Genomic DNA, 138,589 nt, shown 5'->3' on the forward strand with positions numbered 1-138,589 from the left:
GCAGGCCTGATCTGGCTGAAGTAGGACTTCTGCTCTGGGTGTGCTACTTTGCCCTAGAGCTGAAAGGCACAACGTGCAGGCTTCTTTCCAAAGGGCGAGTTGGGCCCCACAGCATCTTGCTTCCAGCTCTTTGGGAAGCTAAGAAACAACTCGCTCTGCACAGTGCTCTTACAGCCTAGTGGGAACATCTCTTCCAAAGGCCTGTGAAACACAGTTTCTTTGCAGGCCTGATCTGGCTGCAGTAGGACTTCTGCTCTGGGTGTGCTACTTTGCCATAGAGCTGAAAGGCACAACGTGCAGGCTTCTTTCCAAAGGGCGAGTTGGGCCCCACAGCATCTTGCTTCCAGCTCTTTGGGAAGCTAAGAAACAACTCGCTCTGCACAGTGCTCTTACAGCCTACCGGGAACATCTCTTCCAAAGGCCTGTGAAACGCAGTTTCTTTGCAGGCCTGATCTGGCTGAAGTAGGACTTCTGCTCTGGGTGTGCTACTTTGCCCTAGAGCTGAAAGGCACAACGTGCAGGCTTCTTTCCAAAGGGCGAGTTGGGCCCCACAGCATCTTGCTTCCAGCTCTTTGGGAAGCTGAGAAACAACTCGCTCTGCACAGTGCTCTTACAGCCTACCGGGAACATCTCTTCCAAAGGCCTGTGAAACGCAGTTTCTTTGCAGGCCTGATCTGGCTGAAGTAGGACTTCTTCTCTGGGTGTGCTGCTTTGCCCTAGAGCTGAAAGGCACAACGTGCAGGCTTCTTTCCAAAGGGCGAGTTGGGCCCCACAGCATCTTGCTTCCAGCTCTTTGGGAAGCTAAGAAACAACTCGCTCTGCACAGTGCTCTTAGAGCCTACCGGGAACATCTCTTCCAAAGGCCTGTGAAACGCAGTTTCTTTGCAGGCCTGGTCTGGCTGAAGTAGGACTTCTGCTCTGGGTGTGCTACTTTGCCCTAGAGCTGAAAGGCACAACGTGCAGGCTTCTTTCCAAAGGGCGAGTTGGGCCCCACAGCATCTTGCTTCCAGATCTTTGGGAAGCTAAGAAACAACTCGCTCTGCACAGTGCTCTTACAGCCTACCGGGAACATCTCTTCCAAAGGCCTGTGAAACGCAGTTTCTTTGCAGGCCTGATCTGGCTGAAGTAGGACTTCTGCTCTGGGTGTGCTACTTTGCCCTAGAGCTGAAAGGCACAACGTGCAGGCTTCTTTCCAAAGGGCGAGTTGGGCCCCACAGCATCTTGCTTCCAGCTCTTTGGGAAGCTAAGAAACAACTCGCTCTGCACAGTGCTCTTACAGCCTAGTGGGAACATCTCTTCCAAAGGCCTGTGAAACACAGTTTCTTTGCAGGCCTGATCTGGCTGCAGTAGGACTTCTGCTCTGGGTGTGCTACTTTGCCATAGAGCTGAAAGGCACAACGTGCAGGCTTCTTTCCAAAGGGCGAGTTGGGCCCCACAGCATCTTGCTTCCAGCTCTTTGGGAAGCTAAGAAACAACTCGCTCTGCACAGTGCTCTTACAGCCTACCGGGAACATCTCTTCCAAAGGCCTGTGAAACGCAGTTTCTTTGAAGGCCTGATCTGGCTGAAGTAGGACTTCTGCTCTGGGTGTGCTACTTTGCCCTAGAGCTGAAAGGCACAACGTGCAGGCTTCTTTCCAAAGGGCGAGTTGGGCCCCACAGCATCTTGCTTCCAGCTCTTTGGGAAGCTGAGAAACAACTCGCTCTGCACAGTGCTCTTACAGCCTACCGGGAACATCTCTTCCAAAGGCCTGTGAAACGCAGTTTCTTTGCAGGCCTGATCTGGCTGAAGTAGGACTTCTTCTCTGGGTGTGCTGCTTTGCCCTAGAGCTGAAAGGCACAACGTGCAGGCTTCTTTCCAAAGGGCGAGTTGGGCCCCACAGCATCTTGCTTCCAGCTCTTTGGGAAGCTAAGAAACAACTCGCTCTGCACAGTGCTCTTACAGCCTACCGGGAACATCTCTTCCAAAGGCCTGTGAAACGCAGTTTCTTTGCAGGCCTGATCTGGCTGAAGTAGGACTTCTGCTCTGGGTGTGCTACTTTGCCCTAGAGCTGAAAGGCACAACGTGCAGGCTTCTTTCCAGAGGGCGAGTTGGGCCCCACAGCATCTTGCTTCCAGCTCTTTGTGAAGCTAAGAAACAACTCGCTCTGCACAGTGCTCTTACAGCCTACTGGGAACATCTCTTCCAAAGGCCTGTGAAGCACAGTTTCTTTGAAGGCCTGGTCTGGCTGAAGTAGGAGTTCTGCTCTGAGTGTGCTACTTTGCCCTAGAGCTGAAAAGCACAACGTGCAGGCTTCTTTCCAAAGGGCGAGTAGGGCCCCACAGCATCTTGCTTCCAGCTCTTTGGGAAGCTAAGAAACAACTCGCTCTGCACAGTGCTCTTACAGCCTACCGGGAACATCTCTTCCAAAGGCCTGTGAAACGCAGTTTCTTTGCAGGCCTGATCTGGCTGAAGTAGGACTTCTGCTCTGGGTGTGCTACTTTGCCCTAGAGCTGAAAGGCACAACGTGCAGGCTTCTTTCCAAAGGGCGAGTTGGGCCCCACAGCATCTTGCTTCCAGATCTTTGGGAAGCTAAGAAACAACTCGCTCTGCACAGTGCTCTTACAGCCTACCGGGAACATCTCTTCCAAAGGCCTGTGAAACGCAGTTTCTTTGCAGGCCTGATCTGGCTGAAGTAGGACTTCTGCTCTGGGTGTGCTACTTTGCCCTAGAGCTGAAAGGCACAACGTGCAGGCTTCTTTCCAAAGGGCGAGTTGGGCCCCACAGCATCTTGCTTCCAGCTCTTTGGGAAGCTGAGAAACAACTCGCTCTGCACAGTGCTCTTAGAGCCTACCGGGAACATCTCTTCCAAAGGCCTGTGAAACGCAGTTTCTTTGCAGGCCTGGTCTGGCTGAAGTAGGACTTCTGCTCTGGGTGTGCTACTTTGCCCTAGAGCTGAAAGGCACAACGTGCAGGCTTCTTTCCAAAGGGCGAGTTGGGCCCCACAGCATCTTGCTTCCAGATCTTTGGGAAGCTAAGAAACAACTCGCTCTGCACAGTGCTCTTACAGCCTACCGGGAACATCTCTTCCAAAGGCCTGTGAAACGCAGTTTCTTTGCAGGCCTGATCTGGCTGAAGTAGGACTTCTTCTCTGGGTGTGCTACTTTGCCCTAGAGCTGAAAGGCACAACGTGCAGGCTTCTTTCCAAAGGGCGAGTTGGGCCCCACAGCATCTTGCTTCCAGCTCTTTGGGAAGCTAAGAAACAACTCGCTCTGCACAGTGCTCTTACAGCCTAGCGGGAACAGCTCTTCCAAAGGCCTGTGAAACGCAGTTTCTTTGCAGGCCTGATCTGGCTGAAGTAGGACTTCTGCTCTGGGTGTGCTACTTTGCCCTAGAGCTGAAAGGCACAACGTGCAGGCTTCTTTCCAAAGGGCGAGTTGGGCCCCACAGCATCTTGCTTCCAGCTCTTTGGGAAGCTAGGAAACAACTCGCTCTGCACAGTGCTCTTACAGCCTACCGGGAACATCTCTTCCAAAGGCCTGTGAAACGCAGTTTCTTTGCAGGCCTGATCTGGCTGAAGTAGGACTTCTGCTCTGGGTGTGCTACTTTGCCCTAGAGCTGAAAGGCACAACGTGCAGGCTTCTTTCCAAAGGGCGAGTTGGGCCCCACAGCATCTTGCTTCCAGCTCTTTGGGAAGCTAAGAAACAACTCGCTCTGCACAGTTCTCTTATAGCGTACCGGGAACATCTCTTCCAAAGGCCTGTGAAACGCAGTTTCTTTGCAGGACTCATCTGGCTGAAGTAGGACTTCTGCTCTGGGTGTGCTCCATTGCCCTAGAGCTGAAAGGCACAACGTGCAGGCTTCCTTCCAAAGGGCGAGTTGGGCCCCACAGCATCTTGCTTCCAGCTCTTTGGGAAGCTAAGAAACAACTCGCTCTGCACAGTGCTCTTACAGCCTAGGGGGAACATCTCTTCCAAAGGCCTGTGAAACGCAGTTTCTTTGCAGGCCTGATCTGGCTAAAGTAGGACTTCTGCTCTGGGTGTGCTACTTTGCCCTAGAGCTGAAAGGCACAACGTGCAGGCTTCTTTCCAAAGGGCGAGTTGGGCCCCACAGCAACTTGCTTCCAGCTCTTTGGGAAGCTAAGAAACAACTCGCTCTGCACAGTGCTCTTACAGCCTACGGGGAACATCTCTTCCAAAGGCCTGTGAAACACAGTTTCTTTTCAGGCCTGATCTGGGTGAAGTAGGACTTCTTCTCTGGGTTTGCTGCTTAGCCCTATAGCTGAAAGGCACAACGTGCAGGCTTCTTTCCAAAGGGCGAGTTGGGCCCCACAGCATCTTGCTTCCAGCTCTTTGGGAAGCTAAGAAACAACTCGCTCTGCACAGTGCTCTTACAGCCTACCGGGAACATCTCTTCCAAAGGCCTGTGAAACGCAGTTTCTTTGCAGGCCTATTCTGGCTGAAGTAGGACTTCTGCTCTGGGTGTGCTACTTTGCCCTAGAGCTGAAAGGCACAACGTGCAGGCTTCTTTCCAAAGGGCGCGTTGGGCCCCACAGCATCTTGCTTCCAGCTCTTTGGGAAGCTAAGAAACAACTCGCTCTGCACAGTGCTCTTACAGCCTAGTGGGAACATCTCTTCCAAAGGCCTGTGAAACGCAGTTTCTTTGCAGGCCTGATCTGGCTGCAGTAGGACTTCTGCTCTGGGTGTGCTACTTTGCCATAGAGCTGAAAGGCACAACGTGCAGGCTTCTTTCCAAAGGGCGAGTTGGGCCCCACAGCATCTTGCTTCCAGCTCTTTGGGAAGCTAAGAAACAACTCGCTCTGCACAGTGCTCTTACAGCCTACCGGGAACATCTCTTCCAAAGGCCTGTGAAACGCAGTTTCTTTGCAGGCCTGATCTGGCTGAAGTAGGACTTCTGCTCTGGGTGTGCTACTTTGCCCTAGAGCTGAAAGGCACAACGTGCAGGCTTCTTTCCAAAGGGCGAGTTGGGCCCCACAGCATCTTGCTTCCAGCTCTTTGGGAAGCTGAGAAACAACTCGCTCTGCACAGTGCTCTTACAGCCTACCGGGAACATCTCTTCCAAAGGCCTGTGAAACGCAGTTTCTTTGCAGGCCTGATCTGGCTGAAGTAGGACTTCTGCTCTGGGTGTGCTACTTTGCCCTAGAGCTGAAAGGCACAACGTGCAGGCTTCTTTCCAAAGGGCGAGTTGGGCCCCACAGCATCTTGCTTCCAGCTCTTTGGGAAGCTGAGAAACAACTCGCTCTGCACAGTGCTCTTACAGCCTGCCGGGAACATCTCTTCCAAAGGCCTGTGAAACGCAGTTTCTTTGCAGGCCTGATCTGGCTGAAGTAGGACTTCTGCTCTGGGTGTGCTACTTTGCCCTAGAGCTGAAAGGCACAACGTGCAGGCTTCTTTCCAAAGGGCGAGTTGGGCCCCACAGCATCTTGCTTCCAGCTCTTTGGGAAGCTAAGAAACAACTCGCTCTGCACAGTGCTCTTACAGCCTACCGGGAACATCTCTTCCAAACGCCTGTGAAACGCAGTTTCTTTGCAGGCCTGATCTGGCTGAAGTAGGACTTCTGCTCTGGGTGTGCTACTTTGCCCTAGAGCTGAAAGGCACAACGTGCAGGCTTCTTTCCAGAGGGCGAGTTGGGCCCCACAGCATCTTGCTTCCAGCTCTTGGGGAAGCTAATAAACAACTCGCTCTGCACAGTGCTCTTACAGCCTACGGGGAACATCTCTTCCAAAGGCCTGTGAAACACAGTTTCTTTTCAGGCCTGATCTGGGTGAAGTAGGACTTCTTCTCTGGGTGTGCTGCTTTGCCCTAGAGCTGAAAGGCACAACGTCCAGGCTTCTTTCCAAAGGGCGAGTTGGGCCCCACAGCATCTTGCTTCCAGCTCTTTGGGAAGCTAAGAAACAACTCGCTCTGCACAGTGCTCTTACAGCCTACCGGGAACATCTCTTCCAAAGGCCTGTGAAACGCAGTTTCTTTGCAGGCCTGATCTGGCTGCAGTAGGACTTCTGCTCTGGGTGTGCTACTTTGCCATAGAGCTGAAAGGCACAACGTGCAGGCTTCTTTCCAAAGGGCGAGTTGGGCCCCACAGCATCTTGCTTCCAGCTCTTTGGGAAGCTAAGAAACAACTCGCTCTGCACAGTGCTCTTACAGCCTACCGGGAACATCTCTTCCAAAGGCCTGTGAAACGCAGTTTCTTTGCAGGCCTGATCTGGCTGAAGTAGGACTTCTGCTCTGGGTGTGCTACTTTGCCCTAGAGCTGAAAGGCACAACGTGCAGGCTTCTTTCCAAAGGGCGAGTTGGGCCCGACAGCATCTTGCTTCCAGCTCTTTGGGAAGCTGAGAAACAACTCGCTCTGCACAGTGCTCTTACAGCCTGCCGGGAACATCTCTTCCAAAGGCCTGTGAAACGCAGTTTCTTTGCAGGCCTGATCTGGCTGAAGTAGGACTTCTGCTCTGGGTGTGCTACTTTGCCCTAGAGCTGAAAGGCACAACGTGCAGGCTTCTTTCCAAAGGGCGAGTTGGGCCCCACAGCATCTTGCTTCCAGCTCTTTGGGAAGCTAAGAAACAACTCGCTGTGCACAGTGCTCTTACAGCCTACCGGGAACATCTCTTCCAAACGCCTGTGAAACGCAGTTTCTTTGCAGGCCTGATCTGGCTGAAGTAGGACTTCTGCTCTGGGTGTGGTACTTTGCCCTAGAGCTGAAAGGCACAACGTGCAGGCTTCTTTCCAGAGGGCGAGTTGGGCCCCACAGCATCTTGCTTCCAGCTCTTGGGGAAGCTAATAAACAACTCGCTCTGCACAGTGCTCTTACAGCCTACCGGGAACATCTCTTCCAAAGGCCTGTGAAACACAGTTTCTTTTCAGGCCTGATCTGGGTGAAGTAGGACTTCTTCTCTGGGTGTGCTGCTTTGCCCTAGAGCTGAAAGGCACAACGTCCAGGCTTCTTTCCAAAGGGCGAGTTGGGCCCCACAGCATCTTGCTTCCAGCTCTTTGGGAAGCTAAGAAACAACTCGCTCTGCACAGTGCTCTTACAGCCTACCGGGAACATCTCTTCCAAAGGCCTGTGAAACGCAGTTTCTTTGCAGGCCTATTCTGGCTGAAGTAGGACTTCTGCTCTGGGTGTGCTACTTTGCCCTAGAGCTGAAAGGCACAACGTGCAGGCTTCTTTCCAGAGGGCGAGTTGGGCCCCACAGCATCTTGCTTCCAGCTCTTTGTGAAGCTAAGAAACAACTCGCTCTGCACAGTGCTCTTACAGGCTACCGGGAACATCTCTTCCAAAGGCCTGTGAAACGCAGTTTCTTTGAAGGCCTGGTCTGGCTGAAGTAGGAGTTCTGCTGTGAGTGTGCTACTTTGCCCTAGAGCTGAAAAGCACAACGTGCAGGCTTCTTTCCAAAGGGCGAGTAGGGCCCCACAGCATCTTGCTTCCAGCTCTTTGGGAACCTCAGAAACAACTCGCTCTGCACAGTGCTCTTACAGCCTACCGGGAACATCTCTTCCAAAGGCCTGTGAAACGCAGTTTCTTTGCAGGCCTGATCTGGCTGAAGTAGGAATTCTGCTCTGGGTGTGCTACTTTGCCCTAGAGCTGAAAGGCACAACGTGCAGGATTCTTTCCAAAGGGCGAGTTGGGCCCCACAGCATCTTGCTTCCAGCTCTTTGGGAAGCTAAGAAACAACTCGCTCTGCACAGTGCTCTTACAGCCTAGTGGGAACATCTCTTCCAAAGGCCTGTGAAACGCAGTTTCTTTGCAGGCCTGATCTGGCTGCAGTAGGACTTCTGCTCTGGGTGTGCTACTTTGCCATAGAGCTGAAAGGCACAACGTGCAGGCTTCTTTCCAAAGGGCGAGTTGGGCCCCACAGCATCTTGCTTCCAGCTCTTTGGGAAGCTAAGAAACAACTCGCTCTGCACAGTGCTCTTACAGCCTACCGGGAACATCTCTTCCAAAGGCCTGTGAAACGCAGTTTCTTTGCAGGCCTGATCTGGCTGAAGTAGGACTTCTGCTCTGGGTGTGCTACTTTGCCCTAAAGCTGAAAGGCACAACGTGCAGGCTTCTTTCCAAAGGGCGAGTTGGGCCCCACAGCATCTTGCTTCCAGCTCTTTGGGAAGCTGAGAAACAACTCGCTCTGCACAGTGCTCTTACAGCCTACCGGGAACATCTCTTCCAAAGGCCTGTGAAACGCAGTTTCTTTGCAGGCCTGATCTGGCTGAAGTAGGACTTCTGCTCTGGGTGTGCTACTTTGCCCTAGAGCTGAAAGGCACAACGTGCAGGCTTCTTTCCAAAGGGCGAGTTGGGCCCCACAGCATCTTGCTTCCAGCTCTTTGGGAAGCTAAGAAACAACTCGCTCTGCACAGTGCTCTTACAGCCTACCGGGAACATCTCTTCCAAACGCCTGTGAAACCCAGTTTCTTTGCAGGCCTGATCTGGCTGAAGTAGGACTTCTGCTCTGGGTGTGGTACTTTGCCCTAGAGCTGAAAGGCACAACGTGCAGGCTTCTTTCCAGAGGGCGAGTTGGGCCCCACAGCATCTTGCTTCCAGCTCTTGGGGAAGCTAATAAACAACTCGCTCTGCACAGTGCTCTTACAGCCTACGGGGAACATCTCTTCCAAAGGCCTGTGAAACACAGTTTCTTTGCAGGCCTGATCTGGCTGCAGTAGGACTTCTGCTCTGGGTGTGCTACTTTGCCATAGAGCTGAAAGGCACAACGTGCAGGCTTCTTTCCAAAGGGCGAGTTGGGCCCCACAGCATCTTGCTTCCAGCTCTTTGGGAAGCTAAGAAACAACTCGCTCTGCACAGTGCTCTTACAGCCTACCGGGAACATCTCTTCCAAAGGCCTGTGAAACGCAGTTTCTTTGCAGGCCTGATCTGGGTGAAGTAGGACTTCTGCTCTGGGTGTGCTACTTTGCCCTAGAGCTGAAAGGCACAACGTGCAGGCTTCTTTCCAAAGGGCGAGTTGGGCCCCACAGCATCTTGCTTCCAGCTCTTTGGGAAGCTGAGAAACAACTCGCTCTGCACAGTGCTCTTACAGCCTACCGGGAACATCTCTTCCAAAGGCCTGTGAAACGCAGTTTCTTTGCAGGCCTGATCTGGCTGAAGTAGGACTTCTTCTCTGGTTGTGCTGCTTTGCCCTAGAGCTGAAAGGCACAACGTGCAGGCTTCTTTCCAAAGGGCGAGTTGGGCCCCACAGCATCTTGCTTCCAGCTCTTTGGGAAGCTAAGAAACAACTCGCTCTGCACAGTGCTCTTACAGCCTACCGGGAACATCTCTTCCAAAGGCCTGTGAAACGCAGTTTCTTTGCAGGCCTATTCTGGCTGAAGTAATACTTCTGCTCTGGGTGTGCTACTTTGCCCTAGAGCTGAAAGGCACAACGTGCAGGCTTCTTTCCAGAGGGCGAGTTGGGCCCCACAGCATCTTGCTTCCAGCTCTTTGTGAAGCTAAGAAACAACTCGCTCTGCACAGTGCTCTTACAGCCTACCGGGAACATCTCTTCCAAAGGCCTGTGAAACACAGTTTCTTTGAAGGCCTGGTCTGGCTGAAGTAGGAGTTCTGCTCTGAGTGTGCTACTTTGCCCTAGAGCTGAAAAGCACAACGTGCAGGCTTCTTTCCAAAGGGCGAGTAGGGCCCCACAGCATCTTGCTTCCAGCTCTTTGGGAAGCTAAGAAACAACTCGCTCTGCACAGTGCTCTTACAGCCTACCGGGAACATCTCTTCCAAAGGCCTGTGAAACGCAGTTTCTTTGCAGGCCTGATCTGGCTGAAGTAGGACTTCTGCTCTGGGTGTGCTACTTTGCCCTAGAGCTGAAAGGCACAACGTGCAGGCTTCTTTCCAAAGGGCGAGTTGGGCCCCACAGCATCTTGCTTCCAGATCTTTGGGAAGCTAAGAAACAACTCGCTCTGCACAGTGCTCTTACAGCCTACCGGGAACATCTCTTCCAAAGGCCTGTGAAACGCAGTTTCTTTGCAGGCCTGATCTGGCTGAAGTAGGACTTCTGCTCTGGGTGTGCTACTTTGCCCTAGAGCTGAAAGGCACAACGTGCAGGCTTCTTTCCAAAGGGCGAGTTGGGCCCCACAGCATCTTGCTTCCAGCTCTTTGGGAAGCTGAGAAACAACTCGCTCTGCACAGTGCTCTTACAGCCTACCGGGAACATCTCTTCCAAAGGCCTGTGAAACGCAGTTTCTTTGCAGGCCTGATCTGGCTGAAGTAGGACTTCTGCTCTGGGTGTGCTACTTTGCCCTAGAGCTGAAAGGCACAACGTGCAGGCTTCTTTCCAAAGGGCGAGTTGGGCCCCACAGCATCTTGCTTCCAGCTCTTTGGGAAGCTGAGAAACAACTCGCTCTGCACAGTGCTCTTAGAGCCTACCGGGAACATCTCTTCCAAAGGCCTGTGAAACGCAGTTTCTTTGCAGGCCTGGTCTGGCTGAAGTAGGACTTCTGCTCTGGGTGTGCTACTTTGCCCTAGAGCTGAAAGGCACAACGTGCAGGCTTCTTTCCAAAGGGCGAGTTGGGCCCCACAGCATCTTGCTACCAGATCTTTGGGAAGCTAAGAAACAACTCGCTCTGCACAGTGCTCTTACAGCCTACCGGGAACATCTCTTCCAAAGGCCTGTGAAACGCAGTTTCTTTGCAGGAGTGATCTGGCTGAAGTAGGACTTCTGCTCTGGGTGTGCTACTTTGCCCTAGAGCTGAAAGGCACAACGTGCAGGCTTCTTTCCAAAGGGCGAGTTGGGCCCCACAGCATCTTGCTTCCAGCTCTTTGGGAAGCTAAGAAACAACTCGCTCTGCACAGTGCTCTTACAGCCTAGCGGGAACAGCTCTTCCAAAGGCCTGTGAAACGCAGTTTCTTTGCAGGCCTGATCTGGCTGAAGTAGGACTTCTGCTCTGGGTGTGCTACTTTGCCCTAGAGCTGAAAGGCACAACGTGCAGGCTTCTTTCCAAAGGGCGAGTTGGGCCCCACAGCATCTTGCTTCCAGCTCTTTGGGAAGCTAAGAAAAAACTCGCTCTGCACAGTGCTCTTACAGCCTACCGGGAACATCTCTTCCAAAGGCCTGTGAAACGCAGTTTCTTTGCAGGCCTGATCTGGCTGAAGTAGGACTTCTGCTCTGGGTGTGCTACTTTGCCCTAGAGCTGAAAGGCACAACGTGCAGGCTTCTTTCCAAAGGGCGAGTTGGGCCCCACAGCATCTTGCTTCCAGCTCTTTGGGAAGCTAAGAAACAACTCGCTCTGCACAGTTCTCTTATAGCCTACCGGGAACATCTCTTCCAAAGGCCTGTGAAACGCAGTTTCTTTGCAGGACTCATCTGGCTGAAGTAGGACTTCTGCTCTGGGTGTGCTCCATTGCCCTAGAGCTGAAAGGCACAACGTGCAGGCTTCCTTCCAAAGGGCGAGTTGGGCCCCACAGCATCTTGCTTCCAGCTCTTTGGGAAGCTAAGAAACAACTCGCTCTGCACAGTGCTCTTACAGCCTAGGGGGAACATCTCTTCCAAAGGCCTGTGAAACGCAGTTTCTTTGCAGGCCTGATCTGGCTAAAGTAGGACTTCTGCTCTGGGTGTGCTACTTTGCCCTAGAGCTGAAAGGCACAACGTGCAGGCTTCTTTCCAAAGGGCGAGTTGGGCCCCACAGCAACTTGCTTCCAGCTCTTTGGGAAGCTAAGAAACAACTCGCTCTGCACAGTGCTCTTACAGCCTACGGGGAACATCTCTTCCAAAGGCCTGTGAAACACAGTTTCTTTTCAGGCCTGATCTGGGTGAAGTAGGACTTCTTCTCTGGGTTTGCTGCTTTGCCCTATAGCTGAAAGGCACAACGTGCAGGCTTCTTTCCAAAGGGCGAGTTGGGCCCCACAGCATCTTGCTTCCAGCTCTTTGGGAAGCTAAGAAACAACTCGCTCTGCACAGTGCTCTTACAGCCTACCGGGAACATCTCTTGAAAAGGCCTGTGAAACGCAGTTTCTTTGCAGGCCTATTCTGGCTGAAGTAGGACTTCTGCTCTGGGTGTGCTACTTTGCCCTAGAGCTGAAAGGCACAACGTGCAGGCTTCTTTCCAAAGGGCGCGTTGGGCCCCACAGCATCTTGCTTCCAGCTCTTTGGGAAGCTAAGACACAACTCGCTCTGCACAGTGCTCTTACAGCCTAGTGGGAACATCTCTTCCAAAGGCCTGTGAAACGCAGTTTCTTTGCAGGCCTGATCTGGCTGCAGTAGGACTTCTGCTCTGGGTGTGCTACTTTGCCATAGAGCTGAAAGGCACAACGTGCAGGCTTCTTTCCAAAGGGCGAGTTGGGCCCCACAGCATCTTGCTTCCAGCTCTTTGGGAAGCTAAGAAACAACTCGCTCTGCACAGTGCTCTTACAGCCTACCGGGAACATCTCTTCCAAAGGCCTGTGAAACGCAGTTTCTTTGCAGGCCTGATCTGGCTGAAGTAGGACTTCTGCTCTGGGTGTGCTACTTTGCCCTAGAGCTGAAAGGCACAACGTGCAGGCTTCTTTCCAAAGGGCGAGTTGGGCCCCACAGCATCTTGCTTCCAGCTCTTTGGGAAGCTGAGAAACAACTCGCTCTGCACAGTGCTCTTACAGCCTACCGGGAACATCTCTTCCAAAGGCCTGTGAAACGCAGTTTCTTTGCAGGCCTGATCTGGCTGAAGTAGGACTTCTGCTCTGGGTGTGCTACTTTGCCCTAGAGCTGAAAGGCACAACGTGCAGGCTTCTTTCCAAAGGGCGAGTTTGGCCCCACAGCATCTTGCTTCCAGCTCTTTGGGAAGCTGAGAAACAACTCGCTCTGCACAGTGCTCTTACAGCCTGCCGGGAACATCTCTTCCAAAGGCCTGTGAAACGCAGTTTCTTTGCAGGCCTGATCTGGCTGAAGTAGGACTTCTGCTCTGGGTGTGCTACTTTGCCCTAGAGCTGAAAGGCACAACGTGCAGGCTTCTTTCCAGAGGGCGAGTTGGGCCCCACAGCATCTTGCTTCCAGCTCTTGGGGAAGCTAATAAACAGCTCGCTCTGCACAGTGCTCTTACAGCCTACGGGGAACATCTCTTCCAAAGGCCTGTGAAACACAGTTTCTTTTCAGGCCTGATCTGGGTGAAGTAGGACTTCTTCTCTGGGTGTGCTGCTTTGCCCTAGAGCTGAAAGGCACAACGTCCAGGCTTCTTTCCAAAGGGCGAGTTGGGCCCCACAGCATCTTGTTTCCAGCTCTTTGGGAAGCTAAGAAACAACTCGCTCTGCACAGTGCTCTTACAGCCTACCGGGAACATCTCTTCCAAAGGCCTGTGAAACGCAGTTTCTTTGCAGGCCTATTCTGGCTGAAGTAGGACTTCTGCTCTGGGTGTGCTACTTTGCCCTAGAGCTGAAAGGCACAACGTGCAGGCTTCTTTCCAAAGGGCGAGTTGGGCCCCACAGCATCTTGCTTCCAGCTCTTTGGGAAGCTGAGAAACAACTCGCTCTGCACAGTGCTCTTAGAGCCTACCGGGAACATCTCTTCCAAAGGCCTGTGAAACGCAGTTTCTTTGCAGGCCTGGTCTGGCTGAAGTAGGACTTCTGCTCTGGGTGTGCTACTTTGCCCTAGAGCTGAAAGGCACAACGTGCAGGCTTCTTTCCAAAGGGCGAGTTGGGCCCCACAGCATCTTGCTTCCAGATCTTTGGGAAGCTAAGAAACAACTCGCTCTGCACAGTGCTCTTACAGCCTACCGGGAACATCTCTTCCAAAGGCCTGTGAAACGCAGTTTCTTTGCAGGCCTGATCTGGCTGAAGTAGGACTTCTGCTCTGGGTGTGCTACTTTGCCCTAGAGCTGAAAGGCACAACGTGCAGGCTTCTTTCCAAAGGGCGAGTTGGGCCCCACAGCATCTTGCTTCCAGCTCTTTGGGAAGCTAAGAAACAACTCGCTCTGCACAGTGCTCTTACAGCCTAGCGGGAACAGCTCTTCCAAAGGCCTGTGAAACGCAGTTTCTTTGCAGGCCTGATCTGGCTGAAGTAGGACTTCTGCTCTGGGTGTGCTACTTTGCCCTAGAGCTGAAAGGCACAACGTGCAGGCTTCTTTCCAAAGGGCGAGTTGGGCCCCACAGCATCTTGCTTCCAGCTCTTTGGGAAGCTGAGAAACAACTCGCTCTGCACAGTGCTCTTACAGCCTACCGGGAACATCTCTTCCAAAGGCCTGTGAAACGCAGTTTCTTTGCAGGCCTGATCTGGCTGAAGTAGGACTTCTGCTCTGGGTGTGCTACTTTGCCCTAGAGCTGAAAGGCACAACGTGCAGGCTTCTTTCCAAAGGGCGAGTTGGGCCCCACAGCATCTTGCTTCCAGCTCTTTGGGAAGCTGAGAAACAACTCGCTCTGCACAGTGCTCTTACAGCCTGCCTGGAACATCTCTTCCAAAGGCCTGTGAAACGCAGTTTCTTTGCAGGCCTGATCTGGCTGAAGTAGGACTTCTGCTCTGGGTGTGCTACTTTGCCCTAGAGCTGAAAGGCACAACGTGCAGGCTTCTTTCCAGAGGGCGAGTTGGGCCCCACAGCATCTTGCTTCCAGCTCTTGGGGAAGCTAATAAACAGCTCGCTCTGCACAGTGCTCTTACAGCCTACGGGGAACATCTCTTCCAAAGGCCTGTGAAACACAGTTTCTTTTCAGGCCTGATCTGGGTGAAGTAGGACTTCTTCTCTGGGTGTGCTGCTTTGCCCTAGAGCTGAAAGGCACAACGTCCAGGCTTCTTTCCAAAGGGCGAGTTGGGCCCCACAGCATCTTGCTTCCAGCTCTTTGGGAAGCTAAGAAACAACTCGCTCTGCACAGTGCTCTTACAGCCTACCGGGAACATCTCTTCCAAAGGCCTGTGAAACGCAGTTTCTTTGCAGGCCTATTCTGGCTGAAGTAGGACTTCTGCTCTGGGTGTGCTACTTTGCCCTAGAGCTGAAAGGCACAACGTGCAGGCTTCTTTCCAAAGGGCGAGTTGGGCCCCACAGCATCTTGCTTCCAGCTCTTTGGGAAGCTGAGAAACAACTCGCTCTGCACAGTGCTCTTAGAGCCTACCGGGAACATCTCTTCCAAAGGCCTGTGAAACGCAGTTTCTTTGCAGGCCTGGTCTGGCTGAAGTAGGACTTCTGCTCTGGGTGTGCTACTTTGCCCTAGAGCTGAAAGGCACAACGTGCAGGCTTCTTTCCAAAGGGCGAGTTGGGCCCCACAGCATCTTGCTTCCAGATCTTTGGGAAGCTAAGAAACAACTCGCTCTGCACAGTGCTCTTACAGCCTACCGGGAACATCTCTTCCAAAGGCCTGTGAAACGCAGTTTCTTTGCAGGCCTGATCTGGCTGAAGTAGGACTTCTGCTCTGGGTGTGCTACTTTGCCCTAGAGCTGAAAGGCACAACGTGCAGGCTTCTTTCCAAAGGGCGAGTTGGGCCCCACAGCATCTTGCTTCCAGCTCTTTGGGAAGCTAAGAAACAACTCGCTCTGCACAGTGCTCTTACAGCCTAGCGGGAACAGCTCTTCCAAAGGCCTGTGAAACGCAGTTTCTTTGCAGGCCTGATCTGGCTGAAGTAGGACTTCTGCTCTGGGTGTGCTACTTTGCCCTAGAGCTGAAAGGCACAACGTGCAGGCTTCTTTCCAAAGGGCGAGTTGGGCCCCACAGCATCTTGCTTCCAGCTCTTTGGGAAGCTAAGAAACAACTCGCTCTGCACAGTGCTCTTACAGCCTACCGGGAACATCTCTTCCAAAGGCCTGTGAAACGCAGTTTCTTTGCAGGCCTGATCTGGCTGAAGTAGGACTTCTGCTCTGGGTGTGCTACTTTGCCCTAGAGCTGAAAGGCACAACGTGCAGGCTTCTTTCCAAAGGGCGAGTTGGGCCCCACAGCATCTTGCTTCCAGCTCTTTGGGAAGCTAAGAAACAACTCGCTCTGCACAGTTCTCTTATAGCCTACCGGGAACATCTCTTCCAAAGGCCTGTGAAACGCAGTTTCTTTGCAGGACTCATCTGGCTGAAGTAGGACTTCTGCTCTGGGTGTGCTCCATTGCCCTAGAGCTGAAAGGCACAACGTGCAGGCTTCCTTCCAAAGGGCGAGTTGGGCCCCACAGCATCTTGCTTCCAGCTCTTTGGGAAGCTAAGAAACAACTCGCTCTGCACAGTGCTCTTACAGCCTAGGGGGAACATCTCTTCCAAAGGCCTGTGAAACGCAGTTTCTTTGCAGGCCTGATCTGGCTAAAGTAGGACTTCTGCTCTGGGTGTGCTACTTTGCCCTAGAGCTGAAAGGCACAACGTGCAGGCTTCTTTCCAAAGGGCGAGTTGGGCCCCACAGCAACTTGCTTCCAGCTCTTTGGGAAGCTAAGAAACAACTCGCTCTGCACAGTGCTCTTACAGCCTACGGGGAACATCTCTTCCAAAGGCCTGTGAAACACAGTTTCTTTTCAGGCCTGATCTGGGTGAAGTAGGACTTCTTCTCTGGGTTTGCTGCTTTGCCCTATAGCTGAAAGGCACAACGTGCAGGCTTCTTTCCAAAGGGCGAGTTGGGCCCCACAGCATCTTGCTTCCAGCTCTTTGGGAAGCTAAGAAACAACTCGCTCTGCACAGTGCTCTTACAGCCTACCGGGAACATCTCTTGAAAAGGCCTGTGAAACGCAGTTTCTTTGCAGGCCTATTCTGGCTGAAGTAGGACTTCTGCTCTGGGTGTGCTACTTTGCCCTAGAGCTGAAAGGCACAACGTGCAGGCTTCTTTCCAAAGGGCGCGTTGGGCCCCACAGCATCTTGCTTCCAGCTCTTTGGGAAGCTAAGAAACAACTCGCTCTGCACAGTGCTCTTACAGCCTAGTGGGAACATCTCTTCCAAAGGCCTGTGAAACGCAGTTTCTTTGCAGGCCTGATCTGGCTGCAGTAGGACTTCTGCTCTGGGTGTGCTACTTTGCCATAGAGCTGAAAGGCACAACGTGCAGGCTTCTTTCCAAAGGGCGAGTTGGGCCCCACAGCATCTTGCTTCCAGCTCTTTGGGAAGCTAAGAAACAACTCGCTCTGCACAGTGCTCTTACAGCCTACCGGGAACATCTCTTCCAAAGGCCTGTGAAACGCAGTTTCTTTGCAGGCCTGATCTGGCTGAAGTAGGACTTCTGCTCTGGGTTTGCTACTTTGCCCTAGAGCTGAAAGGCACAACGTGCAGGCTTCTTTCCAAAGGGCGAGTTGGGCCCCACAGCATCTTGCTTCCAGCTCTTTGGGAAGCTGAGAAACAACTCGCTCTGCACAGTGCTCTTACAGCCTACCGGGAACATCTCTTCCAAAGGCCTGTGAAACGCAGTTTCTTTGCAGGCCTGATCTGGCTGAAGTAGGACTTCTGCTCTGGGTGTGCTACTTTGCCCTAGAGCTGAAAGGCACAACGTGCAGGCTTCTTTCCAAAGGTCGAGTTGGGCCCCACAGCATCTTGCTTCCAGCTCTTTGGGAAGCTGAGAAACAACTCGCTCTGCACAGTGCTCTTACAGCCTGCCGGGAACATCTCTTCCAAAGGCCTGTGAAACGCAGTTTCTTTGCAGGCCTGATCTGGCTGAAGTAGGACTTCTGCTCTGGGTGTGCTACTTTGCCCTAGAGCTGAAAGGCACAACGTGAAGGCTTCTTTCCAGAGGGCGAGTTGGGCCCCACAGCATCTTGCTTCCAGCTCTTGGGGAAGCTAATAAACAGCTCGCTCTGCACAGTGCTCTTACAGCCTACGGGGAACATCTCTTCCAAAGGGCTGTGAAACACAGTTTCTTTTCAGGCCTGATCTGGGTGAAGTAGGACTTCTTCTCTGGGTGTGCTGCTTTGCCCTAGAGCTGAAAGGCACAACGTCCAGGCTTCTTTCCAAAGGGCGAGTTGGGCCCCACAGCATCTTGCTTCCAGCTCTTTGGGAAGCTAAGAAACAACTCGCTCTGCACAGTGCTCTTACAGCCTACCGGGAACATCTCTTCCAAAGGCCTGTGAAACGCAGTTTCTTTGCAGGCCTATTCTGGCTGAAGTAGGACTTCTGCTCTAGGTGTGCTACTTTGCCCTAGAGCTGAAAGGCACAACGTGCAGGCTTCTTTCCAAAGGGCGAGTTGGGCCCCACAGCATCTTGCTTCCAGCTCTTTGTGAAGCTAAGAAACAACTCGCTCTGCACAGTGCTCTTACAGCCTACCGGGAACATCTCTTCCAAAGGCCTGTGAAACACAGTTTCTTTGAAGGCCTGGTCTGGCTGAAGTAGGAGTTCTGCTCTGAGTGTGCTACTTTGCCCTAGAGCTGAAAAGCACAACGTGCAGGCTTCTTTCCAAAGGGCGAGTAGGGCCCCACAGCATCTTGCTTCCAGCTCTTTGGGAACCTCAGAAACAACTCGCTCTGCACAGTGCTCTTAGAGCCTACCGGGAACATCTCTTCCAAAGGCCTGTGAAACGCAGTTTCTTTGCAGGCCTGATCTGGCTGAAGTAGGACTTCTGCTCTGGGTGTGCTACTTTGCCCTAGAGCTGAAAGGCACAACGTGCAGGCTTCTTTCCAAAGGGCGAGTTGGGCCCCACAGCATCTTGCTTCCAGCTCTTTGGGAAGCTAAGAAACAACTCGCTCTGCACAGTGCTCTTACAGCCTAGTGGGAACATCTCTTCCAAAGGCCTGTGACACGCAGTTTCTTTGCAGGCCTGATCTGGCTGCAGTAGGACTTCTGCTCTGGGTGTGCTACTTTGCCATAGAGCTGAAAGGCACAACGTGCAGGCTTCTTTCCAAAGGGCGAGTTGGGCCCCACAGCATCTTGCTTCCAGCTCTTTGGGAAGCTAAGAAACAACTCGCTCTGCACAGTGCTCTTACAGCCTACCGGGAACATCTCTTCCAAACGCCTGTGAAACGCAGTTTCTTTGCAGGCCTGATCTGGCTGAAGTAGGACTTCTGCTCTGGGTGTGGTACTTTGCCCTAGAGCTGAAAGGCACAACGTGCAGGCTTCTTTCCAGAGGGCGAGTTGGGCCCCACAGCATCTTGCTTCCAGCTCTTGGGGAAGCTAATAAACAACTCGCTCTGCACAGTGCTCTTACAGCCTACGGGGAACATCTCTTCCAAAGGCCTGTGAAACACAGTTTCTTTTCAGGCCTGATCTGGGTGAAGTAGGACTTCTCTGGGTGTGCTGCTTTGCCCTAGAGCTGAAAGGCACAACGTCCAGGCTTCTTTCCAAAGGGCGAGTTGGACCCCACAGCATCTTGCTTCCAGCTCTTTGGGAAGCTAAGAAACAACTCGCTCTGCACAGTGCTCTTACAGCCTACCGGGAACATCTCTTCCAAAGGCCTGTGAAACGCAGTTTCTTTGCAGGCCTATTCTGGCTGAAGTAGGACTTCTGCTCTGGGTGTGCTACTTTGCCCTAGAGCTGAAAGGCACAACGTGCAGGCTTCTTTCCAGAGGGCGAGTTGGGCCCCACAGCATCTTGCTTCCAGCTCTTTGTGAAGCTAAGAAACAACTCGCTCTGCACAGTGCTCTTACAGCCTACCGGGAACATCTCTTCCAAAGGCCTGTGAAACACAGTTTCTTTGAAGGCCTGGTCTGGCTGAAGTAGGAGTTCTGCTCTGAGTGTGCTACTTTGCCCTAGAGCTGAAAAGCACAACGTGCAGGCTTCTTTCCAAAGGGCGAGTAGGGCCCCACAGCATCTTGCTTCCAGCTCTTTGGGAACCTCAGAAACAACTCGCTCTGCACAGTGCTCTTACAGCCTACCGGGAACATCTCTTCCAAACTCCTGTGAAACCCAGTTTCTTTGCAGGCCTGATCTGGCTGAAGTAGGACTTCTGCTCTGGGTGTGGTACTTTGCCCTAGAGCTGAAAGGCACAACGTGCAGGCTTCTTTCCAAGGGGCGAGTAGGGGCCCACAGCATCTTGCTTCCAGCTCTTTGGGAAGCTAAGAAACAACTCGCTCTGCACAGTGCTCTTACAGCCTACCGGGAACATCTCTTCCAAAGGCCTGTGAAACACAGTTTCTTTGAAGGCCTGGTCTGGCTGAAGTAGGAGTTCTGCTCTGAGTGTGCTACTTTGCCCTAGAGCTGAAAAGCACAACGTGCAGGCTTCTTTCCAAAGGGCGAGTAGGGCCCCACAGCATCTTGCTTCCAGCTCTTTGGGAACCTCAGAAACAACTCGCTCTGCACAGTGCTCTTACAGCCTACCGGGAACATCTCTTCCAAAGGCCTGTGAAACGCAGTTTCTTTGCAGGCCTGATCTGGCTGAAGTAGGACTTCTGCTCTGGGTGTGCTACTTTGCCCTAGAGCTGAAAGGCACAACGTGCAGGCTTCTTTCCAAAGGGCGAGTTGGGCCCCACAGCATCTTGCTTCCAGCTCTTTGGGAAGCTAAGAAACAACTCGCTCTGCACAGTGCTCTTACAGCCTAGTGGGAACATCTCTTCCAAAGGCCTGTGAAACGCAGTTTCTTTGCAGGCCTGATCTGGCTGAAGTAGGACTTCTGCTCTGGGTGTGCTACTTTGCCCTAGAGCTGAAAGGCACAACGTGCAGGCTTCTTTCCAAGGGGCGAGTTGGGCCCCACAGCATCTTGCTTCCAGCTCTTTGGGAAGCTAAGAAACAACTCGCTCTGCACAGTGCTCTTATAGCCTACCGGGAACATCTCTTCCAAAGGGCTGTGAAACGCAGTTTCTTTGCAGGCCTATTCTGGCTGAAGTAGGACTTCTGCTCTGGGTGTGCTACTTTGCCCTAGAGCTGAAAGGCACAACGTCCAGGCTTCTTTCCAAAGGGCGAGTTGGGCCCAACAGGATCTTGCTTCCAGCTGTTTGGGAAGCTAAGAAACAACTCGCTCTGCACAGTGCTCTTACAGCCTACCGGGAACATCTCTTCCAAAGGCCTGTGAAACGCAGTTTCTTTGCAGGCCTGATCTGGCTGAAGTAGGACTTCTGCTCTGGGTGTGCTACTTTGCCCTAGAGCTGAAAGGCACAACGTGCACGCTTCTTTCCAAAGGGCGAGTTGGGCCCCACAGCATCTTGCTTCCAGCTCTTTGGGAAGCTAAGAAACAACTCGCTCTGCACAGTGCTCTTACAGCCTACCGGGAACATCTCTTCCAAACTCCTGTGAAACCCAGTTTCTTTGCAGGCCTGATCTGGCTGAAGTAGGACTTCTGCTCTGGGTGTGGTACTTTGCCCTAGAGCTGAAAGGCACAACGTGCAGGCTTCTTTCCAAGGGGCGAGTAGGGGCCCACAGCATCTTGCTTCCAGCTCTTTGGGAAGCTAAGAAACAACTCGCTCTGCACAGTGCTCTTACAGCCTACCGGGAACATCTCTTCCAAAGGCCTGTGAAACGCAGTTTCTTTGCAGGCCTGATCTGGCTGAAGTAGGACTTCTGCTCTGGGTGTGCTACTTTGCCCTAGAGCTGAAAGGCACAACGTGCAGGCTTCTTTCCAAAGGGCGAGTTGGGCCCCACAGCATCTTGCTTCCAGCTCTTTGGGAAGCTAAGAAACAACTCGCTCTGCACAGTGCTCTTACAGCCTACCGGGAACATCTCTTCCAAGGGCCTGTGAAACGCAGTTTCTTTGCAGGCCTGATCTGGCTGAAGTAGGGCTTCTGCTCTGGGTGTGCTACTTTGCCCTAGAGCTGAAAGGCACAACGTGCAGGCTTCTTTCCAAAGGGCGAGTTGGGCCCCACAGCATCTTGCTTCCAGCTCTTTGGGAACCTAAGAAACAACTCGCTCTGCACAGTGCTCTTACAGCCTACCGGGAACATCTCTTCCAAAGGCCTGTGAAACGCAGTTTCTTTGCAGGCCTGATCTGGCTGAAGTAGGACTTCTGCTCTGGGTGTGCTACTTTGCCCTAGAGCTGAAAGGCACAACGTGCAGGCTTCTTTCCAAAGGGCGAGTTGGGCCCCACAGCATCTTGCTTCCAGCTCTTTGGGAAGCTAAGAAACCACTCGCTCTGCACAGTGCTCTTACAGCCTACCGGGAACATCTCTTCCAAAGGCCTGTGAAACGCAGTTTCTTTGCAGGCCTGATCTGGCTGAAGTAGGACTTCTGCTCTGGGTGCGCTACTTTGCCCTAGAGCTGAAAGGCACAACGTGCAGGCTTCTTTCCAAAGGGCGAGCTGGGCCCCACAGCATCTTGCTTCCAGCTCTTTGGGAACCTAAGAAACAACTCGCTCTGCACAGTGCTCTTACAGCCTACCGGGAACATCTCTTCCAAAGGCCTGTGAAACGCAGTTTCTTTGCAGGCCTGATCTGGCTGAAGTAGGACTTCTGCTCTGCGTGTGCTACTTTGCCCTAGAGCTGAAAGGCACAACGTGCAGGCTTCTTTCCAAAGGGCGAGTTGGGCCCCACAGCATCTTGCTTCCAGCGCTTTGGGAAGCTAAGAAACAACTCGCTCTGCACAGTGCTCTTAGAGCCTACCGGGAACATCTCTTCCAAAGGCCTGTGAAACACAGTTTCTTTGCAGGCCTGGTCTGGCTGAAGTAGGACTTCTGCTCTGGGTGTGCTACTTTGCCCTAGAGCTGAAAGGCACAACGTGCAGGCTTCTTTCCAAAGGGCGAGTTGGGCCCCACAGCATCCTGCTTCCAGCTCTTTGGGAAGCTAAGAAACAACTCGCTCTGCACAGTGCTCTTACAGCCTACCGGGAACATCTCTTCCAAAGGCCTGTGAAACCCAGTTTCTTTGCAGGCCTGATCTGGCTGGAGTAGGACTTCTGCTCTGGGTGTACTACTTTGCCCTAGAGCTGAAAGGCACAACGTGCAGGCTTCTTTCCAAGGGGCGAGTTGGGCCCCACAGCATCTTGCTTCCAGCTCTTTGGGAAGCTAAGAAACAACTCGCTCTGCACAGTCCTCTTACAGCCTAGCGGGAACAGCTCTTCCAAAGGCCTGTGAAACGCAGTTTCTTTGCAGGCCTGATCTGGCTGAAGTAGGACTTCTGCTCTGGGTGTCCTACTTTGCCCTAGAGCTGAAAGGCACAACGTGCACGCTTCTTTCCAAAGGGCGAGTTGGGCCCCACAGCATCTTGCTTCCAGCTCTTTGGGAAGCTAAGAAACAACTCGCTCTGCACAGTGCTCTTACAGCCTACCGGGAACATCTCTTCCAAGGGCCTGTGAAACGCAGTTTCTTTGCAGGCCTGATCTGGCTGAAGTAGGACTTCTGCTCTGGGTGTGCTACTTTGCCCTAGAGCTGAAAGGCACAACGTGCAGGCTTCTTTCCAAAGGGAAAGTTGGGCCCCACAGCATCTTGCTTCCAGCTCTTTGGGAAGCTGAGAAACAACTCGCTCTGCACAGTGCTCTTACAGCCTACCGGGAACATCTCTTCCAAAGGCCTGTGAAACGCAGTTTCTTTGCAGGCCTGATCTGGCTGAAGTAGGACTTCTGCTCTGGGTGTGCTACTTTGCCCTAGAGCTGAAAGGCACAACGTGCAGGCTTCTTTCCAAAGGGCGAGTTGGGCCCCACAGCATCTTGCTTCCAGCTCTTTGGGAAGCTAAGAAACAACTCGCTCTGCACAGTCTCTTACAGCCTACGGGGAACGTCTCTTCCAAAGGCCTGTTAATCGCAGTTTCTTTGCAGGCCTGATCTGTCTGAAGTAGGAATTCTGCTCTGGGTGTGCTACTTTGCCCTAGAGCTGAAAGGCACAACGTGCAGGCTTCTTTCCAAAGGGCGAGTTGGGCCCCACAGCATCTTGCTTCCAGCTCTTTGGGAAGCTAAGAAACAACTCGCTCTGCACAGTGCTCTTACAGCCTACCGGGAACATCTCTTCCAAAGGCCTGTGAAACGCAGTTTCTTTGCAGGCCTGATCTGGCTGAAGTAGGACTTCTGCTCTGGGTGTGCTACTTTGCCCTAGAGCTGAAAGGCACAACGTGCAGGCTTCTTTCCAAAGGGCGAGTTGGGCCCCACAGCATCTTGCTTCCAGCTCTTTGGGAACCTAAGAAACAACTCGCTCTGCACAGTGCTCTTACAGCCTACCGGGAACATCTCTTCCAAAGGCCTGTGAAACGCAGTTTCTTTGCAGGCCTGATCTGGCTGAAGTAGGGCTTCTGCTCTGGGTGTGCTACTTTGCCCTAGAGCTGAAAGGCACAACGTGCAGGCTTCTTTCCAAAGGGCGAGTTGGGCCCCACAGCATCTTGCTTCCAGCACTTTGGGAAGCTAAGAAACCACTCGCTCTGCACAGTGCTCTTACAGCCTACCGGGAACATCTCTTCCAAAGGCCTGTGAAACGCAGTTTCTTTGCAGGCCTGATCTGGCTGAAGTAGGACTTCTGCTCTGGGTGCGCTACTTTGCCCTAGAGCTGAAAGGCACAACGTGCAGGCTTCTTTCCAAAGGGCGAGCTGGGCCCCACAGCATCTTGCTTCCAGCTCTTTGGGAACCTAAGAAACAACTAGCTCTGCACAGTGCTCTTACAGCCTACCGGGAACATCTCTTCCAAAGGCCTGTGAAACGCAGTTTCTTTGCAGGCCTGATCTGGCTGAAGTAGGACTTCTGCTCTGCGTGTGCTACTTTGCCCTAGAGCTGAAAGGCACAACGTGCAGGCTTCTTTCCAAAGGGCGAGTTGGGCCCCACAGCATCTTGCTTCCAGCGCTTTGGGAAGCTAAGAAACAACTCGCTCTGCACAGTGCTCTTAGAGCCTACCGGGAACATCTCTTCCAAAGGCCTGTGAAACACAGTTTCTTTGCAGGCCTGGTCTGGCTGAAGTAGGACTTCTGCTCTGGGTGTGCTACTTTGCCCTAGAGCTGAAAGGCACAACGTGCAGGCTTCTTTCCAAAGGGCGAGTTGGGCCCCACAGCATCTTGCTTCCAGCTCTTTGGGAAGCTAAGAAACAACTCGCTCTGCACAGTGCTCTTACAGCCTACCGGGAACATCTCTTCGAAAGGCCTGTGAAACGCAGTTTCTTTGCAGGCCTGATCTGGCTGGAGTAGGACTTCTGCTCTGGGTGTACTACTTTGCCCTAGAGCTGAAAGGCACAACGTGCAGGCTTCTTTCCAAGGGGCGAGTTGGGCCCCACAGCATCTTGCTTCCAGCTCTTTGGGAAGCTAAGAAACAACTCGCTCTGCACAGTGCTCTTACAGCCTACCAGGAACATCTCTTCCAAAGGCCTGTGAAACGCAGTTTCTTTGCAGGCCTGATCTGGCTGAAGTAGGACTTCTGCTCTGGGTGTGCTACTTTGCCCTAGAGCTGAAAGGCACAACGTGCTGGCTTCTTTCCAAAGGGCGAGTTGGGCCCCACAGCATCTTGCTTCCAGCTGTTTGGAAAGCTAAGAAACAACTCGCTCTGCACAGTCCTCTTACAGCCTAGCGGGAACAGCTCTTCCAAAGGCCTGTGAAACGCAGTTTCTTTGCAGGCCTGATCTGGCTGAAGTAGGACTTCTGCTCTGGGTGTGCTACTTTGCCCTAGAGCTGAAAGGCACAACGTGCACGCTTCTTTCCAAAGGGCGAGTTGGGCCCCACAGCATCTTGCTTCCAGCTCTTTGGGAAGCTAAGAAACAACTCGCTCTGCACAGTGCTCTTACAGCCTACCGGGAACATCTCTTCCAAGGGCCTGTGAAACGCAGTTTCTTTGCAGGCCTGATCTGGCTGAAGTAGGACTTCTGCTCTGGGTGTGCTACTTTGCCCTAGAGCTGAAAGGCACAACGTGCAGGCTTCTTTCCAAAGGGCGAGTTGGGCCCCACAGCATCTTGCTTCCAGCTCTTTGGGAAGCTGAGAAACAACTCGCTCTGCACAGTGCTCTTACAGCCTACCGGGAACATCTCTTCCAAAGGCCTGTGAAACGCAGTTTCTTTGCAGGCCTGATCTGGCTGAAGTAGGACTTCTGCTCTGGGTGTGCTACTTTGCCCTAGAGCTGAAAGGCACAACGTGCACGCTTCTTTCCAAAGGGCGAGTTGGGCCCCACAGCATCTTGCTTCCAGCTCTTTGGGAAGCTAAGAAACAACTCGCTCTGCACAGTGCTCTTACAGCCTACCGGGAACATCTCTTCCAAACTCCTGTGAAACCCAGTTTCTTTGCAGGCCTGATCTGGCTGAAGTAGGACTTCTGCTCTGGGTGTGCTACTTTGCCCTAGAGCTGAAAGGCACAACGTGCAGGCTTCTTTCCAAGGGGCGAGTAGGGGCCCACAGCATCTTGCTTCCAGCTCTTTGGGAAGCTAAGAAACAACTCGCTCTGCACAGTGCTCTTACAGCCTACCGGGAACATCTCTTCCAAAGGCCTGTGAAACGCAGTTTCTTTGCAGGCCTGATCTGGCTGAAGTAGGACTTCTGCTCTGGGTGTGCTACTTTGCCCTAGAGCTGAAAGGCACAACGTGCAGGCTTCTTTCCAAAGGGCGAGTTGGGCCCCACAGCATCTTGCTTCCAGCTCTTTGGGAAGCTAAGAAACAACTCGCTCTGCACAGTGCTCTTACAGCCTACCGGGAACATCTCTTCCAAGGGCCTGTGAAACGCAGTTTCTTTGCAGGCCTGATCTGGCTGAAGTAGGGCTTCTGCTCTGGGTGTGCTACTTTGCCCTAGAGCTGAAAGGCACAACGTGCAGGCTTCTTTCCAAAGGGCGAGTTGGGCCCCACAGCATCTTGCTTCCAGCTCTTTGGGAACCTAAGAAACAACTCGCTCTGCACAGTGCTCTTACAGCCTACCGGGAACATCTCTTCCAAAGGCCTGTGAAACGCAGTTTCTTTGCAGGCCTGATCTGGCTGAAGTAGGACTTCTGCTCTGGGTGTGCTACTTTGCCCTAGAGCTGAAAGGCACAACGTGCAGGCTTCTTTCCAAAGGGCGAGTTGGGCCCCACAGCATCTTGCTTCCAGCTCTTTGGGAAGCTAAGAAACCACTCGCTCTGCACAGTGCTCTTACAGCCTACCGGGAACATCTCTTCCAAAGGCCTGTGAAACGCAGTTTCTTTGCAGGCCTGATCTGGCTGAAGTAGGACTTCTGCTCTGGGTGCGCTACTTTGCCCTAGAGCTGAAAGGCACAACGTGCAGGCTTCTTTCCAAAGGGCGAGCTGGGCCCCTCAGCATCTTGCTTCCAGCTCTTTGGGAACCTAAGAAACAACTCGCTCTGCACAGTGCTCTTACAGCCTACCGGGAACATCTCTTCCAAAGGCCTGTGAAACGCAGTTTCTTTGCAGGCCTGATCTGGCTGAAGTAGGACTTCTGCTCTGCGTGTGCTACTTTGCCCTAGAGCTGAAAGGCACAACGTGCAGGCTTCTTTCCAAAGGGCGAGTTGGGCCCCACAGCATCTTGCTTCCAGCGCTTTGGGAAGCTAAGAAACAACTCGCTCTGCACAGTGCTCCCAGAGCCTACCGGGAACATCTCTTCCAAAGGCCTGTGAAACACAGTTTCTTTGCAGGCCTGGTCTGGCTGAAGTAGGACTTCTGCTCTGGGTGTGCTACTTTGCCCTAGAGCTGAAAGGCACAACGTGCAGGCTTCTTTCCAAAGGGCGAGTTGGGCCCCACAGCATCTTGCTTCCAGCTCTTTGGGAAGCTAAGAAACAACTCGCTCTGCACAGTGCTCTTACAGCCTACCGGGAACATCTCTTCCAAAGGCCTGTGAAACACAGTTTCTTTGAAGGCCTGGTCTGGCTGAAGTAGGAGTTCTGCTCTGAGTGTGCTACTTTGCCCTAGAGCTGAAAAGCACAACGTGCAGGCTTCTTTCCAAAGGGCGAGTAGGGCCCCACAGCATCTTGCTTCCAGCTCTTTGGGAACCTCAGAAACAACTCGCTCTACACAGTGCTCTTACAGCCTACCGGGAACATCTCTTCCAAAGGCCTGTGAAACGCAGTTTCTTTGCAGGCCTGATCTGGCTGAAGTAGGACTTCTGCTCTGGGTGTGCTACTTTGCCCTAGAGCTGAAAGGCACAACGTGCAGGCTTCTTTCCAAAGGGCGAGTTGGGCCCCACAGCATCTTGCTTCCAGCTCTTTGGGAAGCTGAGAAACAACTCGCTCTGCACAGTGCTCTTACAGCCTAGTGGGAACATCTCTTCCAAAGGCCTGTGAAACGCAGTTTCTTTGCAGGCCTGATCTGGCTGCAGTAGGACTTCTGCTCTGGGTGTGCTACTTTGCCATAGAGCTGAAAGGCACAACGTGCAGGCTTCTTTCCAAAGGGCGAGTTGGGCCCCACAGCATCTTGCTTCCAGCTCTTTGGGAAGCTAAGAAACAACTCGCTCTGCACAGTGCTCTTACAGCCTACCGGGAACATCTCTTCCAAAGGCCTGTGAAACGCAGTTTCTTTGCAGGCCTGATCTGGCTGAAGTAGGACTTCTGCTCTGGGTGTGCTACTTTGCCCTAGAGCTGAAAGGCACAACGTGCAGGCTTCTTTCCAAAGGGCGAGTTGGGCCCCACAGCATCTTGCTTCCAGCTCTTTGGGAAGCTGAGAATCAACTCGCTCTGCACAGTGCTCTTACAGCCTACCGGGAACATCTCTTCCAAAGGCCTGTGAAACGCAGTTTCTTTGCAGGCCTGATCTGGCTGAAGTAGGACTTCTGCTCTGGGTGTGCTACTTTGCCCTAGAGCTGAAAGGCACAACGTGCAGGCTTCTTTCCAAAGGGCGAGTTGGGCCCCACAGCATTTTGCTTCCAGCTCTTTGGCAAGCTAAGAAACAACTCGCTCTGCACAGTGCTCTTACAGCCTAGTGGGAACATCTCTTCCAAAGGCCTGTGAAACACAGTTTCTTTGCAGGCCTGATCTGGCTGCAGTAGGACTTCTGCTCTGGGTGTGCTACTTTGCCATAGAGCTGAAAGGCACAACGTGCAGGCTTCTTTCCAAAGGGCGAGTTGGGCCCCACAGCATCTTGCTTCCAGCTCTTTGGGAAGCTGAGAAACAACTCGCTCTGCACAGTGCTCTTACAGCCTACCGGGAACATCTCTTCCAAAGGCCTGTGAAACGCAGTTTCTTTGCAGGCCTGATCTGGCTGAAGTAGGACTTCTTCTCTGGGTGTGCTGCTTTGCCCTAGAGCTGAAAGGCACAACGTGCAGGCTTCTTTCCAAAGGGCGAGTTGGGCCCCACAGCATCTTGCTTCCAGCTCTTTGGGAAGCTAAGAAACAACTCGCTCTGCACAGTGCTCTTACAGCCTACCGGGAACATCTCTTCCAAAGGCCTGTGAAACGCAGTTTCTTTGCAGGCCTATTCTGGCTGAAGTAGGACTTCTGCTCTGGGTGTGCTACTTTGCCCTAGAGCTGAAAGGCACAACGTGCAGGCTTCTTTCCAGAGGGCGAGTTGGGCCCCACAGCATCTTGCTTCCAGCTCTTTGTGAAGCTAAGAAACAACTCGCTCTGCACAGTGCTCTTACAGCCTACCGGGAACATCTCTTCCAAAGGCCTGTGAAACACAGTTTCTTTGAAGGCCTGGTCTGGCTGAAGTAGGAGTTCTGCTCTGAGTGTGCTACTTTGCCCTAGAGCTGAAAAGCACAACGTGCAGGCTTCTTTCCAAAGGGCGAGTAGGGCCCCACAGCATCTTGCTTCCAGCTCTTTGGGAACCTCAGAAACAACTCGCTCTGCACAGTGCTCTTACAGCCTACCGGGAACATCTCTTCCAAAGGCCTGTGAAACGCAGTTTCTTTGCAGGCCTGATCTGGCTGAAGTAGGACTTCTGCTCTGGGTGTGCTACTTTGCCCTAGAGCTGAAAGGCACAACGTGCAGGCTTCTTTCCAAAGGGCGAGTTGGGCCCCACAGCATCTTGCTTCCAGCTCTTTGGGAAGCTGAGAAACAACTCGCTCTGCACAGTGCTCTTACAGCCTAGTGGGAACATCTCTTCCAAAGGCCTGTGAAACGCAGTTTCTTTGCAGGCCTGATCTGGCTGCAGTAGGACTTCTGCTCTGGGTGTGCTACTTTGCCATAGAGCTGAAAGGCACAACGTGCAGGCTTCTTTCCAAAGGGCGAGTTGGGCCCCACAGCATCTTGCTTCCAGCTCTTTGGGAAGCTAAGAAACAACTCGCTCTGCACAGTGCTCTTACAGCCTACCGGGAACATCTCTTCCAAAGGCCTGTGAAACGCAGTTTCTTTGCAGGCCTGATCTGGCTGAAGTAGGACTTCTGCTCTGGGTGTGCTACTTTGCCCTAGAGCTGAAAGGCACAACGTGCAGGCTTCTTTCCAAAGGGCGAGTTGGGCCCGACAGCATCTTGCTTCCAGCTCTTTGGGAAGCTGAGAAACAACTCGCTCTGCACAGTGCTCTTACAGCCTGCCGGGAACATCTCTTCCAAAGGCCTGTGAAACGCAGTTTCTTTGCAGGCCTGATCTGGCTGAAGTAGGACTTCTGCTCTGGGTGTGCTACTTTGCCCTAGAGCTGAAAGGCACAACGTGCAGGCTTCTTTCCAAAGGGCGAGTTGGGCCCCACAGCATCTTGCTTCCAGCTCTTTGGGAAGCTAAGAAACAACTCGCTCTGCACAGTGCTCTTACAGCCTACCGGGAACATCTCTTCCAAACGCCTGTGAAACGCAGTTTCTTTGCAGGCCTGATCTGGCTGAAGTAGGACTTCTGCTCTGGGTGTGGTACTTTGCCCTAGAGCTGAAAGGCACAACGTGCAGGCTTCTTTCCAGAGGGCGAGTTGGGCCCCACAGCATCTTGCTTCCAGCTCTTGGGGAAGCTAATAAACAACTCGCTCTGCACAGTGCTCTTACAGCCTACGGGGAACATCTCTTCCAAAGGCCTGTGAAACACAGTTTCTTTTCAGGCCTGATCTGGGTGAAGTAGGACTTCTTCTCTGGGTGTGCTGCTTTGCCCTAGAGCTGAAAGGCACAACGTCCAGGCTTCTTTCCAAAGGGCGAGTTGGGCCCCACAGCATCTTGCTTCCAGCTCTTTGGGAAGCTAAGAAACAACTCGCTCTGCACAGTGCTCTTACAGCCTACCGGGAACATCTCTTCCAAAGGCCTGTGAAACGCAGTTTCTTTGCAGGCCTATTCTGGCTGAAGTAGGACTTCTGCTCTGGGTGTGCTACTTTGCCCTAGAGCTGAAAGGCACAACGTGCAGGCTTCTTTCCAAAGGGCGAGTTGGGCCCCACAGCATCTTGCTTCCAGCTCTTTGTGAAGCTAAGAAACAACTCGCTCTGCACAGTGCTCTTACAGCCTACCGGGAACATCTCTTCCAAAGGCCTGTGAAACACAGTTTCTTTGAAGGCCTGGTCTGGCTGAAGTAGGAGTTCTGCTCTGAGTGTGCTACTTTGCCCTAGAGCTGAAAAGCACAACGTGCAGGCTTCTTTCCAAAGGGCGAGTAGGGCCCCACAGCATCTTGCTTCCAGCTCTTTGGGAACCTCAGAAACAACTCGCTCTGCACAGTGCTCTTAGAGCCTACCGGGAACATCTCTTCCAAAGGCCTGTGAAACGCAGTTTCTTTGCAGGCCTGATCTGGCTGAAGTAGGACTTCTGCTCTGGGTGTGCTACTTTGCCCTAGAGCTGAAAGGCACAACGTGCAGGCTTCTTTCCAAAGGGCGAGTTGGGCCCCACAGCATCTTGCTTCCAGCTCTTTGGGAAGCTAAGAAACAACTCGCTCTGCACAGTGCTCTTACAGCCTACCGGGAACATCTCTTCCAAAGGCCTGTGAAACACAGTTTCTTTGAAGGCCTGGTCTGGCTGAAGTAGGAGTTCTGCTCTGAGTGTGCTACTTTGCCCTAGAGCTGAAAAGCACAACGTGCAGGCTTCTTTCCAAAGGGCGAGTAGGGCCCCACAGCATCTTGCTTCCAGCTCTTTGGGAACCTCAGAAACAACTCGCTCTACACAGTGCTCTTACAGCCTACCGGGAACATCTCTTCCAAAGGCCTGTGAAACGCAGTTTCTTTGCAGGCCTGATCTGGCTGAAGTAGGACTTCTGCTCTGGGTGTGCTACTTTGCCCTAGAGCTGAAAGGCACAACGTGCAGGCTTCTTTCCAAAGGGCGAGTTGGGCCCCACAGCATCTTGCTTCCAGCTCTTTGGGAAGCTGAGAAACAACTCGCTCTGCACAGTGCTCTTACAGCCTAGTGGGAACATCTCTTCCAAAGGCCTGTGAAACGCAGTTTCTTTGCAGGCCTGATCTGGCTGCAGTAGGACTTCTGCTCTGGGTGTGCTACTTTGCCATAGAGCTGAAAGGCACAACGTGCAGGCTTCTTTCCAAAGGGCGAGTTGGGCCCCACAGCATCTTGCTTCCAGCTCTTTGGGAAGCTAAGAAACAACTCGCTCTGCACAGTGCTCTTACAGCCTACCGGGAACATCTCTTCCAAAGGCCTGTGAAACGCAGTTTCTTTGCAGGCCTGATCTGGCTGAAGTAGGACTTCTGCTCTGGGTGTGCTACTTTGCCCTAGAGCTGAAAGGCACAACGTGCAGGCTTCTTTCCAAAGGGCGAGTTGGGCCCCACAGCATCTTGCTTCCAGCTCTTTGGGAAGCTGAGAATCAACTCGCTCTGCACAGTGCTCTTACAGCCTACCGGGAACATCTCTTCCAAAGGCCTGTGAAACGCAGTTTCTTTGCAGGCCTGATCTGGCTGAAGTAGGACTTCTGCTCTGGGTGTGCTACTTTGCCCTAGAGCTGAAAGGCACAACGTGCAGGCTTCTTTCCAAAGGGCGAGTTGGGCCCCACAGCATTTTGCTTCCAGCTCTTTGGCAAGCTAAGAAACAACTCGCTCTGCACAGTGCTCTTACAGCCTAGTGGGAACATCTCTTCCAAAGGCCTGTGAAACACAGTTTCTTTGCAGGCCTGATCTGGCTGCAGTAGGACTTCTGCTCTGGGTGTGCTACTTTGCCATAGAGCTGAAAGGCACAACGTGCAGGCTTCTTTCCAAAGGGCGAGTTGGGCCCCACAGCATCTTGCTTCCAGCTCTTTGGGAAGCTGAGAAACAACTCGCTCTGCACAGTGCTCTTACAGCCTACCGGGAACATCTCTTCCAAAGGCCTGTGAAACGCAGTTTCTTTGCAGGCCTGATCTGGCTGAAGTAGGACTTCTTCTCTGGGTGTGCTGCTTTGCCCTAGAGCTGAAAGGCACAACGTGCAGGCTTCTTTCCAAAGGGCGAGTTGGGCCCCACAGCATCTTGCTTCCAGCTCTTTGGGAAGCTAAGAAACAACTCGCTCTGCACAGTGCTCTTACAGCCTACCGGGAACATCTCTTCCAAAGGCCTGTGAAACGCAGTTTCTTTGCAGGCCTATTCTGGCTGAAGTAGGACTTCTGCTCTGGGTGTGCTACTTTGCCCTAGAGCTGAAAGGCACAACGTGCAGGCTTCTTTCCAGAGGGCGAGTTGGGCCCCACAGCATCTTGCTTCCAGCTCTTTGTGAAGCTAAGAAACAACTCGCTCTGCACAGTGCTCTTACAGCCTACCGGGAACATCTCTTCCAAAGGCCTGTGAAACACAGTTTCTTTGAAGGCCTGGTCTGGCTGAAGTAGGAGTTCTGCTCTGAGTGTGCTACTTTGCCCTAGAGCTGAAAAGCACAACGTGCAGGCTTCTTTCCAAAGGGCGAGTAGGGCCCCACAGCATCTTGCTTCCAGCTCTTTGGGAACCTCAGAAACAACTCGCTCTGCACAGTGCTCTTACAGCCTACCGGGAACATCTCTTCCAAAGGCCTGTGAAACGCAGTTTCTTTGCAGGCCTGATCTGGCTGAAGTAGGACTTCTGCTCTGGGTGTGCTACTTTGCCCTAGAGCTGAAAGGCACAACGTGCAGGCTTCTTTCCAAAGGGCGAGTTGGGCCCCACAGCATCTTGCTTCCAGCTCTTTGGGAAGCTGAGAAACAACTCGCTCTGCACAGTGCTCTTACAGCCTAGTGGGAACATCTCTTCCAAAGGCCTGTGAAACGCAGTTTCTTTGCAGGCCTGATCTGGCTGCAGTAGGACTTCTGCTCTGGGTGTGCTACTTTGCCATAGAGCTGAAAGGCACAACGTGCAGGCTTCTTTCCAAAGGGCGAGTTGGGCCCCACAGCATCTTGCTTCCAGCTCTTTGGGAAGCTAAGAAACAACTCGCTCTGCACAGTGCTCTTACAGCCTACCGGGAACATCTCTTCCAAAGGCCTGTGAAACGCAGTTTCTTTGCAGGCCTGATCTGGCTGAAGTAGGACTTCTGCTCTGGGTGTGCTACTTTGCCCTAGAGCTGAAAGGCACAACGTGCAGGCTTCTTTCCAAAGGGCGAGTTGGGCCCGACAGCATCTTGCTTCCAGCTCTTTGGGAAGCTGAGAAACAACTCGCTCTGCACAGTGCTCTTACAGCCTGCCGGGAACATCTCTTCCAAAGGCCTGTGAAACGCAGTTTCTTTGCAGGCCTGATCTGGCTGAAGTAGGACTTCTGCTCTGGGTGTGCTACTTTGCCCTAGAGCTGAAAGGCACAACGTGCAGGCTTCTTTCCAAAGGGCGAGTTGGGCCCCACAGCATCTTGCTTCCAGCTCTTTGGGAAGCTAAGAAACAACTCGCTCTGCACAGTGCTCTTACAGCCTACCGGGAACATCTCTTCCAAACGCCTGTGAAACGCAGTTTCTTTGCAGGCCTGATCTGGCTGAAGTAGGACTTCTGCTCTGGGTGTGGTACTTTGCCCTAGAGCTGAAAGGCACAACGTGCAGGCTTCTTTCCAGAGGGCGAGTTGGGCCCCACAGCATCTTGCTTCCAGCTCTTGGGGAAGCTAATAAACAACTCGCTCTGCACAGTGCTCTTACAGCCTACGGGGAACATCTCTTCCAAAGGCCTGTGAAACACAGTTTCTTTTCAGGCCTGATCTGGGTGAAGTAGGACTTCTTCTCTGGGTGTGCTGCTTTGCCCTAGAGCTGAAAGGCACAACGTCCAGGCTTCTTTCCAAAGGGCGAGTTGGGCCCCACAGCATCTTGCTTCCAGCTCTTTGGGAAGCTAAGAAACAACTCGCTCTGCACAGTGCTCTTACAGCCTACCGGGAACATCTCTTCCAAAGGCCTGTGAAACGCAGTTTCTTTGCAGGCCTATTCTGGCTGAAGTAGGACTTCTGCTCTGGGTGTGCTACTTTGCCCTAGAGCTGAAAGGCACAACGTGCAGGCTTCTTTCCAAAGGGCGAGTTGGGCCCCACAGCATCTTGCTTCCAGCTCTTTGGGAAGCTAAGAAACAACTCGCTCTGCACAGTGCTCTTACAGCCTACCGGGAACATCTCTTCCAAAGGCCTGTGAAACACAGTTTCTTTGAAGGCCTGGTCTGGCTGAAGTAGGAGTTCTGCTCTGAGTGTGCTACTTTGCCCTAGAGCTGAAAAGCACAACGTGCAGGCTTCTTTCCAAAGGGCGAGTAGGGCCCCACAGCATCTTGCTTCCAGCTCTTTGGGAACCTCAGAAACAACTCGCTCTGCACAGTGCTCTTAGAGCCTACCGGGAACATCTCTTCCAAAGGCCTGTGAAACGCAGTTTCTTTGCAGGCCTGATCTGGCTGAAGTAGGACTTCTGCTCTGGGTGTGCTACTTTGCCCTAGAGCTGAAAGGCACAACGTGCAGGCTTCTTTCCAAAGGGCGAGTTGGGCCCCACAGCATCTTGCTTCCAGCTCTTTGGGAAGCTAAGAAACAACTCGCTCTGCACAGTGCTCTTACAGCCTAGTGGGAACATCTCTTCCAAAGGCCTGTGACACGCAGTTTCTTTGCAGGCCTGATCTGGCTGCAGTAGGACTTCTGCTCTGGGTGTGCTACTTTGCCATAGAGCTGAAAGGCACAACGTGCAGGCTTCTTTCCAAAGGGCGAGTTGGGCCCCACAGCATCTTGCTTCCAGCTCTTTGGGAAGCTAAGAAACAACTCGCTCTGCACAGTGCTCTTACAGCCTACCGGGAACATCTCTTCCAAACGCCTGTGAAACGCAGTTTCTTTGCAGGCCTGATCTGGCTGAAGTAGGACTTCTGCTCTGGGTGTGGTACTTTGCCCTAGAGCTGAAAGGCACAACGTGCAGGCTTCTTTCCAGAGGGCGAGTTGGGCCCCACAGCATCTTGCTTCCAGCTCTTGGGGAAGCTAATAAACAACTCGCTCTGCACAGTGCTCTTACAGCCTACGGGGAACATCTCTTCCAAAGGCCTGTGAAACACAGTTTCTTTTCAGGCCTGATCTGGGTGAAGTAGGACTTCTTCTCTGGGTGTGCTGCTTTGCCCTAGAGCTGAAAGGCACAACGTCCAGGCTTCTTTCCAAAGGGCGAGTTGGACCCCACAGCATCTTGCTTCCAGCTCTTTGGGAAGCTAAGAAACAACTCGCTCTGCACAGTGCTCTTACAGCCTACCGGGAACATCTCTTCCAAAGGCCTGTGAAACGCAGTTTCTTTGCAGGCCTATTCTGGCTGAAGTAGGACTTCTGCTCTGGGTGTGCTACTTTGCCCTAGAGCTGAAAGGCACAACGTGCAGGCTTCTTTCCAAAGGGCGAGTTGGGCCCCACAGCATCTTGCTTCCAGCTCTTTGGGAAGCTAAGAAACAACTCGCTCTGCACAGTGCTCTTACAGCCTACCGGGAACATCTCTTCCAAAGGCCTGTGAAACGCAGTTTCTTTGCAGGCCTATTCTGGCTGAAGTAGGACTTCTGCTCTGGGTGTGCTACTTTGCCCTAGAGCTGAAAGGCACAACGTGCAGGCTTCTTTCCAGAGGGCGAGTTGGGCCCCACAGCATCTTGCTTCCAGCTCTTTGTGAAGCTAAGAAACAACTCGCTCTGCACAGTGCTCTTACAGCCTACCGGGAACATCTCTTCCAAAGGCCTGTGAAACACAGTTTCTTTGAAGGCCTGGTCTGGCTGAAGTAGGAGTTCTGCTCTGAGTGTGCTACTTTGCCCTAGAGCTGAAAAGCACAACGTGCAGGCTTCTTTCCAAAGGGCGAGTAGGGCCCCACAGCATCTTGCTTCCAGCTCTTTGGGAACCTCAGAAACAACTCGCTCTGCACAGTGCTCTTACAGCCTACCGGGAACATCTCTTCCAAAGGCCTGTGAAACGCAGTTTCTTTGCAGGCCTGATCTGGCTGAAGTAGGACTTCTGCTCTGGGTGTGCTACTTTGCCCTAGAGCTGAAAGGCACAACGTGCAGGCTTCTTTCCAAAGGGCGAGTTGGGCCCCACAGCATCTTGCTTCCAGCTCTTTGGGAAGCTGAGAAACAACTCGCTCTGCACAGTGCTCTTACAGCCTAGTGGGAACATCTCTTCCAAAGGCCTGTGAAACGCAGTTTCTTTGCAGGCCTGATCTGGCTGCAGTAGGACTTCTGCTCTGGGTGTGCTACTTTGCCATAGAGCTGAAAGGCACAACGTGCAGGCTTCTTTCCAAAGGGCGAGTTGGGCCCCACAGCATCTTGCTTCCAGCTCTTTGGGAAGCTAAGAAACAACTCGCTCTGCACAGTGCTCTTACAGCCTACCGGGAACATCTCTTCCAAAGGCCTGTGAAACGCAGTTTCTTTGCAGGCCTGATCTGGCTGAAGTAGGACTTCTGCTCTGGGTGTGCTACTTTGCCCTAGAGCTGAAAGGCACAACGTGCAGGCTTCTTTCCAAAGGGCGAGTTGGGCCCGACAGCATCTTGCTTCCAGCTCTTTGGGAAGCTGAGAAACAACTCGCTCTGCACAGTGCTCTTACAGCCTGCCGGGAACATCTCTTCCAAAGGCCTGTGAAACGCAGTTTCTTTGCAGGCCTGATCTGGCTGAAGTAGGACTTCTGCTCTGGGTGTGCTACTTTGCCCTAGAGCTGAAAGGCACAACGTGCAGGCTTCTTTCCAAAGGGCGAGTTGGGCCCCACAGCATCTTGCTTCCAGCTCTTTGGGAAGCTAAGAAACAACTCGCTCTGCACAGTGCTCTTACAGCCTACCGGGAACATCTCTTCCAAACGCCTGTGAAACGCAGTTTCTTTGCAGGCCTGATCTGGCTGAAGTAGGACTTCTGCTCTGGGTGTGGTACTTTGCCCTAGAGCTGAAAGGCACAACGTGCAGGCTTCTTTCCAGAGGGCGAGTTGGGCCCCACAGCATCTTGCTTCCAGCTCTTGGGGAAGCTAATAAACAACTCGCTCTGCACAGTGCTCTTACAGCCTACGGGGAACATCTCTTCCAAAGGCCTGTGAAACACAGTTTCTTTTCAGGCCTGATCTGGGTGAAGTAGGACTTCTTCTCTGGGTGTGCTGCTTTGCCCTAGAGCTGAAAGGCACAACGTCCAGGCTTCTTTCCAAAGGGCGAGTTGGGCCCCACAGCATCTTGCTTCCAGCTCTTTGGGAAGCTAAGAAACAACTCGCTCTGCACAGTGCTCTTACAGCCTACCGGGAACATCTCTTCCAAAGGCCTGTGAAACGCAGTTTCTTTGCAGGCCTATTCTGGCTGAAGTAGGACTTCTGCTCTGGGTGTGCTACTTTGCCCTAGAGCTGAAAGGCACAACGTGCAGGCTTCTTTCCAAAGGGCGAGTTGGGCCCCACAGCATCTTGCTTCCAGCTCTTTGTGAAGCTAAGAAACAACTCGCTCTGCACAGTGCTCTTACAGCCTACCGGGAACATCTCTTCCAAAGGCCTGTGAAACACAGTTTCTTTGAAGGCCTGGTCTGGCTGAAGTAGGAGTTCTGCTCTGAGTGTGCTACTTTGCCCTAGAGCTGAAAAGCACAACGTGCAGGCTTCTTTCCAAAGGGCGAGTAGGGCCCCACAGCATCTTGCTTCCAGCTCTTTGGGAACCTCAGAAACAACTCGCTCTGCACAGTGCTCTTAGAGCCTACCGGGAACATCTCTTCCAAAGGCCTGTGAAACGCAGTTTCTTTGCAGGCCTGATCTGGCTGAAGTAGGACTTCTGCTCTGGGTGTGCTACTTTGCCCTAGAGCTGAAAGGCACAACGTGCAGGCTTCTTTCCAAAGGGCGAGTTGGGCCCCACAGCATCTTGCTTCCAGCTCTTTGGGAAGCTAAGAAACAACTCGCTCTGCACAGTGCTCTTACAGCCTAGTGGGAACATCTCTTCCAAAGGCCTGTGACACGCAGTTTCTTTGCAGGCCTGATCTGGCTGCAGTAGGACTTCTGCTCTGGGTGTGCTACTTTGCCATAGAGCTGAAAGGCACAACGTGCAGGCTTCTTTCCAAAGGGCGAGTTGGGCCCCACAGCATCTTGCTTCCAGCTCTTTGGGAAGCTAAGAAACAACTCGCTCTGCACAGTGCTCTTACAGCCTACCGGGAACATCTCTTCCAAACGCCTGTGAAACGCAGTTTCTTTGCAGGCCTGATCTGGCTGAAGTAGGACTTCTGCTCTGGGTGTGGTACTTTGCCCTAGAGCTGAAAGGCACAACGTGCAGGCTTCTTTCCAGAGGGCGAGTTGGGCCCCACAGCATCTTGCTTCCAGCTCTTGGGGAAGCTAATAAACAACTCGCTCTGCACAGTGCTCTTACAGCCTACGGGGAACATCTCTTCCAAAGGCCTGTGAAACACAGTTTCTTTTCAGGCCTGATCTGGGTGAAGTAGGACTTCTTCTCTGGGTGTGCTGCTTTGCCCTAGAGCTGAAAGGCACAACGTCCAGGCTTCTTTCCAAAGGGCGAGTTGGACCCCACAGCATCTTGCTTCCAGCTCTTTGGGAAGCTAAGAAACAACTCGCTCTGCACAGTGCTCTTACAGCCTACCGGGAACATCTCTTCCAAAGGCCTGTGAAACGCAGTTTCTTTGCAGGCCTATTCTGGCTGAAGTAGGACTTCTGCTCTGGGTGTGCTACTTTGCCCTAGAGCTGAAAGGCACAACGTGCAGGCTTCTTTCCAGAGGGCGAGTTGGGCCCCACAGCATCTTGCTTCCAGCTCTTTGTGAAGCTAAGAAACAACTCGCTCTGCACAGTGCTCTTACAGCCTACCGGGAACATCTCTTCCAAAGGCCTGTGAAACACAGTTTCTTTGAAGGCCTGGTCTGGCTGAAGTAGGAGTTCTGCTCTGAGTGTGCTACTTTGCCCTAGAGCTGAAAAGCACAACGTGCAGGCTTCTTTCCAAAGGGCGAGTAGGGCCCCACAGCATCTTGCTTCCAGCTCTTTGGGAACCTCAGAAACAACTCGCTCTGCACAGTGCTCTTACAGCCTACCGGGAACATCTCTTCCAAAGGCCTGTGAAACGCAGTTTCTTTGCAGGCCTGATCTGGCTGAAGTAGGACTTCTGCTCTGGGTGTGCTACTTTGCCCTAGAGCTGAAAGGCACAACGTGCAGGCTTCTTTCCAAAGGGCGAGTTGGGCCCCACAGCATCTTGCTTCCAGCTCTTTGGGAAGCTAAGAAACAACTCGCTCTGCACAGTGCTCTTACAGCCTAGTGGGAACCTCTCTTCCAAAGGCCTGTGAAACACAGTTTCTTTGCAGGCCTGATCTGGCTGCAGTAGGACTTCTGCTCTGGGTGTGCTACTTTGCCATAGAGCTGAAAGGCACAACGTGCAGGCTTCTTTCCAAAGGGCGAGTTGGGCCCCACAGCATCTTGCTTCCAGCTCTTTGGGAAGCTAAGAAACAACTCGGTCTGCACAGTGCTCTTACAGCCTACCGGGAACATCTCTTCCAAAGGCCTGTGAAACGCAGTTTCTTTGAAGGCCTGATCTGGCTGAAGTAGGACTTCTGCTCTGGGTGTGCTACTTTGCCCTAGAGCTGAAAGGCACAACGTGCAGGCTTCTTTCCAAAGGGCGAGTTGGGCCCCACAGCATCTTGCTTCCAGCTCTTTGGGAAGCTGAGAAACAACTCGCTCTGCACAGTGCTCTTACAGCCTACCGGGAACATCTCTTCCAAAGGCCTGTGAAACGCAGTTTCTTTGCAGGCCTGATCTGGCTGAAGTAGGACTTCTTCTCTGGGTGTGCTGCTTTGCCCTAGAGCTGAAAGGCACAACGTGCAGGCTTCTTTCCAAAGGGCGAGTTGGGCCCCACAGCATCTTGCTTCCAGCTCTTTGGGAAGCTAAGAAACAACTCGCTCTGCACAGTGCTCTTACAGCCTACCGGGAACATCTCTTCCAAAGGCCTGTGAAACGCAGTTTCTTTGCAGGCCTGATCTGGCTGAAGTAGGACTTCTGCTCTGGGTGTGCTACTTTGCCCTAGAGCTGAAAGGCACAACGTGCAGGCTTCTTTCCAGAGGGCGAGTTGGGCCCCACAGCATCTTGCTTCCAGCTCTTTGTGAAGCTAAGAAACAACTCGCTCTGCACAGTGCTCTTACAGCCTACCCGGAACATCTCTTACAAAGGCCTGTGAAACACAGTTTCTTTGAAGGCCTGGTCTGGCTGAAGTAGGAGTTCTGCTCTGAGTGTGCTACTTTGCCCTAGAGCTGAAAAGCACAACGTGCAGGCTTCTTTCCAAAGGGCGAGTAGGGCCCCACAGCATCTTGCTTCCAGCTCTTTGGGAACCTCAGAAACAACTCGCTCTGCACAGTGCTCTTACAGCCTACCGGGAACATCTCTTCCAAAGGCCTGTGAAACGCAGTTTCTTTGCAGGCCTGATCTGGCTGAAGTAGGACTTCTGCTCTGGGTGTGCTACTTTGCCCTAGAGCTGAAAGGCACAACGTGCAGGCTTCTTTCCAAAGGGCGAGTTGGGCCCCACAGCATCTTGCTTCCAGCTCTTTGGGAAGCTGAGAAACAACTCGCTCTGCACAGTGCTCTTACAGCCTAGTGGGAACATCTCTTCCAAAGGCCTGTGAAACGCAGTTTCTTTGCAGGCCTGATCTGGCTGCAGTAGGACTTCTGCTCTGGGTGTGCTACTTTGCCATAGAGCTGAAAGGCACAACGTGCAGGCTTCTTTCCAAAGGGCGAGTTGGGCCCCACAGCATCTTGCTTCCAGCTCTTTGGGAAGCTAAGAAACAACTCGCTCTGCACAGTGCTCTTACAGCCTACCGGGAACATCTCTTCCAAAGGCCTGTGAAACGCAGTTTCTTTGCAGGCCTGATCTGGCTGAAGTAGGACTTCTGCTCTGGGTGTGCTACTTTGCCCTAGAGCTGAAAGGCACAACGTGCAGGCTTCTTTCCAAAGGGCGAGTTGGGCCCGACAGCATCTTGCTTCCAGCTCTTTGGGAAGCTGAGAAACAACTCGCTCTGCACAGTGCTCTTACAGCCTGCCGGGAACATCTCTTCCAAAGGCCTGTGAAACGCAGTTTCTTTGCAGGCCTGATCTGGCTGAAGTAGGACTTCTGCTCTGGGTGTGCTACTTTGCCCTAGAGCTGAAAGGCACAACGTGCAGGCTTCTTTCCAAAGGGCGAGTTGGGCCCCACAGCATCTTGCTTCCAGCTCTTTGGGAAGCTAAGAAACAACTCGCTCTGCACAGTGCTCTTACAGCCTACCGGGAACATCTCTTCCAAACGCCTGTGAAACGCAGTTTCTTTGCAGGCCTGATCTGGCTGAAGTAGGACTTCTGCTCTGGGTGTGGTACTTTGCCCTAGAGCTGAAAGGCACAACGTGCAGGCTTCTTTCCAGAGGGCGAGTTGGGCCCCACAGCATCTTGCTTCCAGCTCTTGGGGAAGCTAATAAACAACTCGCTCTGCACAGTGCTCTTACAGCCTACGGGGAACATCTCTTCCAAAGGCCTGTGAAACACAGTTTCTTTTCAGGCCTGATCTGGGTGAAGTAGGACTTCTTCTCTGGGTGTGCTGCTTTGCCCTAGAGCTGAAAGGCACAACGTCCAGGCTTCTTTCCAAAGGGCGAGTTGGGCCCCACAGCATCTTGCTTCCAGCTCTTTGGGAAGCTAAGAAACAACTCGCTCTGCACAGTGCTCTTACAGCCTACCGGGAACATCTCTTCCAAAGGCCTGTGAAACGCAGTTTCTTTGCAGGCCTATTCTGGCTGAAGTAGGACTTCTGCTCTGGGTGTGCTACTTTGCCCTAGAGCTGAAAGGCACAACGTGTAGGCTTCTTTCCAAAGGGCGAGTTGGGCCCCACAGCATCTTGCTTCCAGCTCTTTGTGAAGCTAAGAAACAACTCGCTCTGCACAGTGCTCTTACAGCCTACCGGGAACATCTCTTCCAAAGGCCTGTGAAACACAGTTTCTTTGAAGGCCTGGTCTGGCTGAAGTAGGAGTTCTGCTCTGAGTGTGCTACTTTGCCCTAGAGCTGAAAAGCACAACGTGCAGGCTTCTTTCCAAAGGGCGAGTAGGGCCCCACAGCATCTTGCTTCCAGCTCTTTGGGAACCTCAGAAACAACTCGCTCTGCACAGTGCTCTTAGAGCCTACCGGGAACATCTCTTCCAAAGGCCTGTGAAACGCAGTTTCTTTGCAGGCCTGATCTGGCTGAAGTAGGACTTCTGCTCTGGGTGTGCTACTTTGCCCTAGAGCTGAAAGGCACAACGTGCAGGCTTCTTTCCAAAGGGCGAGTTGGGCCCCACAGCATCTTGCTTCCAGCTCTTTGGGAAGCTAAGAAACAACTCGCTCTGCACAGTGCTCTTACAGCCTAGTGGGAACATCTCTTCCAAAGGCCTGTGACACGCAGTTTCTTTGCAGGCCTGATCTGGCTGCAGTAGGACTTCTGCTCTGGGTGTGCTACTTTGCCATAGAGCTGAAAGGCACAACGTGCAGGCTTCTTTCCAAAGGGCGAGTTGGGTCCCACAGCATCTTGCTTCCAGCTCTTTGGGAAGCTAAGAAACAACTCGCTCTGCACAGTGCTCTTACAGCCTACCGGGAACATCTCTTCCAAACGCCTGTGAAACGCAGTTTCTTTGCAGGCCTGATCTGGCTGAAGTAGGACTTCTGCTCTGGGTGTGGTACTTTGCCCTAGAGCTGAAAGGCACAACGTGCAGGCTTCTTTCCAGAGGGCGAGTTGGGCCCCACAGCATCTTGCTTCCAGCTCTTGGGGAAGCTAATAAACAACTCGCTCTGCACAGTGCTCTTACAGCCTACGGGGAACATCTCTTCCAAAGGCCTGTGAAACACAGTTTCTTTTCAGGCCTGATCTGGGTGAAGTAGGACTTCTTCTCTGGGTGTGCTGCTTTGCCCTAGAGCTGAAAGGCACAACGTCCAGGCTTCTTTCCAAAGGGCGAGTTGGACCCCACAGCATCTTGCTTCCAGCTCTTTGGGAAGCTAAGAAACAACTCGCTCTGCACAGTGCTCTTACAGCCTACCGGGAACATCTCTTCCAAAGGCCTGTGAAACGCAGTTTCTTTGCAGGCCTATTCTGGCTGAAGTAGGACTTCTGCTCTGGGTGTGCTACTTTGCCCTAGAGCTGAAAGGCACAACGTGCAGGCTTCTTTCCAGAGGGCGAGTTGGGCCCCACAGCATCTTGCTTCCAGCTCTTTGTGAAGCTAAGAAACAACTCGCTCTGCACAGTGCTCTTACAGCCTACCGGGAACATCTCTTCCAAAGGCCTGTGAAACACAGTTTCTTTGAAGGCCTGGTCTGGCTGAAGTAGGAGTTCTGCTCTGAGTGTGCTACTTTGCCCTAGAGCTGAAAAGCACAACGTGCAGGCTTCTTTCCAAAGGGCGAGTAGGGCCCCACAGCATCTTGCTTCCAGCTCTTTGGGAACCTCAGAAACAACTCGCTCTGCACAGTGCTCTTACAGCCTACCGGGAACATCTCTTCCAAAGGCCTGTGAAACGCAGTTTCTTTGCAGGCCTGATCTGGCTGAAGTAGGACTTCTGCTCTGGGTGTGCTACTTTGCCCTAGAGCTGAAAGGCACAACGTGCAGGCTTCTTTCCAAAGGGCGAGTTGGGCCCCACAGCATCTTGCTTCCAGCACTTTGGGAAGCTGAGAAACAACTCGCTCTGCACAGTGCTCTTACAGCCTAGTGGGAACATCTCTTCCAAAGGCCTGTGAAACGCAGTTTCTTTGCAGGCCTGATCTGGCTGCAGTAGGACTTCTGCTCTGGGTGTGCTACTTTGCCATAGAGCTGAAAGGCACAACGTGCAGGCTTCTTTCCAAAGGGCGAGTTGGGCCCCACAGCATCTTGCTTCCAGCTCTTTGGGAAGCTAAGAAACAACTCGCTCTGCACAGTGCTCTTACAGCCTACCGGGAACATCTCTTCCAAAGGCCTGTGAAACGCAGTTTCTTTGCAGGCCTGATCTGGCTGAAGTAGGACTTCTGCTCTGGGTGTGCTACTTTGCCCTAGAGCTGAAAGGCACAACGTGCAGGCTTCTTTCCAAAGGGCGAGTTGGGCCCCACAGCATCTTGCTTCCAGCTCTTTGGGAAGCTGAGAATCAACTCGCTCTGCACAGTGCTCTTACAGCCTACCGGGAACATCTCTTCCAAAGGCCTGTGAAACGCAGTTTCTTTGCAGGCCTGATCTGGCTGAAGTAGGACTTCTGCTCTGGGTGTGCTACTTTGCCCTAGAGCTGAAAGGCACAACGTGCAGGCTTCTTTCCAAAGGGCGAGTTGGGCCCCACAGCATCTTGCTTCCAGCTCTTTGGGAAGCTAAGAAACAACTCGCTCTGCACAGTGCTCTTACAGCCTAGTGGGAACATCTCTTCCAAAGGCCTGTGAAACACAGTTTCTTTGCAGGCCTGATCTGGCTGCAGTAGGACTTCTGCTCTGGGTGTGCTACTTTGCCATAGAGCTGAAAGGCACAACGTGCAGGCTTCTTTCCAAAGGGCGAGTTGGGCCCCACAGCATCTTGCTTCCAGCTCTTTGGGAAGCTAAGAAACAACTCGGTCTGCACAGTGCTCTTACAGCCTACCGGGAACATCTCTTCCAAAGGCCTGTGAAACGCAGTTTCTTTGAAGGCCTGATCTGGCTGAAGTAGGACTTCTGCTCTGGGTGTGCTACTTTGCCCTAGAGCTGAAAGGCACAACGTGCAGGCTTCTTTCCAAAGGGCGAGTTGGGCCCCACAGCATCTTGCTTCCAGCTCTTTGGGAAGCTGAGAAACAACTCGCTCTGCACAGTGCTCTTACAGCCTACCGGGAACATCTCTTCCAAAGGCCTGTGAAACGCAGTTTCTTTGCAGGCCTGATCTGGCTGAAGTAGGACTTCTGCTCTGGGTGTGCTACTTTGCCCTAGAGCTGAAAGGCACAACGTGCAGGCTTCTTTCCAAAGGGCGAGTTGGGCCCGACAGCATCTTGCTTCCAGCTCTTTGGGAAGCTGAGAAACAACTCGCTCTGCACAGTGCTCTTACAGCCTACCGGGAACATCTCTTCCAAAGGCCTGTGAAACGCAGTTTCTTTGCAGGCCTGATCTGGCTGAAGTAGGACTTCTGCTCTGGGTGTGCTACTTTGCCCTAGAGCTGAAAGGCACAACGTGCAGGCTTCTTTCCAAAGGGCGAGTTGGGCCCCACAGCATCTTGCTTCCAGCTCTTTGGGAAGCTAAGAAACAACTCGCTCTGCACAGTGCTCTTACAGCCTACCGGGAACATCTCTTCCAAAGGCCTGTGAAACGCAGTTTCTTTGCAGGCCTGATCTGGCTGAAGTAGGACTTCTGCTCTGGGTGTGCTACTTTGCCCTAGAGCTGAAAGGCACAACGTGCAGGCTTCTTTCCAAAGGGCGAGTTGGGCCCCACAGCATCTTGCTTCCAGCTCTTTGGGAAGCTAAGAAACAACTCGCTCTGCACAGTTCTCTTATAGCCTACCGGGAACATCTCTTCCAAAGGCCTGTGAAACGCAGTTTCTTTGCAGGACTCATCTGGCTGAAGTAGGACTTCTGCTCTGGGTGTGCTCCATTGCCCTAGAGCTGAAAGGCACAACGTGCAGGCTTCCTTCCAAAGGGCGAGTTGGGCCCCACAGCATCTTGCTTCCAGCTCTTTGGGAAGCTAAGAAACAACTCGCTCTGCAGAGTGCTCTTACAGCCTAGGGGGAACATCTCTTCCAAAGGCCTGTGAAACGCAGTTTCTTTGCAGGCCTGATCTGGCTAAAGTAGGACTTCTGCTCTGGGTGTGCTACTTTGCCCTAGAGCTGAAAGGCACAACGTGCAGGCTTCTTTCCAAAGGGCGAGTTGGGCCCCACAGCAACTTGCTTCCAGCTCTTTGGGAAGCTAAGAAACAACTCGCTCTGCACAGTGCTCTTACAGCCTACGGGGAATATCTCTTCCAAAGGCCTGTGAAACACAGTTTCTTTTCAGGCCTGATCTGGGTGAAGTAGGACTTCTTCTCTGGGTTTGCTGCTTTGCCCTATAGCTGAAAGGCACAACGTGCAGGCTTCTTTCCAAAGGGCGAGTTGGGCCCGACAGCATCTTGCTTCCAGCTCTTTGGGAAGCTGAGAAACAACTCGCTCTGCACAGTGCTCTTACAGCCTACCGGGAACATCTCTTCCAAAGGCCTGTGAAACGCAGTTTCTTTGCAGGCCTGATCTGGCTGAAGTAGGACTTCTGCTCTGGGTGTGCTACTTTGCCCTAGAGCTGAAAGGCACAACGTGCAGGCTTCTTTCCAAAGGGCGAGTTGGGCCCCACAGCATCTTGCTTCCAGCTCTTTGGGAAGCTAAGAAACAACTCGCTCTGCACAGTGCTCTTACAGCCTAGCGGGAACAGCTCTTCCAAAGGCCTGTGAAACGCAGTTTCTTTGCAGGCCTGATCTGGCTGAAGTAGGACTTCTGCTCTGGGTGTGCTACTTTGCCCTAGAGCTGAAAGGCACAACGTGCAGGCTTCTTTCCAAAGGGCGAGTTGGGCCCCACAGCATCTTGCTTCCAGCTCTTTGGGAAGCTAAGAAACAACTCGCTCTGCACAGTGCTCTTACAGCCTACCGGGAACATCTCTTCCAAAGGCCTGTGAAACGCAGTTTCTTTGCAGGCCTGATCTGGCTGAAGTAGGACTTCTGCTCTGGGTGTGCTACTTTGCCCTAGAGCTGAAAGGCACAACGTGCAGGCTTCTTTCCAAAGGGCGAGTTGGGCCCCACAGCATCTTGCTTCCAGCTCTTTGGGAAGCTAAGAAACAACTCGGTCTGCACAGTGCTCTTACAGCCTACCGGGAACATCTCTTCCAAAGGCCTGTGAAACGCAGTTTCTTTGCAGGACTCATCTGGCTGAAGTAGGACTTCTGCTCTGGGTGTGCTCCATTGCCCTAGAGCTGAAAGGCACAACGTGCAGGCTTCCTTCCAAAGGGCGAGTTGGGCCCCACAGCATCTTGCTTCCAGCTCTTTGGGAAGCTAAGAAACAACTCGCTCTGCACAGTGCTCTTACAGCCTAGGGGGAACATCTCTTCCAAAGGCCTGTGAAACGCAGTTTCTTTGCAGGCCTGATCTGGCTAAAGTAGGACTTCTGCTCTGGGTGTGCTACTTTGCCCTAGAGCTGAAAGGCACAACGTGCAGGCTTCTTTCCAAAGGGCGAGTTGGGCCCCACAGCAACTTGCTTCCAGCTCTTTGGGAAGCTAAGAAACAACTCGCTCTGCACAGTGCTCTTACAGCCTACGGGGAACATCTCTTCCAAAGGCCTGTGAAACACAGTTTCTTTTCAGGCCTGATCTGGGTGAAGTAGGACTTCTTCTCTGGGTTTGCTGCTTTGCCCTATAGCTGAAAGGCACAACGTGCAGGCTTCTTTCCAAAGGGCGAGTTGGGTCCCACAGCATCTTGCTTCCAGCTCTTTGGGAAGCTAAGAAACAACTCGCTCTGCACAGTGCTCTTACAGCCTACCGGGAACATCTCTTGAAAAGGCCTGTGAAACGCAGTTTCTTTGCAGGCCTATTCTGGCTGAAGTAGGACTTCTGCTCTGGGTGTGCTACTTTGCCCTAGAGCTGAAAGGCACAACGTGCAGGCTTCTTTCCAAAGGGCGCGTTGGGCCCCACAGCATCTTGCTTCCAGCTCTTTGGGAAGCTAAGAAACAACTCGCTCTGCACAGTGCTCTTACAGCCTAGTGGGAACATCTCTTCCAAAGGCCTGTGAAACGCAGTTTCTTTGCAGGCCTGATCTGGCTGCAGTAGGACTTCTGCTCTGGGTGTGCTACTTTGCCATAGAGCTGAAAGGCACAACGTGCAGGCTTCTTTCCAAAGGGCGAGTTGGGCCCCACAGCATCTTGCTTCCAGCTCTTTGGGAAGCTGAGAAACAACTCGCTCTGCACAGTGCTCTTACAGCCTGCCGGGAACATCTCTTCCAAAGGCCTGTGAAACGCAGTTTCTTTGCAGGCCTGATCTGGCTGAAGTAGGACTTCTGCTCTGGGTGTGCTACTTTGCCCTAGAGCTGAAAGGCACAACGTGCAGGCTTCTTTCCAAAGGGCGAGTAGGGCCCCACAGCATCTTCCTTCCAGCTCTTTGGGAAGCTAAGAAACAACTCGCTCTGCACAGTGCTCTTACAGCCTACCGGGAACATCTCTTCCAAACGCCTGTGAAACGCAGTTTCTTTGCAGGCCTGATCTGGCTGAAGTAGGACTTCTGCTCTGGGTGTGCTACTTTGCCCTAGAGCTGAAAGGCACAACGTGCAGGCTTCCTTCCAAAGGGCGAGTTGGGCCCCACAGCATCTTGCTTCCAGCTCTTTGGGAAGCTAACAAACAACTCGCTCTGCACAGTGGTCTTACAGCCTAGTGGGAACATCTCTTCCAAAGGCCTGTGAAACGCAGTTTCTTTGCAGGCCTGATCTGGCTGCAGTAGGACTTCTGCTCTGGGTGTGCTACTTTGCCATAGAGCTGAAAGGCACAACGTGCAGGCTTCTTTCCAAAGGGCGAGTTGGGCCCCACAGCATCTTGCTTCCAGCTCTTTGGGAAGCTAAGAAACAACTCGCTCTGCACAGTGCTCTTACAGCCTAGGGGGAACATCTCTTCCAAAGGCCTGTGAAACGCAGTTTCTTTGCAGGCCTGATCTGGCTGAAGTAGGACTTCTGCTCTGGGTGTGCTACTTTGCCCTAGAGCTGAAAGGCACAACGTGCAGGCTTCTTTCCAAAGGGCGAGTTGGGCCCCACAGCAACTTGCTTCCAGCTCTTTGGGAAGCTAAGAAACAACTCGCTCTGCACAGTGCTCTTACAGCCTACCGGGAACATCTCTTCCAAAGGCCTGTGAAACGCAGTTTCTTTGCAGGCCTGATCTGCCTGAAGTAGGACTTCTGCTCTGGGTGTGCTACTTTGCTCTAGAGCTGAAAGGCACAAGGTGCAGGCTTCTTTCCAAAGGGCGAGTTGGGCCCCACAGCATCTTGCTTCCAGCTCTTTGGGAAGCTAAGAAACAACTCGCTCTGCACAGTGGTCTTACAGCCTACCGGGAACATCTCTTCCAAAGGCCTGTGAAACGCAGTTTCTTTGCAGGCGTGATCTGGCTGAAGTAGGACTTCTGCTCTGGGTGTGCTACTTTGCCCTAGAGCTGAAAGGCACAACGTGCAGGCTTCTTTCCAAAGTGCGAGTTGGGCCCCACAGCATCTTGCTTCCAGCTCTTTGGGAAGCTGAGAAACAACTCGCTCTGCACAGTGCTCTTACAGCCTACCGGGAACATCTCTTCCAAAGGCCTGTGAAACGCAGTTTCTTTGCAGGCCTGATCTGGCTGAAGTAGGACTTCTGCTCTGGGTGTGCTACTTTGCCCTAGAGCTGAAAGGCATAACGTGCAGGCTTCTTTCCAAAGGGCGAGTTGGGCCCCACAGCATCTTGCTTCCAGCTCTTTGGGAAGCAAAGAAACAACTCGCTCTGCACAGTGCTCTTACAGCCTACCGGGAACATCTCTTCCAAAGGCCTGTGAAACGCAGTTTCTTTGCAGGCCTGATCTGGCTGAAGTAGGACTTCTGCTCTGGGTGTGCTACTTTGCCCTAGAGCTGAAAGGCACAACGTGCAGGCTTCTTTCCAAAGGGCGAGTTGGGCCCCACAGCATCTTGCTTCCAGCTCTTTGGGAAGCTGAGAAACAACTCGCTCTGCACAGTGCTCTTACAGCCTACCGGGAACATCTCTTTCAAAGGCCTGTGAAACGCAGTTTCTTTGCAGGCCTGATCTGGCTGAAGTAGGACTTCTGCTCTGGGTGTGCTACTTTGCCCTAGAGCTGAAAGGCACAACGTGCAGGCTTCTTTCCAAAGGGCGAGTAGGGCCCCACAGCATCTTGCTTCCAGCTCTTTGGGAAGCTAAGAAACAACTCGCTCTGCACAGTCTCTTACAGCCTACGGGGAACGTCTCTTCCAAAGGCCTGTTAATCGCAGTTTCTTTGCAGGCCTGATCTGTCTGAAGTAGGACTTCTGCTCTGGGTGTGCTACTTTGCCCTAGAGCTGAAAGGCACAACGTGCAGGCTTCTTTCCAAAGGGCGAGTTGGGCCCCACAGCATCTTGCTTCCAGCTCTTTGGGAAGCTAAGAAACAACTCGCTCTGCACAGTGCTCTTACAGCCTAATGGGAACATCTCTTCCAAAGGCCTGTGAAACGCAGTTTCTTTGCAGGCCTGATCTGGCTGGAGTAGGACTTCTGCTCTGGGTGTGCTACTTTGCCCTAGAGCTGAAGGGCACAACGTGCAGGCTTCTTTCCAAAGGGCGAGTTGGGCCCCACAGCATCTTGCTTCCAGCTCTTTGGGAAGCTAAGAAACAACTCGCTCTGCACAGTTCTCTTATAGCCTACCGGGAACATCTCTTCCAAAGGCCTGTGAAACGCAGTTTCTTTGCAGGACTCATCTGGCTGAAGTAGGACTTCTGCTCTGGGTGTGCTCCATTGCCCTAGAGCTGAAAGGCACAACGTGCAGGCTTCCTTCCAAAGGGCGAGTTGGGCCCCACAGCATCTTGCTTCCAGCTCTTTGGGAAGCTAAGAAACAACTCGCTCTGCACAGTGCTCTTACAGCCTAGGGGGAACATCTCTTCCAAAGGCCTGTGAAACGCAGTTTCTTTGCAGGCCTGATCTGGCTGAAGTAGGACTTCTGCTCTGGGTGTGCTACTTTGCCCTAGAGCTGAAAGGCACAACGTGCAGGCTTCTTTCCAAAGGGCGAGTTGGGCCCCACAGCAACTTGCTTCCAGCTCTTTGGGAAGCTAAGAAACAACTCGCTCTGCACAGTGCTCTTACAGCCTACCGGGAACAGCTCTTCCAAAGGCCTGTGAAACGCAGTTTCTTTGCAGGCCTGATCTGGCTGAAGTAGGACTTCTGCTCTGGGTGTGCTACTTTGCTCTAGAGCTGAAAGGCACAACGTGCAGGCTTCTTTCCAAAGGGCGAGTTGGGCCCCACAGCATCTTGCTTCCAGCTCTTTGGGAAGCTGATAAACAACTCGCTCTGCACAGTGGTCTTACAGCCTACCGGGAACATCTCTTCCAAAGGCCTGTGAAACGCAGTTTCTTTGCAGGCGTGATCTGGCTGAAGTAGGACTTCTGCTCTGGGTGTGCTACTTTGCCCTAGAGCTGAAAGGCACAACGTGCAGGCTTCTTTCCAAAGGGCGAGTTGGGCCCCACAGCATCTTGCTTCCAGCTCTTTGGGAAGCTGAGAAACAACTCGCTCTGCACAGTGCTCTTACAGCCTACCGGGAACATCTCTTCCAAAGGCCTGTGAAACGCAGTTTCTTTGCAGGCCTGATCTGGCTGAAGTAGGACTTCTGCTCTGGGTGTGCTACTTTGCCCTAGAGCTGAAAGGCACAACCTGCAGGCTTCTTTCCAAAGGGCGAGTTGGGCCCCACAGCATCTTGCTTCCAGCTCTTTGGGAAGCAAAGAAACAACTCGCTCTGCACAGTGCTCTTACAGCCTACCGGGAACATCTCTTCCAAAGGCCTGTGAAACGCAGTTACTTTGCAGGCCTGATCTGGCTGAAGTAGGACTTCTGCTCTGGGTGTGCTACTTTGCCCTAGAGCTGAAAGGCACAACGTGCAGGCTTCTTTCCAAAGGGCGAGTTGGGCCCCACAGCATCTTGCTTCCAGCTCTTTGGGAAGCTGAGAAACAACTCGCTCTGCACAGTGCTCTTACAGCCTACCGGGAACATCTCTTTCAAAGGCCTGTGAAACGCAGTTTCTTTGCAGGCCTGATCTGGCTGAAGTAGGACTTCTGCTCTGGGTGTGCTACTTTGCCCTAGAGCTGAAAGGCACAACGTGCAGGCTTCTTTCCAAAGGGCGAGTTGGGCCCCACAGCATCTTGCTTCCAGCTCTTTGGGAAGCTAAGAAACAACTCGCTCTGCACAGTCTCTTACAGCCTACGGGGAACGTCTCTTCCAAAGACCTGTTAATCGCAGTTTCTTTGCAGGCCTGATCTGTCTGAAGTAGGACTTCTGCTCTGGGTGTGCTACTTTGCCCTAGAGCTGAAAGGCACAACGTGCAGGCTTCTTTCCAAAGGGCGAGTTGGGCCCCACAGCATCTTGCTTCCAGCACTTTGGGAACCTAAGAAACAACTCGCTCTGCACAGTGCTCTTACAGCCTAGGGGGAACATCTCTTCCAAAGGCCTGTGAAACGCAGTTTCTTTGCAGGCCTGATCTGGCTGAAGTCGGACTTCTGCTCTGGGTGTGCTACTTTGCCCTAGAGCTGAAAGGCACAACGTGCAGGCTTCTTTCCAAAGGGCGAGTTGGGCCCCACAGCATCTTGCTTCCAGCGCTCTGGGAAGCTAAGAAACAACTCGCTCTGCACAGTGCTCTTAGAGCCTACCGGGAACATCTCTTCCAAAGGCCTGTGAAACACAGTTTCTTTGCAGGCCTGGTCTGGCTGAAGTAGGACTTCTGCTCTGGGTGTGCTACTTTGCCCTAGAGCTGAAAGGCACAACGTGCAGGCTTCTTTCCAAAGGGCGAGTTGGGCCCCACAGCATCTTGCTTCCAGCTCTTTGGGAAGCTAAGAAACAACTCGCTCTGCACAGTGCTCTTACAGCCTACCGGGAACATCTCTTCCAAAGGCCTGTGAAACGCAGTTTCTTTGCAGGCCTGATCTGGCTGGAGTAGGACTTCTGCTCTGGGTGTGCTACTTTGCCCTAGAGCTGAAAGGCACAACGTGCAGGCTTCTTTCCAAAGGGCGAGTTGGGCCCCACAGCATCTTGCTTCCAGCTCTTTGGGAAGCTAAGAAACAACTCGCTCTGCACAGTGCTCTTACAGCCTACCGGGAACATCTCTTCCAAAGGCCTGTGAAACGCAGTTTCTTTGCAGGCCTGATCTGGCTGAAGTAGGACTTCTGCTCTGGGTGTGCTACTTTGCCCTAGAGCTGAAAGGCACAACGTGCCGGCTTCTTTCCAAAGGGCGAGTTGGGCCCCACAGCATCTTGCTTCCAGCTCTTTGGGAAGCTAAGAAACAACTCGCTCTGCACAGTGCTCTTACAGCCTAGCGGGAACAGCTCTTCCAAAGGCCTGTGAAACGCAGTTTCTTTGCAGGCCTGATCTGGCTGAAGTAGGACTTCTGCTCTGGGTGTGCTCCATTGCCCTAGAGCTGAAAGGCACAACGTGCAGGCTTCTTTCCAAAGGGCGAGTTGGGCCCCACAGCATCTGGCTTCCAGCCCTTTAGGAAGCTAAGAAACAACTCGCTCTGCACAGTGCTCTTACAGCCTACCGGGAACATCTCTTCCAAAGGCCTGTGAAACACAGTGTCTTTGACTGGCTGGTCTGGCTGAAGTAGGACTTCTGCTCTGGGTGTGCTACTTTGCCCTAGAGCTGAAAGGCACAACGTGCAGGCTTCCTTCCCAAGGGCGAGTTGGGCCCCACAGCATCTTGCTTCCAGCTCTTTGGGAAGCTAAGAAACAACTCGCTCTGCACAGTGGTCTTACAGCCTAGTGGGAACATCTCTTCCAAAGGCCTGTGAAACGCAGTTTCTTTGCAGGCCTGACCTGGCTGAAGTAGGACTTCTGCTCTGGGTGTGCTACTTTGCCCTAGAGCTGAAAGGCACAACGTGCAGGCTTCTTTCCAAAGGGCGAGTTGGGCCCCACAGCATCTTGCTTCCAGCTCTTTGGGAAGCTAAGAAACAACTCGCTCTGCACAGTTCTCTTATAGCCTACCGGGAACATCTCTTCCAAAGGCCTGTGAAACGCAGTTTCTTTGCAGGACTCATCTGGCTGAAGTAGGACTTCTGCTCTGGGTGTGCTCCATTGCCCTAGAGCTGAAAGGCACAACGTGCAGGCTTCCTTCCAAAGGGCGAGTTGGGCCCCACAGCATCTTGCTTCCAGCTCTTTGGGAAGCTAAGAAACAACTCGCTCTGCACAGTGCTCTTACAGCCTAGGGGGAACATCTCTTCCAAAGGCCTGTGAAACGCAGTTTCTTTGCAGGCGTGATCTGGCTAAAGTAGGACTTCTGCTCTGGGTGTGCTACTTTGCCCTAGAGCTGAAAGGCACAACGTGCAGGCTTCTTTCCAAAGGGCGAGTTGGGCCCCACAGCATCTTGCTTCCAGCTCTTTGGGAAGCTGAGAAACAACTCGCTCTGCACAGTGCTCTTACAGCCTACCGGGAACATCTCTTCCAAAGGCCTGTGAAACGCAGTTTCTTTGCAGGCCTGATCTGGCTGAAGTAGGACTTCTGCTCTGGGTGTGCTACTTTGCCCTAGAGCTGAAAGGCACAACCTGCAGGCTTCTTTCCAAAGGGCGAGTTGGGCCCCACAGCATCTTGCTTCCAGCTCTTTGGGAAGCTAAGAAACAACTCGCTCTGCACAGTCTCTTACAGCCTACGGGGAACGTCTCTTCCAAAGGCCTGTTAATCGCAGTTTCTTTGCAGGCCTGATCTGTCTGAAGTAGGACTTCTGCTCTGGGTGTGCTACTTTGCCCTAGAGCTGAAAGGCACAACGTGCAGGCTTCTTTCCAAAGGGCGAGTTGGGCCCCACAGCATCTTGCTTCCAGCTCTTTGGGAAGCTAAGAAACAACTCGCTCTGCACAGTGCTCTTACAGCCTAACGGGAACATCTCTTCCAAAGGCCTGTGAAACGCAGTTTCTTTGCAGGCCTGATCTGGCTGGAGTAGGACTTCTGCTCTGGGTGTGCTACTTTGCCCTAGAGCTGAAGGGCACAACGTGCAGGCTTCTTTCCAAAGGGCGAGTTGGGCCCCACAGCATCTTGCTTCCAGCACTTTGGGAACCTAAGAAACAACTCGCTCTGCACAGTGCTCTTACAGCCTAGGGGGAACATCTCTTCCAAAGGCCTGTGAAACGCAGTTTCTTTGCAGGCCTGATCTGGCATAAGTAGGACTTCTGCTCTGGGTGTGCTACTTTGCCCTAGAGCTGAAAGGCACAACGTGCAGGCTTCTTTCCAAAGGGCGAGTTGGGCCCCACAGCATCTTGCTTCCAGCGCTCTGGGAAGCTAAGAAACAACTCGCTCTGCACAGTGCTCTTAGAGCCTACCGGGAACATCTCTTCCAAAGGCCTGTGAAACACAGTTTCTTTGCAGGCCTGGTCTGGCTGAAGTAGGACTTCTGCTCTGGGTGTGCTACTTTGCCCTAGAGCTGAAAGGCACAACGTGCAGGCTTCTTTCCAAAGGGCGAGTTGGGCCCCACAGCATCTTGCTTCCAGCTCTTTGGGAAGCTAAGAAACAACTCGCTCTGCACAGTGCTCTTACAGCCTACCGGGAACATCTCTTCCAAAGGCCTGTGAAACGCAGTTTCTTTGCAGGCCTGATCTGGCTGGAGTAGGACTTCTGCTCTGGGTGTGCTACTTTGCCCTAGAGCTGAAAGGCACAACGTGCAGGCTTCTTTCCAAAGGGCGAGTTGGGCCCCACAGCATCTTGCTTCCAGCTCTTTGGGAAGCTAAGAAACAACTCGCTCTGCACAGTGCTCTTACAGCCTACCGGGAACATCTCTTCCAAAGGCCTGTGAAACGCAGTTTCTTTGCAGGCCTGATCTGGCTGAAGTAGGACTTCTGCTCTGGGTGTGCTACTTTGCCCTAGAGCTGAAAGGCACAACGTGCCGGCTTCTTTCCAAAGGGCGAGTTGGGCCCCACAGCATCTTGCTTCCAGCTCTTTGGGAAGCTAAGAAACAACTCGCTCTGCACAGTGCTCTTACAGCCTAGCGGGAACAGCTCTTCCAAAGGCCTGTGAAACGCAGTTTCTTTGCAGGCCTGATCTGGCTGAAGTAGGACTTCTGCTCTGGGTGTGCTCCATTGCCCTAGAGCTGAAAGGCACAACGTGCAGGCTTCTTTCCAAAGGGCGAGTTGGGCCCCACAGCATCTGGCTTCCAGCCCTTTAGGAAGCTAAGAAACAACTCGCTCTGCACAGTGCTCTTACAGCCTACCGGGAACATCTCTTCCAAAGGCCTGTGAAACGCAGTTTCTTTGCAGGCCTGATCTGGCTGAAGTAGGACTTCTGCTCTGGGTGTGCTACTTTGCCCTAGAGCTGAAAGGCACAACGTGCAGGCTTCTTTCCAAAGGGCGAGTTGGGCCCCACAGCATCTTGCTTCCAGCTCTTTGGGAAGCTAAGAAACAACTCGCTCTGCACAGTGGTCTTACAGCCTAGTGGGAACATCTCTTCCAAAGGCCTGTGAAACGCAGTTTCTTTGCAGGCCTGACCTGGCTGAAGTAGGACTTCTGCTCTGGGTGTGCTACTTTGCCCTAGAGCTGAAAGGCACAACGTGCAGGCTTCTTTCCAAAGGGCGAGTTGGGCCCCACAGCATCTTGCTTCCTGCTCTTTGGGAAGCTAAGAAACAACTCGCTCTGCACAGTTCTCTTATAGCCTACCGGGAACATCTCTTCCAAAGGCCTGTGAAACGCAGTTTCTTTGCAGGACTCATCTGGCTGAAGTAGGACTTCTGCTCTGGGTGTGCTCCATTGCCCTAGAGCTGAAAGGCACAACGTGCAGGCTTCCTTCCAAAGGGCGAGTTGGGCCCCACAGCATCTTGCTTCCAGCTCTTTGGGAAGCTAAGAAACAACTCGCTCTGCACAGTGCTCTTACAGCCTACCGGGAACATCTCTTCCAAAGGCCTGTGAAACACAGTTTCTTTGCAGGCCTGGTCTGGCTGAAGTAGGTCTTCTGCTCTGGGTGTGGTACTTTGCCCTAGAGCTGAAAGGCACAACGTGCAGGCTTCTTTCCAAAGGGCGAGTTGGGCCCCACAGCATCTTGCTTCCAGCTCTTTGGGAAGCTAAGAAACAACTCGCTCTGCACAGTGCTCTTACAGCCTACCGGGAACATCTCTTCCAAAGGCCTGTGAAACGCAGTTTCTTTGCAGGCCTGATCTGGCTGGAGTAGGACTTCTGCTCTGGGTGTGCTACTTTGCCCTAGAGCTGAAAGGCACAACGTGCAGGCTTCTTTCCAAAGGGCGAGTTGGGCCCCACAGCATCTTGCTTCCAGCTCTTTGGGAAGCTAAGAAACAACTCGCTCTGCACAGTGCTCTTACAGCCTACCGGGAACATCTCTTCCAAAGGCCTGTGAAACGCAGTTTCTTTGCAGGCCTGATCTGGCTGAAGTAGGACTTCTGCTCTGGGTGTGCTACTTTGCCCTAGAGCTGAAAGGCACAACGTGCAGGCTTCTTTCCAAAGGGCGAGTTGGGCCCCACAGCATCTTGCTTCCAGCTCTTTGGGAAGCTGAGAAACAACTCGCTCTGCACAGTGCTCTTACAGCCTACCGGGAACATCTCTTCCAAAGGCCTGTGAAACGCAGTTTCTTTGCAGGCCTGATCTGGCTGAAGTAGGACTTCTGCTCTGGGTGTGCTACTTTGCCCTAGAGCTGAAAGGCACAACGTGCAGGCTTCTTTCCAAAGGGCGAGTTGGGCCCCACAGCATCTTGCTTCCAGCTCTTTGGGAAGCTAAGAAACAACTCGCTCTGCACAGTGCTCTTACAGCCTAGTGGGAACATCTCTTCCAAAGGCCTGTGAAACGCAGTTTCTTTGCAGGCCTGATCTGGCTGCAGTAGGACTTCTGCTCTGGGTGTGCTACTTTGCCATAGAGCTGAAAGGCACAACGTGCAGGCTTCTTTCCAAAGGGCGAGTTGGGCCCCACAGCATCTTGCTTCCAGCTCTTTGGGAAGCTAAGAAACAACTCGCTCTGCACAGTGCTCTTACAGCCTACCGGGAACATCTCTTCCAAAGGCCTGTGAAACGCAGTTTCTTTGCAGGCCTGATCTGGCTGAAGTAGGACTTCTGCTCTGGGTGTGCTACTTTGCCCTAGAGCTGAAAGGCACAACGTGCAGGCTTCTTTCCAAAGGGCGAGTTGGGCCCCACAGCATCTTGCTTCCAGCTCTTTGGGAAGCTGAGAATCAACTCGCTCTGCACAGTGCTCTTACAGCCTACCGGGAACATCTCTTCCAAAGGCCTGTGAAACGCAGTTTCTTTGCAGGCCTGATCTGGCTGAAGTAGGACTTCTGCTCTGGGTGTGCTACTTTGCCCTAGAGCTGAAAGGCACAACGTGCAGGCTTCTTTCCAAAGGGCGAGTTGGGCCCCACAGCATCTTGCTTCCAGCTCTTTGGGAAGCTAAGAAACAACTCGCTCTGCACAGTGCTCTTACAGCCTGCCGGGAACATCTCTTCCAAAGGCCTGTGAAACGCAGTTTCTTTGCAGGCCTGATCTGGCTGAAGTAGGACTTCTGCTCTGGGTGTGCTACTTTGCCCTAGAGCTGAAAGGCACAACGTGCAGGCTTCTTTCCAAAGGGCGAGTTGGGCCCCACAGCATCTTGCTTCCAGCTCTTTGGGAAGCTAAGAAACAACTCGCTCTGCACAGTTCTCTTATAGCCTACCGGGAACATCTCTTCCAAAGGCCTGTGAAACGCAGTTTCTTTGCAGGACTCATCTGGCTGAAGTAGGACTTCTGCTCTGGGTGTGCTCCATTGCCCTAGAGCTGAAAGGCACAACCTGCAGGCTTCCTTCCAAAGGGCGAGTTGGGCCCCACAGCATCTTGCTTCCAGCTCTTTGGGAAGCTAAGAAACAACTCGCTCTGCACAGTGCTCTTACAGCCTAGGGGGAACATCTCTTCCAAAGGCCTGTGAAACGCAGTTTCTTTGCAGGCCTGATCTGGCTAAAGTAGGACTTCTGCTCTGGGTGTGCTACTTTGCCCTAGAGCTGAAAGGCACAACGTGCAGGCTTCTTTCCAAGGGGCGAGTTGGGCCCCACAGCAACTTGCTTCCAGCTCTTTGGGAAGCTAAGAAACAACTCGCTCTGCACAGTGCTCTTACAGCCTACGGGGAACATCTCTTCCAAAGGCCTGTGAAACACAGTTTCTTTTCAGGCCTGATCTGGGTGAAGTAGGACTTCTTCTCTGGGTTTGCTGCTTTGCCCTATAGCTGAAAGGCACAACGTGCAGGCTTCTTTCCAAAGGGCGAGTTGGGCCCCACAGCATCTTGCTTCCAGCTCTTTGGGAAGCTAAGAAACAACTCGCTCTGCACAGTGCTCTTACAGCCTACCGGGAACATCTCTTGAAAAGGCCTGTGAAACGCAGTTTCTTTGCAGGCCTATTCTGGCTGAAGTAGGACTTCTGCTCTGGGTGTGCTACTTTGCCCTAGACCTGAAAGGCACAACGTGCAGGCTTCTTTCCAAAGGGCGCGTTGGGCCCCACAGCATCTTGCTTCCAGCTCTTTGGGAAGCTAAGAAACAACTCGCTCTGCACAGTGCTCTTACAGCCTAGTGGGAACATCTCTTCCAAAGGCCTGTGAAACGCAGTTTCTTTGCAGGCCTGATCTGGCTGCAGTAGGACTTCTGCTCTGGGTGTGCTACTTTGCCATAGAGCTGAAAGGCACAACGTGCAGGCTTCTTTCCAAAGGGCGAGTTGGGCCCCACAGCATCTTGCTTCCAGCTCTTTGGGAAGCTAAGAAACAACTCGCTCTGCACAGTGCTCTTACAGCCTACCGGGAACATCTCTTCCAAAGGCCTGTGAAACGCAGTTTCTTTGCAGGCCTGATCTGGCTGAAGTAGGACTTCTGCTCTGGGTGTGCTACTTTGCCCTAGAGCTGAAAGGCACAACGTGCAGGCTTCTTTCCAAAGGGCGAGTTGGGCCCCACAGCATCTTGCTTCCAGCTCTTTGGGAAGCTGAGAAACAACTCGCTCTGCACAGTGCTCTTACAGCCTACGGGGAACATCTCTTCCAAAGGCCTGTGAAACGCAGTTTCTTTGCAGGCCTGATCTGGCTGAAGTAGGACTTCTTCTCTGGGTGTGCTGCTTTGCCCTAGAGCTGAAAGGCACAACGTGCAGGCTTCTTTCCAAAGGGCGAGTTGGGCCCCACAGCATCTTGCTTCCAGCTCTTTGGGAAGCTAAGAAACAACTCGCTCTGCACAGTTCTCTTATAGCCTATTGGGAACATCTCTTCCAAAGGCCTGTGAAACGCAGTTTCTTTGCAGGACTCATCTGGCTGAAGTAGGACTTCTGCTCTGGGTGTGCTCCATTGCCCTAGAGCTGAAAGGCACAACCTGCAGGCTTCCTTCCAAAGGGCGAGTTGGGCCCCACAGCATCTTGCTTCCAGCTCTTTGGGAAGCTAAGAAACAACTCGCTCTGCACAGTGCTCTTACAGCCTAGGGGGAACATCTCTTCCAAAGGCCTGTGAAACGCAGTTTCTTTGCAGGCCTGATCTGGCTAAAGTAGGACTTCTGCTCTGGGTGTGCTACTTTGCCCTAGAGCTGAAAGGCACAACGTGCAGGCTTCTTTCCAAGGGGCGAGTTGGGCCCCACAGCAACTTGCTTCCAGCTCTTTGGGAAGCTAAGAAACAACTCGCTCTGCACAGTGCTCTTACAGCCTACGGGGAACATCTCTTCCAAAGGCCTGTGAAACACAGTTTCTTTTCAGGCCTGATCTGGGTGAAGTAGGACTTCTTCTCTGGGTTTGCTGCTTTGCCCTATAGCTGAAAGGCACAACGTGCAGGCTTCTTTCCAAAGGGCGCGTTGGGCCCCACAGCATCTTGCTTCCAGCTCTTTGGGAAGCTAAGAAACAACTCGCTCTGCACAGTGCTCTTACAGCCTACCGGGAACATCTCTTCCAAAGGCCTGTGAAACGCAGTTTCTTTGCAGGCCTGATCTGGCTAAAGTAGGACTTCTGCTCTGGGTGTGCTACTTTGCCCTAGAGCTGAAAGGCACAACGTGCAGGCTTCTTTCCAAGGGGCGAGTTGGGCCCCACAGCAACTTGCTTCCAGCTCTTTGGGAAGCTAAGAAACAACTCGCTCTGCACAGTGCTCTTACAGCCTACGGGGAACATCTCTTCCAAAGGCCTGTGAAACACAGTTTCTTTTCAGGCCTGATCTGGGTGAAGTAGGACTTCTTCTCTGGGTTTGCTGCTTTGCCCTATAGCTGAAAGGCACAACGTGCAGGCTTCTTTCCAAAGGGCGCGTTGGGCCCCACAGCATCTTGCTTCCAGCTCTTTGGGAAGCTAAGAAACAACTCGCTCTGCACAGTGCTCTTACAGCCTACCGGGAACATCTCTTCCAAAGGCCTGTGAAACGCAGTTTCTTTGCAGGCCTATTCTGGCTGAAGTAGGACTTCTGCTCTGGGTGTGCTACTTTGCCCTAGAGCTGAAAGGCACAACGTGCAGGCTTCTTTCCAAAGGGCGAGTTGGGCCCCACAGCATCTTGCTTCCAGCTCTTTGTGAAGCTAAGAAACAACTCGCTCTGCACAGTGCTCTTACAGCCTACCGGGAACATCTCTTCCAAAGGCCTGTGAAACACAGTTTCTTTGAAGGCCTGGTCTGGCTGAAGTAGGAGTTCTGCTCTGAGTGTGCTACTTTGCCCTATAGCTGAAAAGCACAACGTGCAGGCTTCTTTCCAAAGGGCGAGTAGGGCCCCACAGCATCTTGCTTCCAGCTCTTTGGGAACCTCAGAAACAACTCGCTCTGCACAGTGCTCTTACAGCCTACCGGGAACATCTCTTCCAAAGGCCTGTGAAACACAGTTTCTTTGCAGGCCTGATCTGGCTGAAGTAGGACTTCTGCTCTGGGTGTGCTACTTTGCCCTAGAGCTGAAAGGCACAACGTGCAGGCTTCTTTCCAAAGGGCGAGTTGGGCCCCACAGCATCTTGCTTCCAGCTCTTTGGGAAGCTAAGAAACAACTCGCTCTGCACAGTGCTCTTACAGCCTAGTGGGAACATCTCTTCCAAAGGCCTGTGAAACGCAGTTTCTTTGCAGGCCTGATCTGGCTGCAGTAGGACTTCTGCTCTGGGTGTGCTACTTTGCCATAGAGCTGAAAGGCACAACGTGCAGGCTTCTTTCCAAAGGGCGAGTTGGGCCCCACAGCATCTTGCTTCCAGCTCTTTGGGAAGCTAAGAAACAACTCGGTCTGCACAGTGCTCTTACAGCCTACCGGGAACATCTCTTCCAAAGGCCTGTGAAACGCAGTTTCTTTGCAGGCCTGATCTGGCTGAAGTAGGACTTCTGCTCTGGGTGTGCTACTTTGCCCTAGAGCTGAAAGGCACAACGTGCAGGCTTCTTTCCAAAGGGCGAGTTGGGCCCCACAGCATCTTGCTTCCAGCTCTTTGGGAAGCTGAGAATCAACTCGCTCTGCACAGTGCTCTTACAGCCTACCGGGAACATCTCTTCCAAAGGCCTGTGAAACGCAGTTTCTTTGCAGGCCTGATCTGGCTGAAGTAGGACTTCTGCTCTGGGTGTGCTACTTTGCCCTAGAGCTGAAAGGCACAACGTGCAGGCTTCTTTCCAAAGGGCGAGTTGGGCCCCACAGCATCTTGCTTCCAGCTCTTTGGGAAGCTAAGAAACAACTCGCTCTGCACAGTGCTCTTACAGCCTAGTGGGAACATCTCTTCCAAAGGCCTGTGAAACACAGTTTCTTTGCAGGCCTGATCTGGCTGCAGTAGGACTTCTGCTCTGGGTGTGCTACTTTGCCATAGAGCTGAAAGGCACAACGTGCAGGCTTCTTTCCAAAGGGCGAGTTGGGCCCCACAGCATCTTGCTTCCAGCTCTTTGGGAAGCTGAGAAACAACTCGCTCTGCACAGTGCTCTTACAGCCTACCGGGAACATCTCTTCCAAAGGCCTGTGAAACGCAGTTTCTTTGCAGGCCTGATCTGGCTGAAGTAGGACTTCTTCTCTGGGTGTGCTGCTTTGCCCTAGAGCTGAAAGGCACAACGTGCAGGCTTCTTTCCAAAGGGCGAGTTGGGCCCCACAGCATCTTGCTTCCAGCTCTTTGGGAAGCTAAGAAACAACTCGCTCTGCACAGTTCTCTTATAGCCTACCGGGAACATCTCTTCCAAAGGCCTGTGAAACGCAGTTTCTTTGCAGGACTCATCTGGCTGAAGTAGGACTTCTGCTCTGGGTGTGCTCCATTGCCCTAGAGCTGAAAGGCACAACCTGCAGGCTTCCTTCCAAAGGGCGAGTTGGGCCCCACAGCATCTTGCTTCCAGCTCTTTGGGAAGCTAAGAAACAACTCGCTCTGCACAGTGCTCTTACAGCCTAGGGGGAACATCTCTTCCAAAGGCCTGTGAAACGCAGTTTCTTTGCAGGCCTGATCTGGCTAAAGTAGGACTTCTGCTCTGGGTGTGCTACTTTGCCCTAGAGCTGAAAGGCACAACGTGCAGGCTTCTTTCCAAGGGGCGAGTTGGGCCCCACAGCAACTTGCTTCCAGCTCTTTGGGAAGCTAAGAAACAACTCGCTCTGCACAGTGCTCTTACAGCCTACGGGGAACATCTCTTCCAAAGGCCTGTGAAACACAGTTTCTTTTCAGGCCTGATCTGGGTGAAGTAGGACTTCTTCTCTGGGTTTGCTGCTTTGCCCTATAGCTGAAAGGCACAACGTGCAGGCTTCTTTCCAAAGGGCGAGTTGGGCCCCACAGCATCTTGCTTCCAGCTCTTTGGGAAGCTAAGAAACAACTCGCTCTGCACAGTGCTCTTACAGCCTACCGGGAACATCTCTTGAAAAGGCCTGTGAAACGCAGTTTCTTTGCAGGCCTATTCTGGCTGAAGTAGGACTTCTGCTCTGGGTGTGCTACTTTGCCCTAGAGCTGAAAGGCACAACGTGCAGGCTTCTTTCCAAAGGGCGAGTTGGGCCCGACAGCATCTTGCTTCCAGCTCTTTGGGAAGCTGAGAAACAACTCGCTCTGCACAGTGCTCTTACAGCCTGCCGGGAACATCTCTTCCAAAGGCCTGTGAAACGCAGTTTCTTTGCAGGCCTGATCTGGCTGAAGTAGGACTTCTGCTCTGGGTGTGCTACTTTGCCCTAGAGCTGAAAGGCACAACGTGCAGGCTTCTTTCCAAAGGGCGAGTTGGGCCCCACAGCATCTTGCTTCCAGCTCTTTGGGAAGCTAAGAAACAACTCGCTCTGCACAGTGCTCTTACAGCCTACCGGGAACATCTCTTCCAAACGCCTGTGAAACGCAGTTTCTTTGCAGGCCTGATCTGGCTGAAGTAGGACTTCTGCTCTGTGTGTGGTACTTTGCCCTAGAGCTGAAAGGCACAACGTGCAGGCTTCTTTCCAGAGGGCGAGTTGGGCCCCAAAGCATCTTGCTTCCAGCGCTTGGGGAAGCTAAGAAACAACTCGCTCTGCACAGTGCTCTTACAGCCTACGGGGAACATCTCTTCCAAAGGCCTGTGAAACACAGTTTCTTTTCAGGCCTGATCTGGGTGAAGTAGGACTTCTTCTCTGGGTGTGCTGCTTTGCCCTAGAGCTGAAAGGCACAACGTCCAGGCTTCTTTCCAAAGGGCGAGTTGGGCCCCACAGCATCTTGCTTCCAGCTCTTTGGGAAGCTAAGAAACAACTCGCTCTGCACAGTGCTCTTACAGCCTAGCGGGAACAGCTCTTCCAAAGGCCTGTGTAACGCAGTTTCTTTGCAGGCCTGATCTGGCTAAAGTAGGACTTCTGCTCTGGGTGTGCTACTTTGCCCTAGAGCTGAAAGGCACAACGTGCAGGCTTCTTTCCAAAGGGGGAGTTGGGCCCCACAGCAACTTGCTTCCAGCTCTTTGGGAAGCTAAGAAACAACTCGCTCTGCACAGTGCTCTTACAGCCTACCGGGAACAGCTCTTCCAAAGGCCTGTGAAACGCAGTTTCTTTGCAGGCCTGATCTGGCTGAAGTAGGACTTCTGCTCTGGGTGTGCTACTTTGCCCTAGAGCTGAAAGGCACAACGTGCAGGCTTCTTTCCAAAGGGCGAGTTGGGCCCCACAGCATCTTGCTTCCAGCTCTTTGGGAAGCTAAGAAACAACTCGCTCTGCACAGTGCTCTTACAGCCTACCGGGAACATCTCTTCCAAAGGACTGTGAAACGCAGTTTCTTTGCAGGCCTGATCTGGCTGAAGTAGGACTTCTGCTCTGGGTGTGCTCCATTGCCCTAGAGATGAAAGTCACAACGTGCAGGCTTCTTTCCAAAGGGTGAGTTGGGCCCCACAGCATCATGCTTCCAGCTCTTTGGGAAGCTAAGAAACAACTCGCTCTGCACAGTGCTCTTACAGCCTACCGGGAACATCTCTTCCAAAGGCCTGTGAAACGCAGTTTCTTTGCAGGCCTGATCTGGCTGAAGTAGGACTTCTGCTCTGGGTGTGCTCCCTTGCCCTAGAGCTGAAAGGCACAACGTGCAGGCTTCTTTCCAAAGGGCGAGTTGGGCCCCACAGCATCTTGCTTCCAGCTCTTTGGGAAGCTAAGAAACAACTCGCTCTGCACAGTGCTCTTACAGCCTACCGGGAACATCTCTTCCAAACGCCTGTGAAACCCAGTTTCTTTGCAGGCATGATCTGGCTGAAGTAGGACTTCTGCTCTGGGTGTGGTACTTTGCCCTAGAGCTGAAAGGCACAACGTGCAGGCTTCTTTCCAGAGGGCGAGTTGGGCCCCACAGCATCTTGCTTCCAGCTCTTTGAGAAGCTAAGAAACAACTCGCTCTGCACAGTGCTCTTACAGCCTACCGGGAACATCTCTTCCAAAGGCCTGTGAAACGCAGTTTCTTTGCAGGCCTTATCTGGCTGAAGTAGGACTTCTGCTCTGGGTGTGCTACTTTGCCATAGAGCTGAAAGGCACAACGTGCAGGCTTCTTTCCAAAGGGCGAGTTGGGCCCCACAGCATCTTGCTTCCAGCTCTTTGGGAAGCTAAGAAACAACTCGCTCTGCACAGTGCTCTTACAGCCTACCGGGAACATCTCTTCCAAAGGCCTGTGAAACGCAGTTTCTTTGCAGGCCTGATCTGGCTGAAGTAGGACTTCTGCTCTGGGTGTGCTACTTTGCCCTAAAGCTGAAAGGCACAACGTGCAGGCTTCTTTCCAAAGGGCGAGTTGGGCCCCACAGCATCTTGCTTCCAGCTCTTTGGGAAGCTGAGAAACAACTCGCTCTGCACAGTGCTCTTACAGCCTACCGGGAACATCTCTTCCAAAGGCCTGTGAAACGCAGTTTCTTTGCAGGCCTGATCTGGCTGAAGTAGGACTTCTGCTCTGGGTGTGCTACTTTGCCCTAGAGCTGAAAGGCACAACGCGCAGGCTTCTTTCCAAAGGGCGAGTTGGGCCCCACAGCATCTTGCTTCCAGCTCTTTGGGAAGCTAAGAAACAACTCGCTCTGCACAGTGCTCTTACAGCCTAGTGGGAACATCTCTTCCAAAGGCCTGTGAAACACAGTTTCTTTGCAGGCCTGATCTGGCTGCAGTAGGACTTCTGCTCTGGGTGTGCTACTTTGCCATAGAGCTGAAAGGCACAACGTGCAGGCTTCTTTCCAAAGGGCGAGTTGGGCCCCACAGCATCTTGCTTCCAGCTCTTTGGGAAGCTAAGAAACAACTCGGTCTGCACAGTGCTCTTACAGCCTACCGGGAACATCTCTTCCAAAGGCCTGTGAAACGCAGTTTCTTTGAAGGCCTGATCTGGCTGAAGTAGGACTTCTGCTCTGGGTGTGCTACTTTGCCCTAGAGCTGAAAGGCACAACGTGCAGGCTTCTTTCCAAAGGGCGAGTTGGGCCCCACAGCATCTTGCTTCCAGCTCTTTGGGAAGCTGAGAAACAACTCGCTCTGCACAGTGCTCTTACAGCCTACCGGGAACATCTCTTCCAAAGGCCTGTGAAACGCAGTTTCTTTGCAGGCCTGATCTGGCTGAAGTAGGACTTCTTCTCTGGGTGTGCTGCTTTGCCCTAGAGCTGAAAGGCACAACGTGCAGGCTTCTTTCCAAAGGGCGAGTTGGGCCCCACAGCATCTTGCTTCCAGCTCTTTGGGAAGCTAAGAAACAACTCGCTCTGCACAGTGCTCTTACAGCCTACCGGGAACATCTCTTCCAAAGGCCTGTGAAACGCAGTTTCTTTGCAGGCCTATTCTGGCTGAAGTAGGACTTCTGCTCTGGGTGTGCTACTTTGCCCTAGAGCTGAAAGGCACAACGTGCAGGCTTCTTTCCAGAGGGCGAGTTGGGCCCCACAGCATCTTGCTTCCAGCTCTTTGTGAAGCTAAGAAACAACTCGCTCTGCACAGTGCTCTTACAGCCTACCGGGAACATCTCTTCCAAAGGCCTGTGAAACACAGTTTCTTTGAAGGCCTGGTCTGGCTGAAGTAGGAGTTCTGCTCTGAGTGTGCTACTTTGCCCTAGAGCTGAAAAGCACAACGTGCAGGCTTCTTTCCAAAGGGCGAGTAGGGCCCCACAGCATCTTGCTTCCAGCTCTTTGGGAACCTCAGAAACAACTCGCTCTGCACAGTGCTCTTACAGCCTACCGGGAACATCTCTTCCAAAGGCCTGTGAAACGCAGTTTCTTTGCAGGCCTGATCTGGCTGAAGTAGGACTTCTGCTCTGGGTGTGCTACTTTGCCCTAGAGCTGAAAGGCACAACGTGCAGGCTTCTTTCCAAAGGGCGAGTTGGGCCCCACAGCATCTTGCTTCCAGCTCTTTGGGAAGCTGAGAAACAACTCGCTCTGCACAGTGCTCTTACAGCCTAGTGGGAACATCTCTTCCAAAGGCCTGTGAAACGCAGTTTCTTTGCAGGCCTGATCTGGCTGCAGTAGGACTTCTGCTCTGGGTGTGCTACTTTGCCATAGAGCTGAAAGGCACAACGTGCAGGCTTCTTTCCAAAGGGCGAGTTGGGCCCCACATCATCTTGCTTCCAGCTCTTTGGGAAGCTAAGAAACAACTCGCTCTGCACAGTGCTCTTACAGCCTACCGGGAACATCTCTTCCAAAGGCCTGTGAAACGCAGTTTCTTTGCAGGCCTGATCTGGCTGAAGTAGGACTTCTGCTCTGGGTGTGCTACTTTGCCCTAGAGCTGAAAGGCACAACGTGCAGGCTTCTTTCCAAAGGGCGAGTTGGGCCCGACAGCATCTTGCTTCCGGCTCTTTGGGAAGCTGAGAAACAACTCGCTCTGCACAGTGCTCTTACAGCCTACCGGGAACATCTCTTCCAAAGGCCTGTGAAACGCAGTTTCTTTGCAGGCCTGATCTGGCTGAAGTAGGACTTCTGCTCTGGGTGTGCTACTTTGCCCTAGAGCTGAAAGGCACAACGTGCAGGCTTCTTTCCAAAGGGCGAGTTGGGCCCCACAGCATCTTGCTTCCAGCTCTTTGGGAAGCTAAGAAACAACTCGCTCTGCACAGTGCTCTTACAGCCTACCGGGAACATCTCTTCCAAAGGCCTGTGAAACGCAGTTTCTTTGCAGGCCTGATCTGGCTGAAGTAGGACTTCTGCTCTGGGTGTGCTACTTTGCCCTAGAGCTGAAAGGCACAACGTGCAGGCTTCTTTCCAAAGGGCGAGTTGGGCCCCACAGCATCTTGCTTCCAGCTCTTTGGGAAGCTAAGAAACAACTCGCTCTGCACAGTTCTCTTATAGCCTACCGGGAACATCTCTTCCAAAGGCCTGTGAAACGCAGTTTCTTTGCAGGACTCATCTGGCTGAAGTAGGACTTCTGCTCTGGGTGTGCTCCATTGCCCTAGAGCTGAAAGGCACAACGTGCAGGCTTCCTTCCAAAGGGCGAGTTGGGCCCCACAGCATCTTGCTTCCAGCTCTTTGGGAAGCTAAGAAACAACTCGCTCTGCACAGTGCTCTTACAGCCTAGGGGGAACATCTCTTCCAAAGGCCTGTGAAACGCAGTTTCTTTGCAGGCCTGATCTGGCTAAAGTAGGACTTCTGCTCTGGGTGTGCTACTTTGCCCTAGAGCTGAAAGGCACAACGTGCAGGCTTCTTTCCAAAGGGCGAGTTGGGCCCCACAGCAACTTGCTTCCAGCTCTTTGGGAACCTCAGAAACAACTCGCTCTGCACAGTGCTCTTACAGCCTACCGGGAACATCTCTTCCAAAGGCCTGTGAAACACAGTTTCTTTGAAGGCCTGGTCTGGCTGAAGTAGGAGTTCTGCTCTGAGTGTGCTACTTTGCCCTAGAGCTGAAAAGCACAACGTGCAGGCTTCTTTCCAAAGGGCGAGTAGGGCCCCACAGCATCTTGCTTCCAGCTCTTTGGGAACCTCAGAAACAACTCGCTCTGCACAGTGCTCTTACAGCCTACCGGGAACATCTCTTCCAAAGGCCTGTGAAACGCAGTTTCTTTGCAGGCCTGATCTGGCTGAAGTAGGACTTCTGCTCTGGGTGTGCTACTTTGCCCTAGAGCTGAAAGGCACAACGTGCAGGCTTCTTTCCAAAGGGCGAGTTGGGCCCCACAGCATCTTGCTTCCAGCTCTTTGGGAAGCTGAGAAACAACTCGCTCTGCACAGTGCTCTTACAGCCTAGTGGGAACATCTCTTCCAAAGGCCTGTGAAACGCAGTTTCTTTGCAGGCCTGATCTGGCTGCAGTAGGACTTCTGCTCTGGGTGTGCTACTTTGCCATAGAGCTGAAAGGCACAACGTGCAGGCTTCTTTCCAAAGGGCGAGTTGGGCCCCACATCATCTTGCTTCCAGCTCTTTGGGAAGCTAAGAAACAACTCGCTCTGCACAGTGCTCTTACAGCCTACCGGGAACATCTCTTCCAAAGGCCTGTGAAACGCAGTTTCTTTGCAGGCCTGATCTGGCTGAAGTAGGACTTCTGCTCTGGGTGTGCTACTTTGCCCTAGAGCTGAAAGGCACAACGTGCAGGCTTCTTTCCAAAGGGCGAGTTGGGCCCGACAGCATCTTGCTTCCAGCTCTTTGGGAAGCTGAGAAACAACTCGCTCTGCACAGTGCTCTTACAGCCTACCGGGAACATCTCTTCCAAAGGCCTGTGAAACGCAGTTTCTTTGCAGGCCTGATCTGGCTGAAGTAGGACTTCTGCTCTGGGTGTGCTACTTTGCCCTAGAGCTGAAAGGCACAACGTGCAGGCTTCTTTCCAAAGGGCGAGTTGGGCCCCACAGCATCTTGCTTCCAGCTCTTTGGGAAGCTAAGAAACAACTCGCTCTGCACAGTGCTCTTACAGCCTACCGGGAACATCTCTTCCAAAGGACTGTGAAACGCAGTTTCTTTGCAGGCCTGATCTGGCTGAAGTAGGACTTCTGCTCTGGGTGTGCTCCATTGCCCTAGAGATGAAAGTCACAACGTGCAGGCTTCTTTCCAAAGGGTGAGTTGGGCCCCACAGCATCATGCTTCCAGCTCTTTGGGAAGCTAAGAAACAACTCGCTCTGCACAGTGCTCTTACAGCCTACCGGGAACATCTCTTCCAAAGGCCTGTGAAACGCAGTTTCTTTGCAGGCCTGATCTGGCTGAAGTAGGACTTCTGCTCTGGGTGTGCTCCCTTGCCCTAGAGCTGAAAGGCACAACGTGCAGGCTTCTTTCCAAAGGGCGAGTTGGGCCCCACAGCATCTTGCTTCCAGCTCTTTGGGAAGCTAAGAAACAACTCGCTCTGCACAGTGCTCTTACAGCCTACCGGGAACATCTCTTCCAAACGCCTGTGAAACCCAGTTTCTTTGCAGGCATGATCTGGCTGAAGTAGGACTTCTGCTCTGGGTGTGGTACTTTGCCCTAGAGCTGAAAGGCACAACGTGCAGGCTTCTTTCCAGAGGGCGAGTTGGGCCCCACAGCATCTTGCTTCCAGCTCTTTGAGAAGCTAAGAAACAACTCGCTCTGCACAGTGCTCTTACAGCCTACCGGGAACATCTCTTCCAAAGGCCTGTGAAACGCAGTTTCTTTGCAGGCCTTATCTGGCTGAAGTAGGACTTCTGCTCTGGGTGTGCTACTTTGCCATAGAGCTGAAAGGCACAACGTGCAGGCTTCTTTCCAAAGGGCGAGTTGGGCCCCACAGCATCTTGCTTCCAGCTCTTTGGGAAGCTAAGAAACAACTCGCTCTGCACAGTGCTCTTACAGCCTACCGGGAACATCTCTTCCAAAGGCCTGTGAAACGCAGTTTCTTTGCAGGCCTGATCTGGCTGAAGTAGGACTTCTGCTCTGGGTGTGCTACTTTGCCCTAAAGCTGAAAGGCACAACGTGCAGGCTTCTTTCCAAAGGGCGAGTTGGGCCCCAAAGCATCTTGCTTCCAGCTCTTTGGGAAGCTGAGAAACAACTCGCTCTGCACAGTGCTCTTACAGCCTACCGGGAACATCTCTTCCAAAGGCCTGTGAAACGCAGTTTCTTTGCAGGCCTGATCTGGCTGAAGTAGGACTTCTGCTCTGGGTGTGCTACTTTGCCCTAGAGCTGAAAGGCACAACGCGCAGGCTTCTTTCCAAAGGGCGAGTTGGGCCCCACAGCATCTTGCTTCCAGCTCTTTGGGAAGCTAAGAAACAACTCGCTCTGCACAGTGCTCTTACAGCCTAGTGGGAACATCTCTTCCAAAGGCCTGTGAAACACAGTTTCTTTGCAGGCCTGATCTGGCTGCAGTAGGACTTCTGCTCTGGGTGTGCTACTTTGCCATAGAGCTGAAAGGCACAACGTGCAGGCTTCTTTCCAAAGGGCGAGTTGGGCCCCACAGCATCTTGCTTCCAGCTCTTTGGGAAGCTAAGAAACAACTCGGTCTGCACAGTGCTCTTACAGCCTACCGGGAACATCTCTTCCAAAGGCCTGTGAAACGCAGTTTCTTTGAAGGCCTGATCTGGCTGAAGTAGGACTTCTGCTCTGGGTGTGCTACTTTGCCCTAGAGCTGAAAGGCACAACGTGCAGGCTTCTTTCCAAAGGGCGAGTTGGGCCCCACAGCATCTTGCTTCCAGCTCTTTGGGAAGCTGAGAAACAACTCGCTCTGCACAGTGCTCTTACAGCCTACCGGGAACATCTCTTCCAAAGGCCTGTGAAACGCAGTTTCTTTGCAGGCCTGATCTGGCTGAAGTAGGACTTCTTCTCTGGGTGTGCTGCTTTGCCCTAGAGCTGAAAGGCACAACGTGCAGGCTTCTTTCCAAAGGGCGAGTTGGGCCCCACAGCATCTTGCTTCCAGCTCTTTGGGAAGCTAAGAAACAACTCGCTCTGCACAGTGCTCTTACAGCCTACCGGGAACATCTCTTCCAAAGGCCTGTGAAACGCAGTTTCTTTGCAGGCCTATTCTGGCTGAAGTAGGACTTCTGCTCTGGGTGTGCTACTTTGCCCTAGAGCTGAAAGGCACAACGTGCAGGCTTCTTTCCAGAGGGCGAGTTGGGCCCCACAGCATCTTGCTTCCAGCTCTTTGTGAAGCTAAGAAACAACTCGCTCTGCACAGTGCTCTTACAGCCTACCGGGAACATCTCTTCCAAAGGCCTGTGAAACACAGTTTCTTTGAAGGCCTGGTCTGGCTGAAGTAGGAGTTCTGCTCTGAGTGTGCTACTTTGCCCTAGAGCTGAAAAGCACAACGTGCAGGCTTCTTTCCAAAGGGCGAGTAGGGCCCCACAGCATCTTGCTTCCAGCTCTTTGGGAACCTCAGAAACAACTCGCTCTGCACAGTGCTCTTACAGCCTACCGGGAACATCTCTTCCAAAGGCCTGTGAAACGCAGTTTCTTTGCAGGCCTGATCTGGCTGAAGTAGGACTTCTGCTCTGGGTGTGCTACTTTGCCCTAGAGCTGAAAGGCACAACGTGCAGGCTTCTTTCCAAAGGGCGAGTTGGGCCCCACAGCATCTTGCTTCCAGCTCTTTGGGAAGCTGAGAAACAACTCGCTCTGCACAGTGCTCTTACAGCCTAGTGGGAACATCTCTTCCAAAGGCCTGTGAAACGCAGTTTCTTTGCAGGCCTGATCTGGCTGCAGTAGGACTTCTGCTCTGGGTGTGCTACTTTGCCATAGAGCTGAAAGGCACAACGTGCAGGCTTCTTTCCAAAGGGCGAGTTGGGCCCCACATCATCTTGCTTCCAGCTCTTTGGGAAGCTAAGAAACAACTCGCTCTGCACAGTGCTCTTACAGCCTACCGGGAACATCTCTTCCAAAGGCCTGTGAAACGCAGTTTCTTTGCAGGCCTGATCTGGCTGAAGTAGGACTTCTGCTCTGGGTGTGCTACTTTGCCCTAGAGCTGAAAGGCACAACGTGCAGGCTTCTTTCCAAAGGGCGAGTTGGGCCCGACAGCATCTTGCTTCCGGCTCTTTGGGAAGCTGAGAAACAACTCGCTCTGCACAGTGCTCTTACAGCCTACCGGGAACATCTCTTCCAAAGGCCTGTGAAACGCAGTTTCTTTGCAGGCCTGATCTGGCTGAAGTAGGACTTCTGCTCTGGGTGTGCTACTTTGCCCTAGAGCTGAAAGGCACAACGTGCAGGCTTCTTTCCAAAGGGCGAGTTGGGCCCCACAGCATCTTGCTTCCAGCTCTTTGGGAAGCTAAGAAACAACTCGCTCTGCACAGTGCTCTTACAGCCTACCGGGAACATCTCTTCCAAAGGCCTGTGAAACGCAGTTTCTTTGCAGGCCTGATCTGGCTGAAGTAGGACTTCTGCTCTGGGTGTGCTACTTTGCCCTAGAGCTGAAAGGCACAACGTGCAGGCTTCTTTCCAAAGGGCGAGTTGGGCCCCACAGCATCTTGCTTCCAGCTCTTTGGGAAGCTAAGAAACAACTCGCTCTGCACAGTTCTCTTATAGCCTACCGGGAACATCTCTTCCAAAGGCCTGTGAAACGCAGTTTCTTTGCAGGACTCATCTGGCTGAAGTAGGACTTCTGCTCTGGGTGTGCTCCATTGCCCTAGAGCTGAAAGGCACAACGTGCAGGCTTCCTTCCAAAGGGCGAGTTGGGCCCCACAGCATCTTGCTTCCAGCTCTTTGGGAAGCTAAGAAACAACTCGCTCTGCACAGTGCTCTTACAGCCTAGGGGGAACATCTCTTCCAAAGGCCTGTGAAACGCAGTTTCTTTGCAGGCCTGATCTGGCTAAAGTAGGACTTCTGCTCTGGGTGTGCTACTTTGCCCTAGAGCTGAAAGGCACAACGTGCAGGCTTCTTTCCAAAGGGCGAGTTGGGCCCCACAGCAACTTGCTTCCAGCTCTTTGGGAACCTCAGAAACAACTCGCTCTGCACAGTGCTCTTACAGCCTACCGGGAACATCTCTTCCAAAGGCCTGTGAAACACAGTTTCTTTGAAGGCCTGGTCTGGCTGAAGTAGGAGTTCTGCTCTGAGTGTGCTACTTTGCCCTAGAGCTGAAAAGCACAACGTGCAGGCTTCTTTCCAAAGGGCGAGTAGGGCCCCACAGCATCTTGCTTCCAGCTCTTTGGGAACCTCAGAAACAACTCGCTCTGCACAGTGCTCTTACAGCCTACCGGGAACATCTCTTCCAAAGGCCTGTGAAACGCAGTTTCTTTGCAGGCCTGATCTGGCTGAAGTAGGACTTCTGCTCTGGGTGTGCTACTTTGCCCTAGAGCTGAAAGGCACAACGTGCAGGCTTCTTTCCAAAGGGCGAGTTGGGCCCCACAGCATCTTGCTTCCAGCTCTTTGGGAAGCTGAGAAACAACTCGCTCTGCACAGTGCTCTTACAGCCTAGTGGGAACATCTCTTCCAAAGGCCTGTGAAACGCAGTTTCTTTGCAGGCCTGATCTGGCTGCAGTAGGACTTCTGCTCTGGGTGTGCTACTTTGCCATAGAGCTGAAAGGCACAACGTGCAGGCTTCTTTCCAAAGGGCGAGTTGGGCCCCACATCATCTTGCTTCCAGCTCTTTGGGAAGCTAAGAAACAACTCGCTCTGCACAGTGCTCTTACAGCCTACCGGGAACATCTCTTCCAAAGGCCTGTGAAACGCAGTTTCTTTGCAGGCCTGATCTGGCTGAAGTAGGACTTCTGCTCTGGGTGTGCTACTTTGCCCTAGAGCTGAAAGGCACAACGTGCAGGCTTCTTTCCAAAGGGCGAGTTGGGCCCGACAGCATCTTGCTTCCAGCTCTTTGGGAAGCTGAGAAACAACTCGCTCTGCACAGTGCTCTTACAGCCTACCGGGAACATCTCTTCCAAAGGCCTGTGAAACGCAGTTTCTTTGCAGGCCTGATCTGGCTGAAGTAGGACTTCTGCTCTGGGTGTGCTACTTTGCCCTAGAGCTGAAAGGCACAACGTGCAGGCTTCTTTCCAAAGGGCGAGTTGGGCCCCACAGCATCTTGCTTCCAGCTCTTTGGGAAGCTAAGAAACAACTCGCTCTGCACAGTGCTCTTACAGCCTACCGGGAACATCTCTTCCAAAGGCCTGTGAAACGCAGTTTCTTTGCAGGCCTGATCTGGCTGAAGTAGGACTTCTGCTCTGGGTGTGCTACTTTGCCCTAGAGCTGAAAGGCACAACGTGCAGGCTTCTTTCCAAAGGGCGAGTTGGGCCCCACAGCATCTTGCTTCCAGCTCTTTGGGAAGCTAAGAAACAACTCGCTCTGCACAGTTCTCTTATAGCCTACCGGGAACATCTCTTCCAAAGGCCTGTGAAACGCAGTTTCTTTGCAGGACTCATCTGGCTGAAGTAGGACTTCTGCTCTGGGTGTGCTCCATTGCCCTAGAGCTGAAAGGCACAACGTGCAGGCTTCCTTCCAAAGGGCGAGTTGGGCCCCACAGCATCTTGCTTCCAGCTCTTTGGGAAGCTAAGAAACAACTCGCTCTGCAGAGTGCTCTTACAGCCTAGGGGGAACATCTCTTCCAAAGGCCTGTGAAACGCAGTTTCTTTGCAGGCCTGATCTGGCTAAAGTAGGACTTCTGCTCTGGGTGTGCTACTTTGCCCTAGAGCTGAAAGGCACAACGTGCAGGCTTCTTTCCAAAGGGCGAGTTGGGCCCCACAGCAACTTGCTTCCAGCTCTTTGGGAAGCTAAGAAACAACTCGCTCTGCACAGTGCTCTTACAGCCTACGGGGAATATCTCTTCCAAAGGCCTGTGAAACACAGTTTCTTTTCAGGCCTGATCTGGGTGAAGTAGGACTTCTTCTCTGGGTTTGCTGCTTTGCCCTATAGCTGAAAGGCACAACGTGCAGGCTTCTTTCCAAAGGGCGAGTTGGGCCCGACAGCATCTTGCTTCCAGCTCTTTGGGAAGCTGAGAAACAACTCGCTCTGCACAGTGCTCTTACAGCCTACCGGGAACATCTCTTCCAAAGGCCTGTGAAACGCAGTTTCTTTGCAGGCCTGATCTGGCTGAAGTAGGACTTCTGCTCTGGGTGTGCTACTTTGCCCTAGAGCTGAAAGGCACAACGTGCAGGCTTCTTTCCAAAGGGCGAGTTGGGCCCCACAGCATCTTGCTTCCAGCTCTTTGGGAAGCTAAGAAACAACTCGCTCTGCACAGTGCTCTTACAGCCTAGCGGGAACAGCTCTTCCAAAGGCCTGTGAAACGCAGTTTCTTTGCAGGCCTGATCTGGCTGAAGTAGGACTTCTGCTCTGGGTGTGCTACTTTGCCCTAGAGCTGAAAGGCACAACGTGCAGGCTTCTTTCCAAAGGGCGAGTTGGGCCCCACAGCATCTTGCTTCCAGCTCTTTGGGAAGCTAAGAAACAACTCGCTCTGCACAGTGCTCTTACAGCCTACCGGGAACATCTCTTCCAAAGGCCTGTGAAACGCAGTTTCTTTGCAGGCCTGATCTGGCTGAAGTAGGACTTCTGCTCTGGGTGTGCTACTTTGCCCTAGAGCTGAAAGGCACAACGTGCAGGCTTCTTTCCAAAGGGCGAGTTGGGCCCCACAGCATCTTGCTTCCAGCTCTTTGGGAAGCTAAGAAACAACTCGGTCTGCACAGTGCTCTTACAGCCTACCGGGAACATCTCTTCCAAAGGCCTGTGAAACGCAGTTTCTTTGCAGGACTCATCTGGCTGAAGTAGGACTTCTGCTCTGGGTGTGCTCCATTGCCCTAGAGCTGAAAGGCACAACGTGCAGGCTTCCTTCCAAAGGGCGAGTTGGGCCCCACAGCATCTTGCTTCCAGCTCTTTGGGAAGCTAAGAAACAACTCGCTCTGCACAGTGCTCTTACAGCCTAGGGGGAACATCTCTTCCAAAGGCCTGTGAAACGCAGTTTCTTTGCAGGCCTGATCTGGCTAAAGTAGGACTTCTGCTCTGGGTGTGCTACTTTGCCCTAGAGCTGAAAGGCACAACGTGCAGGCTTCTTTCCAAAGGGCGAGTTGGGCCCCACAGCAACTTGCTTCCAGCTCTTTGGGAAGCTAAGAAACAACTCGCTCTGCACAGTGCTCTTACAGCCTACGGGGAACATCTCTTCCAAAGGCCTGTGAAACACAGTTTCTTTTCAGGCCTGATCTGGGTGAAGTAGGACTTCTTCTCTGGGTTTGCTGCTTTGCCCTATAGCTGAAAGGCACAACGTGCAGGCTTCTTTCCAAAGGGCGAGTTGGGTCCCACAGCATCTTGCTTCCAGCTCTTTGGGAAGCTAAGAAACAACTCGCTCTGCACAGTGCTCTTACAGCCTACCGGGAACATCTCTTGAAAAGGCCTGTGAAACGCAGTTTCTTTGCAGGCCTATTCTGGCTGAAGTAGGACTTCTGCTCTGGGTGTGCTACTTTGCCCTAGAGCTGAAAGGCACAACGTGCAGGCTTCTTTCCAAAGGGCGCGTTGGGCCCCACAGCATCTTGCTTCCAGCTCTTTGGGAAGCTAAGAAACAACTCGCTCTGCACAGTGCTCTTACAGCCTAGTGGGAACATCTCTTCCAAAGGCCTGTGAAACGCAGTTTCTTTGCAGGCCTGATCTGGCTGCAGTAGGACTTCTGCTCTGGGTGTGCTACTTTGCCATAGAGCTGAAAGGCACAACGTGCAGGCTTCTTTCCAAAGGGCGAGTTGGGCCCCACAGCATCTTGCTTCCAGCTCTTTGGGAAGCTGAGAAACAACTCGCTCTGCACAGTGCTCTTACAGCCTGCCGGGAACATCTCTTCCAAAGGCCTGTGAAACGCAGTTTCTTTGCAGGCCTGATCTGGCTGAAGTAGGACTTCTGCTCTGGGTGTGCTACTTTGCCCTAGAGCTGAAAGGCACAACGTGCAGGCTTCTTTCCAAAGGGCGAGTAGGGCCCCACAGCATCTTCCTTCCAGCTCTTTGGGAAGCTAAGAAACAACTCGCTCTGCACAGTGCTCTTACAGCCTACCGGGAACATCTCTTCCAAACGCCTGTGAAACGCAGTTTCTTTGCAGGCCTGATCTGGCTGAAGTAGGACTTCTGCTCTGGGTGTGCTACTTTGCCCTAGAGCTGAAAGGCACAACGTGCAGGCTTCCTTCCAAAGGGCGAGTTGGGCCCCACAGCATCTTGCTTCCAGCTCTTTGGGAAGCTAACAAACAACTCGCTCTGCACAGTGGTCTTACAGCCTAGTGGGAACATCTCTTCCAAAGGCCTGTGAAACGCAGTTTCTTTGCAGGCCTGATCTGGCTGCAGTAGGACTTCTGCTCTGGGTGTGCTACTTTGCCATAGAGCTGAAAGGCACAACGTGCAGGCTTCTTTCCAAAGGGCGAGTTGGGCCCCACAGCATCTTGCTTCCAGCTCTTTGGGAAGCTAAGAAACAACTCGCTCTGCACAGTGCTCTTACAGCCTAGGGGGAACATCTCTTCCAAAGGCCTGTGAAACGCAGTTTCTTTGCAGGCCTGATCTGGCTGAAGTAGGACTTCTGCTCTGGGTGTGCTACTTTGCCCTAGAGCTGAAAGGCACAACGTGCAGGCTTCTTTCCAAAGGGCGAGTTGGGCCCCACAGCAACTTGCTTCCAGCTCTTTGGGAAGCTAAGAAACAACTCGCTCTGCACAGTGCTCTTACAGCCTACCGGGAACATCTCTTCCAAAGGCCTGTGAAACGCAGTTTCTTTGCAGGCCTGATCTGCCTGAAGTAGGACTTCTGCTCTGGGTGTGCTACTTTGCTCTAGAGCTGAAAGGCACAAGGTGCAGGCTTCTTTCCAAAGGGCGAGTTGGGCCCCACAGCATCTTGCTTCCAGCTCTTTGGGAAGCTAAGAAACAACTCGCTCTGCACAGTGGTCTTACAGCCTACCGGGAACATCTCTTCCAAAGGCCTGTGAAACGCAGTTTCTTTGCAGGCGTGATCTGGCTGAAGTAGGACTTCTGCTCTGGGTGTGCTACTTTGCCCTAGAGCTGAAAGGCACAACGTGCAGGCTTCTTTCCAAAGTGCGAGTTGGGCCCCACAGCATCTTGCTTCCAGCTCTTTGGGAAGCTGAGAAACAACTCGCTCTGCACAGTGCTCTTACAGCCTACCGGGAACATCTCTTCCAAAGGCCTGTGAAACGCAGTTTCTTTGCAGGCCTGATCTGGCTGAAGTAGGACTTCTGCTCTGGGTGTGCTACTTTGCCCTAGAGCTGAAAGGCATAACGTGCAGGCTTCTTTCCAAAGGGCGAGTTGGGCCCCACAGCATCTTGCTTCCAGCTCTTTGGGAAGCAAAGAAACAACTCGCTCTGCACAGTGCTCTTACAGCCTACCGGGAACATCTCTTCCAAAGGCCTGTGAAACGCAGTTTCTTTGCAGGCCTGATCTGGCTGAAGTAGGACTTCTGCTCTGGGTGTGCTACTTTGCCCTAGAGCTGAAAGGCACAACGTGCAGGCTTCTTTCCAAAGGGCGAGTTGGGCCCCACAGCATCTTGCTTCCAGCTCTTTGGGAAGCTGAGAAACAACTCGCTCTGCACAGTGCTCTTACAGCCTACCGGGAACATCTCTTTCAAAGGCCTGTGAAACGCAGTTTCTTTGCAGGCCTGATCTGGCTGAAGTAGGACTTCTGCTCTGGGTGTGCTACTTTGCCCTAGAGCTGAAAGGCACAACGTGCAGGCTTCTTTCCAAAGGGCGAGTAGGGCCCCACAGCATCTTGCTTCCAGCTCTTTGGGAAGCTAAGAAACAACTCGCTCTGCACAGTCTCTTACAGCCTACGGGGAACGTCTCTTCCAAAGGCCTGTTAATCGCAGTTTCTTTGCAGGCCTGATCTGTCTGAAGTAGGACTTCTGCTCTGGGTGTGCTACTTTGCCCTAGAGCTGAAAGGCACAACGTGCAGGCTTCTTTCCAAAGGGCGAGTTGGGCCCCACAGCATCTTGCTTCCAGCTCTTTGGGAAGCTAAGAAACAACTCGCTCTGCACAGTGCTCTTACAGCCTAATGGGAACATCTCTTCCAAAGGCCTGTGAAACGCAGTTTCTTTGCAGGCCTGATCTGGCTGGAGTAGGACTTCTGCTCTGGGTGTGCTACTTTGCCCTAGAGCTGAAGGGCACAACGTGCAGGCTTCTTTCCAAAGGGCGAGTTGGGCCCCACAGCATCTTGCTTCCAGCTCTTTGGGAAGCTAAGAAACAACTCGCTCTGCACAGTTCTCTTATAGCCTACCGGGAACATCTCTTCCAAAGGCCTGTGAAACGCAGTTTCTTTGCAGGACTCATCTGGCTGAAGTAGGACTTCTGCTCTGGGTGTGCTCCATTGCCCTAGAGCTGAAAGGCACAACGTGCAGGCTTCCTTCCAAAGGGCGAGTTGGGCCCCACAGCATCTTGCTTCCAGCTCTTTGGGAAGCTAAGAAACAACTCGCTCTGCACAGTGCTCTTACAGCCTAGGGGGAACATCTCTTCCAAAGGCCTGTGAAACGCAGTTTCTTTGCAGGCCTGATCTGGCTGAAGTAGGACTTCTGCTCTGGGTGTGCTACTTTGCCCTAGAGCTGAAAGGCACAACGTGCAGGCTTCTTTCCAAAGGGCGAGTTGGGCCCCACAGCAACTTGCTTCCAGCTCTTTGGGAAGCTAAGAAACAACTCGCTCTGCACAGTGCTCTTACAGCCTACCGGGAACAGCTCTTCCAAAGGCCTGTGAAACGCAGTTTCTTTGCAGGCCTGATCTGGCTGAAGTAGGACTTCTGCTCTGGGTGTGCTACTTTGCTCTAGAGCTGAAAGGCACAACGTGCAGGCTTCTTTCCAAAGGGCGAGTTGGGCCCCACAGCATCTTGCTTCCAGCTCTTTGGGAAGCTGATAAACAACTCGCTCTGCACAGTGGTCTTACAGCCTACCGGGAACATCTCTTCCAAAGGCCTGTGAAACGCAGTTTCTTTGCAGGCGTGATCTGGCTGAAGTAGGACTTCTGCTCTGGGTGTGCTACTTTGCCCTAGAGCTGAAAGGCACAACGTGCAGGCTTCTTTCCAAAGGGCGAGTTGGGCCCCACAGCATCTTGCTTCCAGCTCTTTGGGAAGCTGAGAAACAACTCGCTCTGCACAGTGCTCTTACAGCCTACCGGGAACATCTCTTCCAAAGGCCTGTGAAACGCAGTTTCTTTGCAGGCCTGATCTGGCTGAAGTAGGACTTCTGCTCTGGGTGTGCTACTTTGCCCTAGAGCTGAAAGGCACAACCTGCAGGCTTCTTTCCAAAGGGCGAGTTGGGCCCCACAGCATCTTGCTTCCAGCTCTTTGGGAAGCAAAGAAACAACTCGCTCTGCACAGTGCTCTTACAGCCTACCGGGAACATCTCTTCCAAAGGCCTGTGAAACGCAGTTACTTTGCAGGCCTGATCTGGCTGAAGTAGGACTTCTGCTCTGGGTGTGCTACTTTGCCCTAGAGCTGAAAGGCACAACGTGCAGGCTTCTTTCCAAAGGGCGAGTTGGGCCCCACAGCATCTTGCTTCCAGCTCTTTGGGAAGCTGAGAAACAACTCGCTCTGCACAGTGCTCTTACAGCCTACCGGGAACATCTCTTTCAAAGGCCTGTGAAACGCAGTTTCTTTGCAGGCCTGATCTGGCTGAAGTAGGACTTCTGCTCTGGGTGTGCTACTTTGCCCTAGAGCTGAAAGGCACAACGTGCAGGCTTCTTTCCAAAGGGCGAGTTGGGCCCCACAGCATCTTGCTTCCAGCTCTTTGGGAAGCTAAGAAACAACTCGCTCTGCACAGTCTCTTACAGCCTACGGGGAACGTCTCTTCCAAAGACCTGTTAATCGCAGTTTCTTTGCAGGCCTGATCTGTCTGAAGTAGGACTTCTGCTCTGGGTGTGCTACTTTGCCCTAGAGCTGAAAGGCACAACGTGCAGGCTTCTTTCCAAAGGGCGAGTTGGGCCCCACAGCATCTTGCTTCCAGCACTTTGGGAACCTAAGAAACAACTCGCTCTGCACAGTGCTCTTACAGCCTAGGGGGAACATCTCTTCCAAAGGCCTGTGAAACGCAGTTTCTTTGCAGGCCTGATCTGGCTGAAGTCGGACTTCTGCTCTGGGTGTGCTACTTTGCCCTAGAGCTGAAAGGCACAACGTGCAGGCTTCTTTCCAAAGGGCGAGTTGGGCCCCACAGCATCTTGCTTCCAGCGCTCTGGGAAGCTAAGAAACAACTCGCTCTGCACAGTGCTCTTAGAGCCTACCGGGAACATCTCTTCCAAAGGCCTGTGAAACACAGTTTCTTTGCAGGCCTGGTCTGGCTGAAGTAGGACTTCTGCTCTGGGTGTGCTACTTTGCCCTAGAGCTGAAAGGCACAACGTGCAGGCTTCTTTCCAAAGGGCGAGTTGGGCCCCACAGCATCTTGCTTCCAGCTCTTTGGGAAGCTAAGAAACAACTCGCTCTGCACAGTGCTCTTACAGCCTACCGGGAACATCTCTTCCAAAGGCCTGTGAAACGCAGTTTCTTTGCAGGCCTGATCTGGCTGGAGTAGGACTTCTGCTCTGGGTGTGCTACTTTGCCCTAGAGCTGAAAGGCACAACGTGCAGGCTTCTTTCCAAAGGGCGAGTTGGGCCCCACAGCATCTTGCTTCCAGCTCTTTGGGAAGCTAAGAAACAACTCGCTCTGCACAGTGCTCTTACAGCCTACCGGGAACATCTCTTCCAAAGGCCTGTGAAACGCAGTTTCTTTGCAGGCCTGATCTGGCTGAAGTAGGACTTCTGCTCTGGGTGTGCTACTTTGCCCTAGAGCTGAAAGGCACAACGTGCCGGCTTCTTTCCAAAGGGCGAGTTGGGCCCCACAGCATCTTGCTTCCAGCTCTTTGGGAAGCTAAGAAACAACTCGCTCTGCACAGTGCTCTTACAGCCTAGCGGGAACAGCTCTTCCAAAGGCCTGTGAAACGCAGTTTCTTTGCAGGCCTGATCTGGCTGAAGTAGGACTTCTGCTCTGGGTGTGCTCCATTGCCCTAGAGCTGAAAGGCACAACGTGCAGGCTTCTTTCCAAAGGGCGAGTTGGGCCCCACAGCATCTGGCTTCCAGCCCTTTAGGAAGCTAAGAAACAACTCGCTCTGCACAGTGCTCTTACAGCCTACCGGGAACATCTCTTCCAAAGGCCTGTGAAACACAGTGTCTTTGACTGGCTGGTCTGGCTGAAGTAGGACTTCTGCTCTGGGTGTGCTACTTTGCCCTAGAGCTGAAAGGCACAACGTGCAGGCTTCCTTCCCAAGGGCGAGTTGGGCCCCACAGCATCTTGCTTCCAGCTCTTTGGGAAGCTAAGAAACAACTCGCTCTGCACAGTGGTCTTACAGCCTAGTGGGAACATCTCTTCCAAAGGCCTGTGAAACGCAGTTTCTTTGCAGGCCTGACCTGGCTGAAGTAGGACTTCTGCTCTGGGTGTGCTACTTTGCCCTAGAGCTGAAAGGCACAACGTGCAGGCTTCTTTCCAAAGGGCGAGTTGGGCCCCACAGCATCTTGCTTCCAGCTCTTTGGGAAGCTAAGAAACAACTCGCTCTGCACAGTTCTCTTATAGCCTACCGGGAACATCTCTTCCAAAGGCCTGTGAAACGCAGTTTCTTTGCAGGACTCATCTGGCTGAAGTAGGACTTCTGCTCTGGGTGTGCTCCATTGCCCTAGAGCTGAAAGGCACAACGTGCAGGCTTCCTTCCAAAGGGCGAGTTGGGCCCCACAGCATCTTGCTTCCAGCTCTTTGGGAAGCTAAGAAACAACTCGCTCTGCACAGTGCTCTTACAGCCTAGGGGGAACATCTCTTCCAAAGGCCTGTGAAACGCAGTTTCTTTGCAGGCGTGATCTGGCTAAAGTAGGACTTCTGCTCTGGGTGTGCTACTTTGCCCTAGAGCTGAAAGGCACAACGTGCAGGCTTCTTTCCAAAGGGCGAGTTAGGCCCCACAGCATCTTGCTTCCAGCTCTTTGGGAAGCTGAGAAACAACTCGCTCTGCACAGTGCTCTTACAGCCTACCGGGAACATCTCTTCCAAAGGCCTGTGAAACGCAGTTTCTTTGCAGGCCTGATCTGGCTGAAGTAGGACTTCTGCTCTGGGTGTGCTACTTTGCCCTAGAGCTGAAAGGCACAACCTGCAGGCTTCTTTCCAAAGGGCGAGTTGGGCCCCACAGCATCTTGCTTCCAGCTCTTTGGGAAGCTAAGAAACAACTCGCTCTGCACAGTCTCTTACAGCCTACGGGGAACGTCTCTTCCAAAGGCCTGTTAATCGCAGTTTCTTTGCAGGCCTGATCTGTCTGAAGTAGGACTTCTGCTCTGGGTGTGCTACTTTGCCCTAGAGCTGAAAGGCACAACGTGCAGGCTTCTTTCCAAAGGGCGAGTTGGGCCCCACAGCATCTTGCTTCCAGCTCTTTGGGAAGCTAAGAAACAACTCGCTCTGCACAGTGCTCTTACAGCCTAACGGGAACATCTCTTCCAAAGGCCTGTGAAACGCAGTTTCTTTGCAGGCCTGATCTGGCTGGAGTAGGACTTCTGCTCTGGGTGTGCTACTTTGCCCTAGAGCTGAAGGGCACAACGTGCAGGCTTCTTTCCAAAGGGCGAGTTGGGCCCCACAGCATCTTGCTTCCAGCACTTTGGGAACCTAAGAAACAACTCGCTCTGCACAGTGCTCTTACAGCCTAGGGGGAACATCTCTTCCAAAGGCCTGTGAAACGCAGTTTCTTTGCAGGCCTGATCTGGCATAAGTAGGACTTCTGCTCTGGGTGTGCTACTTTGCCCTAGAGCTGAAAGGCACAACGTGCAGGCTTCTTTCCAAAGGGCGAGTTGGGCCCCACAGCATCTTGCTTCCAGCGCTCTGGGAAGCTAAGAAACAACTCGCTCTGCACAGTGCTCTTAGAGCCTACCGGGAACATCTCTTCCAAAGGCCTGTGAAACACAGTTTCTTTGCAGGCCTGGTCTGGCTGAAGTAGGACTTCTGCTCTGGGTGTGCTACTTTGCCCTAGAGCTGAAAGGCACAACGTGCAGGCTTCTTTCCAAAGGGCGAGTTGGGCCCCACAGCATCTTGCTTCCAGCTCTTTGGGAAGCTAAGAAACAACTCGCTCTGCACAGTGCTCTTACAGCCTACCGGGAACATCTCTTCCAAAGGCCTGTGAAACGCAGTTTCTTTGCAGGCCTGATCTGGCTGGAGTAGGACTTCTGCTCTGGGTGTGCTACTTTGCCCTAGAGCTGAAAGGCACAACGTGCAGGCTTCTTTCCAAAGGGCGAGTTGGGCCCCACAGCATCTTGCTTCCAGCTCTTTGGGAAGCTAAGAAACAACTCGCTCTGCACAGTGCTCTTACAGCCTACCGGGAACATCTCTTCCAAAGGCCTGTGAAACGCAGTTTCTTTGCAGGCCTGATCTGGCTGAAGTAGGACTTCTGCTCTGGGTGTGCTACTTTGCCCTAGAGCTGAAAGGCACAACGTGCCGGCTTCTTTCCAAAGGGCGAGTTGGGCCCCACAGCATCTTGCTTCCAGCTCTTTGGGAAGCTAAGAAACAACTCGCTCTGCACAGTGCTCTTACAGCCTAGCGGGAACAGCTCTTCCAAAGGCCTGTGAAACGCAGTTTCTTTGCAGGCCTGATCTGGCTGAAGTAGGACTTCTGCTCTGGGTGTGCTCCATTGCCCTAGAGCTGAAAGGCACAACGTGCAGGCTTCTTTCCAAAGGGCGAGTTGGGCCCCACAGCATCTGGCTTCCAGCCCTTTAGGAAGCTAAGAAACAACTCGCTCTGCACAGTGCTCTTACAGCCTACCGGGAACATCTCTTCCAAAGGCCTGTGAAACGCAGTTTCTTTGCAGGCCTGATCTGGCTGAAGTAGGACTTCTGCTCTGGGTGTGCTACTTTGCCCTAGAGCTGAAAGGCACAACGTGCAGGCTTCTTTCCAAAGGGCGAGTTGGGCCCCACAGCATCTTGCTTCCAGCTCTTTGGGAAGCTAAGAAACAACTCGCTCTGCACAGTGGTCTTACAGCCTAGTGGGAACATCTCTTCCAAAGGCCTGTGAAACGCAGTTTCTTTGCAGGCCTGACCTGGCTGAAGTAGGACTTCTGCTCTGGGTGTGCTACTTTGCCCTAGAGCTGAAAGGCACAACGTGCAGGCTTCTTTCCAAAGGGCGAGTTGGGCCCCACAGCATCTTGCTTCCTGCTCTTTGGGAAGCTAAGAAACAACTCGCTCTGCACAGTTCTCTTATAGCCTACCGGGAACATCTCTTCCAAAGGCCTGTGAAACGCAGTTTCTTTGCAGGACTCATCTGGCTGAAGTAGGACTTCTGCTCTGGGTGTGCTCCATTGCCCTAGAGCTGAAAGGCACAACGTGCAGGCTTCCTTCCAAAGGGCGAGTTGGGCCCCACAGCATCTTGCTTCCAGCTCTTTGGGAAGCTAAGAAACAACTCGCTCTGCACAGTGCTCTTACAGCCTACCGGGAACATCTCTTCCAAAGGCCTGTGAAACACAGTTTCTTTGCAGGCCTGGTCTGGCTGAAGTAGGTCTTCTGCTCTGGGTGTGGTACTTTGCCCTAGAGCTGAAAGGCACAACGTGCAGGCTTCTTTCCAAAGGGCGAGTTGGGCCCCACAGCATCTTGCTTCCAGCTCTTTGGGAAGCTAAGAAACAACTCGCTCTGCACAGTGCTCTTACAGCCTACCGGGAACATCTCTTCCAAAGGCCTGTGAAACGCAGTTTCTTTGCAGGCCTGATCTGGCTGGAGTAGGACTTCTGCTCTGGGTGTGCTACTTTGCCCTAGAGCTGAAAGGCACAACGTGCAGGCTTCTTTCCAAAGGGCGAGTTGGGCCCCACAGCATCTTGCTTCCAGCTCTTTGGGAAGCTAAGAAACAACTCGCTCTGCACAGTGCTCTTACAGCCTACCGGGAACATCTCTTCCAAAGGCCTGTGAAACGCAGTTTCTTTGCAGGCCTGATCTGGCTGAAGTAGGACTTCTGCTCTGGGTGTGCTACTTTGCCCTAGAGCTGAAAGGCACAACGTGCCGGCTTCTTTCCAAAGGGCGAGTTGGGCCCCACAGCATCTTGCTTCCAGCTCTTTGGGAAGCTAAGAAACAACTCGCTCTGCACAGTGCTCTTACAGCCTAGCGGGAACAGCTCTTCCAAAGGCCTGTGAAACGCAGTTTCTTTGCAGGCCTGATCTGGCTGAAGTAGGACTTCTGCTCTGGGTGTGCTCCATTGCCCTAGAGCTGAAAGGCACAACGTGCAGGCTTCTTTCCAAAGGGCGAGTTGGGCCCCACAGCATCTGGCTTCCAGCCCTTTAGGAAGCTAAGAAACAACTCGCTCTGCACAGTGCTCTTACAGCCTACCGGGAACATCTCTTCCAAAGGCCTGTGAAACACAGTGTCTTTGACTGGCTGGTCTGGCTGAAGTAGGTCTTCTGCTCTGGGTGTGGTACTTTGCCCTAGAGCTGAAAGGCACAACGTGCAGGCTTCCTTCCAAAGGGCGAGTTGGGCCCCACAGCATCTTGCTTCCAGCTCTTTGGGAAGCTAAGAAACAACTCGCTCTGCACAGTGGTCTTAAAGCCTAGTGGGAACATCTCTTCCAAAGGCCTGTGAAACGCAGTTTCTTTGCAGGCCTGACCTGGCTGAAGTAGGACTTCTGCTCTGGGTGTGCTACTTTGCCCTAGAGCTGAAAGGCACAACGTGCAGGCTTCTTTCCAAAGGGCGAGTTGGGCCCCACAGCATCTTGCTTCCAGCTCTTTGGGAAGCTAAGAAACAACTCGCTCTGCACAGTTCTCTTATAGCCTACCGGGAACATCTCTTCCAAAGACCTGTGAAACGCAGTTTCTTTGCAGGACTCATCTGGCTGAAGTAGGACTTCTGCTCTGGGTGTGCTACTTTGCCCTAGAGCTGAAAGGCACAACGTGCAGGCTTCCTTCCAAAGGGCGAGTTGGGCCCCACAGCATCTTGCTTCCAGCTCTTTGGGAAGCTAAGAAACAACTCGCTCTGCACAGTGCTCTTACAGCCTAGGGGGAACATCTCTTCCAAAGGCCTGTGAAACGCAGTTTCTTTGCAGGCCTGATCTGGCTAAAGTAGGACTTCTGCTCTGGGTGTGCTACTTTGCCCTAGAGCTGAAAGGCACAACGTGCAGGCTTCTTTCCAAAGGGCGAGTTGGGCCCCACAGCAACTTGCTTCCAGCTCTTTGGGAAGCTAAGAAACAACTCGCTCTGCACAGTGTTCTTACAGCCTACCGGGAACAGCTCTTCCAAAGGCCTGTGAAACGCAGTTTCTTTGCAGGCCTGATCTGGCTGAAGTAGGACTTCTGCTCTGGGTGTGCTACTTTGCTCTAGAGCTGAAAGGCACAACGTGCAGGCTTCTTTCCAAAGGGCGAGTTGGGCCCCACAGCATCTTGCTTCCAGCTCTTTGGGAAGCTGATAAACAACTCGCTCTGCACAGTGGTCTTACAGCCTACCGGGAACATCTCTTCCAAAGGCCTGTGAAACGCAGTTTCTTTGCAGGCGTGATCTGGCTGAAGTAGGACTTCTGCTCTGGGTGTGCTACTTTGCCCTAGAGCTGAAAGGCACAACGTGCAGGCTTCTTTCCAAAGGGCGAGTTGGGCCCCACAGCATCTTGCTTCCAGCTCTTTGGGAAGCTGAGAAACAACTCGCTCTGCACAGAGCTCTTACAGCCTAGCGGGAACATCTCTTCCAAAGGCCTGTGAAACGCAGTTTCTTTGCAGGCCTGATCTGGCTGAAGTAGGACTTCTGCTCTGGGTGTGCTCCATTGCCCTAGAGCTGAAAGGCACAACGTGCAGGCTTCTTTCCAAAGGGCGAGTTGGGCCCCACAGAATCTGGCTTCCAGCCCTTTAGGAAGCTAAGAAACAACTCGCTCTGCACAGTGCTCTTACAGCCTACCGGGAACATGTCTTCCAAAGGCCTGTGAAACACAGTGTCTTTGACTGGCTGGTCTGGCTGAAGTAGGACTTCTGCTCTGGGTTTGCTACTTTGCCCTAGAGCTGAAAGGCACAACGTGCAGGCTTCTTTCCAAAGGGCGAGTTGGGCCCCACAGCATCTTGCTTCCAGCTCTTTGGGAAGCTAAGAAACAACTCGCTCTGCACAGTGCTCTTACAGCCTACCGGGAACAGCTCTTCCAAAGGCCTGTGAAACGCAGTTTCTTTGCAGGCCTGATCTGGCTGGAGTAGGACTTCTGCTCTGGGTGTGCTACTTTGCCCTAGAGCTGAAAGGCACAACGTGCAGGCTTCTTTCCAAAGGGCGAGTTGGGCCCCACAGCATCTTGCTTCCAGCTCTTTGGGAAGCTAAGAAACAACTCGCTCTGCACAGTGCTCTTACAGCCTACCGGGAACATCTCTTCCAAAGGCCTGTGAAACGCAGTTTCTTTGCAGGCCTGATCTGGCTGAAGTAGGACTTCTGCTCTGGGTGTGCTACTTTGCCCTAGAGCTGAAAGGCACAACGTGCCGGCTTCTTTCCAAAGGGCGAGTTGGGCCCCACAGCATCTTGCTTCCAGCTCTTTGGGAAGCTAAGAAACAACTCGCTCTGCACAGTGCTCTTACAGCCTAGCGGGAACAGCTCTTCCTAAGGCCTGTTAATCGCAGTTTCTTTGCAGGCCTGATCTGTCTGAAGTAGGACTTCTGCTCTGGGTGTGCTACTTTGCCCTAGAGCTGAAAGGCACAACGTGCAGGCTTCTTTCCAAAGGGCGAGTTGGGCCCCACAGCATCTTGCTTCCAGCTCTTTGGGAAGCTAAGAAACAACTCGCTCTGCACAGTGCTCTTACAGCCTACCGGGAACATCTCTTCCAAAGGCCTGTGAAACGCAGTTTCTTTGCAGGCCTGATCTGGCTGAAGTAGGACTTCTGCTCTGGGTGTGCTACTTTGCCCTAGAGCTGAAAGGCACAACGTGCAGGCTTCTTTCCAAAGGTCGAGTTGGGCCCCACAGCATCTTGCTTCCAGCACTTTGGGAACCTAAGAAACAACTCGCTCTGCACAGTGCTCTTACAGCCTAGGGGGAACATCTCTTCCAAAGGCCTGTGAAACGCAGTTTCTTTGCAGGCCTGATCTGGCATAAGTAGGACTTCTGCTCTGGGTGTGCTACTTTGCCCTAGAGCTGAAAGGCACAACGTGCAGGCTTCTTTCCAAAGGGCGAGTTGGGCCCCACAGCATCTTGCTTCCAGCGCTCTGGGAAGCTAAGAAACAACTCGCTCTGCACAGTGCTCTTAGAGCCTACCGGGAACATCTCTTCCAAAGGCCTGTGAAACACAGTTTCTTTGCAGGCCTGGTCTGGCTGAAGTAGGACTTCTGCTCTGGGTGTGCTACTTTGCCCTAGAGCTGAAAGGCACAACGTGCAGGCTTCTTTCCAAAGGGCGAGTTGGGCCCCACAGCATCTTGCTTCCAGCTCTTTGGGAAGCTAAGAAACAACTCGCTCTGCACAGTGCTCTTACAGCCTACCGGGAACATCTCTTCCAAAGGCCTGTGAAACGCAGTTTCTTTGCAGGCCTGATCTGGCTGGAGTAGGACTTCTGCTCTGGGTGTGCTACTTTGCCCTAGAGCTGAAAGGCACAACGTGCAGGCTTCTTTCCAAAGGGCGAGTTGGGCCCCACAGCATCTTGCTTCCAGCTCTTTGGGAAGCTAAGAAACAACTCGCTCTGCACAGTGCTCTTACAGCCTACCGGGAACATCTCTTCCAAAGGCCTGTGAAACGCAGTTTCTTTGCAGGCCTGATCTGGCTGAAGTAGGACTTCTGCTCTGGGTGTGCTACTTTGCCCTAGAGCTGAAAGGCATAACGTGCAGGCTTCTTTCCAAAGGGCGAGTTGGGCCCCACAGCATCTTGCTTCCAGCTCTTTGGGAAGCAAAGAAACAACTCGCTCTGCACAGTGCTCTTACAGCCTACCGGGAACATCTCTTCCAAAGGCCTGTGAAACGCAGTTTCTTTGCAGGCCTGATCTGGCTGAAGTAGGACTTCTGCTCTGGGTGTGCTACTTTGCCCTAGAGCTGAAAGGCACAACGTGCAGGCTTCTTTCCAAAGGGCGAGTTGGGCCCCACAGCATCTTGCTTCCAGCTCTTTGGGAAGCTGAGAAACAACTCGCTCTGCACAGTGCTCTTACAGCCTACCGGGAACATCTCTTTCAAAGGCCTGTGAAACGCAGTTTCTTTGCAGGCCTGATCTGCCTGAAGTAGGACTTCTGCTCTGGGTGTGCTACTTTGCCCTAGAGCTGAAAGGCACAACGTGCAGGCTTCTTTCCAAAGGGCGAGTTGGGCCCCACAGCATCTTGCTTCCAGCTCTTTGGGAAGCTAAGAAACAACTCGCTCTGCACAGTCTCTTACAGCCTACGGGGAACGTCTCTTCCAAAGGCCTGTTAATCGCAGTTTCTTTGCAGGCCTGATCTGTCTGAAGTAGGACTTCTGCTCTGGGTGTGCTACTTTGCCCTAGAGCTGAAAGGCACAACGTGCAGGCTTCTTTCCAAAGGGCGACTTGGGCCCCACAGCATCTTGCTTCCAGCTCTTTGGGAAGCTAAGAAACAACTCGCTCTGCACAGTGGTCTTACAGCCTAGTGGGAACATCTCTTCCAAAGGCCTGTGAAACGCAGTTTCTTTGCAGGCCTGACCTGGCTGAAGTAGGACTTCTGCTCTGGGTGTGCTACTTTGCCCTAGAGCTGAAAGGCACAACGTGCAGGCTTCTTTCCAAAGGGCGAGTTGGGCCCCACAGCATCTTGCTTCCAGCTCTTTGGGAAGCTAAGAAACAACTCGCTCTGCACAGTTCTCTTATAGCCTACCGGGAACATCTCTTGCAAACGCCTGTGAAACGCAGTTTCTTTAAAGGACTCATCTGGCTGAAGTAGGACTTCTGCTCTGGGTGTGCTCCATTGCCCTAGAGCTGAAAGGCACAACGTGCAGGCTTCCTTCCAAAGGGCGAGTTGGGCCCCACAGCATCTTGCTTCCAGCTCTTTGGGAAGCTAAGAAACAACTCGCTCTGCACAGTGCTCTTACAGCCTAGGGGGAACATCTCTTCCAAAGGCCTGTGAAACGCAGTTTCTTTGCAGGCCTGATCTGTCTGAAGTAGGACTTCTGCTCTGGGTGTGCTACTTTGCCCTAGAGCTGAAAGGCACAACGTGCAGGCTTCTTTCCAAAGGGCGAGTTGGGCCCCACAGCAACTTGCTTCCAGCTCTTTGGGAAGCTAAGAAACAACTCGCTCTGCACAGTGCTCTTACAGCCTACCGGGAACATCTCTTCCAAAGGCCTGTGAAACGCAGTTTCTTTGCAGGCCTGATCTGGCTGGAGTAGGACTTCTGCTCTGGGTGTGCTACTTTGCCCTAGAGCTGAAAGGCACAACGTGCAGGCTTCTTTCCAAAGGGCGAGTTGGGCCCCACAGCATCTTGCTTCCAGCACTTTGGGAACCTAAGAAACAACTCGCTCTGCACAGTGCTCTTACAGCCTAGGGGGAACATCTCTTCCAAAGGCCTGTGAAACGCAGTTTCTTTGCAGGCCTGATCTGGCATAAGTAGGACTTCTGCTCTGGGTGTGCTACTTTGCCCTAGAGCTGAAAGGCACAACGTGCAGGCTTCTTTCCAAAGGGCGAGTTGGGCCCCACAGCATCTTGCTTCCAGCGCTCTGGGAAGCTAAGAAACAACTCGCTCTGCACAGTGCTCTTAGAGCCTAGCGGGAACATCTCTTCCAAAGGCCTGTGAAACACAGTTTCTTTGCAGGCCTGGTCTGGCTGAAGTAGGACTTATGCTCTGGGTGTGCTACTTTGCCCTAGAGCTGAAAGGCACAACGTGCAGGCTTCTTTCCAAAGGGCGAGTTGGGCCCCACAGCATCTTGCTTCCAGCACTTTGGGAAGCTAAGAAACAACTCGCTCTGCACAGTGCTCTTACAGCCTACCGGGAACATCTCTTCCAAAGGCCTGTGAAACGCAGTTTCTTTGCAGGCCTGATCTGGCTGGAGTAGGACTTCTGCTCTGGGTGTGCTACTTTGCCCTAGAGCTGAAAGGCACAACGTGCAGGCTTCTTTCCAAAGGGCGAGTTGGGCCCCACAGCATCTTGCTTCCAGCTCTTTGGGAAGCTAAGAAACAACTCGCTCTGCACAGTGCTCTTACAGCCTACCGGGAACATCTCTTCCAAAGGCCTGTGAAACGCAGTTTCTTTGCAGGCCTGATCTGGCTGAAGTAGGACTTCTGCTCTGGGTGTGCTACTTTGCCCTAGAGCTGAAAGGCACAACGTGCAGGCTTCTTTCCAAAGGGCGAGTTGGGCCCCACAGCATCTTGCTTCCAGCTCTTTGGGAAGCTAAGAAACAACTCGCTCTGCACAGTGCTCTTACAGCCTAGTGGGAACATCTCTTCCAAAGGCCTGTGAAACGCAGTTTCTTTGCAGGCCTGATCTGGCTGCAGTAGGACTTCTGCTCTGGGTGTGCTACTTTGCCATAGAGCTGAAAGGCACAACGTGCAGGCTTCTTTCCAAAGGGCGAGTTGGGCCCCACAGCATCTTGCTTCCAGCTCTTTGGGAAGCTAAGAAACAACTCGCTCTGCACAGTGCTCTTACAGCCTACCGGGAACATCTCTTCCAAAGGCCTGTGAAACGCAGTTTCTTTGCAGGCCTGATCTGGCTGAAGTAGGACTTCTGCTCTGGGTGTGCTACTTTGCCCTAGAGCTGAAAGGCACAACGTGCAGGCTTCTTTCCAAAGGGCGAGTTGGGCCCCACAGCATCTTGCTTCCAGCTCTTTGGGAACCTCAGAAACAACTCGCTCTGCACAGTGCTCTTACAGCCTACCGGGAACATCTCTTCCAAAGGCCTGTGAAACGCAGTTTCTTTGCAGGCCTGATCTGGCTGAAGTAGGACTTCTGCTCTGGGTGTGCTACTTTGCCCTAGAGCTGAAAGGCACAACGTGCAGGCTTCTTTCCAAAGGGCGACTTGGGCCCCACAGCATCTTGCTTCCAGCTCTTTGGGAAGCTAAGAAACAACTCGCTCTGCACAGTGGTCTTACAGCCTAGTGGGAACATCTCTTCCAAAGGCCTGTGAAACGCAGTTTCTTTGCAGGCCTGACCTGGCTGAAGTAGGACTTCTGCTCTGGGTGTGCTACTTTGCCCTAGAGCTGAAAGGCACAACGTGCAGGCTTCTTTCCAAAGGGCGAGTTGGGCCCCACAGCATCTTGCTTCCAGCTCTTTGGGAAGCTAAGAAACAACTCGCTCTGCACAGTTCTCTTATAGCCTACCGGGAACATCTCTTGCAAACGCCTGTGAAACGCAGTTTCTTTAAAGGACTCATCTGGCTGAAGTAGGACTTCTGCTCTGGGTGTGCTCCATTGCCCTAGAGCTGAAAGGCACAACGTGCAGGCTTCCTTCCAAAGGGCGAGTTGGGCCCCACAGCATCTTGCTTCCAGCTCTTTGGGAAGCTAAGAAACAACTCGCTCTGCACAGTGCTCTTACAGCCTAGGGGGAACATCTCTTCCAAAGGCCTGTGAAACGCAGTTTCTTTGCAGGCCTGATCTGTCTGAAGTAGGACTTCTGCTCTGGGTGTGCTACTTTGCCCTAGAGCTGAAAGGCACAACGTGCAGGCTTCTTTCCAAAGGGCGAGTTGGGCCCCACAGCATCTTGCTTCCAGCTCTTTGGGAAGCTAAGAAACAACTCGCTCTGCACAGTGCTCTTACAGCCTACCGGGAACATCTCTTCCAAAGGCCTGTGAAACGCAGTTTCTTTGCAGGCCTGATCTGGCTGGAGTAGGACTTCTGCTCTGGGTGTGCTACTTTGCCCTAGAGCTGAAAGGCACAACGTGCAGGCTTCTTTCCAAAGGGCGAGTTGGGCCCCACAGCATCTTGCTTCCAGCACTTTGGGAACCTAAGAAACAACTCGCTCTGCACAGTGCTCTTACAGCCTAGGGGGAACATCTCTTCCAAAGGCCTGTGAAACGCAGTTTCTTTGCAGGCCTGATCTGGCATAAGTAGGACTTCTGCTCTGGGTGTGCTACTTTGCCCTAGAGCTGAAAGGCACAACGTGCAGGCTTCTTTCCAAAGGGCGAGTTGGGCCCCACAGCATCTTGCTTCCAGCGCTCTGGGAAGCTAAGAAACAACTCGCTCTGCACAGTGCTCTTAGAGCCTAGCGGGAACATCTCTTCCAAAGGCCTGTGAAACACAGTTTCTTTGCAGGCCTGGTCTGGCTGAAGTAGGACTTATGCTCTGGGTGTGCTACTTTGCCCTAGAGCTGAAAGGCACAACGTGCAGGCTTCTTTCCAAAGGGCGAGTTGGGCCCCACAGCATCTTGCTTCCAGCACTTTGGGAAGCTAAGAAACAACTCGCTCTGCACAGTGCTCTTACAGCCTACCGGGAACATCTCTTCCAAAGGCCTGTGAAACGCAGTTTCTTTGCAGGCCTGATCTGGCTGGAGTAGGACTTCTGCTCTGGGTGTGCTACTTTGCCCTAGAGCTGAAAGGCACAACGTGCAGGCTTCTTTCCAAAGGGCGAGTTGGGCCCCACAGCATCTTGCTTCCAGCTCTTTGGGAAGCTAAGAAACAACTCGCTCTGCACAGTGCTCTTACAGCCTACCGGGAACATCTCTTCCAAAGGCCTGTGAAACGCAGTTTCTTTGCAGGCCTGATCTGGCTGAAGTAGGACTTCTGCTCTGGGTGTGCTACTTTGCCCTAGAGCTGAAAGGCACAACGTGCAGGCTTCTTTCCAAAGGGCGAGTTGGGCCCCACAGCATCTTGCTTCCAGCTCTTTGGGAAGCTAAGAAACAACTCGCTCTGCACAGTGCTCTTACAGCCTAGTGGGAACATCTCTTCCAAAGGCCTGTGAAACGCAGTTTCTTTGCAGGCCTGATCTGGCTGCAGTAGGACTTCTGCTCTGGGTGTGCTACTTTGCCATAGAGCTGAAAGGCACAACGTGCAGGCTTCTTTCCAAAGGGCGAGTTGGGCCCCACAGCATCTTGCTTCCAGCTCTTTGGGAAGCTAAGAAACAACTCGCTCTGCACAGTGCTCTTACAGCCTACCGGGAACATCTCTTCCAAAGGCCTGTGAAACGCAGTTTCTTTGCAGGCCTGATCTGGCTGAAGTAGGACTTCTGCTCTGGGTGTGCTACTTTGCCCTAGAGCTGAAAGGCACAACGTGCAGGCTTCTTTCCAAAGGGCGAGTTGGGCCCCACAGCATCTTGCTTCCAGCTCTTTGGGAACCTCAGAAACAACTCGCTCTGCACAGTGCTCTTACAGCCTACCGGGAACATCTCTTCCAAAGGCCTGTGAAACGCAGTTTCTTTGCAGGCCTGATCTGGCTGAAGTAGGACTTCTGCTCTGGGTGTGCTACTTTGCCCTAGAGCTGAAAGGCACAACGTGCAGGCTTCTTTCCAAAGGGCGAGTTGGGCCCCACAGCATCTTGCTTCCAGCTCTTTGGGAAGCTAAGAAACAACTCGCTCTGCACAGTGCTCTTACAGCCTAGTGGGAACATCTCTTCCAAAGGCCTGTGAAACACAGTTTCTTTGCAGGCCTGATCTGGCTGCAGTAGGACTTCTGCTCTGGGTGTGCTACTTTGCCATAGAGCTGAAAGGCACAACGTGCAGGCTTCTTTCCAAAGGGCGAGTTGGGCCCCACAGCATCTTGCTTCCAGCTCTTTGGGAAGCTAAGAAACAACTCGGTCTGCACAGTGCTCTTACAGCCTACCGGGAACATCTCTTCCAAAGGCCTGTGAAACGCAGTTTCTTTGAAGGCCTGATCTGGCTGAAGTAGGACTTCTGCTCTGGGTGTGCTACTTTGCCCTAGACCTGAAAGGCACAACGTGCAGGCTTCTTTCCAAAGGGCGAGTTGGGCCCCACAGCATCTTGCTTCCAGCTCTTTGGGAAGCTGAGAAACAACTCGCTCTGCACAGTGCTCTTACAGCCTACCGGGAACATCTCTTCCAAAGGCCTGTGAAACGCAGTTTCTTTGCAGGCCTGATCTGGCTGAAGTAGGTCTTCTTCTCTGGGTGTGCTGCTTTGCCCTAGAGCTGAAAGGCACAACGTGCAGGCTTCTTTCCAAAGGGCGAGTTGGGCCCCACAGCATCTTGCTTCCAGCTCTTTGGGAAGCTAAGAAACAACTCGCTCTGCACAGTGCTCTTACAGCCTACCGGGAACATCTCTTCCAAAGGCCTGTGAAACGCAGTTTCTTTGCAGGCCTATTCTGGCTGAAGTAGGACTTCTGCTCTGGGTGTGCTACTTTGCCCTAGAGCTGAAAGGCACAACGTGCAGGCTTCTTTCCAGAGGGCGAGTTGGGCCCCACAGCATCTTGCTTCCAGCTCTTTGTGAAGCTAAGAAACAACTCGCTCTGCACAGTGCTCTTACAGCCTACCGGGAACATCTCTTCCAAAGGCCTGTGAAACACAGTTTCTTTGAAGGCCTGGTCTGGCTGAAGTAGGAGTTCTGCTCTGAGTGTGCTACTTTGCCCTAGAGCTGAAAAGCACAACGTGCAGGCTTCTTTCCAAAGGGCGAGTAGGGCCCCACAGCATCTTGCTTCCAGCTCTTTGGGAACCTCAGAAACAACTCGCTCTGCACAGTGCTCTTACAGCCTACCGGGAACATCTCTTCCAAAGGCCTGTGAAACGCAGTTTCTTTGCAGGCCTGATCTGGCTGAAGTAGGACTTCTGCTCTGGGTGTGCTACTTTGCCCTAGAGCTGAAAGGCACAACGTGCAGGCTTCTTTCCAAAGGGCGAGTTGGGCCCCACAGCATCTTGCTTCCAGCTCTTTGGGAAGCTAAGAAACAACTCGCTCTGCACAGTGCTCTTACAGCCTAGTGGGAACATCTCTTCCAAAGGCCTGTGAAACGCAGTTTCTTTGCAGGCCTGATCTGGCGGCAGTAGGACTTCTGCTCTGGGTGTGCTACTTTGCCATAGAGCTGAAAGGCACAACGTGCAGGCTTCTTTCCAAAGGGCGAGTTGGGCCCCACAGCATCTTGCTTCCAGCTCTTTGGGAAGCTAAGAAACAACTCGCTCTGCACAGTGCTCTTACAGCCTACCGGGAACATCTCTTCCAAACGCCTGTGAAACGCAGTTTCTTTGCAGGCCTGATCTGGCTGAAGTAGGACTTCTGCTCTGGGTGTGGTACTTTGCCCTAGAGCTGAAAGGCACAACGTGCAGGCTTCTTTCCAGAGGGCGAGTTGGGCCCCACAGCATCTTGCTTCCAGCTCTTGGGGAAGCTAATAAACAACTCGCTCTGCACAGTGCTCTTACAGCCTACGGGGAACATCTCTTCCAAAGGCCTGTGAAACACAGTTTCTTTTCAGGCCTGATCTGGGTGAAGTAGGACTTCTTCTCTGGGTGTGCTGCTTTGCCCTAGAGCTGAAAGGCACAACGTCCAGGCTTCTTTCCAAAGGGCGAGTTGGGCCCCACAGCATCTTGCTTCCAGCTCTTTGGGAAGCTAAGAAACAACTCGCTCTGCACAGTGCTCTTACAGCCTACCGGGAACATCTCTTCCAAAGGCCTGTGAAACGCAGTTTCTTTGCAGGCCTATTCTGGCTGAAGTAGGACTTCTGCTCTGGGTGTGCTACTTTGCCCTAGAGCTGAAAGGCACAACGTGCAGGCTTCTTTCCAGAGGGCGAGTTGGGCCCCACAGCATCTTGCTTCCAGCTCTTTGGGAACCTCAGAAACAACTCGCTCTGCACAGTGCTCTTACAGCCTACCGGGAACATCTCTTCCAAAGGCCTGTGAAACGCAGTTTCTTTGCAGGCCTGATCTGGCTGAAGTAGGACTTCTGCTCTGGGTGTGCTACTTTGCCCTAGAGCTGAAAGGCACAACGTGCAGGCTTCTTTCCAAAGGGCGAGTTGGGCCCCACAGCATCTTGCTTCCAGCTCTTTGGGAAGCTGAGAAACAACTCGCTCTGCACAGTGCTCTTACAGCCTACGGGGAACATCTCTTCCAAAGGCCTGTGAAACGCAGTTTCTTTGCAGGCCTGATCTGGCTGCAGTAGGACTTCTGCTCTGGGTGTGCTACTTTGCCATAGAGCTGAAAGGCACAACGTGCAGGCTTCTTTCCAAAGGGCGAGTAGGGCCCCACAGCATCTTGCTTCCAGCTCTTTGGGAAGCTAAGAAACAACTCGCTCTGCACAGTGCTCTTACAGCCTACCGGGAACATCTCTTCCAAAGGCCTGTGAAACGCAGTTTCTTTGCAGGCCTGATCTGGCTGAAGTAGGACTTCTGCTCTGGGTGTGCTACTTTGCCCTAGAGCTGAAAGGCACAACGTGCAGGCTTCTTTCCAAAGGGCGAGTTGGGCCCCACAGCATCTTGCTTCCAGCTCTTTGGGAAGCTAAGAAACAACTCGCTCTGCACAGTGCTCTTACAGCCTAGTGGGAACATCTCTTCCAAAGGCCTGTGAAACGCAGTTTCTTTGCAGGCCTGATCTGGCTGCAGTAGGACTTCTGCTCTGGGTGTGCTACTTTGCCATAGAGCTGAAAGGCACAACGTGCAGGCTTCTTTCCAAAGGGCGAGTTGGGCCCCACAGCATCTTGCTTCCAGCTCTTTGGGAAGCTAAGAAACAACTCGCTCTGCACAGTGCTCTTACAGCCTACCGGGAACATCTCTTCCAAAGGCCTGTGAAACGCAGTTTCTTTGCAGGCCTGATCTGGCTGAAGTAGGACTTCTGCTCTGGGTGTGCTACTTTGCCCTAGAGCTGAAAGGCACAACGTGCAGGCTTCTTTCCAAAGGGCGAGTTGGGCCCGACAGCATCTTGCTTCCAGCTCTTTGGGAAGCTGAGAAACAACTCGCTCTGCACAGTGCTCTTACAGCCTACCGGGAACATCTCTTCCAAAGGCCTGTGAAACGCAGTTTCTTTGCAGGCCTGATCTGGCTGAAGTAGGACTTCTGCTCTGGGTGTGCTACTTTGCCCTAGAGCTGAAAGGCACAACGTGCAGGCTTCTTTCCAAAGGGCGAGTTGGGCCCCACAGCATCTTGCTTCCAGCTCTTTGGGAAGCTAAGAAACAACTCGCTCTGCACAGTGCTCTTACAGCCTAGTGGGAACATCTCTTCCAAAGGCCTGTGAAACGCAGTTTCTTTGCAGGCCTGATCTGGCTGCAGTAGGACTTCTGCTCTGGGTGTGCTACTTTGCCCTAGAGCTGAAAGGCACAACGTGCAGGCTTCTTTCCAAAGGGCGAGTTGGGCCCCACAGCATCTTGCTTCCAGCTCTTTGGGAAGCTAAGAAACAACTCGCTCTGCACAGTGCTCTTACAGCCTACCGGGAACATCTCTTCCAAAGGCCTGTGAAACGCAGTTTCTTTGCAGGCCTGATCTGGCTGAAGTAGGACTTCTGCTCTGGGTGTGCTACTTTGCCCTAGAGCTGAAAGGCACAACGTGCAGGCTTCTTTCCAAAGGGCGAGTTGGGCCCCACAGCATCTTGCTTCCAGCTCTTTGGGAAGCTGAGAATCAACTCGCTCTGCACAGTGCTCTTACAGCCTACCGGGAACATCTCTTCCAAAGGCCTGTGAAACGCAGTTTCTTTGCAGGCCTGATCTGGCTGAAGTAGGACTTCTGCTCTGGGTGTGCTACTTTGCCCTAGAGCTGAAAGGCACAACGTGCAGGCTTCTTTCCAAAGGGCGAGTTGGGCCCCACAGCATCTTGCTTCCAGCTCTTTGGGAAGCTAAGAAACAACTCGCTCTGCACAGTGCTCTTACAGCCTAGTGGGAACATCTCTTCCAAAGGCCTGTGAAACACAGTTTCTTTGCAGGCCTGATCTGGCTGCAGTAGGACTTCTGCTCTGGGTGTGCTACTTTGCCATAGAGCTGAAAGGCACAACGTGCAGGCTTCTTTCCAAAGGGCGAGTTGGGCCCCACAGCATCTTGCTTCCAGCTCTTTGGGAAGCTAAGAAACAACTCGGTCTGCACAGTGCTCTTACAGCCTACCGGGAACATCTCTTCCAAAGGCCTGTGAAACGCAGTTTCTTTGAAGGCCTGATCTGGCTGAAGTAGGACTTCTGCTCTGGGTGTGCTACTTTGCCCTAGAGCTGAAAGGCACAACGTGCAGGCTTCTTTCCAAAGGGCGAGTTGGGCCCCACAGCATCTTGCTTCCAGCTCTTTGGGAAGCTGAGAAACAACTCGCTCTGCACAGTGCTCTTACAGCCTACCGGGAACATCTCTTCCAAAGGCCTGTGAAACGCAGTTTCTTTGCAGGCCTGATCTGGCTGAAGTAGGACTTCTTCTCTGGGTGTGCTGCTTTGCCCTAGAGCTGAAAGGCACAACGTGCAGGCTTCTTTCCAAAGGGCGAGTTGGGCCCCACAGCATCTTGCTTCCAGCTCTTTGGGAAGCTAAGAAACAACTCGCTCTGCACAGTGCTCTTACAGCCTACCGGGAACATCTCTTCCAAAGGCCTGTGAAACGCAGTTTCTTTGCAGGCCTATTCTGGCTGAAGTAGGACTTCTGCTCTGGGTGTGCTACTTTGCCCTAGAGCTGAAAGGCACAACGTGCAGGCTTCTTTCCAGAGGGCGAGTTGGGCCCCACAGCATCTTGCTTCCAGCTCTTTGTGAAGCTAAGAAACAACTCGCTCTGCACAGTGCTCTTACAGCCTACCGGGAACATCTCTTCCAAAGGCCTGTGAAACACAGTTTCTTTGAAGGCCTGGTCTGGCTGAAGTAGGAGTTCTGCTCTGAGTGTGCTACTTTGCCCTAGAGCTGAAAAGCACAACGTGCAGGCTTCTTTCCAAAGGGCGAGTAGGGCCCCACAGCATCTTGCTTCCAGCTCTTTGGGAACCTCAGAAACAACTCGCTCTGCACAGTGCTCTTACAGCCTACCGGGAACATCTCTTCCAAAGGCCTGTGAAACGCAGTTTCTTTGCAGGCCTGATCTGGCTGAAGTAGGACTTCTGCTCTGGGTGTGCTACTTTGCCCTAGAGCTGAAAGGCACAACGTGCAGGCTTCTTTCCAAAGGGCGAGTTGGGCCCCACAGCATCTTGCTTCCAGCTCTTTGGGAAGCTAAGAAACAACTCGGTCTGCACAGTGCTCTTACAGCCTACCGGGAACATCTCTTGAAAAGGCCTGTGAAACGCAGTTTCTTTGCAGGCCTGATCTGGCTGAAGTAGGACTTCTGCTCTGGGTGTGCTACTTTGCCCTAGAGCTGAAAGGCACAACGTGCAGGCTTCTTTCCAAAGGGCGAGTTGGGCCCCACAGCATCTTGCTTCCAGCTCTTTGGGAAGCTAAGAAACAACTCGCTCTGCACAGTGCTCTTACAGCCTACCGGGAACATCTCTTCCAAAGGCCTGTGAAACGCAGTTTCTTTGCAGGCCTGATCTGGCTGAAGTAGGACTTCTGCTCTGGGTGTGCTACTTTGCCCTAGAGCTGAAAGGCACAACGTGCAGGCTTCTTTCCAAAGGGCGAGTTGGGCCCCACAGCATCTTGCTTCCAGCTCTTTGGGAAGCTGAGAAACAACTCGCTCTGCACAGTGCTCTTACAGCCTACCGGGAACATCTCTTCCAAAGGCCTGTGAAACGCAGTTTCTTTGCAGGCCTGATCTGGCTGAAGTAGGACTTCTGCTCTGGGTGTGCTACTTTGCCCTAGAGCTGAAAGGCACAACGTGCAGGCTTCTTTCCAAAGGGCGAGTTGGGCCCCACAGCATCTTGCTTCCAGCTCTTTGGGAAGCTGAGAAACAACTCGCTCTGCACAGTGCTCTTACAGCCTGCCGGGAACATCTCTTCCAAAGGCCTGTGAAACGCAGTTTCTTTGCAGGCCTGATCTGGCTGAAGTAGGACTTCTGCTCTGGGTGTGCTACTTTGCCCTAGAGCTGAAAGGCACAACGTGCAGGCTTCTTTCCAAAGGGCGAGTTGGGCCCCACAGCATCTTGCTTCCAGCTCTTTGGGAAGCTAAGAAACAACTCGCTCTGCACAGTGCTCTTACAGCCTACCGGGAACATCTCTTCCAAACGCCTGTGAAACGCAGTTTCTTTGCAGGCCTGATCTGGCTGAAGTAGGACTTCTGCTCTGGGTGTGCTACTTTGCCCTAGAGCTGAAAGGCACAACGTGCAGGCTTCTTTCCAGAGGGCGAGTTGGGCCCCACAGCATCTTGCTTCCAGCTCTTGGGGAAGCTAATAAACAGCTCGCTCTTCACAGTGCTCTTACAGCCTACGGGGAACATCTCTTCCAAAGGCCTGTGAAACACAGTTTCTTTTCAGGCCTGATCTGGGTGAAGTAGGACTTCTTCTCTGGGTGTGCTGCTTTGCCCTAGAGCTGAAAGGCACAACGTCCAGGCTTCTTTCCAAAGGGCGAGTTGGGCCCCACAGCATCTTGCTTCCAGCTCTTTGGGAAGCTAAGAAACAACTCGCTCTGCACAGTGCTCTTACAGCCTACCGGGAACATCTCTTGAAAAGGCCTGTGAAACGCAGTTTCTTTGCAGGCCTATTCTGGCTGAAGTAGGACTTCTGCTCTGGGTGTGCTACTTTGCCCTAGAGCTGAAAGGCACAACGTGCAGGCTTCTTTCCAGAGGGCGAGTTGGGCCCCACAGCATCTTGCTTCCAGCTCTTTGTGAAGCTAAGAAACAACTCGCTCTGCACAGTGCTCTTACAGCCTACCGGGAACATCTCTTCCAAAGGCCTGTGAAACACAGTTTCTTTGAAGGCCTGGTCTGGCTGAAGTAGGAGTTCTGCTCTGAGTGTGCTACTTTGCCCTAGAGCTGAAAAGAACAACGTGCAGGCTTCTTTCCAAAGGGCGAGTAGGGCCCCACAGCATCTTGCTTCCAGCTCTTTGGGAACCTCAGAAACAACTCGCTCTGCACAGTGCTCTTACAGCCTACCGGGAACATCTCTTCCAAAGGCCTGTGAAACACAGTTTCTTTGCAGGCCTGATCTGGCTGAAGTAGGACTTCTGCTCTGGGTGTGCTACTTTGCCCTAGAGCTGAAAGGCACAACGTGCAGGCTTCTTTCCAAAGGGCGAGTTGGGCCCCACAGCATCTTGCTTCCAGCTCTTTGGGAAGCTAAGAAACAACTCGCTCTGCACAGTGCTCTTACAGCCTAGTGGGAACATCTCTTCCAAAGGCCTGTGAAACGCAGTTTCTTTGCAGGCCTGATCTGGCTGCAGTAGGACTTCTGCTCTGGGTGTGCTACTTTGCCATAGAGCTGAAAGGCACAACGTGCAGGCTTCTTTCCAAAGGGCGAGTTGGGCCCCACAGCATCTTGCTTCCAGCTCTTTGGGAAGCTAAGAAACAACTCGCTCTGCACAGTGCTCTTACAGCCTACCGGGAACATCTCTTCCAAAGGCCTGTGAAACGCAGTTTCTTTGCAGGCCTGATCTGGCTGAAGTAGGACTTCTGCTCTGGGTGTGCTACTTTGCCCTAGAGCTGAAAGGCACAACGTGCAGGCTTCTTTCCAAAGGGCGAGTTGGGCCCCACAGCATCTTGCTTCCAGCTCTTTGGGAAGCTGAGAATCAACTCGCTCTGCACAGTGCTCTTACAGCCTACCGGGAACATCTCTTCCAAAGGCCTGTGAAACGCAGTTTCTTTGCAGGCCTGATCTGGCTGAAGTAGGACTTCTGCTCTGGGTGTGCTACTTTGCCCTAGAGCTGAAAGGCACAACGTGCAGGCTTCTTTCCAAAGGGCGAGTTGGGCCCCACAGCATCTTGCTTCCAGCTCTTTGGGAAGCTAAGAAACAACTCGCTCTGCACAGTGCTCTTACAGCCTAGTGGGAACATCTCTTCCAAAGGCCTGTGAAACACAGTTTCTTTGCAGGCCTGATCTGGCTTCAGTAGGACTTCTGCTCTGGGTGTGCTACTTTGCCATAGAGCTGAAAGGCACAACGTGCAGGCTTCTTTCCAAAGGGCGAGTTGGGCCCCACAGCATCTTGCTTCCAGCTCTTTGGGAAGCTGAGAAACAACTCGCTCTGCACAGTGCTCTTACAGCCTACCGGGAACATCTCTTCCAAAGGCCTGTGAAACGCAGTTTCTTTGCAGGCCTGATCTGGCTGAAGTAGGACTTCTTCTCTGGGTGTGCTGCTTTGCCCTAGAGCTGAAAGGCACAACGTGCAGGCTTCTTTCCAAAGGGCGAGTTGGGCCCCACAGCATCTTGCTTCCAGCTCTTTGGGAAGCTAAGAAACAACTCGCTCTGCACAGTGCTCTTACAGCCTACCGGGAACATCTCTTCCAAAGGCCTGTGAAACGCAGTTTCTTTGCAGGCCTGATCTGGCTGAAGTAGGACTTCTGCTCTGGGTGTGCTACTTTGCCCTAGAGCTGAAAGGCACAACGTGCAGGCTTCTTTCCAAAGGGCGAGTTGGGCCCCACAGCATCTTGCTTCCAGCTCTTTGGGAAGCTAAGAAACAACTCGCTCTGCACAGTGCTCTTACAGCCTAGTGGGAACATCTCTTCCAAAGGCCTGTGAAACGCAGTTTCTTTGCAGGCCTGATCTGGCTGCAGTAGGACTTCTGCTCTGGGTGTGCTACTTTGCCATAGAGCTGAAAGGCACAACGTGCAGGCTTCTTTCCAAAGGGCGAGTTGGGCCCCACAGCATCTTGCTTCCAGCTCTTTGGGAAGCTAAGAAACAACTCGCTCTGCACAGTGCTCTTACAGCCTACCGGGAACATCTCTTCCAAAGGCCTGTGAAACGCAGTTTCTTTGCAGGCCTGATCTGGCTGAAGTAGGACTTCTGCTCTGGGTGTGCTACTTTGCCCTAGAGCTGAAAGGCACAACGTGCAGGCTTCTTTCCAAAGGGCGAGTTGGGCCCCACAGCATCTTGCTTCCAGCTCTTTGGGAAGCTGAGAATCAACTCGCTCTGCACAGTGCTCTTACAGCCTACCGGGAACATCTCTTCCAAAGGCCTGTGAAACGCAGTTTCTTTGCAGGCCTGATCTGGCTGAAGTAGGACTTCTGCTCTGGGTGTGCTACTTTGCCCTAGAGCTGAAAGGCACAACGTGCAGGCTTCTTTCCAAAGGGCGAGTTGGGCCCCACAGCATCTTGCTTCCAGCTCTTTGGGAAGCTAAGAAACAACTCGCTCTGCACAGTGCTCTTACAGCCTAGTGGGAACATCTCTTCCAAAGGCCTGTGAAACACAGTTTCTTTGCAGGCCTGATCTGGCTGCAGTAGGACTTCTGCTCTGGGTGTGCTACTTTGCCATAGAGCTGAAAGGCACAACGTGCAGGCTTCTTTCCAAAGGGCGAGTTGGGCCCCACAGCATCTTGGTTCCAGCTCTTTGGGAAGCTAAGAAACAACTCGGTCTGCACAGTGCTCTTACAGCCTACCGGGAACATCTCTTCCAAAGGCCTGTGAAACGCAGTTTCTTTGAAGGCCTGATCTGGCTGAAGTAGGACTTCTGCTCTGGGTGTGCTACTTTGCCCTAGAGCTGAAAGGCACAACGTGCAGGCTTCTTTCCAAAGGGCGAGTTGGGCCCCACAGCATCTTGCTTCCAGCTCTTTGGGAAGCTGAGAAACAACTCGCTCTGCACAGTGCTCTTACAGCCTACCGGGAACATCTCTTCCAAAGGCCTGTGAAACGCAGTTTCTTTGCAGGCCTGATCTGGCTGAAGTAGGACTTCTTCTCTGGGTGTGCTGCTTTGCCCTAGAGCTGAAAGGCACAACGTGCAGGCTTCTTTCCAAAGGGCGAGTTGGGCCCCACAGCATCTTGCTTCCAGCTCTTTGGGAAGCTAAGAAACAACTCGCTCTGCACAGTGCTCTTACAGCCTACCGGGAACATCTCTTCCAAAGGCCTGTGAAACGCAGTTTCTTTGCAGGCCTATTCTGGCTGAAGTAGGACTTCTGCTCTGGGTGTGCTACTTTGCCCTAGAGCTGAAAGGCACAACGTGCAGGCTTCTTTCCAAAGGGCGAGTTGGGCCCCACAGCATCTTGCTTCCAGCTCTTTGGGAAGCTGAGAATCAACTCGCTCTGCACAGTGCTCTTACAGCCTACCGGGAACATCTCTTCCAAAGGCCTGTGAAACGCAGTTTCTTTGCAGGCCTGATCTGGCTGAAGTAGGACTTCTGCTCTGGGTGTGCTACTTTGCCCTAGAGCTGAAAGGCACAACGTGCAGGCTTCTTTCCAAAGGGCGAGTTGGGCCCCACAGCATCTTGCTTCCAGCTCTTTGGGAAGCTAAGAAACAACTCGCTCTGCACAGTGCTCTTACAGCCTAGTGGGAACATCTCTTCCAAAGGCCTGTGAAACACAGTTTCTTTGCAGGCCTGATCTGGCTTCAGTAGGACTTCTGCTCTGGGTGTGCTACTTTGCCATAGAGCTGAAAGGCACAACGTGCAGGCTTCTTTCCAAAGGGCGAGTTGGGCCCCACAGCATCTTGCTTCCAGCTCTTTGGGAAGCTGAGAAACAACTCGCTCTGCACAGTGCTCTTACAGCCTACCGGGAACATCTCTTCCAAAGGCCTGTGAAACGCAGTTTCTTTGCAGGCCTGATCTGGCTGAAGTAGGACTTCTTCTCTGGGTGTGCTGCTTTGCCCTAGAGCTGAAAGGCACAACGTGCAGGCTTCTTTCCAAAGGGCGAGTTGGGCCCCACAGCATCTTGCTTCCAGCTCTTTGGGAAGCTAAGAAACAACTCGCTCTGCACAGTGCTCTTACAGCCTACCGGGAACATCTCTTCCAAAGGCCTGTGAAACGCAGTTTCTTTGCAGGCCTGATCTGGCTGAAGTAGGACTTCTGCTCTGGGTGTGCTACTTTGCCCTAGAGCTGAAAGGCACAACGTGCAGGCTTCTTTCCAAAGGGCGAGTTGGGCCCCACAGCATCTTGCTTCCAGCTCTTTGGGAAGCTAAGAAACAACTCGCTCTGCACAGTGCTCTTACAGCCTAGTGGGAACATCTCTTCCAAAGGCCTGTGAAACGCAGTTTCTTTGCAGGCCTGATCTGGCTGCAGTAGGACTTCTGCTCTGGGTGTGCTACTTTGCCATAGAGCTGAAAGGCACAACGTGCAGGCTTCTTTCCAAAGGGCGAGTTGGGCCCCACAGCATCTTGCTTCCAGCTCTTTGGGAAGCTAAGAAACAACTCGCTCTGCACAGTGCTCTTACAGCCTACCGGGAACATCTCTTCCAAAGGCCTGTGAAACGCAGTTTCTTTGCAGGCCTGATCTGGCTGAAGTAGGACTTCTGCTCTGGGTGTGCTACTTTGCCCTAGAGCTGAAAGGCACAACGTGCAGGCTTCTTTCCAAAGGGCGAGTTGGGCCCCACAGCATCTTGCTTCCAGCTCTTTGGGAAGCTGAGAATCAACTCGCTCTGCACAGTGCTCTTACAGCCTACCGGGAACATCTCTTCCAAAGGCCTGTGAAACACAGTTTCTTTGAAGGCCTGGTCTGGCTGAAGTAGGAGTTCTGCTCTGAGTGTGCTACTTTGCCCTAGAGCTGAAAAGCACAACGTGCAGGCTTCTTTCCAAAGGGCGAGTAGGGCCCCACAGCATCTTGCTTCCAGCTCTTTGGGAACCTCAGAAACAACTCGCTCTGCACAGTGCTCTTACAGCCTACCGGGAACATCTCTTCCAAAGGCCTGTGAAACGCAGTTTCTTTGCAGGCCTGATCTGGCTGAAGTAGGACTTCTGCTCTGGGTGTGCTACTTTGCCCTAGAGCTGAAAGGCACAACGTGCAGGCTTCTTTCCAAAGGGCGAGTTGGGCCCCACAGCATCTTGCTTCCAGCTCTTTGGGAAGCTAAGAAACAACTCGCTCTGCACAGTGCTCTTACAGCCTAGTGGGAACATCTCTTCCAAAGGCCTGTGAAACGCAGTTTCTTTGCAGGCCTGATCTGGCTGCAGTAGGACTTCTGCTCTGGGTGTGCTACTTTGCCATAGAGCTGAAAGGCACAACGTGCAGGCTTCTTTCCAAAGGGCGAGTTGGGCCCCACAGCATCTTGCTTCCAGCTCTTTGGGAAGCTAAGAAACAACTCGCTCTGCACAGTGCTCTTACAGCCTACCGGGAACATCTCTTCCAAACGCCTGTGAAACGCAGTTTCTTTGCAGGCCTGATCTGGCTGAAGTAGGACTTCTGCTCTGGGTGTGGTACTTTGCCCTAGAGCTGAAAGGCACAACGTGCAGGCTTCTTTCCAGAGGGCGAGTTGGGCCCCACAGCATCTTGCTTCCAGCTCTTGGGGAAGCTAATAAACAACTCGCTCTGCACAGTGCTCTTACAGCCTACGGGGAACATCTCTTCCAAAGGCCTGTGAAACACAGTTTCTTTTCAGGCCTGATCTGGGTGAAGTAGGACTTCTTCTCTGGGTGTGCTGCTTTGCCCTAGAGCTGAAAGGCGCAACGTCCAGGCTTCTTTCCAAAGGGCGAGTTGGGCCCCACAGCATCTTGCTTCCAGCTCTTTGGGAAGCTAAGAAACAACTCGCTCTGCCCAGTGCTCTTACAGCCTACCGGGAACATCTCTTCCAAAGGCCTGTGAAACGCAGTTTCTTTGCAGGCCTATTCTGGCTGAAGTAGGACTTCTGCTCTGGGTGTGCTACTTTGCCCTAGAGCTGAAAGGCACAACGTGCAGGCTTCTTTCCAGAGGGCGAGTTGGGCCCCACAGCATCTTGCTTCCAGCTCTTTGGGAACCTCAGAAACAACTCGCTCTGCACAGTGCTCTTACAGCCTACCGGGAACATCTCTTCCAAAGGCCTGTGAAACGCAGTTTCTTTGCAGGCCTGATCTGGCTGAAGTAGGACTTCTGCTCTGGGTGTGCTACTTTGCCCTAGAGCTGAAAGGCACAACGTGCAGGCTTCTTTCCAAAGGGCGAGTTGGGCCCCACAGCATCTTGCTTCCAGCTCTTTGGGAAGCTGAGAAACAACTCGCTCTGCACAGTGCTCTTACAGCCTAGTGGGAACATCTCTTCCAAAGGCCTGTGAAACGCAGTTTCTTTGCAGGCCTGATCTGGCTGCAGTAGGACTTCTGCTCTGGGTGTGCTACTTTGCCATAGAGCTGAAAGGCACAACGTGCAGGCTTCTTTCCAAAGGGCGAGTAGGGCCCCACAGCATCTTGCTTCCAGCTCTTTGGGAAGCTAAGAAACAACTCGCTCTGCACAGTGCTCTTACAGCCTACCGGGAACATCTCTTCCAAAGGCCTGTGAAACGCAGTTTCTTTGCAGGCCTGATCTGGCTGAAGTAGGACTTCTGCTCTGGGTGTGCTACTTTGCCCTAGAGCTGAAAGGCACAACGTGCAGGCTTCTTTCCAAAGGGCGAGTTGGGCCCCACAGCATCTTGCTTCCAGCTCTTTGGGAAGCTAAGAAACAACTCGCTCTGCACAGTGCTCTTACAGCCTAGTGGGAACATCTCTTCCAAAGGCCTGTGAAACGCAGTTTCTTTGCAGGCCTGATCTGGCTGCAGTAGGACTTCTGCTCTGGGTGTGCTACTTTGCCATAGAGCTGAAAGGCACAACGTGCAGGCTTCTTTCCAAAGGGCGAGTTGGGCCCCACAGCATCTTGCTTCCAGCTCTTTGGGAAGCTAAGAAACAACTCGCTCTGCACAGTGCTCTTACAGCCTACCGGGAACATCTCTTCCAAAGGCCTGTGAAACGCAGTTTCTTTGCAGGCCTGATCTGGCTGAAGTAGGACTTCTGCTCTGGGTGTGCTACTTTGCCCTAGAGCTGAAAGGCACAACGTGCAGGCTTCTTTCCAAAGGGCGAGTTGGGCCCCACAGCATCTTGCTTCCAGCTCTTTGGGAAACTGAGAAACAACTCGCTCTGCACAGTGCTCTTACAGCCTACCGGGAACATCTCTTCCAAAGGCCTGTGAAACGCAGTTTCTTTGCAGGCCTGATCTGGCTGAAGTAGGACTTCTGCTCTGGGTGTGCTACTTTGCCCTAGAGCTGAAAGGCACAACGTGCAGGCTTCTTTCCAAAGGGCGAGTTGGGCCCCACAGCATCTTGCTTCCAGCTCTTTGGGAAGCTAAGAAACAACTCGCTCTGCACAGTGCTCTTACAGCCTAGTGGGAACATCTCTTCCAAAGGCCTGTGAAACGCAGTTTCTTTGCAGGCCTGATCTGGCTGCAGTAGGACTTCTGCTCTGGGTGTGCTACTTTGCCATAGAGCTGAAAGGCACAACGTGCAGGCTTCTTTCCAAAGGGCGAGTTGGGCCCCACAGCATCTTGCTTCCAGCTCTTTGGGAAGCTAAGAAACAACTCGCTCTGCACAGTGCTCTTACAGCCTACCGGGAACATCTCTTCCAAAGGCCTGTGAAACGCAGTTTCTTTGCAGGCCTGATCTGGCTGAAGTAGGACTTCTGCTCTGGGTGTGCTACTTTGCCCTAGAGCTGAAAGGCACAACGTGCAGGCTTCTTTCCAAAGGGCGAGTTGGGCCCCACAGCATCTTGCTTCCAGCTCTTTGGGAAGCTGAGAATCAACTCGCTCTGCACAGTGCTCTTACAGCCTACCGGGAACATCTCTTCCAAAGGCCTGTGAAACGCAGTTTCTTTGCAGGCCTGATCTGGCTGAAGTAGGACTTCTGCTCTGGGTGTGCTACTTTGCCCTAGAGCTGAAAGGCACAACGTGCAGGCTTCTTTCCAAAGGGCGAGTTGGGCCCCACAGCATCTTGCTTCCAGCTCTTTGGGAAGCTAAGAAACAACTCGCTCTGCACAGTGCTCTTACAGCCTAGTGGGAACATCTCTTCCAAAGGCCTGTGAAACACAGTTTCTTTGCAGGCCTGATCTGGCTGCAGTAGGACTTCTGCTCTGGGTGTGCTACTTTGCCATAGAGCTGAAAGGCACAACGTGCAGGCTTCTTTCCAAAGGGCGAGTTGGGCCCCACAGCATCTTGCTTCCAGCTCTTTGGGAAGCTAAGAAACAACTCGCTCTGCACAGTGCTCTTACAGCCTACCGGGAACATCTCTTCCAAAGGCCTGTGAAACGCAGTTTCTTTGAAGGCCTGATCTGGCTGAAGTAGGACTTCTGCTCTGGGTGTGCTACTTTGCCCTAGAGCTGAAAGGCACAACGTGCAGGCTTCTTTCCAAAGGGCGAGTTGGGCCCCACAGCATCTTGCTTCCAGCTCTTTGGGAAGCTAAGAAACAACTCGCTCTGCACAGTGCTCTTACAGCCTAGTGGGAACATCTCTTCCAAAGGCCTGTGAAACGCAGTTTCTTTGCAGGCCTGATCTGGCTGCAGTAGGACTTCTGCTCTGGGTGTGCTACTTTGCCATAGAGCTGAAAGGCACAACGTGCAGGCTTCTTTCCAAAGGGCGAGTTGGGCCCCACAGCATCTTGCTTCCAGCTCTTTGGGAAGCTAAGAAACAACTCGCTCTGCACAGTGCTCTTACAGCCTACCGGGAACATCTCTTCCAAAGGCCTGTGAAACGCAGTTTCTTTGCAGGCCTGATCTGGCTGAAGTAGGACTTCTGCTCTGGGTGTGCTACTTTGCCCTAGAGCTGAAAGGCACAACGTGCAGGCTTCTTTCCAAAGGGCGAGTTGGGCCCCACAGCATCTTGCTTCCAGCTCTTTGGGAAACTGAGAAACAACTCGCTCTGCACAGTGCTCTTACAGCCTACCGGGAACATCTCTTCCAAAGGCCTGTGAAACGCAGTTTCTTTGCAGGCCTGATCTGGCTGAAGTAGGACTTCTGCTCTGGGTGTGCTACTTTGCCCTAGAGCTGAAAGGCACAACGTGCAGGCTTCTTTCCAAAGGGCGAGTTGGGCCCCACAGCATCTTGCTTCCAGCTCTTTGGGAAGCTAAGAAACAACTCGCTCTGCACAGTGCTCTTACAGCCTAGTGGGAACATCTCTTCCAAAGGCCTGTGAAACGCAGTTTCTTTGCAGGCCTGATCTGGCTGCAGTAGGACTTCTGCTCTGGGTGTGCTACTTTGCCATAGAGCTGAAAGGCACAACGTGCAGGCTTCTTTCCAAAGGGCGAGTTGGGCCCCACAGCATCTTGCTTCCAGCTCTTTGGGAAGCTAAGAAACAACTCGCTCTGCACAGTGCTCTTACAGCCTACCGGGAACATCTCTTCCAAAGGCCTGTGAAACGCAGTTTCTTTGCAGGCCTGATCTGGCTGAAGTAGGACTTCTGCTCTGGGTGTGCTACTTTGCCCTAGAGCTGAAAGGCACAACGTGCAGGCTTCTTTCCAAAGGGCGAGTTGGGCCCCACAGCATCTTGCTTCCAGCTCTTTGGGAAGCTGAGAATCAACTCGCTCTGCACAGTGCTCTTACAGCCTACCGGGAACATCTCTTCCAAAGGCCTGTGAAACGCAGTTTCTTTGCAGGCCTGATCTGGCTGAAGTAGGACTTCTGCTCTGGGTGTGCTACTTTGCCCTAGAGCTGAAAGGCACAACGTGCAGGCTTCTTTCCAAAGGGCGAGTTGGGCCCCACAGCATCTTGCTTCCAGCTCTTTGGGAAGCTAAGAAACAACTCGCTCTGCACAGTGCTCTTACAGCCTAGTGGGAACATCTCTTCCAAAGGCCTGTGAAACACAGTTTCTTTGCAGGCCTGATCTGGCTGCAGTAGGACTTCTGCTCTGGGTGTGCTACTTTGCCATAGAGCTGAAAGGCACAACGTGCAGGCTTCTTTCCAAAGGGCGAGTTGGGCCCCACAGCATCTTGCTTCCAGCTCTTTGGGAAGCTAAGAAACAACTCGCTCTGCACAGTGCTCTTACAGCCTACCGGGAACATCTCTTCCAAAGGCCTGTGAAACGCAGTTTCTTTGAAGGCCTGATCTGGCTGAAGTAGGACTTCTGCTCTGGGTGTGCTACTTTGCCCTAGAGCTGAAAGGCACAACGTGCAGGCTTCTTTCCAAAGGGCGAGTTGGGCCCCACAGCATCTTGCTTCCAGCTCTTTGGGAAGCTGAGAAACAACTCGCTCTGCACAGTGCTCTTACAGCCTACCGGGAACATCTCTTCCAAAGGCCTGTGAAACGCAGTTTCTTTGCAGGCCTGATCTGGCTGAAGAAGGACTTCTTCTCTGGGTGTGCTGCTTTGCCCTAGAGCTGAAAGGCACAACGTGCAGGCTTCTTTCCAAAGGGCGAGTTGGGCCCCACAGCATCTTGCTTCCAGCTCTTTGGGAAGCTAAGAAACAACTCGCTCTGCACAGTGCTCTTACAGCCTACCGGGAACATCTCTTCCAAAGGCCTGTGAAACGCAGTTTCTTTGCAGGCCTATTCTGGCTGAAGTAGGACTTCTGCTCTGGGTGTGCTACTTTGCCCTAGAGCTGAAAGGCACAACGTGCAGGCTTCTTTCCAGAGGGCGAGTTGGGCCCCACAGCATCTTGCTTCCAGCTCTTTGTGAAGCTAAGAAACAACTCGCTCTGCACAGTGCTCTTACAGCCTACCGGGAACATCTCTTCCAAAGGCCTGTGAAACACAGTTTCTTTGAAGGCCTGGTCTGGCTGAAGTAGGAGTTCTGCTCTGAGTGTGCTACTTTGCCCTAGAGCTGAAAGGCACAACGTGCAGGCTTCTTTCCAAAGGGCGAGTAGGGCCCCACAGCATCTTGCTTCCAGCTCTTTGGGAACCTCAGAAACAACTCGCTCTGCACAGTGCTCTTACAGCCTACCGGGAACATCTCTTCCAAAGGCCTGTGAAACGCAGTTTCTTTGCAGGCCTGATCTGGCTGAAGTAGGACTTCTGCTCTGGGTGTGCTACTTTGCCCTATAGCTGAAAGGCACAACGTGCAGGCTTCTTTCCAAAGGGCGAGTTGGGCCCCACAGCATCTTGCTTCCAGCTCTTTGGGAAGCTAAGAAACAACTCGCTCTGCACAGTGCTCTTACAGCCTAGTGGGAACATCTCTTCCAAAGGCCTGTGAAACGCAGTTTCTTTGCAGGCCTGATCTGGCTGCAGTAGGACTTCTGCTCTGGGTGTGCTACTTTGCCATAGAGCTGAAAGGCACAACGTGCAGGCTTCTTTCCAAAGGGCGAGTTGGGCCCCACAGCATCTTGCTTCCAGCTCTTTGGGAAGCTAAGAAACAACTCGCTCTGCACAGTGCTCTTACAGCCTACCGGGAACATCTCTTCCAAACGCCTGTGAAACGCAGTTTCTTTGCAGGCCTGATCTGGCTGAAGTAGGACTTCTGCTCTGGGTGTGGTACTTTGCCCTAGAGCTGAAAGGCACAACGTGCAGGCTTCTTTCCAGAGGGCGAGTTGGGCCCCACAGCATCTTGCTTCCAGCTCTTGGGGAAGCTAATAAACAACTCGCTCTGCACAGTGCTCTTACAGCCTAGTGGGAACATCTCTTCCAAAGGCCTGTGAAACGCAGTTTCTTTGCAGGCCTGATCTGGCTGCAGTAGGACTTCTGCTCTGGGTGTGCTACTTTGCCATAGAGCTGAAAGGCACAACGTGCAGGCTTCTTTCCAAAGGGCGAGTTGGGCCCCACAGCATCTTGCTTCCAGCTCTTTGGGAAGCTAAGAAACAACTCGCTCTGCACAGTGCTCTTACAGCCTAGTGGGAACATCTCTTCCAAAGGCCTGTGAAACGCAGTTTCTTTGCAGGCCTGATCTGGCTGCAGTAGGACTTCTGCTCTGGGTGTGCTACTTTGCCATAGAGCTGAAAGGCACAACGTGCAGGCTTCTTTCCAAAGGGCGAGTTGGGCCCCACAGCATCTTGCTTCCAGCTCTTTGGGAAGCTAAGAAACAACTCGCTCTGCACAGTGCTCTTACAGCCTACCGGGAACATCTCTTCCAAAGGCCTGTGAAACGCAGTTTCTTTGCAGGCCTGATCTGGCTGCAGTAGGACTTCTGCTCTGGGTGTGCTACTTTGCCATAGAGCTGAAAGGCACAACGTGCAGGCTTCTTTCCAAAGGGCGAGTTGGGCCCCACAGCATCTTGCTTCCAGCTCTTTGGGAAGCTAAGAAACAACTCGGTCTGCACAGTGCTCTTACAGCCTACCGGGAACATCTCTTCCAAAGGCCTGTGAAACGCAGTTTCTTTGAAGGCCTGATCTGGCTGAAGTAGGACTTCTGCTCTGGGTGTGCTACTTTGCCCTAGAGCTGAAAGGCACAACGTGCAGGCTTCTTTCCAAAGGGCGAGTTGGGCCCCACAGCATCTTGCTTCCAGCTCTTTGGGAAGCTGAGAAACAACTCGCTCTGCACAGTGCTCTTACAGCCTACCGGGAACATCTCTTCCAAAGGCCTGTGAAACGCATTTTCTTTGCAGGCCTGATCTGGCTGAAGTAGGACTTCTTCTCTGGGTGTGCTGCTTTGCCCTAGAGCTGAAAGGCACAACGTGCAGGCTTCTTTCCAAAGGGCGAGTTGGGCCCCACAGCATCTTGCTTCCAGCTCTTTGGGAAGCTAAGAAACAACTCGCTCTGCACAGTGCTCTTACAGCCTACCGGGAACATCTCTTCCAAAGGCCTGTGAAACGCAGTTTCTTTGCAGGCCTATTCTGGCTGAAGTAGGACTTCTGCTCTGGGTGTGCTACTTTGCCCTAGAGCTGAAAGGCACAACGTGCAGGCTTCTTTCCAGAGGGCGAGTTGGGCCCCACAGCATCTTGCTTCCAGCTCTTTGTGAAGCTAAGAAACAACTCGCTCTGCACAGTGCTCTTACAGCCTACGGGTTACATCTCTTCCAAAGGCCTGTGAAACACAGTTTCTTTTCAGGCCTGATCTGGGTGAAGTAGGACTTCTTCTCTGGGTGTGCTGCTTTGCCCTAGAGCTGAAAGGCACAACGTCCAGGCTTCTTTCCAAAGGGCGAGTTGGGCCCCAAAGCATCTTGCTTCCAGCTCTTTGGGAAGCTAAGAAACAACTCGCTCTGCACAGTGCTCTTACAGCCTACCGGGAACATCTCTTCCAAAGGCCTGTGAAACGCAGTTTCTTTGCAGGCCTATTCTGGCTGAAGTAGGACTTCTGCTCTGGGTGTGCTACTTTGCCCTAGAGCTGAAAGGCACAACGTGCAGGCTTCTTTCCAGAGGGCGAGTTGGGCCCCACAGCATCTTGCTTCCAGCTCTTTGTGAAGCTAAGAAACAACTCGCTCTGCACAGTGCTCTTACAGCCTACCGGGAACATCTCTTCCAAAGGCCTGTGAAACGCAGTTTCTTTGAAGGCCTGGTCTGGCTGAAGTAGGAGTTCTGCTCTGAGTGTGCTACTTTGCCCTAGAGCTGAAAGGCACAACGTGCAGGCTTCTTTCCAAAGGGCGAGTTGGGCCCCACAGCATCTTGCTTCCAGCTCTTTGGGAAGCTGAGAAACAACTCGCTCTGCACAGTGCTCTTACAGCCTACCGGGAACATCTCTTCCAAAGGCCTGTGAAACGCAGTTTCTTTGCAGGCCTGATCTGGCTGAAGTAGGACTTCTGCTCTGGGTGTGCTACTTTGCCCTAGAGCTGAAAGGCACAACGTGCAGGCTTCTTTCCAAAGGGCGAGTTGGGCCCCACAGCATCTTGCTTCCAGCTCTTTGGGAAGCTAAGAAACAACTCGCTCTGCACAGTGCTCTTACAGCCTAGTGGGAACATCTCTTCCAAAGGCCTGTGAAACGCAGTTTCTTTGCAGGCCTGATCTGGCTGCAGTAGGACTTCTGCTCTGGGTGTGCTACTTTGCCATAGAGCTGAAAGGCACAACGTGCAGGCTTCTTTCCAAAGGGCGAGTTGGGCCCCACAGCATCTTGCTTCCAGCTCTTTGGGAAGCTAAGAAACAACTCGCTCTGCACAGTGCTCTTACAGCCTACCGGGAACATCTCTTCCAAAGGCCTGTGAAACGCAGTTTCTTTGCAGGCCTGATCTGGCTGAAGTAGGACTTCTGCTCTGGGTGTGCTACTTTGCCCTAGAGCTGAAAGGCACAACGTGCAGGCTTCTTTCCAAAGGGCGAGTTGGGCCCCACAGCATCTTGCTTCCAGCTCTTTGGGAAGCTGAGAATCAACTCGCTCTGCACAGTGCTCTTACAGCCTACCGGGAACATCTCTTCCAAAGGCCTGTGAAACGCAGTTTCTTTGCAGGCCTGATCTGGCTGAAGTAGGACTTCTGCTCTGGGTGTGCTACTTTGCCCTAGAGCTGAAAGGCACAACGTGCAGGCTTCTTTCCAAAGGGCGAGTTGGGCCCCACAGCATCTTGCTTCCAGCTCTTTGGGAAGCTAAGAAACAACTCGCTCTGCACAGTGCTCTTACAGCCTAGTGGGAACATCTCTTCCAAAGGCCTGTGAAACACAGTTTCTTTGCAGGCCTGATCTGGCTGCAGTAGGACTTCTGCTCTGGGTGTGCTACTTTGCCATAGAGCTGAAAGGCACAACGTGCAGGCTTCTTTCCAAAGGGCGAGTTGGGCCCCACAGCATCTTGCTTCCAGCTCTTTGGGAAGCTAAGAAACAACTCGGTCTGCACAGTGCTCTTACAGCCTACCGGGAACATCTCTTCCAAAGGCCTGTGAAACGCAGTTTCTTTGAAGGCCTGATCTGGCTGAAGTAGGACTTCTGCTCTGGGTGTGCTACTTTGCCCTAGAGCTGAAAGGCACAACGTGCAGGCTTCTTTCCAAAGGGCGAGTTGGGCCCCACAGCATCTTGCTTCCAGCTCTTTGGGAAGCTGAGAAACAACTCGCTCTGCACAGTGCTCTTACAGCCTACCGGGAACATCTCTTCCAAAGGCCTGTGAAACGCATTTTCTTTGCAGGCCTGATCTGGCTGAAGTAGGACTTCTTCTCTGGGTGTGCTGCTTTGCCCTAGAGCTGAAAGGCACAACGTGCAGGCTTCTTTCCAAAGGGCGAGTTGGGCCCCACAGCATCTTGCTTCCAGCTCTTTGGGAAGCTAAGAAACAACTCGCTCTGCACAGTGCTCTTACAGCCTACCGGGAACATCTCTTCCAAAGGCCTGTGAAACGCAGTTTCTTTGCAGGCCTATTCTGGCTGAAGTAGGACTTCTGCTCTGGGTGTGCTACTTTGCCCTAGAGCTGAAAGGCACAACGTGCAGGCTTCTTTCCAGAGGGCGAGTTGGGCCCCACAGCATCTTGCTTCCAGCTCTTTGGGAAGCTAAGAAACAACTCGCTCTGCACAGTGCTCTTACAGCCTACGGGGAACATCTCTTCCAAAGGCCTGTGAAACACAGTTTCTTTTCAGGCCTGATCTGGGTGAAGTAGGACTTCTTCTCTGGGTGTGCTGCTTTGCCCTAGAGCTGAAAGGCACAACGTCCAGGCTTCTTTCCAAAGGGCGAGTTGGGCCCCACAGCATCTTGCTTCCAGCTCTTTGGGAAGCTAAGAAACAACTCGCTCTGCACAGTGCTCTTACAGCCTACCGGGAACATCTCTTCCAAAGGCCTGTGAAACGCAGTTTCTTTGCAGGCCTATTCTGGCTGAAGTAGGACTTCTGCTCTGGGTGTGCTACTTTGCCCTAGAGCTGAAAGGCACAACGTGCAGGCTTCTTTCCAGAGGGCGAGTTGGGCCCCACAGCATCTTGCTTCCAGCTCTTTGTGAAGCTAAGAAACAACTCGCTCTGCACAGTGCTCTTACAGCCTACCGGGAACATCTCTTCCAAAGGCCTGTGAAACGCAGTTTCTTTGAAGGCCTGGTCTGGCTGAAGTAGGAGTTCTGCTCTGAGTGTGCTACTTTGCCCTAGAGCTGAAAGGCACAACGTGCAGGCTTCTTTCCAAAGGGCGAGTTGGGCCCCACAGCATCTTGCTTCCAGCTCTTTGGGAAGCTGAGAAACAACTCGCTCTGCACAGTGCTCTTACAGCCTACCGGGAACATCTCTTCCAAAGGCCTGTGAAACGCAGTTTCTTTGCAGGCCTGATCTGGCTGAAGTAGGACTTCTGCTCTGGGTGTGCTACTTTGCCCTAGAGCTGAAAGGCACAACGTGCAGGCTTCTTTCCAAAGGGCGAGTTGGGCCCCACAGCATCTTGCTTCCAGCTCTTTGGGAAGCTAAGAAACAACTCGCTCTGCACAGTGCTCTTACAGCCTAGTGGGAACATCTCTTCCAAAGGCCTGTGAAACGCAGTTTCTTTGCAGGCCTGATCTGGCTGCAGTAGGACTTCTGCTCTGGGTGTGCTACTTTGCCATAGAGCTGAAAGGCACAACGTGCAGGCTTCTTTCCAAAGGGCGAGTTGGGCCCCACAGCATCTTGCTTCCAGCTCTTTGGGAAGCTAAGAAACAACTCGCTCTGCACAGTGCTCTTACAGCCTACCGGGAACATCTCTTCCAAAGGCCTGTGAAACGCAGTTTCTTTGCAGGCCTGATCTGGCTGAAGTAGGACTTCTGCTCTGGGTGTGCTACTTTGCCCTAGAGCTGAAAGGCACAACGTGCAGGCTTCTTTCCAAAGGGCGAGTTGGGCCCCACAGCATCTTGCTTCCAGCTCTTTGGGAAGCTGAGAATCAACTCGCTCTGCACAGTGCTCTTACAGCCTACCGGGAACATCTCTTCCAAAGGCCTGTGAAACGCAGTTTCTTTGCAGGCCTGATCTGGCTGAAGTAGGACTTCTGCTCTGGGTGTGCTACTTTGCCCTAGAGCTGAAAGGCACAACGTGCAGGCTTCTTTCCAAAGGGCGAGTTGGGCCCCACAGCATCTTGCTTCCAGCTCTTTGGGAAGCTAAGAAACAACTCGCTCTGCACAGTGCTCTTACAGCCTAGTGGGAACATCTCTTCCAAAGGCCTGTGAAACACAGTTTCTTTGCAGGCCTGATCTGGCTGCAGTAGGACTTCTGCTCTGGGTGTGCTACTTTGCCATAGAGCTGAAAGGCACAACGTGCAGGCTTCTTTCCAAAGGGCGAGTTGGGCCCCACAGCATCTTGCTTCCAGCTCTTTGGGAAGCTAAGAAACAACTCGGTCTGCACAGTGCTCTTACAGCCTACCGGGAACATCTCTTCCAAAGGCCTGTGAAACGCAGTTTCTTTGAAGGCCTGATCTGGCTGAAGTAGGACTTCTGCTCTGGGTGTGCTACTTTGCCCTAGAGCTGAAAGGCACAACGTGCAGGCTTCTTTCCAAAGGGCGAGTTGGGCCCCACAGCATCTTGCTTCCAGCTCTTTGGGAAGCTGAGAAACAACTCGCTCTGCACAGTGCTCTTACAGCCTACCGGGAACATCTCTTCCAAAGGCCTGTGAAACGCAGTTTCTTTGCAGGCCTGATCTGGCTGAAGTAGGACTTCTTCTCTGGGTGTGCTGCTTTGCCCTAGAGCTGAAAGGCACAACGTGCAGGCTTCTTTCCAAAGGGCGAGTTGGGCCCCACAGCATCTTGCTTCCAGCTCTTTGGGAAGCTAAGAAACAACTCGCTCTGCACAGTGCTCTTACAGCCTACCGGGAACATCTCTTCCAAAGGCCTGTGAAACGCAGTTTCTTTGCAGGCCTATTCTGGCTGAAGTAGGACTTCTGCTCTGGGTGTGCTACTTTGCCCTAGAGCTGAAAGGCACAACGTGCAGGCTTCTTTCCAGAGGGCGAGTTGGGCCCCACAGCATCTTGCTTCCAGCTCTTTGTGAAGCTAAGAAACAACTCGCTCTGCACAGTGCTCTTACAGCCTACCGGGAACATCTCTTCCAAAGGCCTGTGAAACACAGTTTCTTTGAAGGCCTGGTCTGGCTGAAGTAGGAGTTCTGCTCTGAGTGTGCTACTTTGCCCTAGAGCTGAAAAGCACAACGTGCAGGCTTCTTTCCAAAGGGCGAGTAGGGCCCCACAGCATCTTGCTTCCAGCTCTTTGGGAACCTCAGAAACAACTCGCTCTGCACAGTGCTCTTACAGCCTACCGGGAACATCTCTTCCAAAGGCCTGTGAAACGCAGTTTCTTTGCAGGCCTGATCTGGCTGAAGTAGGACTTCTGCTCTGGGTGTGCTACTTTGCCCTAGAGCTGAAAGGCACAACGTGCAGGCTTCTTTCCAAAGGGCGAGTTGGGCCCCACAGCATCTTGCTTCCAGCTCTTTGGGAAGCTGAGAAACAACTCGCTCTGCACAGTGCTCTTACAGCCTAAAGGGAACATCTCTTCCAAAGGCCTGTGAAACGCAGTTTCTTTGCAGGCCTGATCTGGCTGCAGTAGGACTTCTGCTCTGGGTGTGCTACTTTGCCATAGAGCTGAAAGGCACAACGTGCAGGCTTCTTTCCAAAGGGCGAGTTGGGCCCCACAGCATCTTGCTTCCAGCTCTTTGGGAAGCTAAGAAACAACTCGCTCTGCACAGTGCTCTTACAGCCTACCGGGAACATCTCTTCCAAACGCCTGTGAAACGCAGTTTCTTTGCAGGCCTGATCTGGCTGAAGTAGGACTTCTGCTCTGGGTGTGGTACTTTGCCCTAGAGCTGAAAGGCACAACGTGCAGGCTTCTTTCCAGAGGGCGAGTTGGGCCCCACAGCATCTTGCTTCCAGCTCTTGGGGAAGCTAATAAACAACTCGCTCTGCACAGTGCTCTTACAGCCTACGGGGAACATCTCTTCCAAAGGCCTGTGAAACACAGTTTCTTTTCAGGCCTGATCTGGGTGAAGTAGGACTTCTTCTCTGGGTGTGCTGCTTTGCCCTAGAGCTGAAAGGCACAACGTCCAGGCTTCTTTCCAAAGGGCGAGTTGGGCCCCACAGCATCTTGCTTCCAGCTCTTTGGGAAGCTAAGAAACAACTCGCTCTGCACAGTGCTCTTACAGCCTACCGGGAACATCTCTTCCAAAGGCCTGTGAAACGCAGTTTCTTTGCAGGCCTATTCTGGCTGAAGTAGGACTTCTGCTCTGGGTGTGCTACTTTGCCCTAGAGCTGAAAGGCACAACGTGCAGGCTTCTTTCCAGAGGGCGAGTTGGGCCCCACAGCATCTTGCTTCCAGCTCTTTGTGAAGCTAAGAAACAACTCGCTCTGCACAGTGCTCTTACAGCCTACCGGGAACATCTCTTCCAAAGGCCTGTGAAACGCAGTTTCTTTGAAGGCCTGGTCTGGCTGAAGTAGGAGTTCTGCTCTGAGTGTGCTACTTTGCCCTAGAGCTGAAAAGCACAACGTGCAGGCTTCTTTCCAAAGGGCGAGTAGGGCCCCACAGCATCTTGCTTCCAGCTCTTTGGGAACCTCAGAAACAACTCGCTCTGCACAGTGCTCTTACAGCCTACCGGGAACATCTCTTCCAAAGGCCTGTGAAACGCAGTTTCTTTGCAGGCCTGATCTGGCTGAAGTAGGACTTCTGCTCTGGGTGTGCTACTTTGCCCTAGAGCTGAAAGGCACAACGTGCAGGCTTCTTTCCAAAGGGCGAGTTGGGCCCCACAGCATCTTGCTTCCAGCTCTTTGGGAAGCTAAGAAACAACTCGCTCTGCACAGTGCTCTTACAGCCTAGTGGGAACATCTCTTCCAAAGGCCTGTGAAACGCAGTTTCTTTGCAGGCCTGATCTGGCTGCAGTAGGACTTCTGCTCTGGGTGTGCTACTTTGCCATAGAGCTGAAAGGCACAACGTGCAGGCTTCTTTCCAAAGGGCGAGTTGGGCCCCACAGCATCTTGCTTCCAGCTCTTTGGGAAGCTAAGAAACAACTCGCTCTGCACAGTGCTCTTACAGCCTACCGGGAACATCTCTTCCAAAGGCCTGTGAAACGCAGTTTCTTTGCAGGCCTGATCTGGCTGAAGTAGGACTTCTGCTCTGGGTGTGCTACTTTGCCCTAGAGCTGAAAGGCACAACGTGCAGGCTTCTTTCCAAAGGGCGAGTTGGGCCCCACAGCATCTTGCTTCCAGCTCTTTGGGAAGCTGAGAAACAACTCGCTCTGCACAGTGCTCTTACAGCCTACCGGGAACATCTCTTCCAACGGCCTGTGAAACGCAGTTTCTTTGCAGGCCTGATCTGGCTGAAGTAGGACTTCTGCTCTGGGTGTGCTACTTTGCCCTAGAGCTGAAAGGCACAACGTGCAGGCTTCTTTCCAAAGGGCGAGTTGGGCCCCACAGCATCTTGCTTCCAGCTCTTTGGGAAGCTAAGAAACAACTCGCTCTGCACAGTGCTCTTACAGCCTAGTGGGAACATCTCTTCCAAAGGCCTGTGAAACGCAGTTTCTTTGCAGGCCTGATCTGGCTGCAGTAGGACTTCTGCTCTGGGTGTGCTACTTTGCCCTAGAGCTGAAAGGCACAACGTGCAGGCTTCTTTCCAAAGGGCGAGTTGGGCCCCACAGCATCTTGCTTCCAGCTCTTTGGGAAGCTAAGAAACAACTCGCTCTGCACAGTGCTCTTACAGCCTACCGGGAACATCTCTTCCAAAGGCCTGTGAAACGCAGTTTCTTTGCAGGCCTGATCTGGCTGAAGTAGGACTTCTGCTCTGGGTGTGCTACTTTGCCCTAGAGCTGAAAGGCACAACGTGCAGGCTTCTTTCCAAAGGGCGAGTTGGGCCCCACAGCATCTTGCTTCCAGCTCTTTGGGAAGCTAAGAAACAACTCGCTCTGCACAGTGCTCTTACAGCCTAGTGGGAACATCTCTTCCAAAGGCCTGTGAAACGCAGTTTCTTTGCAGGCCTGATCTGGCTGCAGTAGGACTTCTGCTCTGGGTGTGCTACTTTGCCATAGAGCTGAAAGGCACAACGTGCAGGCTTCTTTCCAAAGGGCGAGTTGGGCCCCACAGCATCTTGCTTCCAGCTCTTTGGGAAGCTAAGAAACAACTCGCTCTGCACAGTGCTCTTACAGCCTACCGGGAACATCTCTTCCAAAGGCCTGTGAAACGCAGTTTCTTTGCAGGCCTGATCTGGCTGAAGTAGGACTTCTGCTCTGGGTGTGCTACTTTGCCCTAGAGCTGAAAGGCACAACGTGCAGGCTTCTTTCCAAAGGGCGAGTTGGGCCCCACAGCATCTTGCTTCCAGCTCTTTGGGAAGCTGAGAATCAACTCGCTCTGCACAGTGCTCTTACAGCCTACCGGGAACATCTCTTCCAAAGGCCTGTGAAACGCAGTTTCTTTGCAGGCCTGATCTGGCTGAAGTAGGACTTCTGCTCTGGGTGTGCTACTTTGCCCTAGAGCTGAAAGGCACAACGTGCAGGCTTCTTTCCAAAGGGCGAGTTGGGCCCCACAGCATCTTGCTTCCAGCTCTTTGGGAAGCTAAGAAACAACTCGCTCTGCACAGTGCTCTTACAGCCTAGTGGGAACATCTCTTCCAAAGGCCTGTGAAACACAGTTTCTTTGCAGGCCTGATCTGGCTGCAGTAGGACTTCTGCTCTGGGTGTGCTACTTTGCCATAGAGCTGAAAGGCACAACGTGCAGGCTTCTTTCCAAAGGGCGAGTTGGGCCCCACAGCATCTTGCTTCCAGCTCTTTGGGAAGCTAAGAAACAACTCGGTCTGCACAGTGCTCTTACAGCCTACCGGGAACATCTCTTCCAAAGGCCTGTGAAACGCAGTTTCTTTGAAGGCCTGATCTGGCTGAAGTAGGACTTCTGCTCTGGGTGTGCTACTTTGCCCTAGAGCTGAAAGGCACAACGTGCAGGCTTCTTTCCAAAGGGCGAGTTGGGCCCCACAGCATCTTGCTTCCAGCTCTTTGGGAAGCTGAGAAACAACTCGCTCTGCACAGTGCTCTTACAGCCTACCGGGAACATCTCTTCCAAAGGCCTGTGAAACGCATTTTCTTTGCAGGCCTGATCTGGCTGAAGTAGGACTTCTTCTCTGGGTGTGCTGCTTTGCCCTAGAGCTGAAAGGCACAACGTGCAGGCTTCTTTCCAAAGGGCGAGTTGGGCCCCACAGCATCTTGCTTCCAGCTCTTTGGGAAGCTAAGAAACAACTCGCTCTGCACAGTGCTCTTACAGCCTACCGGGAACATCTCTTCCAAAGGCCTGTGAAACGCAGTTTCTTTGCAGGCCTATTCTGGCTGAAGTAGGACTTCTGCTCTGGGTGTGCTACTTTGCCCTAGAGCTGAAAGGCACAACGTGCAGGCTTCTTTCCAGAGGGCGAGTTGGGCCCCACAGCATCTTGCTTCCAGCTCTTTGGGAAGCTAAGAAACAACTCGCTCTGCACAGTGCTCTTACAGCCTACGGGGAACATCTCTTCCAAAGGCCTGTGAAACACAGTTTCTTTTCAGGCCTGATCTGGGTGAAGTAGGACTTCTTCTCTGGGTGTGCTGCTTTGCCCTAGAGCTGAAAGGCACAACGTCCAGGCTTCTTTCCAAAGGGCGAGTTGGGCCCCACAGCATCTTGCTTCCAGCTCTTTGGGAAGCTAAGAAACAACTCGCTCTGCACAGTGCTCTTACAGCCTACCGGGAACATCTCTTCCAAAGGCCTGTGAAACGCAGTTTCTTTGCAGGCCTATTCTGGCTGAAGTAGGACTTCTGCTCTGGGTGTGCTACTTTGCCCTAGAGCTGAAAGGCACAACGTGCAGGCTTCTTTCCAGAGGGCGAGTTGGGCCCCACAGCATCTTGCTTCCAGCTCTTTGTGAAGCTAAGAAACAACTCGCTCTGCACAGTGCTCTTACAGCCTACCGGGAACATCTCTTCCAAAGGCCTGTGAAACGCAGTTTCTTTGAAGGCCTGGTCTGGCTGAAGTAGGAGTTCTGCTCTGAGTGTGCTACTTTGCCCTAGAGCTGAAAGGCACAACGTGCAGGCTTCTTTCCAAAGGGCGAGTTGGGCCCCACAGCATCTTGCTTCCAGCTCTTTGGGAAGCTGAGAAACAACTCGCTCTGCACAGTGCTCTTACAGCCTACCGGGAACATCTCTTCCAAAGGCCTGTGAAACGCAGTTTCTTTGCAGGCCTGATCTGGCTGAAGTAGGACTTCTGCTCTGGGTGTGCTACTTTGCCCTAGAGCTGAAAGGCACAACGTGCAGGCTTCTTTCCAAAGGGCGAGTTGGGCCCCACAGCATCTTGCTTCCAGCTCTTTGGGAAGCTAAGAAACAACTCGCTCTGCACAGTGCTCTTACAGCCTAGTGGGAACATCTCTTCCAAAGGCCTGTGAAACGCAGTTTCTTTGCAGGCCTGATCTGGCTGCAGTAGGACTTCTGCTCTGGGTGTGCTACTTTGCCATAGAGCTGAAAGGCACAACGTGCAGGCTTCTTTCCAAAGGGCGAGTTGGGCCCCACAGCATCTTGCTTCCAGCTCTTTGGGAAGCTAAGAAACAACTCGCTCTGCACAGTGCTCTTACAGCCTACCGGGAACATCTCTTCCAAAGGCCTGTGAAACGCAGTTTCTTTGCAGGCCTGATCTGGCTGAAGTAGGACTTCTGCTCTGGGTGTGCTACTTTGCCCTAGAGCTGAAAGGCACAACGTGCAGGCTTCTTTCCAAAGGGCGAGTTGGGCCCCACAGCATCTTGCTTCCAGCTCTTTGGGAAGCTGAGAATCAACTCGCTCTGCACAGTGCTCTTACAGCCTACCGGGAACATCTCTTCCAAAGGCCTGTGAAACGCAGTTTCTTTGCAGGCCTGATCTGGCTGAAGTAGGACTTCTGCTCTGGGTGTGCTACTTTGCCCTAGAGCTGAAAGGCACAACGTGCAGGCTTCTTTCCAAAGGGCGAGTTGGGCCCCACAGCATCTTGCTTCCAGCTCTTTGGGAAGCTAAGAAACAACTCGCTCTGCACAGTGCTCTTACAGCCTAGTGGGAACATCTCTTCCAAAGGCCTGTGAAACACAGTTTCTTTGCAGGCCTGATCTGGCTGCAGTAGGACTTCTGCTCTGGGTGTGCTACTTTGCCATAGAGCTGAAAGGCACAACGTGCAGGCTTCTTTCCAAAGGGCGAGTTGGGCCCCACAGCATCTTGCTTCCAGCTCTTTGGGAAGCTAAGAAACAACTCGGTCTGCACAGTGCTCTTACAGCCTACCGGGAACATCTCTTCCAAAGGCCTGTGAAACGCAGTTTCTTTGAAGGCCTGATCTGGCTGAAGTAGGACTTCTGCTCTGGGTGTGCTACTTTGCCCTAGAGCTGAAAGGCACAACGTGCAGGCTTCTTTCCAAAGGGCGAGTTGGGCCCCACAGCATCTTGCTTCCAGCTCTTTGGGAAGCTGAGAAACAACTCGCTCTGCACAGTGCTCTTACAGCCTACCGGGAACATCTCTTCCAAAGGCCTGTGAAACGCAGTTTCTTTGCAGGCCTGATCTGGCTGAAGTAGGACTTCTTCTCTGGGTGTGCTGCTTTGCCCTAGAGCTGAAAGGCACAACGTGCAGGCTTCTTTCCAAAGGGCGAGTTGGGCCCCACAGCATCTTGCTTCCAGCTCTTTGGGAAGCTAAGAAACAACTCGCTCTGCACAGTGCTCTTACAGCCTACCGGGAACATCTCTTCCAAAGGCCTGTGAAACGCAGTTTCTTTGCAGGCCTATTCTGGCTGAAGTAGGACTTCTGCTCTGGGTGTGCTACTTTGCCCTAGAGCTGAAAGGCACAACGTGCAGGCTTCTTTCCAGAGGGCGAGTTGGGCCCCACAGCATCTTGCTTCCAGCTCTTTGTGAAGCTAAGAAACAACTCGCTCTGCACAGTGCTCTTACAGCCTACCGGGAACATCTCTTCCAAAGGCCTGTGAAACACAGTTTCTTTGAAGGCCTGGTCTGGCTGAAGTAGGAGTTCTGCTCTGAGTGTGCTACTTTGCCCTAGAGCTGAAAAGCACAACGTGCAGGCTTCTTTCCAAAGGGCGAGTAGGGCCCCACAGCATCTTGCTTCCAGCTCTTTGGGAACCTCAGAAACAACTCGCTCTGCACAGTGCTCTTACAGCCTACCGGGAACATCTCTTCCAAAGGCCTGTGAAACGCAGTTTCTTTGCAGGCCTGATCTGGCTGAAGTAGGACTTCTGCTCTGGGTGTGCTACTTTGCCCTAGAGCTGAAAGGCACAACGTGCAGGCTTCTTTCCAAAGGGCGAGTTGGGCCCCACAGCATCTTGCTTCCAGCTCTTTGGGAAGCTGAGAAACAACTCGCTCTGCACAGTGCTCTTACAGCCTAAAGGGAACATCTCTTCCAAAGGCCTGTGAAACGCAGTTTCTTTGCAGGCCTGATCTGGCTGCAGTAGGACTTCTGCTCTGGGTGTGCTACTTTGCCATAGAGCTGAAAGGCACAACGTGCAGGCTTCTTTCCAAAGGGCGAGTTGGGCCCCACAGCATCTTGCTTCCAGCTCTTTGGGAAGCTAAGAAACAACTCGCTCTGCACAGTGCTCTTACAGCCTACCGGGAACATCTCTTCCAAACGCCTGTGAAACGCAGTTTCTTTGCAGGCCTGATCTGGCTGAAGTAGGACTTCTGCTCTGGGTGTGGTACTTTGCCCTAGAGCTGAAAGGCACAACGTGCAGGCTTCTTTCCAGAGGGCGAGTTGGGCCCCACAGCATCTTGCTTCCAGCTCTTGGGGAAGCTAATAAACAACTCGCTCTGCACAGTGCTCTTACAGCCTACGGGGAACATCTCTTCCAAAGGCCTGTGAAACACAGTTTCTTTTCAGGCCTGATCTGGGTGAAGTAGGACTTCTTCTCTGGGTGTGCTGCTTTGCCCTAGAGCTGAAAGGCACAACGTCCAGGCTTCTTTCCAAAGGGCGAGTTGGGCCCCACAGCATCTTGCTTCCAGCTCTTTGGGAAGCTAAGAAACAACTCGCTCTGCACAGTGCTCTTACAGCCTACCGGGAACATCTCTTCCAAAGGCCTGTGAAACGCAGTTTCTTTGCAGGCCTATTCTGGCTGAAGTAGGACTTCTGCTCTGGGTGTGCTACTTTGCCCTAGAGCTGAAAGGCACAACGTGCAGGCTTCTTTCCAGAGGGCGAGTTGGGCCCCACAGCATCTTGCTTCCAGCTCTTTGTGAAGCTAAGAAACAACTCGCTCTGCACAGTGCTCTTACAGCCTACCGGGAACATCTCTTCCAAAGGCCTGTGAAACGCAGTTTCTTTGAAGGCCTGGTCTGGCTGAAGTAGGAGTTCTGCTCTGAGTGTGCTACTTTGCCCTAGAGCTGAAAAGCACAACGTGCAGGCTTCTTTCCAAAGGGCGAGTAGGGCCCCACAGCATCTTGCTTCCAGCTCTTTGGGAACCTCAGAAACAACTCGCTCTGCACAGTGCTCTTACAGCCTACCGGGAACATCTCTTCCAAAGGCCTGTGAAACGCAGTTTCTTTGCAGGCCTGATCTGGCTGAAGTAGGACTTCTGCTCTGGGTGTGCTACTTTGCCCTAGAGCTGAAAGGCACAACGTGCAGGCTTCTTTCCAAAGGGCGAGTTGGGCCCCACAGCATCTTGCTTCCAGCTCTTTGGGAAGCTAAGAAACAACTCGCTCTGCACAGTGCTCTTACAGCCTAGTGGGAACATCTCTTCCAAAGGCCTGTGAAACGCAGTTTCTTTGCAGGCCTGATCTGGCTGCAGTAGGACTTCTGCTCTGGGTGTGCTACTTTGCCATAGAGCTGAAAGGCACAACGTGCAGGCTTCTTTCCAAAGGGCGAGTTGGGCCCCACAGCATCTTGCTTCCAGCTCTTTGGGAAGCTAAGAAACAACTCGCTCTGCACAGTGCTCTTACAGCCTACCGGGAACATCTCTTCCAAAGGCCTGTGAAACGCAGTTTCTTTGCAGGCCTGATCTGGCTGAAGTAGGACTTCTGCTCTGGGTGTGCTACTTTGCCCTAGAGCTGAAAGGCACAACGTGCAGGCTTCTTTCCAAAGGGCGAGTTGGGCCCCACAGCATCTTGCTTCCAGCTCTTTGGGAAGCTGAGAAACAACTCGCTCTGCACAGTGCTCTTACAGCCTACCGGGAACATCTCTTCCAACGGCCTGTGAAACGCAGTTTCTTTGCAGGCCTGATCTGGCTGAAGTAGGACTTCTGCTCTGGGTGTGCTACTTTGCCCTAGAGCTGAAAGGCACAACGTGCAGGCTTCTTTCCAAAGGGCGAGTTGGGCCCCACAGCATCTTGCTTCCAGCTCTTTGGGAAGCTAAGAAACAACTCGCTCTGCACAGTGCTCTTACAGCCTAGTGGGAACATCTCTTCCAAAGGCCTGTGAAACGCAGTTTCTTTGCAGGCCTGATCTGGCTGCAGTAGGACTTCTGCTCTGGGTGTGCTACTTTGCCCTAGAGCTGAAAGGCACAACGTGCAGGCTTCTTTCCAAAGGGCGAGTTGGGCCCCACAGCATCTTGCTTCCAGCTCTTTGGGAAGCTAAGAAACAACTCGCTCTGCACAGTGCTCTTACAGCCTACCGGGAACATCTCTTCCAAAGGCCTGTGAAACGCAGTTTCTTTGCAGGCCTGATCTGGCTGAAGTAGGACTTCTGCTCTGGGTGTGCTACTTTGCCCTAGAGCTGAAAGGCACAACGTGCAGGCTTCTTTCCAAAGGGCGAGTTGGGCCCCACAGCATCTTGCTTCCAGCTCTTTGGGAAGCTGAGAATCAACTCGCTCTGCACAGTGCTCTTACAGCCTACCGGGAACATCTCTTCCAAAGGCCTGTGAAACGCAGTTTCTTTGCAGGCCTGATCTGGCTGAAGTAGGACTTCTGCTCTGGGTGTGCTACTTTGCCCTAGAGCTGAAAGGCACAACGTGCAGGCTTCTTTCCAAAGGGCGAGTTGGGCCCCACAGCATCTTGCTTCCAGCTCTTTGGGAAGCTAAGAAACAACTCGCTCTGCACAGTGCTCTTACAGCCTGCCGGGAACATCTCTTCCAAAGGCCTGTGAAACGCAGTTTCTTTGCAGGCCTGATCTGGCTGAAGTAGGACTTCTGCTCTGGGTGTGCTACTTTGCCCTAGAGCTGAAAGGCACAACGTGCAGGCTTCTTTCCAAAGGGCGAGTTGGGCCCCACAGCATCTTGCTTCCAGCTCTTTGGGAAGCTAAGAAACAACTCGCTCTGCACAGTTCTCTTATAGCCTACCGGGAACATCTCTTCCAAAGGCCTGTGAAACGCAGTTTCTTTGCAGGACTCATCTGGCTGAAGTAGGACTTCTGCTCTGGGTGTGCTCCATTGCCCTAGAGCTGAAAGGCACAACCTGCAGGCTTCCTTCCAAAGGGCGAGTTGGGCCCCACAGCATCTTGCTTCCAGCTCTTTGGGAAGCTAAGAAACAACTCGCTCTGCACAGTGCTCTTACAGCCTAGGGGGAACATCTCTTCCAAAGGCCTGTGAAACGCAGTTTCTTTGCAGGCCTGATCTGGCTAAAGTAGGACTTCTGCTCTGGGTGTGCTACTTTGCCCTAGAGCTGAAAGGCACAACGTGCAGGCTTCTTTCCAAAGGGCGAGTTGGGCCCCACAGCAACTTGCTTCCAGCTCTTTGGGAAGCTAAGAAACAACTCGCTCTGCACAGTGCTCTTACAGCCTACGGGGAACATCTCTTCCAAAGGCCTGTGAAACACAGTTTCTTTTCAGGCCTGATCTGGGTGAAGTAGGACTTCTTCTCTGGGTTTGCTGCTTTGCCCTATAGCTGAAAGGCACAACGTGCAGGCTTCTTTCCAAAGGGCGAGTTGGGCCCCACAGCATCTTGCTTCCAGCTCTTTGGGAAGCTAAGAAACAACTCGCTCTGCACAGTGCTCTTACAGCCTACCGGGAACATCTCTTGAAAAGGCCTGTGAAACGCAGTTTCTTTGCAGGCCTATTCTGGCTGAAGTAGGACTTCTGCTCTGGGTGTGCTACTTTGCCCTAGAGCTGAAAGGCACAACGTGCAGGCTTCTTTCCAAAGGGCGCGTTGGGCCCCACAGCATCTTGCTTCCAGCTCTTTGGGAAGCTAAGAAACAACTCGCTCTGCACAGTGCTCTTACAGCCTAGTGGGAACATCTCTTCCAAAGGCCTGTGAAACGCAGTTTCTTTGCAGGCCTGATCTGGCTGCAGTAGGACTTCTGCTCTGGGTGTGCTACTTTGCCATAGAGCTGAAAGGCACAACGTGCAGGCTTCTTTCCAAAGGGCGAGTTGGGCCCCACAGCATCTTGCTTCCAGCTCTTTGGGAAGCTAAGAAACAACTCGCTCTGCACAGTGCTCTTACAGCCTACCGGGAACATCTCTTCCAAAGGCCTGTGAAACGCAGTTTCTTTGCAGGCCTGATCTGGCTGAAGTAGGACTTCTGCTCTGGGTGTGCTACTTTGCCCTAGAGCTGAAAGGCACAACGTGCAGGCTTCTTTCCAAAGGGCGAGTTGGGCCCCACAGCATCTTGCTTCCAGCTCTTTGGGAAGCTGAGAATCAACTCGCTCTGCACAGTGCTCTTACAGCCTACCGGGAACATCTCTTCCAAAGGCCTGTGAAACGCAGTTTCTTTGCAGGCCTGATCTGGCTGAAGTAGGACTTCTGCTCTGGGTGTGCTACTTTGCCCTAGAGCTGAAAGGCACAACGTGCAGGCTTCTTTCCAAAGGGCGAGTTGGGCCCCACAGCATCTTGCTTCCAGCTCTTTGGGAAGCTAAGAAACAACTCGCTCTGCACAGTGCTCTTACAGCCTAGTGGGAACATCTCTTCCAAAGGCCTGTGAAACACAGTTTCTTTGCAGGCCTGATCTGGCTGCAGTAGGACTTCTGCTCTGGGTGTGCTACTTTGCCATAGAGCTGAAAGGCACAACGTGCAGGCTTCTTTCCAAAGGGCGAGTTGGGCCCCACAGCATCTTGCTTCCAGCTCTTTGGGAAGCTAAGAAACAACTCGGTCTGCACAGTGCTCTTACAGCCTACCGGGAACATCTCTTCCAAAGGCCTGTGAAACGCAGTTTCTTTGAAGGCCTGATCTGGCTGAAGTAGGACTTCTGCTCTGGGTGTGCTACTTTGCCCTAGAGCTGAAAGGCACAACGTGCAGGCTTCTTTCCAAAGGGCGAGTTGGGCCCCACAGCATCTTGCTTCCAGCTCTTTGGGAAGCTGAGAAACAACTCGCTCTGCACAGTGCTCTTACAGCCTACCGGGAACATCTCTTCCAAAGGCCTGTGAAACGCAGTTTCTTTGCAGGCCTGATCTGGCTGAAGTAGGACTTCTTCTCTGGGTGTGCTGCTTTGCCCTAGAGCTGAAAGGCACAACGTGCAGGCTTCTTTCCAAAGGGCGAGTTGGGCCCCACAGCATCTTGCTTCCAGCTCTTTGGGAAGCTAAGAAACAACTCGCTCTGCACAGTGCTCTTACAGCCTACCGGGAACATCTCTTCCAAAGGCCTGTGAAACGCAGTTTCTTTGCAGGCCTATTCTGGCTGAAGTAGGACTTCTGCTCTGGGTGTGCTACTTTGCCCTAGAGCTGAAAGGCACAACGTGCAGGCTTCTTTCCAGAGGGCGAGTTGGGCCCCACAGCATCTTGCTTCCAGCTCTTTGTGAAGCTAAGAAACAACTCGCTCTGCACAGTGCTCTTACAGCCTACCGGGAACATCTCTTCCAAAGGCCTGTGAAACACAGTTTCTTTGAAGGCCTGGTCTGGCTGAAGTAGGAGTTCTGCTCTGAGTGTGCTACTTTGCCCTAGAGCTGAAAAGCACAACGTGCAGGCTTCTTTCCAAAGGGCGAGTAGGGCCCCACAGCATCTTGCTTCCAGCTCTTTGGGAACCTCAGAAACAACTCGCTCTGCACAGTGCTCTTACAGCCTACCGGGAACATCTCTTCCAAAGGCCTGTGAAACGCAGTTTCTTTGCAGGCCTGATCTGGCTGAAGTAGGACTTCTGCTCTGGGTGTGCTACTTTGCCCTAGAGCTGAAAGGCACAACGTGCAGGCTTCTTTCCAAAGGGTGAGTTGGGCCCCACAGCATCTTGCTTCCAGCTCTTTGGGAACCTCAGAAACAACTCGCTCTGCACAGTGCTCTTACAGCCTAAAGGGAACATCTCTTCCAAAGGCCTGTGAAACGCAGTTTCTTTGCAGGCCTGATCTGGCTGCAGTAGGACTTCTGCTCTGGGTGTGCTACTTTGCCATAGAGCTGAAAGGCACAACGTGCAGGCTTCTTTCCAAAGGGCGAGTTGGGCCCCACAGCATCTTGCTTCCAGCTCTTTGGGAAGCTAAGAAACAACTCGCTCTGCACAGTGCTCTTACAGCCTACCGGGAACATCTCTTCCAAACGCCTGTGAAACGCAGTTTCTTTGCAGGCCTGATCTGGCTGAAGTAGGACTTCTGCTCTGGGTGTGGTACTTTGCCCTAGAGCTGAAAGGCACAACGTGCAGGCTTCTTTCCAGAGGGCGAGTTGGGCCCCACAGCATCTTGCTTCCAGCTCTTGGGGAAGCTAATAAACAACTCGCTCTGCACAGTGCTCTTACAGCCTACGGGGAACATCTCTTCCAAAGGCCTGTGAAACACAGTTTCTTTTCAGGCCTGATCTGGGTGAAGTAGGACTTCTTCTCTGGGTGTGCTGCTTTGCCCTAGAGCTGAAAGGCACAACGTCCAGGCTTCTTTCCAAAGGGCGAGTTGGGCCCCACAGCATCTTGCTTCCAGCTCTTTGGGAAGCTAAGAAACAACTCGCTCTGCACAGTGCTCTTACAGCCTACCGGGAACATCTCTTCCAAAGGCCTGTGAAACGCAGTTTCTTTGCAGGCCTGATCTGGCTGGAGTAGGACTTCTGCTCTGGGTGTGCTACTTTGCCCTAGAGCTGAAAGGCACAACGTGCAGGCTTCTTTCCAAAGGGCGAGTTGGGCCCCACAGCATCTTGCTTCCAGCTCTTTGGGAAGCTGAGAAACAACTCGCTCTGCACAGTGCTCTTACAGCCTACCGGGAACATCTCTTCCAAAGGCCTGTGAAACGCAGTTTCTTTGCAGGCCTGATCTGGCTGAAGTAGGACTTCTGCTCTGGGTGTGCTACTTTGCCCTAGAGCTGAAAGGCACAACGTGCAGGCTTCTTTCCAAAGGGCGAGTTGGGCCCCACAGCATCTTGCTTCCAGCTCTTTGGGAAGCTAAGAAACAACTCGCTCTGCACAGTCTCTTACAGCCTACGGGGAACGTCTCTTCCAAAGGCCTGTTAATCGCAGTTTCTTTGCAGGCCTGATCTGTCTGAAGTAGGACTTCTGCTCTGGGTGTGCTACTTTGCCCTAGAGCTGAAAGGCACAACGTGCAGGCTTCTTTCCAAAGGGCGAGTTGGGCCCCACAGCATCTTGCTTCCAGCTCTTTGGGAAGCAAAGAAACAACTCGCTCTGCACAGTGCTCTTACAGCCTACCGGGAACATCTCTTCCAAAGGCCTGTGAAACGCAGTTTCTTTGCAGGCCTGATCTGGCTGAAGTAGGACTTCTGCTCTGGGTGTGCTACTTTGCCCTAGAGCTGAAAGGCACAACGTGCAGGCTTCTTTCCAAAGGGCGAGTTGGGCCCCACAGCATCTTGCTTCCAGCTCTTTGGGAAGCTGAGAAACAACTCGCTCTGCACAGTGCTCTTACAGCCTACCGGGAACATCTCTTTCAAAGGCCTGTGAAACGCAGTTTCTTTGCAGGCCTGATCTGGCTGAAGTAGGACTTCTGCTCTGGGTGTGCTACTTTGCCCTAGAGCTGAAAGGCACAACGTGCAGGCTTCTTTCCAAAGGGCGAGTTGGGCCCCACAGCAACTTGCTTCCAGCTCTTTGGGAAGCTAAGAAACAACTCGCTCTGCACAGTGCTCTTACAGCCTACCGGGAACAGCTCTTCCAAAGGCCTGTGAAACGCAGTTTCTTTGCAGGCCTGATCTGGCTGAAGTAGGACTTCTGCTCTGGGTGTGCTACTTTGCTCTAGAGCTGAAAGGCACAACGTGCAGGCTTCTTTCCAAAGGGCGAGTTGGGCCCCACAGCATCTTGCTTCCAGCTCTTTGGGAAGCTGATAAACAACTCGCTCTGCACAGTGGTCTTACAGCCTACCGGGAACATCTCTTCCAAAGGCCTGTGAAACGCAGTTTCTTTGCAGGCGTGATCTGGCTGAAGTAGGACTTCTGCTCTGGGTGTGCTACTTTGCCCTAGAGCTGAAAGGCACAACGTGCAGGCTTCTTTCCAAAGGGCGAGTTGGGCCCCACAGCATCTTGCTTCCAGCTCTTTGGGAAGCTGAGAAACAACTCGCTCTGCACAGTGCTCTTACAGCCTACCGGGAACATCTCTTCCAAAGGCCTGTGAAACGCAGTTTCTTTGCAGGACTCATCTGGCTGAAGTAGGACTTCTGCTCTGGGTGTGCTACTTTGCCCTAGAGCTGAAAGGCATAACGTGCAGGCTTCTTTCCAAAGGGCGAGTTGGGCCCCACAGCATCTTGCTTCCAGCTCTTTGGGAAGCAAAGAAACAACTCGCTCTGCACAGTGCTCTTACAGCCTACCGGGAACATCTCTTCCAAAGGCCTGTGAAACGCAGTTACTTTGCAGGCCTGATCTGGCTGAAGTAGGACTTCTGCTCTGGGTGTGCTACTTTGCCCTAGAGCTGAAAGGCACAACGTGCAGGCTTCTTTCCAAAGGGCGAGTTGGGCCCCACAGCATCTTGCTTCCAGCTCTTTGGGAAGCTGAGAAACAACTCGCTCTGCACAGTGCTCTTACAGCCTACCGGGAACATCTCTTTCAAAGGCCTGTGAAACGCAGTTTCTTTGCAGGCCTGATCTGGCTGAAGTAGGACTTCTGCTCTGGGTGTGCTACTTTGCCCTAGAGCTGAAAGGCACAACGTGCAGGCTTCTTTCCAAAGGGCGAGTTGGGCCCCACAGCATCTTGCTTCCAGCTCTTTGGGAAGCTAAGAAACAACTCGCTCTGCACAGTCTCTTACAGCCTACGGGGAACGTCTCTTCCAAAGGCCTGTTAATCGCAGTTTCTTTGCAGGCCTGATCTGTCTGAAGTAGGACTTCTGCTCTGGGTGTGCTACTTTGCCCTAGAGCTGAAAGGCACAACGTGCAGGCTTCTTTCCAAAGGGCGAGTTGGGCCCCACAGCATCTTGCTTCCAGCTCTTTGGGAAGCTAAGAAACAACTCGCTCTGCACAGTGCTCTTACAGCCTAACGGGAACATCTCTTCCAAAGGCCTGTGAAACGCAGTTTCTTTGCAGGCCTGATCTGGCTGGAGTAGGACTTCTGCTCTGGGTGTGCTACTTTGCCCTAGAGCTGAAGGGCACAACGTGCAGGCTTCTTTCCAAAGGGCGAGTTGGGCCCCACAGCATCTTGCTTCCAGCACTTTGGGAACCTAAGAAACAACTCGCTCTGCACAGTGCTCTTACAGCCTAGGGGGAACATCTCTTCCAAAGGCCTGTGAAACGCAGTTTCTTTGCAGGCCTGATCTGGCTGAAGTCGGACTTCTGCTCTGGGTGTGCTACTTTGCCCTAGAGCTGAAAGGCACAACGTGCAGGCTTCTTTCCAAAGGGCGAGTTGGGCCCCACAGCATCTTGCTTCCAGCGCTCTGGGAAGCTAAGAAACAACTCGCTCTGCACAGTGCTCTTAGAGCCTACCGGGAACATCTCTTCCAAAGGCCTGTGAAACACAGTTTCTTTGCAGGCCTGGTCTGGCTGAAGTAGGACTTCTGCTCTGGGTGTGGTACTTTGCCCTAGAGCTGAAAGGCACAACGTGCAGGCTTCTTTCCAAAGGGCGAGTTGGGCCCCACAGCATCTTGCTTCCAGCTCTTTGGGAAGCTAAGAAACAACTCGCTCTGCACAGTGCTCTTACAGCCTACCGGGAACATCTCTTCCAAAGGCCTGTGAAACGCAGTTTCTTTGCAGGCCTGATCTGGCTGGAGTAGGACTTCTGCTCTGGGTGTGCTACTTTGCCCTAGAGCTGAAAGGCACAACGTGCAGGCTTCTTTCCAAAGGGCGAGTTGGGCCCCACAGCATCTTGCTTCCAGCTCTTTGGGAAGCTAAGAAACAACTCGCTCTGCACAGTGCTCTTACAGCCTACCGGGAACATCTCTTCCAAAGGCCTGTGAAACGCAGTTTCTTTGCAGGCCTGATCTGGCTGAAGTAGGACTTCTGCTC

This window comes from Equus caballus, chromosome 6 (assembly GCF_041296265.1).
Source record: "Equus caballus isolate H_3958 breed thoroughbred chromosome 6, TB-T2T, whole genome shotgun sequence".
Taxonomy (NCBI): domain Eukaryota; kingdom Metazoa; phylum Chordata; class Mammalia; order Perissodactyla; family Equidae; genus Equus; species Equus caballus.